Source organism: Adiantum capillus-veneris, chromosome 5, assembly GCF_014529385.1.
Source record: "Adiantum capillus-veneris isolate H3 chromosome 5, ASM1452938v2, whole genome shotgun sequence".
NCBI classification, from domain to species: domain Eukaryota; kingdom Viridiplantae; phylum Streptophyta; class Polypodiopsida; order Polypodiales; family Pteridaceae; genus Adiantum; species Adiantum capillus-veneris.
This window is the reverse complement of record NC_140935.1, coordinates 39437408-39581586: the sequence shown is the minus strand read 5'-3', so window position 1 is coordinate 39581586 and position 144179 is coordinate 39437408. Positions and strand designations below refer to the sequence as shown.

Here is a 144179-nt window from a genome sequence, read left to right as displayed (position 1 = left end):
ATGCTACTCTATGGCTTATATAGTTTCATTCAAGACAGCTTTAAATACTACACCCTTTTAATCTTGTTTATGGTCTTGATGCCATACTACCAATGGAATTTCTATTGTCAACACTAAGTGGAGCTAAAGATCTTGAGTGGAACGGACATGAATTGTCAGAGAGGCTTGAAGATTTAGAAAATCTTGATAAACAAAGGCTAACAGCTGTAGCTCACATCTATGCACAAAAACGGAAGCAAAAACAATTTTTTGATTCACATCTAGTCACAAAAATCTTCAAAAAAGGGGACCTAGTTTTAGTTTATTCCCTTAAGCAACACATTCCCAAATTCAAGATAAAGGAAAATGGATCGTTCGTCGTTGAAGATGTATCTCCAAGTGGAGCAGTTAAATTGTCCACTATAGATGGTGAACAAATGGCTAACTAGATTAGTGGATGCCGCTTAAAGAAGTACCACTTGCCACTAACCAATGATTTGCTACAAAAAATGCATGCAACAAAGCAGAGAAAGATTAAACACAGCAGGTTGTGGACAAAGCTCAAGAGGAAGCTCGACTTTGAGTACTCAAGAGGAAGCTGCTTTCAGGAAACAGCAAACACCTATTCCCATCAACACTTTGGAACCAGATAAAAGACTATAGGAATCACAAAATGATGCAGTATCAACAGATGATGGATGGTTGGATGGAATTGACCTTCGCATCACAACACAATTGAACAATCATAGCACAAGCATTAGTAGATATCAACACTCGAATGAATGCAGTCACCTATTCCACTTACAAGAAAGCTACGAATCAGTCTTTAACATCGGGAATATCCGCTATCAAAGGATGCAACAAAAACCCAACACCGGCATTGGGAGTGGTTAACTTGAATGTGATAGTAAATGGATTTTCATTCATATGTTCATCTTGTATCATATTGGGACACCAATAAACTCAAGCTATCACTTAAAGGAGGACAACTCTTAGTTCCAATTGCATCGAGAAAAGAGGAATGGAAAAGAGGTTTCCAATAAAAGAAACCAGGAAATAATCAATCTACTTCAGCCTCTAGACAAGCAAATGCTACAAACAGCATGCAAGGTGTCGGGCAGATTTGGGTACCAAAAGCACAACTCAAGGACAATCTGTCTCAAATTTGGATGCCTAAACCCTCATCTACCATGCCAAAGGAAGTTTCACATCTAACAACTCAAAGAAAAACGTCTTTTAGAAGAGAAACTAGCACTAGATGGGTTTGGAAACTAAAGGAGCCTTTATCTTCTCCACAAACTATAAAGCCGATGAATCAGTGGAAAGTTAAATGTCAAAAAACTCCACCACAACAGTTCATCAACCGAAAACCAAAATACCAATATAGAGTTAAATCTCAGCAACCGTCATTATTGTTATCGACAGCTCAGGAAATCAATGTGCCAAAGCATCCAGACGGTACAATCAGGCAAAGAGCACATAAATTACAAAATCTGCTATTTAGAAAATATCAACAAGATACCTCGACCATGGAAACCCTTGAGTTAACTACTGACGACCCAACTCTTGCACCGCATACTGATTTGAATTGCATTGACCTTCAAAGCATGGTAGAGCCAACCATGGCTATGCATAGACACGATTGTTCAATCCATGCACACAGTCGTTCTGGAGTACTCCATCTAGGAGATGTGGAAGGAAACTTCATTAATTAAGAGCAATGTTTGAAGAGGGAGAAAAAAGTTGGATGTTAACGTGTGTTTTTTTGCAAAATTACCTAGAAATGCCCTTAAAAATCATCGACAAGGAAATTTTAGCTGATAAAAACTCCCCGATGAGTGTAGATATTGTATATCCTATCAAAAATTATATTAAAAATAGCCCTTTTTATTTATTTTCATTAATTTTTCTTGATATTGAAGCTTTAAAAATGGAGAAATCCACTAGAAAGTAATAAACTAGTGTTTTCAATGGATTTTCTTAATGGTTGATCTTTCAATTTGTTTTTTTAGTGCATCTTATTATTTTCTTTGATTTTTTCAATAAAAAGGATCAAAAATCAAAATAAATAGCAAATGAGCTCAGATGGAGGGACTGAAAATACAATGATGATCAGGAGGACAAGACGGACAGGCAAAAAAATTTCGATCAAAACGACAAACGGAAGTGGGAGGCCTAAATTAGGCCTATTTTTTCAAATTCTTGCAGAATGAGCTAACGGAGTCCGATTGAGAAAATTTTCGAGTCTAACGTAGATTTCACAGCCTATTAGGACTAACAAGGGAATCTAGGGAAAAGTAGTTTGGGATGTCCGAGTATAGATATCTTAGGTAGCCCAAAATCACTTCATTTGCACTGGTCACTCTTGGACAAGAGAGCTCTCGACCTTCTTCGCGCACGATTTTCAGAGTCCCCAGTCACCCATTTTTAGCGCCGTTTCACACGAGACATGAGGGGTAAGTTCTAAACTCATTAAATAACATTTCTATGCAGTCGGGTAGCAGGTATAGGTCCTGAGAAAACCCTAGAATCCCAATTGTGTACAGACTCCTAGAACACAAAAACGACCATAGCGGCCTGTCAACTCAATCATTGGACAAGATTAGAACTGTAGCATGCCCCTAGATAGTAGAACACTTCCATATCATTAGATGACCATTTGGCAGGGGTCGAGGGGGTCCCCAAGTAAATAATCTAGGTTTTTGTCACATGCCGTAATTGAATTCTGACTTCGCAGGCAGCATATAGACAAGGTCTATAAACAATGTATCTAGATGGTTTCAAGAAAATAGTAAAGGAAAGCCCTCTAACATCAAGAAACAGCTCACGGACTATAAAGCGACAATTTTGATATATGGAGTCAAAAATTGACTCTGAATGAGCCCAAATTGGATGAGCAACATCAGGACTATGTAACAGACAAGTCCATGGCTTCAATAGCGGCCAAACATCTCTACACATTGAGTGGTAACAAAGAGCGGTGATTTCAGAGTCGACAAGAGCACAAAGTGATGCTGACATGACCAAATCTTACCAAACTCATTTTAGGACTTGTTTTAGATGTAATAAAGATGTGTAGGTCATAAAATTGTCATTTCAAGCATAAAATTCATTTGTAGTAATAATTGTGATTATTTACTTTTTTACAAAATTGACTTGAAAATCATTATCATGCTTCACCTATCACTAGTACACATCTACCTCGTGTCACATTTCAAATATGAGCCCAAAATGTCCAGTAATTCTTAGATCTTGTAAAAAAAAACACACTAAAAGCTTTTTAGACCAAATTTTGAGTTATTTATCACATTTTTTAATCCAAAACCTCCCATATCTCACATAGAGGGTCTCTAGCATGTCTACAAGCAATTTAAAAGAAAAAAATGCTCAAATTGATGAAAATGTAAATAATCGCAATTATTTATATTTTTGCCCAAATGAGCACAAATCCCATGTTTGACCCATGGGACCAAAATAGATGATGTGACAAGTCCACCAATCAAGTTTGATCACATTTGGATCTCAAAATCCAAAATCCCTTCATATCTATTGTTTCACAGTCTAAAGACTAAATCTGGCACCATTTCCATCATGTAGACTCAGATGAGCTCACACTTCACTCAGGGTATCTAAATCACATGTTCTTCAATCCTATGAAGTCAAGAGTGCAAAAATATGGAAAGAATCCCCTACTGTAAATAATCACCATTATTTACTTTTCACCTGAAGTGAATGATTTGATGTTTTTATACATCTATGCATGCTCCAAAATTGGTTTGAAGCAAAATGGACATCATTTGCCAGCAATTCAGACAAAGGGCATGTCAAAGCAAAATTTGTGGAATTTTCTAACTTTGAAAGTATATTTTTCTCATAGAGGCAATGCAAGCTGCTGAGAAACCAAAGAAGAGAAAGACCCAAAAAGAAAAGTTGCAAGAGTTTCCACCATATCAGTTGGAGCCCAGTTTTGTGAAAATGGCCAAAGTAATCCAACTATCAAAAGAGCAGCTTGAGGAGCACAACACCACAGTCTTCACCGGCAAATTCAAAAGTGAAGATGGAAGTCATGTGGAGTTGCAAATGCTATCGAAGGAAGTCTATGATGTAGCAGCTAAGCTAGCTATGAAAGCAGCCAACAGGAGGTTGGGACTTTGAGCATTTTATGATCAAGAACCATGTGGAGTAGAATTCAAAGGGCTTACGAACTATTGTCAACACTTAAAGAGGATGGATCTGTCTAGATCACAGATCAGCAAGGACAGAAAGTCGAGGTAGTCATCAACAAATACATAGTGGCTGAAGCACTAAAGCTGCCCACTGAAGGTATGACAATGAGAGCCAGAGATAGAAAAACAGCTAGAACGTTCACAAAGAATACAGTTGCCGCCACCTTCTCCAATCTTATGCTAAAGCAATTAGAGGATCCCGCCCACCTATACCACTAGCACTTCCACTTCCTCGCCAAGAAACCACCAAGGTACACTACCCCAAATCATGTTGTTGCAACCACCTTCACGCAAGTATTAAAGTCATCAAGTAGACAATCGGTAGATCATGCTCAGTATGTGCTTACAACACTCAAGAGCACAAAGAAGGAAGGAAAAGTCACATACTCAGGAGCTCCAAAAGTCTTGACCCGAATTGCATACCATGCCATTGGGATGGCTGATCACTTACCACCAACCCCAGATCAGAACACATGGATAATCACAGAGAAAGCTCAGCCCTCTCCACGAGCCACAAGATAAAACAAAGGGATTTATAAGTCAGATGAAGGGTCAGCAAAAACCTCACCTGAAGTGCATAGCAGTGAAGAAAGTTTGGATAATGAAGAAAAAAGTGCAAGAAGGGAAGAAATGAAAAGAAAGGCGGTGGCGGCCCATCAGGAAGAGCCTCTACAAAAAAAGGCAAGGTTTGAAAGAGAAAAGAAAGCTTATGAACAAAGTCGACAAGCTGCAGGACAAATTTTAGATCTATGTAATCCAAGGGAAGTCAAGGGTTTTAGGACCAAAAACCTTGAGAAAAAGATCCAAGAAGATCCGAAAGACATGTTAGAAAGGATGTATACGGAAGTTGAAGCACTGAAGATATAAGAGGCATTAGCTGAAGATATAAGAGGCATTAGCTGAAGCTAAAAAAAAAAGCCAAAGAAGAGTCAACTTCTCAACAACCACATCAAGCAAAAGTTGAAAAACCAATTGAAACATAGCAAGAATAGGAGGTGATGTCTCCAAGACCATCCTCACCCAATACCAAGTTCTTCATCAAGTAACCAATCATATGAAATCAGAGAAATAAAAGGAGATGGGTTAAAGAAAGAGAAGGAAGCCAATCAAGAACAACCATCAAAAACAACCAAAGATGAGGCTTGACCTTCCAAAGAGCCTCAAGCATAATCCAAAGAGTGGGAAACAACGAATGAACTTATCACTCAAGTCAATGAATATGCAAAGCAGATGCAGTTGATGACTAAGAAAAAGCAAACAGCAACTCTTAGCCGCAGTGCTAAAGCTCGAGAACTTGAACAGGTGATTGATGCACTCCAAGGCAAGCTTGAAGGCCATATCAAAGAGCTCAAGAACGAAGCAGAACAACACAAAAACGTCAACGAAAAGCAAGAAAAAGAGATGGAAGAGCTAGGGGAACTCCTCGCCTAGTTATCAGATGCCTGTAAAAGTAAGGAGCAACAACTGACTGAAGTGACAAATGAACTTGTGAGTACTACTCAGTCAGTACAAAATCTTTAGGTACATTTGAATGTAGCAAATGCTTCTTTGCAATACTCATAGTAGAGAATCAATGACCAAGCGGCATTTCCAAAGCAAATAAGGGAAAACCCAGCATTAGCTTCACTCAAGGGGACTGACGAAGTTTACAAACTTTAGAAAAAAAAACAAAGATTTGGAACTTGAGTTGAAGCTAGAACAAGAACAAAGAAGGGACCTCACCCTAATGCACATGCAAAGGGAAGAGCAATTGCTTAAAGAGAGAAGAATTGAAAAATGCCAATCAGTTACTGAGAGAAGGGAATGTGGAAACTCAAGAGGAGGCTGGTACATATGAACAGCCGACTCTAGAGATACCATCAATCTCCTTTGTCGAGATAGAAACACAACCAACTGAAGGGCAGATATAAAGTTTTCAATGCCAGGTACCAATCATAGATGAGGAACAAGTGCCAATGGTCCAGCTCTCTAAAGCTAAAGAAGATGCACTTAAAGACCACATTGTTCAGGAAGTGGATGTTGAATGGAAAGCGGCTATGGATTGAAATTGAGGGTCCTTCACTCTGTCAATGTAACTCAACTCACTCCCAATCAAATCAATTCTCAGTGGCATAATTAACAATCGCTGCCATATCCTTTGATAAAGGTGGAGTTGTTGCAAGTAAAAGAAAGACTCTACAAGGATATGCAAGAATAGGGGCCAGATGCTCCACCCCACACGGAGGAAAATTGGCTCAAGAAAAGCTCACGATATCTCATATTGTTTACAAAGGCAGCAGGATCAATTCAAAAGGACCCAACATTCTGTTTTGTACCAAGGGTAAGCACATGGCAAGCACATGAAGCACTAAAAAAGAATAGGACGACTTGGCTCAACTACCTGAAACTACCAGCACCAGAGCAAGGACAAGCAACTGAAGAATACATGGTAAAAACCCTAACGGGCACCGTGAACTTCTTCAAAAGCCTCCTTGACCTCTCATGTGCAATGCTTTTTAAAATCTTCAAAATGTTGCTCACATGTATCCAAGTTTTTCATGAGCCTAAACAAGCGGGAGTCCCATGGATGTTCTTTTTAGAAGGTAACCAGGGCTTATGCTATGATTTAAGTGGAAAACCTTCAGAAGAATTTCTTTACGGCTTCTATGCCAGATACATGTTCTTACCATCGAGCAATATGTTGGCATTTGAAGAAGCTTTTTACACCAGGTTCTTCACATGGCGTACAAAGAGATTTTGAACCAGTGATCAACAATCTAACTGCAAGGTTCATCGGATATTCAGCCATAGAACTAAATAATAGAGTTACTATTCAATTTTTATAAGTTCCTGAGAAAGAACGGTGCATCCGATATCAAAAAGCTCTTCAAGCACGTAAGGACCGCCTCGCCAACCGTCAACCCGAAGACTACTTCAGTCCATGAAACTGTGTCAAGGGACGACATTGTCAAGGAAGGGGAGAATGTTAGCAGCAAACTAACCCATGTAACATTTTTTGGGAGCTTCATTGTAAAAACACTTATTCTTTTGATAAATCGAAGATATTGTACCTCATATTTGACGAGTGGATATTGTAATTTATGAGCTTGAGCTATAAGCTTCCAGATTGTATCATTTAATCCTTGGTTGGAGCTCCCAAATAATTAGTTTTTGACCTAAGAAACCTTGGCTAAGGTATAAAAGTCAATCTTGTAAAGTTATTATAAAGTTTTTGGATAAGAAATACATAGCGTGAGCTTACTGTGCTCTCTTCTCTCCTTCTCCTGCTTCTATCTCCCTTGTCGGCTATCACATTGCAGTGTCATCTGTTGCCTTGCAACCACATGTAAGTACTCTACGCATTGATGTAAACATATCATAATAAATCGTAGCATTTGACGTCACCGACCCAAGGCCTAATTTAATCATACGTAGGAATTTAAGCTAAGAAATCCCAAAGTAAGTATAGCTGAGGTATTGGGGCATCATTGCTAAGCATTTAGATGCATTTGGTGTTAGAAACAACTAGGTCAAAATCTCACTATTGTTAATGATCGTATTTTTTGCCACTCATTGAAAGTGAGATTTGAGACCAGAAGCATGTGTGCTTAGATCTTCTATACTTGTCTTAGAAGTTTCATAGCATTTGGATTTCTTATGACGTTGTAAAGATCATGGTTTGCTTGCCGATTAGTAACTAGCTTTTGATGACCTAGGCCATTTGAGTGTAGCTTGAGTTAGATGCAAGTTGTCTGTTGTTTTCCCGAAGATTGGCACCCTCTTGTAGCCTCCATGCACTAGTCGATTCATCTTCGTCCCATGGATTGACAATTATGTTTGTGGTTCTCGCTATGTCTGCAATAAGATAAGAGTGAGGTTAGGAAACCCATCCACATCCACAGTCTTGGACACAAATGCTCATGCAAAGTGGCTTCAGATTTAACGAAAATGACCTATTAACTTTGAGAGTAGCGGAAATTAGAGAAGTACTTTTATAAAATTACTTTGTGAGCAAAGCGGGTGAACTTAATTGATGGTAGCAACATAAAGACAACATTTGATTGACTTGGCATGGACAATACTTTTGCAAGTAGAGAGGTTGAGAGCCTACACCAACACTCTTGGCTATGGAATGCAAATCCAACCAAGAGCCATGCTTCAATGCTTAAGCTTGCCATCTTATCCATCTTCATTACTATGTTATTATGTATGCTAGCAAGAAGAGTGGTGATAAGCGAGGAATTAATTATTTCTTCTATGAAATCTTCTTCCTCTTCCCTACACTCATTCCCTGATCGCTCTCTCCACCTGCGAAGGTATTTGAGGCCTTGGGACTGAGGCTTGGGATAGTTAATGCTTTCCACAAACTTTATGTTATGCTCGTGATGCATGAATCTTTCCATCTTCATTGCATCACGTAGATCACAAGGAGCACAACTCCACATAAATCCGGTCCTCAACTGTTGTCATGTTCTCTAAACTCTCTCTCTTGCAAAAAGTATTGTTCATGCCAAGTTAACTAAATGTTGTGTTTATGTTGCTACCATCAATTAAGTTCACCCGCTATGCTCACAAAGTAATTTCATAAAAGTACTACTCTAATTTTTGCTACTCTCAAAGTTAATAGGCCATTTCCATTACATCAGATGTAGTTGGATGTTGCTAACATCCAAGTGGCACAAGCCAAAGCTTGATTGAAGGATTGTTGGACAAGTTAAGGACAAATCCTATTGTTCTAACTCTTCAAGGATTATTCTGAAGAAACATCCAACATGGCTAAATTGGGGTAGCCACCGGATTATTCTGAAGAAACATCCAACATGGCTAAATTACCCCAGACTCTCTCCAACCAAAGGCAAGGCTATAGAAGACTACATGCTAAAGACACTGAGAGATGCCATAGAGGTCTTCAAGAGAATTCCACATGTGGCTTGCATTATCTTTATCAAAATAGCCAAGATGATTCTAACATGCACGTAAACATTTTAACAGGCAAAACAAACAAATGCTTCATGGATATCCTTCCTCGAAGGCAACCGGACTTTGCTATGACTTTTAGATTAGTCGCTTGATGAAGTGCTTTATGGAATATATGCAAGGCTAATGTTTCTTCCATCCTACTACATATAGACTATTGAAGAAACATTCTACACTGACTTCTTCACCTTCAGATCCAAGACTTTCAGTCTAGCCATTGAAACTCTACGGGCAAGGTTTGTTGAATATTCAACAATGGAGCTCAAAAATGTCCATAGATCTCCAATTTCTCCTCACAAAAGGCAACAGGAAGCTCATGATTTAGTATTATGAAGCCCTCAAAGCTCTCAAAAAGTAGCATAGAGCCCGCAAGCCGAAGCAGTAACCTAGCCATACACTGTTGTGTCATGGATGACCCAAAATAGGAGGGGGAAAATGTTGGCAGTAGGCTAACACCACATTTTTTAGCCCAATATTGTAAAGTTGATAGTCGGGGCCAAGAGCTTCCAGTTTGTGATTAACCTGTATCGTACCTCTAGTCCCTTCCTACCTAGATTTGAGTTTATTTTGATATTTTAAAACCTTTGGCTAAGGGATAAACCACCATTCGTTAAAAAAAACCCTTAATCTGTAATGAAGTTTTTTTTATAATAAGCGCATGTATAGTCTTTGAGAATTGCACGTATTCTCCTTTTTCTTCTAGAGCTCGTAAACCCATCACGGATAATCCATTTGGAGCGTGGGTTTGTTCCATCTGTTTGCAGGTGAAATGTCTAAGCAACATTGTAAGTTTTTTGTGACAAATCTATGGTTTTGTTGTAGCTAATACTCTTCTTAATATGTTCATAACTCAAGTTTCATGCATATAGATCGCATTTTATGCACATGAGGAATATTAGGATAGCATTGCCAAGCTATAGTATGCATTCTAGACTAAAAATAGTTACGTCAAATCTGCCATGTAGATAATAAGGGTGGTTTTGTCAAGTTGTCAAATGGGGGATTTGAGGCCATGGGCATGTGTCTTTAGTCACTGTCTATCTTTCCTATATAAGTTTGGTCTTCACGTGCGTGGTGAGTTGTCGAGGTTTGCTTGTAGATGTTTCGGTTAAATTTTGTTGTTTGACATGCAGTTGAGTGTATCTTTGAGTAGATAAGAATTGAGTGTGTTTTTCAAGAGCCTAACAACCTCTTGTAGCCTCCATGCACTAGTCGTGTTGACTCTGTCACACGGTATGACACTTAGGTACGTGGTTCTTCCTTTCATTACAATAAGATAGAGAGGCTTGGCAACCAACAAGCTTACACTTGAAGATGCATGGATCGTGGCTACATTGATCAATGCGTGCAAGAAAGATAGAGCTAAGCCTTTCCTTTCATGATTCTTGTTTTTTTCTCTCTCTCTCGCTCTGTAGGTGTGTGAAGAGATAGTGCCCTTGTATCAAACATCTCCATGTACATATTGCGCATGTGTTTAGATCTGTGTGTGCACAAAGAGACACTTTCCTTAAGATCCCTTTGAATTTAAACTCTTGTGGAGAAGAAGAAGATATAGTTGGTGGTAAAATGAAGCCTCAAATTTGTATCCGCATGTAATCTTGAAAGTTGCTTAGAAGCAGTGTATTGTATAATGCTATAGTGCAAGAGATAGAGAACAGCTAAATAGTTAATTTTGTAAAAAGGGGGATGTTAACCCTCGTGGCTCACGGACACCCTATCGCCTACGACGGACACCGTAACCGTATTATTTATTTAAGTAGAGTCAGGCACCGAGCTTGTCGGTCCAATAGGGAAAGGTAGAGTGATCGCCGATGAGAGGCGCACTCCAACACGAACATGCTAGGGTTAGTTGGCTAAGCATGGGCGCCCAAGTGTGAATGGGGTGAGCTCACATAAAAGCCAATTAAACCTAAAATTGAGTCATTCTCTCATTGTGCAATAGAAGGTGCTCTTGCTCCATCTCCACCTTCTCCTTCACCATCTCCTTGTGTGTGTGCGTGTGAGAGAGAGAGAGAGAGAGTGTGAGAGTGTGTGTGCGATCGAGCGTTGCGGTGGCACGACGGCGGCAAGGCGGTTGAGCACGGCGTAGCGGCGTCTCCCTCTTCTTCGCGGCGTGGGAATCCTTCATTCGCAACTACGCAGGAAGGTGAGTGACACACCGTTCTTCCTTGTGAGCTTGTCTGTTATATAACTGTGTGCTAGGAGCCTTTGTGGCTCGCACACGGCGCATAGCAAGTCCCTAGCCTTGACATTTTTGGCGCCGTTGCCAGGGAGCTGTTGCGCGTGAAGCTCCAATGGCGACCTGTAAATTGTATTGAAGCTATTTTTTAAGTAGGAAAGGCGCGGCTTAAGTTTGATCATTGTTGTTATGCAAAAACAGTAGAGAAAGACACAATGTTGTTGACTGCATTCAAGTTTTATGTGTTCTGTTAAGCTCTATTTTGTTAGTTCTATTAAGCTCCGATTTTAGCTTACACAGTTAGCATTTCTTGCGTTTTTGCGTTTTTTGCATTTTCTGGTTTGCACTGCACATTTCTGTCAAGTTTCAATTTTTTGCATTTTCTGTGTTTTCTGGTTTGTGCACAGTTAGGCGCACAGTTAGTTAATTAAGCAGGTTAGTAATTAGGTGAACCATTGATTAGTAGGTAAGTAGGTAGGTGGGACAGTAAATAGTTAGGTGAGGTCAACGCGCACCAAAACGCGTACCAAATAATATCCCAAAAAAAATCTTTTTAAAAAAAAATTCGAAAAATAAAAACGTGAGTGAGGGGGAGGTCAGATTTTCGAAAATAAAAAACGTGAGTTATAAAAACGGACGGGTTGGTTTGTATAAAAGTTAAATCGGGATCGTTTCCCCAAGCCTAGGCCCAGGCCTCAGTCCTCAATCTTATGATATATACTAGACTCACTCTTATATATATACCCTACCTCCTCAAGAGGGAATGAGAGCATGTGGGACAAGTCCTCCACTCTCCTCCCTTCTCTTCCCACTTGCACCCTTAGACTTGCTATTTGGAGCCTAGTTCCCCAGCTAGGAAAAGACTGTTTCGGGCTTTTCTGGAGCAAAATAGAAACGGTGGGCTGTAAAGCACAGCGCGTCCCTCCTAGCGATACGCTCGTTTCGAGCTATCACACGGCCCATTCCACGACACGCTCTAAAAAATCTAGCAAAAAAACAAACAAAAAACACGCAAAAAACTAATCACAAGGCCTCCTAGAGCAGCTTTTTGACACCTTAGGGTATCAAAAGCACATGCACTTACGCTCTGGGCGGGTGCTAGAACACGAGCATATTGAGGGTGCCTCTGTTCATACGGACACCCATTACCCATCCACGATAGGCTCTAGACCCTCATCGAGGACACAAGGTAGCACCACCCAAGACCCTAAAATAGCCGCTAGTGATTCCTCCTCCGACTCAGAAATCATGGAAGCATACCCTACCCAAAACATTGAGAGAGAAGGCCATGCACCTCCCGAAGCTCCACAGCCTAGTACTAGTATGTTTAGCCGTTTCATGGAAACATTAGGTAGAGCTACTCGCTCGGAACCTGATGCAAATGAAGCACACGAAGGGGGTGGGGAAGTGGACTCTCCTTTCACATCGCACGTGGACCCCACACCCCCAAAGAGTGTCCATGTGGATATCCTGCCAACTTCTTACCAAGTAGGCCCTGTTGAGCTGCCTCCTTCAGAAGTTCCCTCTAGAGTACCGTTGGTGACAAGTAAAACCACGAGGAGCAACATTGCTTCTACCTCACAAGAAACCGTTAACACGTCGACTCTAGAAGGATTGTTCATTAATGATCATTGGACATACGACCTCCACACTGAGGTGTTGATGGATCTACACTCTGGCCACGCCTACCATGTAGGATGGATAGAGATTGTACAATCCACCTCTAGTGCCACGAGCATCGAAGATCAACAGAAAATGATCTATAATGTTATCCATGGCATTATTCAATCGGAAAGGCAAAACCGAGGGGTAAATATACTCTCAACTGGCCCCATGAGATTTCTGGATACGAGCAAGGCTCAACAGCCTACTCTATCACAAATGGAGACTCCTCTAATGAGTCCCATGGACCCATCTTACGTCATTTCACCTGGGGTCTCTATGCAATTTGAGCCTCCGAGCGACAACTTTAGCTTCCCTAACTTGGCTCAACCCTCTATTAAGGAAAACACAGTGCTCACTCCAGGGATAAGCCTGACAGAGAATGTACCGATGACATCTACGGTTAGCGCAGTGCCACTACCTAGTGTCGTAGTACCTAATATGGGGCCTCGACCGTATGTGCCTCTAGCCCCTTATGCACACATGGCCCCCACACCTCCAATTGTACCACTTGTTTATGCTCCTCGAGTGCCGCTCCCTAGCCCTTATCCGAGTGGACCTATGCCCGGTTATGTTCCATATCCTGCATCATCCACACATATGCCAAGACCGGTACCCGTCCCTCTCCCACATATGATTCCAAGAGTACCTCCACCGGCCCTGCCTCCTCACATAGGTGACTTGGCAGCGTTTGCTCAAACCATAGGTCGATCTATCGCGGAAAATATGCGTCATGCATCTGATAGAGAGCCTAGAAGTAAGGCAATACAAATTGCCAAACTCACGCAAAAATTCAATGGGGATGAAGATGCTAGAAAACACATTGAAGTGTTTGAACAAGTATGTGATTCCTTAGGGGAACGCAACGAACTACATAAGTGCAATGCCTTAAGCTTGACATTAAGTGGGAAGGCTGGAGATTGGTATAGAACCCTAAGGGTGGATGAGAAAACAATCTACCCTACCCTTCGAAGGTTGTTTCTAAAGGAGTACATACGAGAAGGTGTGCTTTGGGGTGTAGCATCTCAGCTACAGAAGGCTGAACGTAAGGAAGAAGAGTCAGTAAGGGACTTCATTAGTCGTCTAAAGCACTTAAACTCTCGCTGCCTTGTAAATGAGCGCTTCAACAATAACCAATTGCTTGATCGATTCATTCGAGGGTTGAGGAATGAAGGAATCTATAATGGACTAGTGATTAGAGGTATCACAACCTGGGAAGATGTCACTGCCAATGCAATCCAATTAGAGGACAACTTGATGATAGCAGGCATGAGGGTGTCTACTGACACGAGATCCACTAGCTCACAAGCCATTGAGTATGAACCCATGACTGCAAAGCCCATTGCCAACGAGCCAAAGGTATTTGAGACATTTTTGATAGACCTCACCAAGGCAATCCAAGAGTCTCTTAAGGATAATCGACCCCCTCAAAATAGTCACATGTATCCAAGAAGGGAGCAACAATGGTGTTCCATTTGCTTGGGTCCACATAGCACTAGTGAGTGCCCTACGTTTAGAGTAAAATTTAATGGAACTTGCAACGCATGTGGTAGGTATGGTCACCAAGCTAAGGATTGTTTAATGATCAAACGTATGATGGCAAATAGACCACCTGTAGCCTGGACGGATGCGCCTCAAGCTCCTGTATTGATGCCTGCTCCACCTGTTGAGCAACTACCGCAACACATGGTCCCTAGATCTCAAAATGTTGTACAAGCTACACCGCTACCACCTCCTGTGCTAGGACCGCAGCCCCCGCATCCAAGAGTTGCCCCTATGAACCAAGTGGGTTGCGAGCCATCTAATGCTTATGCAGATGGCTATGAGGAGGAAATAGACACTAGTATTGCCTATAGACTTGATACATTGGAAGAGTGTCCTATATACTACATGGAAGATTGTTGGGGGCAAGTCAAGCCGGTTTATCAAGCTACTGCTCTCGCATCCAAAGGTCAAAATATCAACACCCAGGCTAGGAGGCCACCTCTTCAATGCTACGAGTGTGGTGGACCACATCGGGCAGCGGAGTGCCCTATTAGGCTGCAAAAGAATGTTGCACAGATGCAAATGAATCAAGGGAGCACGTCTGCAATGCCAATACTCACATGTAATCGTTGTGGCATAGATCACTTGATTGCCCAATGCCCCTATAACCCAAATGCGCCTAAAATCACACCCCTAAATTTGGTCGAAATTGCTAGTGTGACATCGCCAATACCACCCGTCGCACCCGCTTATGCGATTACACGGTCCATGCTTCAAGGGCCAGGCCATATCCTCGAAGAGAGAGATACCGCGTCAGTTATCCAAGCAAAGAAAACGAAGACACGAAGAAAGAGGTCGCAGAATACGGGAAATTCAAAGCCAAGTTCCAAAACAAACATAGGAACATGAGATGACCCCGTGTATATGAATGACCTCGAGGATGATTCAGATTCAATGGAGACAATGGAGACTAGAACCAATACCGCAAAGGGAAAGACCGACAAAGAAAACCGTAACATGGAACCAAATGAAAACCGAATACGAGAAAACCATAAAGAGCCTCTGAAAACACCACAAGTGTTTCCAAATCCAATCCAAGACCCCCAAGATAAACCGCAGGGGCAGAAAGGGAAGAATCGTAACAAGAAGATTGGGACGTACCCAAACCAAGTAGACGAGATTGAGCAGGTGAAACATTTAAGAGGTTTAGTGGAGGAGACTCAAAGGAAACTAGAACCAGAACCCATGCATGTCAAAATTCATGACACAGTGTTTCGCACGCAAGTTCATCCACCCCACATGAACCATAGACCGTTAGCCATATCTAGTATCATCCAAGAAGGGAGTGAGGACGGGACATCAGAAAGTGAGCATACACCCTTCTTGTTGGAAAGGATGTTTAACGAAGGAATACCTGATCCCATTGAGGAATATGAGATTCCATCCTCACCAGTTCCTAGTCAAGGACCTACACCCTGCAAAATGCCAATGAATGTTGCCAAACTAGTGGACTTCATGTCTTCTGAGGTCCGAACCACGATCATAGCAAAGCTGTATGGAGATCCTGAGTTATTCCTTGCACTTCGAGCATTCCTTAACGGAGAGCTACGAACGGGATTACCGCAGTTTGCACAACCAAATAGGCCTGGCTCGATTATGATTGATGAGGAAAATCATGTGCAATCACTTGACTTAGATGGACACGAGTCTGTGATCGAGGTACCCATTAAAGAATTAGGGCAGTATTTTGAAGACGACGAGTCTAATGCGACCCTACCCATCACTACCAAGGGATTAACTATAAAGGGAATTCTTGATGGTTGTGCGGGAGTTAGCATCGTTACAAAAGATTGTTGGGAATCCATGGGAAAACCCCGCCTCAGTATTACTAACATTGTGGTAAAGATGGCAAATGGTACCATAGCCAAACCTATGGGGATGCTCAAGGATCTTAAGATCAAAGTTCTAGGACACAAGGTACGACATACGTTCATTGTAATGGATATCTCTAAACACCTTATGTCATATGAAATGATTTTAGGACGACCATTCATGAGGGAAGCACAAATGGTTCATGATTGGTCTAAAAATCATGTCTATTTGTAATTCCAAGACTCTGTCCTTAGAGTGGATTTGGTGACTGGTAAGGTACACCCCTTAGGGAGTAAAACCATTATTGATCATCGCTCTGACACCACAGTTCACTCGGCCCCACTACAATATTGTTACACTTGTAAGAAGGATACAGACATTGGCCAAGATTCTCCTTACATGGATGTGTTACCGGGTATGACGGAATCAGACAACGTAGACTGGGTACACCTAGCTGCAACCATAGATACCTGGGGAAATAGAGGAACCACTTGGGTCACACCAGAGGGGGAAGAGGTACCACAAATTGCACCTCTGAACATGAGAAGTGCCATACATGCATCTTCTAAGGGCAAGGCAATTGTGGACCAATCTGAAGGTGACACCGATAGCTCAATAGAAGACTTTAACCAACACGACTCAGACATTAACTTCTAGAGTGAAACGGATTCTGAATCTCATGAATTAAAGAGTGGAGCAAGTTCAGAGTCAAAACATTCGGAAGGACCTAGCACATCAACCCATGATAGCTCCTCCGAGAGTGAAGAGGACACCAACGAGGACTCCTTTAGTGAGCCAGATCTAAATGCAAATCAAAAGCAGGTCTCAAATAAGAAAAAGAAAACCTTTAAGAGGCGTCGATATCGAGCCAATGTACGTGCTAGGATAAAAAAAGAAGAGATCCTCAGCAGAATGGCTCAGTTATATAGGAGCATGTGATGCTCATCGTAAATTGGTAGACGATTGGGGTGAATATCTCCAAAATGTTATGTGGTGTAGACCACGACCCCATGACATAGCCCAATTAGAGATCATAGACAAGCCAAAGTTGAGCCGCACTGCAAGGAGGCGTCAAAACCAAGAGTTAGCTCGACAACACAAGAAAGCAGAAATAGAAGCACAGACCAAAGCACAACCAGAATCCACAGACTTGCATCCTGCACCAGAAAATTTCAAATCTTACACCACAGGGGAAGCAAAGGTTGTGTACACAAAAGCCCAAAGAATACCTATCGATGGGAATAATGGAATCTATGATGGTCCGACAATAGTTAAAGAAATAGAATTAGCCGACCCCGGTGAAGAATCAAAACCTGTTTTTATTGCCCAAGACCTCACAGAAGTTGAAGAGGCGGTCCTCAAAGAGCTTCTCAAGGAATTCAAGGACATATTCGCTTGGACATACCATGATATGAAAGGTGTTCCACCTTCTGTGGTCCAACATACAATCCCTATGATTAGCACTGCGAAGCCCGTACAACAAAGACCCTACCCGATGAATCCTAAGTACGCAAAGATCATTCAAGAAGAACTAGAAAAGCTTATCAAATGTGGGTTCATATATCCTATTGAACACTCTGAATGGGTGTCTCCAATAGTTATCGTGCCAAAAAAGAATGGGAAACTCAGGGTGTGCGTGGACCTCAAAAAAGTTAATGCAACTACTAGAAGAGACCATTACCCCCTACCATATTCCGAACATGTACTCGAAAGAGTTGTAGGCAAGGAAGCTTATAGCTTTCTAGATGGGTACTCAGGCTACAACCAAATCACGATAGCGCTAGAGGACCAAGCTAAAACTGCCTTCATCACGGAATTTGGCGTGTTTGCATTTCGTGTGATGGCTTTTGGCTTAACAAATGCCCCTGCTATATTCCAACGATTAATAAACACTGCTTTTAAAGAATATTTGAGAGAGTTTTGTGAAGCTTTCTTAGACGACCTTTGTGTTTACTCTTCTTGGAAAGAACATCTATCATGTTTGCGGAAGGTGTTTGAAAAGTGTAGGTTATCTCGTATCTCATTGAACCCGTTCAAATGCCAATTTTGGGTCAAGCATGGAGTTATTTTATGGCATATAGTATCTAAGAATGGTATCTCAACCGATGCGAGCAAAATTAAAGTGATTCTAGAGTTACCACCACCAACCAATTACAAGGGAGTTCAAAGGTTCATGGGACACGTGGGTTATTATCGACGGTTTATTTTATTTTTCGTTGAGATATCACGTCCTTTGTACAAGCTTCTCATTGAATTTAAATGGACTGGAGAGTGTGACCAGGCCTATGAACAATTGAAGAAAACACTAGCAAGTGCTCCGATTTTAAGGACACCTAACTGGGATGTCATTTTCCATGTGCATATTGATGCATCAAACTTTGCTATTGGGTGTGTTCTCACTCAACCGGGAGAACATAAATTGGACTATCCCATTAGCTTTGCAAGCCGTCAATTGAACGATGTTGAAAGGAACTACACCACTACAGAGCGAGAAGGTTTGGCAATGGTTTATGCAGTAAAGAAATTTCGCTACTACCTTCTGGTAAACAAGTTTGTATTTTATGTGGATCATCAAGCGTTGCTGTATCTGGTAAACAAGCCATGCTCCACAGGAAGAATCACACGATGGTTGTTAATTCTTCTGGAGTTTGATTTCACGATTGTAGTGAGACCCGGTAAAAGGCACGTCATGGCTGATCATTTGTCTCGCATACCCAATGGTGAAGCCCCTACAGGAGTTGATGATGAATTACCCGATACTTCTCTATTCATAGTTGAGACTATGCCTGAATGGAGTGAGAACATTGTTAACTTTTTAGTTAATGGTTTTCCACCCAAGGAACTTCGTAAGGATATCGCTCGAAGGCTAGTAAAAGAATGTGAACCCTATTGTTTGATTGCCGGCACTCTGTATAGACTAGGCATGGACGATATTCTTAGGCGTTGTGCCCGTGAGGATGAATATTTGTATATCTTGCAAGAAGCACATATGGGCATAGCAGGAGGACATTTTTCAGGAGACCTGACTGCTAGAAAGGTGCTGCAATCAGGCTATTGGTGGCCAACTTTATTTAAGGATGCATCACTTTTTACAAAAGGGTGTGATGAGTGCCAACGTTACAAGACCACACAGCGCAAAGACAGAATGCCCTTATATCCTATTAAAGTAACCCAACCATTTGAAAAATGGGGCTTAGACTTTGTAGGTCCAATTAGTCCCGCAGCTCGCAACACTCAATCTCGATATATTCTAGTTGCTACGGACTATGTAACAAAGTGGGCTGAAGCTAAGGCTTCACAAAAAGTTGACGCGAGGACAACAGCTAAGTTTCTTTTTGAGAACATTATCACAAGATTTGGTTGCCCTTTTGAAATTGTTAGTGATAATGGTACCCATTTTATAAATGAGGTAATAAGAGAGCTTACCACGACCTTTATGATATCCCACCATAAGTCTACACCTTATTACCCGCAAGCTAATGGACAAGCCGAGAGCACCAACAAGACTCTAATCTCTATTTTAACCAAGACGGTAGAAGCTCATCGCACTGATTGGGATTTGAAGTTGACATCTGCTCTATGGGCTTATCGTACTGCTTATAAAGTGGCTATTAATTGTACGCCATTCAAAATGGTATACGGCCAAGAAGCGGTTATGCCTTGGGAGTTTGTCATTCCTAGTCTTAGGGTAGCTTCACAAGAAGGATGGAATGGTAACCCCTTAACCGAGCGTTTGTATATCTTAGAAAAACTAGACAAAGAGAGACAGTTGGCTATGCAAAATGCTCTTGTGGAAAAGGATAGGAGAAAGAAGTGGTTGGTGATAAAGTCCTTATGTATGGAGTACGTAAAGAGAAGAAAAAGTTGAAATATGCTGGTAAAGGACCATATAGAGTATGTGAAATTACCCCACAAGGTACCCTTCGTGTGGAAACTCTTGATGGAGTTGAAACCATTGGATTCCTCAATGGGAGTAAATTCAAAAGATATTATGATCCTTTAAGCCAAGAAGAACTACGGGCCATTCATCAAAAGAAGGCCGCCAAAGCACAAACCGAGTTAAACAAGATACAAGCTCAAGCTGAGGCTAAGGAGCGACAACAACGTATAAGACAAAAACGAGAGGCTAACCTTGGAGTCACAAATGCACATTCCACGTGGAAATCGAAGAGGATGGGTTGGACTCTGACACACCTCTACGATACCCTATTGAGTTAAATAGTGCCTATGGAAAAGTGCTATATAACGCCTTATTGGACACGGGTGCTAAATATAATTTGCTATCCTATGGGGTGTGGTGTCAGTTAGGGAAGCCACCTCTATCTGAGAGTATTATCCAAGTCAAGGGTGTCAACAAGAAAAAAACTAAGGTTTTTGGAATCTGGCACACTTCTGTCAGTTATGACAATGGAATTGTAGCTCAAGACTTTTTGTTCATGCCTATTGGAACTATGGAGGGTAATATAAACCTAGGCCGCACGTGGATGATAGCCACCAAATGCACTATTGATTGGGGGACTGGAGGTGTTACAACGCAAAACCAACTCTTAGCCCTACCACTCAAGCCATAGTCCCTGAGATATTGCCTAAGGAAATAAAACCCAAGACATTGCATGTCCAGGAGGTTGAACCATACGTCCCCATAGCCCAACTCTCTAGAGCTTCAACTGATGTAGTTGAAAGAAAGCTTGAGACACACAAGAACCATCCTAATATAACAGAGAAAACATACAAGTGGGTCCCTAAAGCTTCTGTAGTGAGCATGGTTGATGCAAAAAAATGGAAACCTCGTAAGAACCGTCCCACTCACTCCAAGAAATGTAAAGAAACGTTGCGTTGGATTCCTAAACGACTATTGGAAGCCCAAGGATACTATGAAGGAAATGATCAAATCTGGGTGCCCAAACGTAAAGTGTACTCTTACCTGTCACCTGACCCATGTAAACCCAATCCTGTGGCTCCAAAACAAATTGAAAATCGCGGAAAGGAAAAAATCATGGAATGTTACACACCCGCTCTAGAGCTAGTTTGGGTACCAAAGAAAGAACGATTTGTTCCACCTAGCTCAGGAACAGGGAAATCAAATGAAGCTTCTTGCTCTTCATGTAGTTCCTATACGCAAATAGAAGCTTCGACACAACCTCCACCCACCACTGTACATATCAGTACAAGCACTAAAGAGTTTGCACCTCCCGGGGTAAGTTCACCACCTACAACAATGTTGCAAATAAAATCATGGGAGAGTACCTTACCACCCTTGCAACTAGATGAAACGCATAGGGCGGTCGAAAACTATTGGTTAAAGCCTTCACCCATAACAACTTGGAACAATTGGTTTCAAAAGGTGACGACCTCATTCCAAAAGGTATGATCTACCCAAGGAAGGGGGGAGTGTTTGCTAACATCAATCATTCACTCGCTCCCCTCTCAACCTTCCTCCCTGACCTCTCAATTCCAATCTTAGGGAATGTATATATATAGCCTTATACTCACAAAAAACAAAAATAGTAAAGAGCAAGAGCGACTAGCAACGAGAGAGCACCCTATCAGATCTTACATATAAGTCCAAATTCACCGTGTCAATTCAAGCAACACACAAAAACAACTCTTATGTTTTAAAGGCCTAACCAAATCTATTTGTATTAAAAATGGCTACTTCACCAGAGGCATGCACTTCTATTTTTTATGAAAGGTACCCTTTGTCTTTTCCTCAAGTGTTCTACGTATGCTACCCTATACTTTCTTGCGAATGGGATTTGATAGAGAGCCTTGCATGTGAGAGAAATTTTGAGGAGTTAGAATGGCTGATACGTCTATGGCTAACTAGTGATCCCTACCCAGTAGCGAATGTGTCTCCAGTGGCACATGCTTATTCTTTTGCACAAGATGAGTATCCACGCATCGCGAGGTTCTTGATTAGCATGCTTGCACAAGAGGATGATGAAGAGGAACTAATAGAGACCGAGGAAGACTATGGCCTCACGGACAACGATTTTATTTATCTAGATGATGAGGATAGAGGCCTAGCCTTAGGGTGGCCACCCGGTTTATATAATATCCTCTTTCCTTGATTCTAAAAGGGGTGACAGATAGGTAGGTTAGGGGTCTAGATTGTGTTTTGAGTTTGTTTTTTAGGAGTTTTAATTTTTCACACTGACATGCCTCCTAGAGGTATAGTGCCTGTTTTTGGATGTGTTAGGTAGGACTTATATGGATCTCCATCCACATGGCTGAGGACATCTGCTTCAACGAAATGAGCCACTCCATACCTCCAGGTGTACTACTTTCCATGATTCATGTTGGTGGATATGTGTAATTGCTAATAATGATTTTTCATGCTTTGTTTGAGTGCAATAGTTATGATTGTTATCTGCCATTATAGATGTATAAATTTGTCTTTGCTTAAGTTGATTGAACTCCAGTTTAATCTTATGGATGAGCCTGGAGATTAGGAGACCGTGACTTCAGGTTAACTCATTTACTTGACCACTAGGCCTAGCTAATAAAATTATCCGAGTATTTGAGACCTTAGGAATGTTTTAGGCAGAGAAAGCTTGCTCACTTAAACAACAAAAAACACTAGTGCGAATACCAAAGAAATGGAAGCAAAAAAAAAAACATAAGTGCCACAAATAAAAAATCTTACGTTGGAAGAGAAATCCTGGCTTGAATTGGTACTTCACTCACATGTATTGTCTATGGTACTAGAGCCCTAGAGGTTCCCAGTGTGGGCACTTTTCCTTGAGAAGCAAAAAACCCCTGACATACAAAATAAGCACACACGTCACATGATTGTGACCCAAACTAAAAAAGTATTAAAAAAAAAAGAAAAATTAAAAGACTTCCATTGAGCTTACAGTTAACATTTCAAGCTTTTGTTTGCAGTTGTGAGAGCGAGTTGGCTAATCAAAGCTGAAAAGCATAATTAGGGAATCTTGCATTTAGATAATCTTCTTAGCTTAGCTAGTACTAGAGTAGTTGTTTTAATCTTAGTCATAGCTAACTAATTGATAGACTCACCCATAAGCTCAAAACTCTTGATTAATTAATTTACTCAAAGTGCAATTTATTTGTCCTTAATGGCAGTCTAACATTTCATAAATCTTGCATTTACTCATTTCCACATGTACTTTACATTCCCCTCATGATTTATGGCAATATAATTCCGCTTGCTAAAACAGTGACTTTGCCTTGCAGATTCAAATCTAGATGCTCTACAACATGGACATACCAATCTTCAACTCAATAGCTTCCGAGGACAGAATCTACATCAGGAAGGGGGGCAATGTTAACCCTCGTGGCTCACGGACACCCTATCGCCTACGACGGACATTGTAACCGTATTATTTATTTAAGTAGAGTCAGGCATCGGGCTTGTCGGTCCAATAGGGAAAGGTAGAGTGATCGCCGATGAGAGGCGCACTCTAACACGAACATGCTAGGGTTAGTTGGCTAAGCATGGGCGCCCAAGTGTGAATGGGGTGAGCTCACATAAAAGCCAATTAAACCTAAAATTGAGTCATTCTCTCGTTGTGCAATAGAAGCTGCTCTTGCTCCATCTCCACCTTCTCCTTCACCATCTCCTTGTGTGTGTGCGTGTGAGAGAGAGAGAGAGAGAGAGAGAGTGTGAGAGTGTGTGTGTGATCGAGCGTTGCCACGGCACAACGGCGGCGAGGCGGTTGAGCGCGGCGTAGCGACGTCTCCCTCTTCTTCACGGCGCTGGAATCCTTCATTCGCAACTACGCAGGAAGGTGAGTGACACACCGTTCTTCCTTGTGAGCTTGTCTGTTGTATGATTGTGTGCTAGGAGCCTTTGTGGCTCGCACACGGCGCGTAGCAAGTCCCTAGCCTTGACAGGGGATATTTCATTCTTCTATCACCTAAAAAACTCCATGAACTTTTTCTAGAAGATGATGCTCCTTCATTTTAGCTATGTTTAGCTTGATAACCTAAAATTGTGGTTTTGTTAAGTGAAAAGGCCTTTTTTTGCCTTTATACACATATGAAAAGAGGCAAGTGATGAAAGACGAGGACTCTCACCATAATCGGCATCCCTCCTATTATATCTCAATGTTATTATGGATGCTAACACCATACCATGTGATCATAATAATCATATCAACTCTCAATGCACTATCATAAAATCAAATCCAAATTCTATTTCCTCTCATTTCCTTTTTGGACACATCGACTTGAGTAGACGTCAATGAAAAACATTGGGCATAATACATGTTAATTGTGAATATATGCAGTCATTGCTAGCAAAGGGAATGACACTGTAGTTGTGAGAATAAAGTGCACAACAAGGAAGGTGTCATGTGTTACTCATAGATTGATACAACAAATAATAGTCATGCACCCTCTTGCAAAGTACCACATCTCAACTCCCAAACTCTTGTGCATCAGAATTATGCTTTGATGTCATAGGTGGATGAATGAGATTATGTAAAGGAGGTTATGTCTCTCTCATTGGAGAGAGGCCATGACAACTAAGATGTCTTCTATTAAGGACAACGATAGTTTGGAGGATTTATCACTTGTATTTTTAAAGGAGGATATTCTTGAGGAATAAACCCTTACTGTATGGATCATTTGCCATTGCACCTACATCTCCTACCACTACATATAGATTTTCAAATTGGTATTGCTTAAGCACGTAATCCTATTCTTTGTGGTTGAACTAAACACATTTCTTTTCATCACCACTTTGTTTGAAATTGCATTGAGGACTATTGTATCATGTTGGAGCATTATCCCACCATCAACAATCTTGCATATCTTCTTATCGAGCCTCTACCTCGACCTTGACTCGTTTTTCTACTTCATCGTTGTGGAGTTGGACCACCGATCTAGCACCAAAGAGGAGGTGTTGGAGATATGTCATCACCAGGTGGTGGCATCTTAGTATGGTCAGGTGGTCACATTGGTTGTGCATATGCATAATAGTCCATTTTTAGTCATGGAATGAGGTGGTCACTTGATAACTATTCCAGGGCTAGAATTTGAGAGTCAAATACTAAATGTCATGCTAGATTAGATGAACAGAATCAGACTTCATAAAGACCGTACAAAAAAGCAGGAATTTAGATTCATAAATTGGTTCAAAAGTAACAATTATGGAAGTACAATTGGTACAACACTTAGTGCTCAGTAGTTTTATAAAGCGTATAGGTATTAGTTACAATAGATAGAAGAGTTCCAATCTATTGATAGATTGACTCACCAACATACCCCTAAAATGGAAGTTATGAGTCCTATTTAAAGGTGCTCATATTGGTATATGATTGGTTACACAGTCATCCAAGGTCTGGGAATTGCTGGTAAATTCTACCAGGAAACTCATCGACATGATTCTTGTGCTATCTCCAAGGACAGATTCCCACCCACTACATCCTCCTCCGCTTTCTTGTATTTTATTTGGTATATTCCAAAAGTCCAAACATGTGGGTTTTCATATTTTGCGCTTTGCTTTCTTCTCATCTAGGATTTCTTCTTTTCAGGTTGTTGTACTTCTTGAACCAGTGGTCGAATAGCTCTAGATGATTTGGTATGTAGCCTCTTGCTCCAATTGCTCCCTTATTCCAAAGAGCATCTCCACCTCATAAGGTGTGAGTGCATGCCAGGTCTTCGTGTCAGGGTCATATAAAGATTTCTTGCCCTTGCCAAATTATGACAAATGGACACCGTGTGGATCCATCCAGCTGGATCTGGCTGATTAGCTTTAATTTTGGCCTTGAAAAAGACATCAATCATTTCCCTCAATTGGGATTTAGAGCTAGCTTTGTCAGCAAGTTCCTTTTTTGGAATCTTTGAGGCCTCGACAGACAGTTGCACATCACCTCATTTGTATATTTGATTAGAAGAACGATTTCTGGTTACCATTGAGTCATCATGCCTCTTAAATTGATCAAATCATCCTTGAGCTCTGTAACAAAACTTTTTTGTTTAGTGTTGTTGAGGACGGTTTTCTAGATCACCCATAGGGTCTTGCTATGTTTGTACTATTCTCTTATCTAATCCACTCATTGGATATATTTCATATGATCAACAAATTTATTGTAACTTGGGTATAAGAGTAAATAGAACTTTGGTTGGTCATCTTCTTTCATTGGGAGTGTATACATCAGGATTGGGGAGTCTGGCACGGCCTCAATGTAGGTCATCATTATTTGGATTTCCTGGTGCATCGTTTTTCAAGGAATCCTCACTAGATGAAATAAACTTTTTAATGGTTGGTCTTGTTCTCTGATGTTCATTCTAAGAGGTGTCCTTGGCTATTGGATTCATTTTTCTTTGATAAGGCAACTACTTGGTGGTGTAAGATTTTCCTAGCAATTTGCATCATTAGTAGAGCCCTTTGAATTTATTTTGGATGTCCTCAACTACCTATACTACAATTGGGTGCAAGGGTAAACTGTAGGTCTACTATTTGTGGGCAATTTATAGCCTCCATTGCTTTATCATCCTTTTGGCCTCCACATACAACATCTAATATTGTTTTACATTCAAATAGACGTTATCATCTTGAAGATATGTTTGGATTTGAACTTGTTTTTTCTCTTCTTAGGCTTTTGATCATCAGACTCGGACATTGAGTTGAAAAATCTAAATTGTGATATGAGTCTAGATCCTCCTCGATGGATTTCTCCTTGTCTCTTCGTGTGAGAACCATTTGTTGTTGCTTGTCTTCATTTTGTTGGTTTGGAGGTTGGTTTTCCTGGCCCCTAAGTTAGTGGTGTATGGGGGGGTCTAGTTAGGTTGGGCTTAGGATTTATTAGGTGTCTGACTAACCTGACCCTCTCCGTGTCTTGAAATTGGAGCATTGAATGGGCCATCATCATCCTTCTTCGACGTTGGGTCACCATCGATGGTGCCGTCATCATGGTGTTCATCCTTTTCATAATCATCCTCTTCATCTTTATCTGGCTTGCTCTCACGTGTTCCAAATGTGCCTTGACCAAGGCACTAGTGAATGTGGAGCTCTTGTCCTCTAGATCTTCCTTTATGGTTGCTACCAAATTTTGTAATTCTTCCAGGTTGAGGGTAAGGTTTTCCTAAGAATCAATTATGTCAACTAGCTACTAGTAAAGATACTCGTCCTTTATGCCCACTTTAGCACACTGTGTATTGCTTTCAAACTTTTGTTAGTTGCTTGCGTGTGTTTTTGGTCCAACAACAATAACTTGTGCTATGTGAGCTCTTTGATGAGTTTTCACTTTTCAACATTCAAGTTGGAGTTGAGTAGCTTCATTTGTTCACTCTGCTATTGTAATTCTTTCATTGTTTTGGTATGCTACTCTCTTTCATATTCCTCATCAATTGGAATCTCTTTTAATTTCATATTTGTCAACCTTTGATCGCTTTTTGTTTGTGGAGTCTAGCTATTTTAGAACTTTGCATACTCATCTGAGTCTCCATCGTTTGTCCTAGAGCACTGACAATGGTGTTCCACCCACTCTAGATAGTGGATACACAACCATACAATACTATTAATAGTTTCATATCTAACAATTGGGTCATTGTATGGTACCACCATTCATTTGGACGTGTCAATGACCATATTGCCCGCTAGTCTATTCTTTTGCAAAGCGTGAGGCCCATCTATAGAGCGTTGTACTAGGGTTGTGGTGACTATGGTGCCCTGCTATAGTGGTAGCTTGTTTATATGTTTTCGCTTATTCAATTGTCTAGTTTTGACGTTTGTGTAAGTCAATAGTAGTGTCCAGGGTAGGATTTGGTAGTAGTATAGTTGTAGCTACAGAGGTTCCTACTGTTTGTGTAGTGGATACTTTAGACTTTTTCTTCCCCCGATGCTCCTGCTATCTTCTTGGTTTTGGTGCTAAGTTGATCCCATGATTCTTTTGTCAATCTTGGTTTTTTGAAAGCCTTTTCATATGCTTTTGTTGCACTTTGCTCAAGAGCATGCTTCTTAGTTGTCTAGGTTGCTAATTCAATGGGTTCCTTGGTTGTTGTCATGGCCATCATTTGGCTTTTCTAGCCTTCTGGTCATGCTAATCTCAAATTGACATTTTTTACATTTACATGGTCAGGTGCACCGTGCATGTGATCCAATAAAAGTATTGCCATACATACCACTCTTTAAAGAGATTTTGGATCTTTACTTTGGTTCTTTGTGTGACTGTACTGTGATGCAACTAGCTAGTAGCATACTAAATAGTTTTTCAGCAACATGGGTTGGATTATTCTCGAGATGATTGCCTCAACAACTTGTATGCCGCTTTCTATTTGAGTGCTAATACTGGAACCCCTTTTCACATGGCCTTCTCTTCTTTTTGGATTTGGGTCTTTCATTTAAGAAACTATTGATTACATTACTAGTGCATGGTTGGGATTTTGGTTGGAAGGTAGTCTAAAGATGTGAGAAATTATAGCAGCCATTAATTGAATATTCCAACCATTGATCATAATTGTAGTTGTGTCAATGCTAAATGTTTCCACCACCAGCTCAAAGATGGCCACGTTGATTGGAATTTTTGATGCCTCCATGATATATATTAGACCCCAAATCTGGAGTAGTTTCCTCTTGCTGTCCTTGAAGGCATACTTTCCTATGGCTTGATATGAGATTGTTTTTTGTGACTATTCTTCTACAAGGCCCTATGTTATCTTTTCTATTGCCTATCATTGGTATTCCAAAATAGTGTGCATCACTTTGGAGGAGATGGCACCACGCTTTCCCATCTCCGAAATGGCTTGCATGAACAAGGATAATTAACTGGAAGAGCTTGGTGATGGAAATCACACGTGCATACGAGTGCTTATGCACATGGTGGTTGCAGGAAAAAACTCTGTGGCAGTAGAATCTGTGTGCACAGGAGGTGATGGAATGGTTTCAAGGCCGTACACCCATCACATAGTGATTCTAATTCTAGCCATGAATGCTCCACTCTTTGCACACCTTGGGAAACAATAGTCATTACTGATGCAGAATTCATGCATTGGCCCTTCCTTATAATGATTAGTGATGGGATACCCAAACAGATACTCAAATTAATGCCTTGCTAGTGACCATTTGTGACTTAAAACCTCATCTGAATATCTAGCATTTAAGGCTGGACTCTGGTGACCTTTAGATAATTATTTGGTTGAATAGTATGGGTGACTCTGACCACTTTAGACCTTACTAGAAATAAGTCCAATGGAGAGTTTCCAGAGTTAGACGATTCAACTACCTCAAGGAAATGTATTGGAGGCTCCGCTGCGAGCTAAATAATATAACTTAATTTTTGACCCCTTATAGATACCAAGCAACATCAATCTAGACAAGTCCTTCAGTCTGACTATGCCATTAGAGCACCCAGGCAACCTCATAAGGTCGTGACCACGCTATCTTCACATTGGGTCTCTTTGGGCCTAGCTTTGATTGTTATAGAAAAACTACATCTCCTTTTCTGAATTCTTGGTGTCATTCTAGTGTTTTCTTCGTTGCTATACCACTTCCTGTTCCATCATTGCTCTCTGTCTAATTTCATCTAGCTTGAGAACTTATCTAATCTCTTTTTTATAGTTGAGTCATAATTCATATCATGTTCTATTGCTAATCTTAAACTGACAATGAAAAATTCCATTAGTACCACACACCTTTTTAAAAGGTGTCATTCTTGTTGTAATCTTATGCATTGTTCTATATGCCCAAAGTGTTGTCTGAAATTTTTCACCCTAGTTGTGAGGTTCCTTTTGCATAATCTTAGTCAAAGTAGTCTTGAAGGTCCTGTTGCTAGTCTAAGCCCATCCATTGCATTTGGGATAAAAAGGTGTGGACTTTTGATGCTCGAGGAAAATATTTCTATCACAATCTCAATTGTTTCATTTATGAAGTGATTCCCTTGATTTGAAATTGTCTCCATGGGAAAACCATATTGAAATATGATATGTTCATACAAGAACCAGGTTGTGGACTTAGTTGTGTTATTGGGAAGTGCCTTAGTCTCCACCCATTTGCTGACATAGCATGTAGCCATGACTATATACTTGTTCATCCTGGGTGTGACTTTCTAAAAAGATCCCATGAAATCCAAACCCTAGTTGATGATTATTCACGAGGGTTGAATGGTGATTAGAGGTGTCATATCTATTGCATTGGATCTGCCCATTCTCTGGCAAATATTGCATGTTTTGCAAAAAGCTCTAACATCTGATATCATACTCTACCACCATAATTCCACTTGCAAAATTTTCTTACATCAGTAGTAAAATGTCCTCTAGAAGTGCCAGTGTGTGCCTTGGTGATTACTTGCATCCTTGCTTGCATAGGTACACATCTCTCGACACTCCATCGATGCTAAGTCTAAATAAAGACCTAGCTTTGATAGTAAATTTCAAACTTCTAATTATGAACATCTTCTTATTCGACTCAGACCACTCTTTCACATACTGCAAGAAATCATACACGTCCCATTACTTTGGATCTGGTTCCTCAGTTATCATCGTCTAAAGTAATTCAACATCTACTAGTTTATCCCTCAAGGATGTCAATGTTTTGTACTCTTGTACAGGAAATATGCACCACGCAGTGAGTCTTTCCAAAGCTTATGGAAGATTTTGAAATCAAATTCTAGGAGAAACATCATCCATTTGATCAACCTTCCTTGGATTACAATCTTATTAATCAAATAAAGTAAAGCCTAATGACAAACATAGAAATGAAATGGCTTTTTTGACAAATAAATTATTAACTTTGTGGCACTAAATGCCATTCCTAGTGCTTCTCTTTGTGTTGTTGAATACCCCTGCTTTGCATCTCTGTTGTTGAATACCCTTGCTTTGCATCTCTTTCTGCTGTTGAATACTCTTGTACCCTAGAAATGAACTCATTCCAAATACATTCGTTGGTGCTCTGGCCTACTGCACACTTAGAATCTTGTCTTCAACCATCTCAATGCCATTTTTGGACACAATATGTCCAAGTAGTTGCTCCTTCCAAACCATGAATACTAATTTAAAGGGATTTATACAGATCCTCTTCTCTACATCTTTTGAATACCATCTCTAGAAATAGGAGATTCATGTTTTTTGATGAGAAGATTGTGAAGTCATCCATAAAAATTAGTAGAAACTAATGCAAGAACTCATTGAAGATCTCCATCATACATTGTCGAAAGGTTCTAGGAGCATTACATAGAACGAATGGCATGACTAGATACATAAAACCACCTCATTCAGTAATGAATGTTGTTTTTGCTCTATCTTATTGTGTTGACTTCAATTGATTATACCCATTGTACCCATCCATAAAAATGTACATTTCATATCCAGCTACCTCATCCAACAGCATGTTTGTAATTTGTAGCGAGAATGTGTCGTTTATTGTTTTAGCATTCATTTTTCTGTAGTCCACACACTCTCCACACATATCCTAAGTTTTCCATTCTTCTTTAGACTTACCACTAAGGCAAATAACCAGTCACTTGCTACTTCCTTGCCTTTAATAGATTGTCAATTTCTTCCTTAACCTTCTTTGCATAATTTGGATTCATTATATACCTGTAGAATTATATTGGCCATGCATTTGGTTTTAGTGGTATCTGATGTTGGCATACTTCTGGGTTGACAACTTTTAGATCCGCATATTGCCAAGCAAATACATCCGGATATTTTTGAAATAGTTGCTTGTCTTTTTGTTTGATCTCTGATTTCAAACAATTATTAAAACCTTTTAGGATTGTTTGATCCCAAGCAAATAAATCCCAATTTTTCTAAAATAGATGATTGGCATTTGTTTTGATCTTTGGTTTCAAATGATTATTGATCTTCATTGCCTTAGGATCTGACTCCAAATTTAAATTCCATTATTCTATTTTATGATCATCTGGTAATTACCAGTTCAACATTCCATCCTCTTTCCATTTGGTTAGTTATTTCTTTGTGCGTATACTTGCTACATACTCATTGTAATGGTTATTTGTACCAGTTGAATCCTCATCTTCACCAATTGGTACCCTAGTGCATTCAAGTACATGTGTATTCTACTACTTGTTTCGTGTGTCCTCTCCATTTGGTATGGTTTTTTATGTTGTTTGGTTTTCACCAATTCCTGAAAGCCTTCCGTCTAGATTAAGTGGTTTTTCTCCTTAGTTTGAATTAGTAAAGTTATCAAAGTGTTGTGTTCTGCCTTCTATTTATTCAAAAGAACTGCATTGAGGTCTATTTCAGCTATGGGAAATATATTCATTGATTCTAACATCCATTCTATCTTTTTGGTCCCATACTTCTTGCATAACTTCTCTCGGCGCATTGCTCTTCTCCAGCTTCTGGTGTTATTGGTTTTGAACTAGATTCTTTTATTTGTTTCTTGTATGGTCAGCCTTTGGCTTGCATAATCATATATGGCTCCTACAGTTCTTAGCCATGGCCTTCCTAAGAGCATGTTATATGCACCTGGGACATCCATAGCCAAAAAACTAAACTTTTTTGATCCAACTCTAATCTTAAGGTTCTCAATCAGAGCATTGGATTGGACAATCCTTTGGTTTGTCATCGTGATTATGAAAGGAGCAAGTTATATCTCTTGAATTGTTGGTCTCTGCTTGACATGCTCCCCTAGATTATTGACTCTAGCACTCCATTGAGAAGAACACCTAATAGTGGTTCCCACCGTTTTTTGACCTTGTAGCTTATGTGAATGACTAGTACTTCGTTACCTTTAATTTCATATAGTTCAATCGCCATTGCATATGATTCTCTCTTCCTTTGCCTTCTGATGAATTTGCAAACTTCAAGGTAACGCCCCTCTGATGTCATTGAGCTCAATAGTCAGCTTTTGGAATCTCTCACATATTTTGGCATATATCTCATCTTGTTCATATCCAAAACTGCTATCTGAATTGAACAACCTCCCCCTTGGAAAATTGTCTTCATCATGCCATGCCTCTATTGGCCTCCTGCATCTCTTAGCTGATGGATCCTTTTGTGGAGATTCATATTTTTGTTGTCGGACATTCTTTGTCTCTAGATTCTATTTATTAGCTTTGGTGGAGTCCACTTTGACTTGCTATACCTCTTTCTCAAGATGCTTCTCCGAGCCTTTTGTTGGTTTCTCAGTTTCTACTTCATCGCTTTCCTTACTAGATTCAAAAGCTTTCTAAAGCCATCGAAGCTTTCGGCAAAAGCCTTTGAATGGTTTTGGCCTCTGAGCATTCTGGCCTCTCTAGCTTTCTTCTCTCCACATCCTGAGCGATCTCAATTGCCACCGTCCTCTGCTCCTACCACTCATCCACTCCTTTGGCCTTTCCCCTGGCCTTCTAGATAGCTCTCCATTTCTCTCACTTGGAGCCTCTTTGCTCTGCTTCATTTAAATGGATGGCTCAACTGGTAATTTATCGATGACAACATCGGTGCTCCTAATGGTCACACACATTGAAGCTAGCTCTGCCACCTTTCCCTTTGACACTTTAGCTTTTAGATTATTTGGACATTGTGCTGTAAAGTGTTCGTATTTTCCACAGGTGCAACAATTGAAATTACTTCTAGTAAAGTCGGCTCTACCTCTACCTCTACAAGTAACATAGCAATTTTGATAGAGTCCTCTTCCAGTCATGTTGTTAGTATTGGCTCCATTTTCGACATCCTCAGCTTGCATCTCTTGCTTGACTGGTTCCGGATTTGTGAGGGCTATCATGGAAACATCTTTTCCTTCCATTAAACAATGCATTCTGATTTTGCAATTATTCCATAAATTCCCAAAAGCTTTTCAATAAGTGCATTGTCAACATTCATCACAACTATGCTTCTTAGACTTGCACTTCATACACTAGGTCTCTACTTTTCCTACTTAATTTTCTAGTATGTTGCTTGGATAGAACCTCAATCTTTTTAGTTCAGGCTCCCTTCTTCATGCTCTTGGATGTGACTTTTGAATCATATATATAAAGAGTTGGAGCCGGTTGACGATCCTTCAATAGATGATTCATTGGAACTAGAACTCTCTTTCTGTTTTCGACCCTTCTCTTTCTTAGCTTGTTGCTCTATCAAAGCTCTTTGCACTAGATAATTAAACTTCCAAGTTGGTGCTGGTACTGCATGTTCTCTTAATTTCTTGCTTCTGAACCCACTCAAAACCCATGTATGCATGCGTTTTTTAATGGTGTCTCATTTAACTTCTTAGTCAATTCCTTGATTTTCTCTACATAACCAATTCATAAAGGATATCCTCATCCTCGCAGTTTTCACCATACTCCAACAAGAAAGCCTTCTTCAACTTACTATAAGTTTTGAGCTTGCAGGTTGGGTAATGGTAGTACCATTTCCTTGTTTTGTCCTTCAAAGTTGGCAAGAAATACTACAAGTTGCGTAATGGTAGTACCATTTTCTTGATGTGTCCTTGAGAGTTTGTGGAAAATATTCCAGGCTGGATAATGGAAGTACCATTTCCTTGTTGTGTCCTTCAAAGTTTGTGGAAAATACTCTATCGACTCATCTTCATTGATGTCCTTCACATCAGTATATTGCTCAAAGGCTTGTATATGGATGTCTAGATCATCCTTTCTACTGCCTTTGAAAGTGGAAAATGCAATACCGTTCCCCATGTTTGAATTTGTGACGATCTGATTCCTTTTCCCGGTGTCTAGATTTATCATTGTAATCTGGTTTCCTCTTTTGTTGTTTGTGCTTGCTATGATGGTTTGCGTCTGCTTCCCATCTCTCATTGTAGTCAGCATCAATCTCTATAACTATGTGAGGCTCTTTTCCTCAACCAGCTTTTGTGTGTGATCTCGCTCGTTTACTATGCTTGCTGGCATCAGTGACATTAGTATGTACTTCCACTTTGCCCCCATTTGAAATTTGAGATCCTTGTGAATGAGAGCATCTCTCAACTCTCTTTGAATGCCATCATCTTGAATGTGCGGAGTGTTGAGAGGCTTGATGCTCCTCACCCCCTCTTCTCCTTAAATTGGCATCAGTTTCTTCATTATGAGAGTGTGGTTGTTCATCAGATCCCTACTCTGATTCCTCATCTATTGTGCTAATATGGTCAAGAGCTTTAGCTCACTACCATGATTGCCAAAATGGAACAAGTTGATCACAACAACTAATCTAGGGTTAGAATTCTAGAGTTAGATTAGATTAGATGAATAGAATCAAACTTCAGAAGACCATAGGAAAAAGTATGACAAACAATCAAACTAAAATGAAAGACTCCAAACAACATAAACCGAGACAACTGGAATTAGAGATTCAGGTTCATAAACTGGTTCAAAATCCTCGACTCATTCCTTCATCTCTCTCTCTCTCTCCCCCTCATAACATATGCATATGGCTTAACAATTTTTTACAAATATTGTGTTGTGTCTTTGATGTCCTTGGCAATTGATATCACACATATCATTTTTTGAAGATTGTGTTGGAATTTGCTATATAATGCTTGCATATTTATATTGTTTAAGTTATGCATGATATATTTTGTCAAAGCTATGCATGATGTATTGAATTTTATGTCCTTTGTTACAAAGGTTTCATAATACCAAGTTTTGTAGATTTTATGAAAATTTGTTGTTTAATAGCTAATCCCAAATTTTTTATTTGAATACCCTCATACTGTTTTATTAAGAGCTTAGTCTACACCTTAAGAAATTGTTCTTTTTTCTCATCCATATATAGGAGCCCGATGCTGATAAAAAACAAAGTCTTCATATGCTACAAGTTTTGGCGATCCAGTTTTAAGTTTCAAAATGTCAAGTTTTAAAAGTTGAGTTTATCGCTATGAAAGGTGTAAGTTTATTAACCAAGCATGTGTGGTTCAAGTTACCAACAAATGCACTTCAACACCACAATGAACAAAAGAAGAGGTGCCCAACAACAAATGTTTAGTCATCTAACGTACCCACAAAAAACTTATTAGGCACGAACGCTAAACCTTCATATCCTTAGAACCAAACCTAAGAAGAAACATATGTTCCCTCCAAAACAGTAGCACTGATCGTTTGTGCGCGCGATTTCTTGGTGGTTCACTCCTTGCAGGAAGGACATTTGCGCAAGCTTCTACTCCACAGTTGCACCCGATGCCGTTCCAGCTGGCTCCGTATGGGGTGCAGACCATGCTCAAGGAGGGCCACAAGCATCTCTCCGGCCTGGACGAAGCAGTCTTGAAGAACATCGATGCCTGCAAGGAGCTCTCACAGATCACCCGCTCTTCTCTGGGGCCCAACGGTTAGCCACCTTCTCCCTCTCTCTTTTCGATCACGCCCATTTTTGACCTGCCCTTCTTTAAAATGGGTCGTCTCACCCACGCGGTTGCCAATTGATTCAACACACGATGTACATCAGTCACGTTTCCTTAATTTCATGTATATCGAATCTGATAACATTGCCCTCATTTTGTTGATGATCATCATTGACATCACTGAAATTTGAAGTTTTACGTGGTACCCTTGACATCATTTTGTGGGTTACTATCAACTGTTTTAGAGGTGTGGTTTTTGCGATTACTCAGGAATCTCTTTGGCCCTTCCACTTCCACAGCCACTGCAAAGCACAGAAACTATTCTGATGTTGGCAGTAAATCCTAGTTTTACAATTACTTGTGTTGGATTCGACTTCTGTAATTTCAATTTCAAGGGTTTGAGAATGCCCTTCACCCAAAATCATCGAATTTTTGACGACCTAGAAGGTTCCAGACGGAAACACCAAGTCCAATAGTGCACATTTCTGGATGATTCAATTGATCGGCACGAGAGTGGAGACATGTGTCCTATATAACGAAGGCTATTTGTAGACAAAGCCGGATGCCTCAATTATGCCTTGTATCATTGTTTATGTGAAAACTAATCTAACAAATGTGTTTAAATGTAGGTTTAGCAAACACGTCACAAGTGTGCAAGACCAAATCTTCCGTAGGCTATCCTTACATGGGCATTGAATTATTTAGGATGTTTTTGTTGTAAATGACTTTAGAGTTGAATTCTTGTTTAAAGTTTCATTGTAGTAAGCTTTTTTCTTTGCGCTCTATTTGTCTCCTCTTCCTACAGTTCAGACAACGATACCCACACTTTTGTGGTAAGAAGCATAATCACCTCTTGAGAGCCACTCGGTACGACAACTTTGAGGAGAAGAAAAAGGAGGTCAAGGATGGGATCAAGCAGTTAGGCTTGACACTTTTTCAGGCTTCAAGGATTCCCATCAAACTCTAGTTTGACACCGTTTTCTTTTGGGGTAACTTTTATGAAGTCTCCAATTTTTTTGAAAGGCGGCATCTTTTCTGAAGAGCAATGCTAAGACATGGCGATCGACCTTGCTTCTGAAGAAGAAAGCGGGTAAAGTTCAAGAAACTATTCAGTTTAGCATGGTTGACCGAGGAGCACAAACAGCTTGGAACCATGTGAGGGAATACCTATGTATTGTCAACAATTTTGGAATACCTTTTTGCCATTCACTTCTTTTCGGAAGATCCCTTTTTTGGAGTAGACAATAGACTGAGTAGTTTTGCTGCGGCTTACCAAAAGAGATTTGTCGATATTGCTTGAAGCAAAAGTCCAAGAGTATTCAGAAGCTCATGTAACATGCAAAAGACGCAATTCTCCATGCATTGGGGCTCCTTGACTTATTCAACAGACGAGCCAGTGTCCAAGTCCACGGGGAAGGAGTCTTCCAAGGAGAAGAAGGGCAAGAAACAAAAGAAATCCCCAAAATGATAGAAGAGCAGCGTGCTGAGTACATCAAAGAGGACAAGTGTTATGACTGTGGTGAACATGGGCACATTTTTGCGAAGTGTCCAAAGAAAGACCCAAAGGAACCAACTGATGGTACATTAGAGAGTTTTGAAGATTGAGAATGACGTGCCGATGGATAGGGAGCGAGAGTAGCAACCATCAAGTCCTAGGGCACAAGAAAACGAATAGATTATAGAAGGGTGAGCTAGGTCCACTGGCAATTTGGCCAAGGGTAGAAACCTTTTGGCTTTGGATGCAAAGTGGATGGAGGAGGACTACACAAATTTTCCTCAATATTAGTGTTGTACCTTGAGGCTTTTGGTTCTATAATCTATCAGTGTCTATTCTTTCAGTGCACCTCGAATCAACGAGTTGAATGTGGAGCGGCGAGTGTTGCACAAGAGGAGAGCCATTCCACTCCTTTGCCATAGATTGCCGAGATTGAATAAACTTTAAAGTCTCTAATTTCTTTATGAGATTTTAGTGGTATTCATAGGCTGACAATACTTTGCGGAATAACTTTAAAAAAAAATGTACATTGAACTGGAAATTTCCTTGATTGAACTCTTCTACATGTGCTTTTTCATGTGTATTGTTAAGAGTAAATGTTGAAAAGATAAAATCTATGCAGCATTATGTTTGCCAATTCATTTGATGAATTTAATGCATCTAGACGTATGCTAGAGATTGGTGAGATCTATATGTGATGGCTAAATGAGCCAAGAATGTGATTATATCGCATCAAGACCTATATTTGGATATGATGACTGGATATTCAAGAGTTCTGAACGGATGAGACGTTTGGACAGTGATCTAGGTGTCAATAGTTCTAGACTAGATGAGGTGACTAGATTGACTGTTTGCACGTGAGTGGTCAGTGTGAACTGTATACCTAGATGTGAGTGAACGAAGTGATTAAGTTGTGGAATGCATGCTTTGTGTGTGTGGTCTTTTGGGGACAGTCATTGGCGAATGTGAGAAAGGATGTGAATTTGACAGTGACTAGATTTAGTAGATCAAGACATTTGCAAAAAGATCAGTGTGGTCTTGATGTGATTGCTTAATAAGTTACAATAATCATGATTTGTATTTGGGAATCAGGATCTTGACGAAAATGTGATATGATTGTGTTTGTGCAAGTGGTAGATGTGTGCAGTTTGGTGTATGGGAGCATAAAGTCAGTGTCTATTGAGCTAGTTTTTGTCCTTTGTCTGTTTTGCAGTCGTAATCGAGGGCGATTTCTCTTCTTTTAAGAGGGGGTATGTCACAAAATCCAAATGGACTCGGCAATTCAACTGAGGAGAACTCGTTTAAAGTGCCCAAAAGTGGCCAAAACAATGGGAGCGAGTTTGAAACCTCAAAATATGATGATGTGGCACTTGTACGGACATCTCGGAATTTGTGACTGATTTTTAGGGAGATCCTGTATTTTTAAAAAATAATTGTTTTATGCTAGCTTTTTATATATGATGCTTTTTGACCTTGGGCCTTTAAATATGAGCCTTGGGGGCCCTCTCTGACATTGTACAATGCGTAGATTGCAGAGGCACTTCCTAGCTGTTGTACTTTGTGAATCATTAATAAACAAAGAGATACCATAAGGGGCATAATTTTTGGGGCCTGTGCATCTCGAAGTGGAACTCGGCCGCCTCATGTCGACTCTCCTCTTCTTTCTCTCTCTATTCAAGTTCGATTCGTTGCAGTTTGTGTTATGTGTTGCTATTGATTTCTCGCTTGGGTGTCCAAACTTGTTACAAATTTCTTCTTCTTCATTGGATGCTGTGTTAATATAGTATTGATACCTTTGTTGTCTTTTTTTTGTCCTTGAGGATCTTCTTCTCCTTGCTGCAAACTGTTGATTACATCCTCAAGTTGTGGAATAGGCTCTTTCTTCTTAATGGTAGTGAATGGTTGGCCAAAGTCCTTGTTGTCACGTGACACATCCAACCCTATGTGTCCGTGGGCAAGCTACACCATAACAGGGTTCAGTCAGTCCAATCAATCTAGATTAGAAGTGATCTGGCACCTTTTGTGAGTATTCGTAGACCGTGCATGCCTAGTCACTTAGCATAGATGCATATCCTCTGGTTGCACACAGCATGATCATAAGCATTCCCATCAGAATCCATCCGAATCAGTCAGGGGAATTTTCCAATGATTTTAGCCTATTTTCCCTATTTTTGACATTTTTCACTTATTAATTTAAGTGACTTTCCAACAAAAGTAGGTAGGGCAATTTGGGTAAGAAAATATATAAGCAAACCAAAGCTAGCACTCTTGGCAGATAAGCAAGGAGCACAACAAGCCTTTGGCAGCAAGTACTCCCCTCTCTCAGCAAGAACCCCTTAAGCACCCCATCAAGCCTAGCATTTTCAACCAGGATCGCCAGCAGTAGACCCAAGCCATCCAAGCGTTTTGCATCAGCATTGGCGTTTTTGCATCAGCCTTCATCGCCAGCAGATTCAGCCAGCCATCTAGCGTTTTTTAAGACCAGCATCTCTAGCGTTTTTGGTTTGCATTTAACTAGCGTTTTCAGCCTTCATTTGCAGCAGAGATACCAGCGTTTTCAGCATCAAGTACAACAATGTTTTCAGCCATAAACATCTGTAGATACACACCATTTTCAGCCTCCCGAAAACGCAGCCAAATCAGCATTTTTTAGTAGTTCGAGTCAGCCCCGAAATTCAGCAAATAGCGTTTTGTGGACATCAGTTTGAAGGTTGTAGATTTTAGCCCTTAGGTCATTGTTGCCGTCCTCGTCGTCGCCGACATAGTCCCAAGTTGCATCAGTTTCCATGCATCATCATTGTACCACTTTGTGCAATCAATAGTAGACCACTCTCGTTGACGAGAGTGGGGCCTTCGGAGGAGGGTTTTATGTCTCTGGTGTCGTATCTCTCTTCTCTCTATCTCTCAGTCTCATACACTTGCACGCACAATATCCACTCACTTTGTTCGTGATCATAGCATTCTCTCATTAAGAACGGAAGGCTCTACCTTCCATAAGAACAAAAGGAACCTTGAGCACAGTTCGGAGCACTCATCTTGAGCAAAGCGCAAACATTCATTCCGCTGTACCTTACATTGGTATCAGTGCTTTGACAGTGCTCTGTATCACTCAAGGAAAGAACCACAAGAATCACAAGAATTTTTTTTGCTTGTTGCGATCGCACGAACCCAAGTTCGCTCGGGCATGTCGATTCCCAATCGTGTTTTTGAAGAGTGATAGGAATCCCAGGAAAGAAGGGCTTGTCCAGCCTTCCCTTGTGTCTCTTTTTACTCATTGAGAGTGGACCGTGCACTTAGCAGTCGGCCAATTGACGTGAGGTGGGAAAAAGCAACCTTGGTGTGAGCGCAAGGCCGTCAAGGGGTGTGCCCGCGGAAAGGAGTAGAACTCGGGTGAAGAGAAGATCCTTCTCAAACACGGTTTGCAAGCGAAAGAAAACCTCAAGAACTTCAAGAACCTCAAGATCCCAAAACCCACAAGGACCCAAGTTCTCGTGAACTTAAGAACCCAAGACCCGCAAGAACCCAAGTTCCTCGTGAACTTAAGAACCCAAGACCACAGGAACCCACAAGAACCCACGCCTTCAGAATGGTCGTCACTCGAAGGGGAATGGATACTTCGCTTGGAGGTGATGAGCATGAGAGAGGCGAAGAAGAATTTTCCCCACCAGGAGGTTTTTCTGACCATTCCCCATCTAAGACAAGGATTGCACTAACTCCTATGAAGGAGTTGTCGCAGTTGTTTATGGGTAGGAAGTTCGACTACGAAGAAAGAAGGACAGCCATAGATCATGACTACGAAGAAAGAAGGGCAGCCATAGATAGTGAATTGGATGCAAGAATGGCAACCATAGAGCGTCAATACGACTTGGAAGAAAAAGAAAGTCAAGCCAAATTTGATCGCGAGAACAAAGCAAGACAAGTAGAATTTTGTTACCATATACATGTGGTAGTGATGTGTGTGAACACACTAGGACCGTCGGGGCATTTTTTCCCTCTTTAGGAGGTTTTTTCCCCCGTGCATTGTATATACGCCCATCACTCTAGGGCTATCTATCTTTCCATTGCACACTAAGTAACACACTCTCTATTGTGTGCCTTGAGCTTCCTTCGTCTTCTCCAAGCTGTGTGTGTTTCTCTGCAACCCTAATTCCAACAATTGGTATCAGAGCAGGTCACGTCCTCCCGTGCTTAGTCGCCAGCTGCTCCAGCACATGCCTGCTCACTTTCTTCGATTAGAGTGAGCTTTGGCGAGCGTTCACAGGTCGACAAATATTTTGGGAGATCTCGAAGAGCTTGGTCTGCTCAGAATTTTGATTTTGGGCTCATTTCGGCCTCCGTTTACACTACAGGCAATACTGCACAGGCTATTTCGTCATTTTGTGTAGATTTTCTGTCAGTGCCGTTTTCTGCATAACAGGTGTCTTATAGTCTTCTACGGTTTGTGCTATATAGCACAAGTTGTTCCCGCTCCATTTCTCCTATTTTCGGGCAGTTTTCACATCAGGTGCAGCATTTACCATGGCTGACAACAACAACACAGATGTGTTCAAGATGTTTGCTGCTGAGGACAGGTTGGATGGGGACAACTACCCTATGTGGGCTTATATGATGCAACATGTTCTTGTGTCAAAAGGTGTCTGGAACATTGTGCAGGGCATTGATGTACGTCCTGGTTCTGAAGATGTAGGCGATGTTGAGGATGTTGCAGGTCTTGCTGCAAGGATTGCAGCTGTTAGAGTTGTTTTGCCTACGGCAGAACAAGCTCGTTGGGATGTTAAGGATGCGCAGGCTCATGCATTGATTGCGTTGTCTGTGAAGCGCACCATTATTCCTCACATCCGTTCAGCAAAATCTGCAAAACAGGCTTGGGATATTCTAGCAGGTCTTTATGCAAGCCGCAATGAGGCTAAAATTGCTTTGCTGCGTAAAGAGCTAGAGTCGAAGATTATGCATGAGGAAGATGATATGGACACTTTCCTTGCTAGTGTCAAGGATATCAATGAGCAACTCATTTCTGCAGGTGAAGTCATTTCGGACAGTTCCCTTGTGCAGACTGTTCTTGATGCCTTACCAGATTCCTACCAGACTTTTGCTAGTACTTGGAGACTGATGACCCAAGGAAATCCTGAAGTTGTCAAGTTTGATGCATTATGCACATTGCTGTTGCAAGAGTCACTTTCTAGAAAAAACAGGACTAGGCAGCGTGCAGTTGAACAGGCTTTTATTGCTTCTCAAAGAAAGGGTGGTAACAGTAATGCAGCCACTTCTTATGGTTCTGTTGCGAGTGGCAAAAATTCTGTTCCTAATGCTTCTGGTGGCAGCACTTCGTCTGGCAATTCTGGTGATAAGGGCAAAAAGAAGATGCGTTGCCATTATTGTAAAGCCAATGATCACTTGATCAAGTCGTGTCCTAAGCTGAAGGCCAAAGAGGCTAAGAAGAAAGAGGGTGGTTCCACTGCAAATGCTGGTTCCACTACAAATGCAGCCATTGTTGAGTCTTCTGTGAAAGGAGATTGTGATGCTGATGGTGAAGCAGAATGGGCTTTTAGCGCAGAGTGCACTTACAATCCTGCTGTCCGTGATGCATGCTTGTCAGTTGCTGCAGATTCACATGTGGTATTTCGACAGTGGTGCTACAAAGCACATTACCTCACATCGTGAATTGTTTACCTCTCTCGAGTCTGTCCCTCATGGGAATTCAGTCACTTGTGCCAACAACGCCTCTTATCCAGTTCAGGGAGTTGGAAAGATTGTGCTCACTGCTGCTAATGGTAGTTCCTTCACACTTGTTGATGCACTTTATGTACCTGGGATCAAGAAGAATCTCTTGTCTGTATCCGCACTTGCTAGACTTGGACTTGTAGTCAAATTTGTGGATGACAGATGTACAGTTCATGATCTCAGTTTTGGTGATGAAATTGTTGCATCTGGGCTTTTGTGCCGTGGGCTGTATAAGCTCACTTTGTATGACAAGTGTGGACAAAATTTTGCAAATGCTGTTGCAGATTCAAGGGCTATTTTAGATGCAAAACTTTGGCATGCACGTTTTGGTCATCTGAATTTTGCCAGTTTGCTGCGTTTGCAGAAATCTGATATGGTTGCTTCTTTGCCGCCTCTTGAAGCACCTGTCAAACATGTTTGTGAAGGCTGTATTCTGGGTAAAATGCAGCGTTCTAAGTTTCCAAAGGATGGTTCAGTTAGGGCCACATGCAGGTTGCAGCTTGTGCATAGTGATGTTTGTGGGCCCATGCAAACTCTGTCCTTGGGTAATTACCTGTACTTAGTGACTTTCATTGATGATTACTCCAGGCATGCATGGGTATTTCCGCATAAAGGGAAGTCCGAAGTTTTTATGTGCTTCAAACAATTTTTGGCTATGGCTGAAAATGTCTCAAAATGTACTATGGGCACCCTCTGTTCCAATCGAGGGGAGGAGTATATGTCTCATGAATTTAATGCATTTCTGGCTAGTCGTGGGATAAAACACCAATGTACAGTGCGTTATACACCTCAGCAAAATGGTGTTGCTGAGAGGAAAAACATGTCACTAACGGAAATGGCACGATGTATGGTCAAAAGTCAAGCTTTGCCGCATTCTTTTTGGCTTGAGGCCATCATGTGTGCCACTTATGTACTAAACAGGTGTCCTACGAAAGCTTTGCAGTCTATTACTCCATATGAAGCATGGCATGATAGAAAACCTTCTATTGAGCACATGCGTGTTTTTGGCTGTTTGGCATATGCTTTGGTGCCACAAGTGCAGCGCAGAAAATTGGATGATAAGGCTGTCAAATGTATTTTTGTTGGTTATAGTGCTGAAAGCAAAGGTTACAGGTTGTATCATCCGCAAACAAAACGTATTCTGGTTTCACGGGATGTAGTGTTTGTGGAAGATTCTGTTCAGCCCTTGCTGTCATGTACTAGAGACAGTAATGTAAGCTCACAGGACATTTATGACACTTTGTTGCCTCTTTTCAGTGGTGGAAATACGAATGTAAGTTCCAATGAGGCAAATGTACAGCCTATGGGGGTTTCTAAAAATGTTTTAGAACAGCCTATTACTGTGCAGATGTACATGATGTACTTGATGAGGAAAGGGCTGAAAATGAGCAGGCTAGAGGTATGCCAAAATGGCTGGTGCACACTTTGCGTGACAATAAATTGGATGCACCTTTATCTAGTCGTACTCGTTCAGGCTCTCGCCATGCATCTTATGCATCAGATTGTTATGCTTTGGCTGTGTCTAGTTTACATGATGTTGAGGAGCCTCTGTCTTTTGATGAAGCACAGAATTCAGAAAATTGGATTGCTGCCATGAAATCAGAATATGATGAACTTATAGAGAATGACACATGGACTTTATGTGATTTGCCTCCTGGCAAAAAGGCCATTGGTACGAAGTGGGTTTACAAGTTGAAACGCAAGCCGGATGGTGAGATCGATCGCCATAAGGCTCGACTTGTTGCAAAGGGTTATGCACAACAAAAAGGCATAGATTATGAAGAGACTTTTGCTCCCACTTGTCGTATGACTACTGTGCGTTTTCTATGTGCATTGGCAGCTCATTTTGGTTGGGATGTACATCAATCAGACATTGTTACTGCTTTCTTGAATGGTGACATATTTGAGGAAGTTTATGTAACGCAGCCTCGCGGTTTTGTCATAAAAGGACAAGAGGACAAAGTGTGCAAATGTAAGAAGGCTTTGTATGGGTTGAAGCAATCTCCTCGTGCTTGGTATGAGAAAGCTGACACTCATTTGGTTAAACGAGGCTTTCGTAACAGTCCAACAGAAAGCACATTGTATGTAAAGCGTGAGGATGATGTATTTCTCATTGTTGTTCTCTATGTTGATGATTTGTTGATCACTGGACCAAATGAGAGACATATTGCTGAATTTAAAGCTGATTTGAATGCTACTTTCAAGATGAAAGATTTGGGGCTGTTGCACCATTACTTGGGTATACAGTTTAAGCAGTGTGATGGTGGTATTGCCTTGTGTCAGAAAAGTTACATAGAGACATTGCTATGTAAGTTTGGACTTGAGGATTGCAAACCTATTGCCACTCCCATGGAAACAGGTTTGAAGTTGAGTCTACATGATGCTGGCGATCCTGCTGATGTCACTCTTTACCAAACTGCTGTTGGCTGCCTCATTTATGTATGCAACACGAGGCTAGATATTCAGTTTGCAGTCTCGCAGGTCAGCAGATTTATGCATAGCCCAGGGTCTAAGCATTGGCAGGCTGTCAAGAGGATTTTCCGCTACCTTAGTGGCACTTTACATCTTGGCTTGTTTTATCCCAAGGGGGGATCATTGCCGCCAGACTTACATGCTTTTTCGGACTCAGATTGGGCTGGTTGTTTTGACACGCGAGTGTCCACAAGTGGTTTTTGTTTCATGCTTGGCAGTTCATGTATATCATGGTTGAGCAAGAACCAACCTACTGTGGCCACTTCGAGTTGTGAGGCTGAGTACAGGGAAGTCTTCACAGCTACGGTTGAGTGTGTATGTCTCAGACGCCTTATGGCTGATTTGGGTGTTGGACAGAACACTGCCAACACTATCTACACTGACAGTCAGAGCGCATTGGCAGTTGCGAGGAACCCAGTTTTTCATGCTCGCACAAAGCACATTGAGGTGCATTACCACTATGTCAGGGAGAGGCTCTCAGCAGGAGAGATCAGCTTGGCTTATGTGCCAACACAGGACAACCTTGCAGATCTTTTCACAAAGGCATTGTCTCGTGAGAAGCTTGAAGCTTTCCGCAAAGCTTTGGGCTTACTCCCCTTTGTGGATTGATCCTGTCCTCAGGGCATGGCACTTCCCTTTACTCATGTGCCAGCTCTTGTTCACCGCATCACTCCAAGGGGGATTTGTTACCATATACATGTGGTAGTGATGTGTGTGAACACACTAGGACCGCCGGGGCATTTTTTCCCTCTTTAGGAGGTTTTTTCCCTCGTGCATTGTATATACGCCCATCACTCTAGGGCTATCTATCTTTCCATTGCACACTAAGTAACACACTCTCTATTGTGTGTCTTGAGCTTCCTTCGTCTTCTCCAAGCTGTGTGTTTTTCTCTGCAACCCTAATTCCAACATTTGTTACCATATACATGTGGTAGTGATGTGTGTGAACACACTAGGACCGCCGGGGCATTTTTTCCCTCTTTAGGAGGTTTTTTCCCCCGTGCATTGTATATACGCCCATCACTCTAGGGCTATCTATCTTTCCATTGCACACTAAGTAACACACTCTCTATTGTGTGCCTTGAGCTTCCTTCGTCTTCTCCAAGCTGTGTGTGTTTCTCTGCAACCCTAATTCCAACAAATTTGATCGCGAGACCAAAGCAAGAATGCAAGAGATGTTGCGACTCTTTTCTCAAATTCAGACACAGATGCAAGAGAATTAGGAAAAGGGGACTCTCTTAGTCTCTTCTTCTCCAAAGCATGACACACAGGATTTGCATGATTATGAGAAGCATGATGATTTGAATGATAATGATGATTTGCATGATCAAGATGTGATTTCTCACACGCATGATGAGTTGCATGAAGATGATGTGATTGTTCACAAGGATGATGTGTTAGTTGATGCTTTTTCTAGCGAAGCTAACCTCGTTGCAGATCCGATCAATCACGAAGGATCGATCTTGGCTCTCGAGCCTAGGTCCAAAGAACCCTCATAGGAAGTATTATGTGTTCGCATGATTGATACGCACGCATTGTTCGAGTGTTTCATTCGTGATCGTTTCCTGTATTTTAGTCAGCGTCTTTATGTGATCCCTTTTTCTAGGCATGACATATTGTACGTTGAGCACGTTTCACTCATGGATGAGCACGAATGTATGCGGATCGTTCATAAAAGCTAAAAAGTATGCATTCAAGGAAGCTACATTCCATGTCTCTTCCTTGGCATGACACATTCGTAGAACGAGCACATGAAAGTATGAGCACCAAGCATGGGCATTTCCATTGTGAATTGCCACAGTTGATCGCTTTAGATCAGAAAAGAAAGATTCGATCTCATTGTTTGCATGTGTTTGATGAACGGTTTGGCACTCCGTCCCTATGTTCATCTACATGGCATGCATAGTCTTTGAGAAAGACAAGATTTTTTCCACTCACTTTACATGGAATAGGTATGTTCATGGTTGTGTTGAAAATGGGTTCAGGAATTTTCAGCCATGGAGATTCTTGAAGAAGAAAGAAGCATGACTCTAGACGAAGTTGAAGCATCGAAGGAGCCACATAAGTCGCTTTCGGCGCGGCCCAAAGAAGCAAGCGTTGTAGACCTTTATGAAGTTCAAGTATCGCACGACCCACACATCAGAGTGTGTCAGCGAAGAGTCCCTTCCGGGATTCCGGATGCTATTGGCGATCTCCCTCGACGCCATTCAGTTCGGTATCAGTACCTCACTTTGAAAAGGAGGGGATGTCACGTGACACATCCAACCCTATGTGTTCGTGGCCAAGCTACACCATAACAGGGTTCAATGAGTCCAATCAGTCTAGATTAGAAGTGATCTGACACCTTTTGTGAGTCTATTCGTAGACCGTGCATGCCCAGTCACTTAGCATAGATGCATATCCTCTGGTTGCACACAACATGATCATAAGCATTCCCATCAGAATCCATCCGAATCAGTCAGGGGAATTTTCCAGTGATTTTAGCCTATTTTCCCTATTTTTGACATTTTTCACTTATTAATTTAAGTGACTTTCCAACAAAAGTAGGTAGGGCAATTTGGGTAAGAAAATATATAAGCAAACCAAAGCTAGCACTCTTTGGCAGATGAGCAAGGAGCACAACAGGCCTTTGGTAGCAGGTACTCCCCTCTCTCAGCAAGAACCCCTTAAGCACCCCATCAAGCCGAGCGTTTCCAACCAGGATCGCCAGCAGTAGACCCAAGCCATCCAAGCGTTTTGCATCAGCATTGGCGTTTTTGCATCAGCCTTCATCGCCAGCAGATTCAGCCAGCCATCTAGCGTTTTTTAAGACCAGCATCTCTAGCGTTTTTGGTTTGCATTTAACTAGCGTTTTCAGCCTTCATTTGCAGCAGAGATACCAGCGTTTTCAGCATCAAGTACAACAGCCATAAACATCTGCAGATACACACCATTTTCAGCCTCCCAAAAACGCAGCCAAATGAGCATTTTTCAGCAGTTCGAGTCAGCCCCGAAATTCAGCAGATAGCGTTTTGTGGACAGCAGTTCGAAGGTTGCAGATTCCAGCCCTTAGGTCATTGTCGCCGTCCGCGTCGTCGTCACCGACATAGTCCCAAGTTGCATCAGTTTCCATGCATCATCATTGTACCACTTTGTGCAATCAATGGTAGACCACTCTCGCCGACGAGAGTGGGGCCTTCGGAGGAGGGTTTTTATAACCGGCCCGTACAACGTAGAGGGCGGTACTATTTCAATTACCTGTTAACTTTACACAGAGCACTGAGAAGGGAAGAGAACACAGTTGCGTCGAGCGACTAGAATGTCACTGCGCACACGAGACCGACACCCTGTAGTCCCCAAAGACTGGCGCCCCTTTCGGTATTTCTTTATTCAAATTAAGGTAGACGATCCGACCGCTTAGCACAAGCTTTCACAAAGCTGTCCAAACCTGGCGAGGGCTGAAAACGCAGGTTTTCGACCGGATTTCGACAGCATAACGGCGCAAAAACCCCTGTAGGTCAAAAACACCTGTCTAGGACGGATTCCCTCGATATTTGGAAGCTTTCTGGTGAGCTGCCACAGAAATTCAGCGGGCTGTAATTCTCTGTTTTTCACTGTCGGGAGCCCAAAAGCTTGTACACGCATCCCAAGGCTCTCACGAGGCTCCCCTGATGTTCCCTTGCAGTTTAGGTGCGAAACCCTAAACCTGCAGAAAAACACAGCAGGCTGTAATTCCCTGTTTCGGATCGTTTTTAGCAGAGCGAACACGCCTACGCGTGTCCCAAGGGCTCTCGCACGCAATGGGACAGTTCCCTTGTGAATTGGACAAGTTTTCACTCAAGAAAACTCTCTAAACTCGCAATCTTTCGTGATGGAACTGTGCGTACCTGTGGGGGATTAGCAATTAGCTAATCCGGTTCGTGTTCAGAAGGCTCTTGCCTTGGCAAACGCGCATAAGCCCCCAGAACTGTACATAGGTCAAATGAGAAGCCCACTAGTGGGGCATAACATACTGTACGTAGGGGAGAAAGAGAGCAGTATGTAGCGTGCGGGGCATCACTCCCGTCACCATACTGTGCATAGAGGGCAAGGTAAGCATTCCATAGCTTCTGTACCTGCTACAATCCACCTCAGGCTGAAAATGGCGCCCCCTTTGTTGATATGCAGCTCGTTTTTGCCTCCCAGAGTGGCAGAATCGCTTACAGGCTGACACGTCGCCCAGTTTCCGAGTTTGGGCTTTCCCTGCTAAAAATATCTCAACTGGTGCGTCAGTTGACTTGGCAGCAGAGCAATAAAATGTTCACCTTGTCATTCCAGAGCTAATGACGCGAACACATTTTCCGGTCAAAAATAGCAGTTCCCTAAATTTTAGGAGATGCTTCCATGGCGTCCCTATCGGTCTCCTGACCATCATTGAAGACTACCATTTGACCAACATGTACAATGTGGGTTAATTTACTGGCCCCTTTCAACTTATAAAGTTGCAGTGACTTGACGAGTGGCCCAAATTCCAGTTTGGCGCACACGAGCTTCCATACTCATCAGAATTCAGTGCTAACTGGCCCGGGCAGTCCCTGTCTGACCGACCTAGATCCCCGATGTGAGAAACCCATTTGGCTGCAGCCGTTTCACACTGGCCATGCAATGTCCACTTGCACCTTTTCAAGGGTTTTGGGACAAACAAGTAAAAATAAAATAAATATATCTAATACTTATTTACGGAAGGTAACAGGAAAAATACACCTCCTGGTGACAGTTTTACAACGTCTCTGGTGTTGTATCTCTCTTCTCTCTATCTTTCAGTCTCATACACTTGCACGCACAATATCCGCTCACTTTGTTCGTGATCATAGCATTCTCTCATTAAGAACGGAAGGCTCTACCTTCCATAAAGAACAAAAGGAACCTTGAGCACAGTTCGGAGCACTCATCTTGAGCAAAGCGCAAACATTCATTCCGCTGCACCTTAACTTTTTGGACTCAAGCAACACAACAATCTTTTCATCTTCTTCAACTATGCACTATAGATAATTTAATTGAGTGCAGCCTATTGACAAGGCTCGATACATCTTCTCCTTCTTGGAACATCAAACAAAAAATAGACATTTTCAAAGAAATCTTTAGAATTCTTGGCTTTGGCCCTAAAAGCCTCTCCATCTGTTGCCAAGCTTCAAAGGTTGTGTTAACATTATCACTTCTTGTGTTAACATTGTCCAAGCGATGAGCAAAGTTATCATTTGTAGAGGTGAGGATGATTCTAAGACTATGTTGAAATGGTGCTTGGGCAGCCTTGTTTGGAATGGTCTTACGGGGTTGAAACACCCACATTCATGAGGTGTTGTGGATTTAGGGTGGATACATTAAGGTTGCATTCATATTGCTGATGACATTATTTATTCACAGTTAATCTGTTGCTAAATTGGCTTTATCTGATGGAAAAATAATTCTAAATGAATTATTGGATTTATAAGTGAGAGGGTTTTCTCGCTTGGAACACCAAGAAACTAATTCTAAATGAATTATTGGAATTTTAAGTGTGAGGGTTTTTCTCACTGGAGACATCCGAGTACAGAGTATTCCTAGTGCGTCATTCAAAGTAATGACGGGAGCACTATGAACGGGAATATCTGTAAGGCCACCACGAACGGATACTTTTGATGCGTCACATCGGATGGGTGACAGGGAGCATCGGAAAGAAGTATCTAACCATCCGGGAACGGACATCTCTGATGCGTCATAGGATGGGTGACATAGAGCATCGTGAAGGGGATTGTACCGTAAGTTCGGTAGGAAAGGACTAGGTGATGGGTATTCGTGATGCGTCACAAGGTGGGTGACGGGTGCATCGGAAAGGGGATATCCATAGTCGAGAGGAAATCCGAATTGGAAAAGAGGAATACGCGTAAAGACGCAAGCACAAGAATAAAGATGGGTTCTGAGAAGCTTTTCTTAAAAAGCGGAGTATTTTAACGAGTTTTTCGGGAAGAGCAGACGCTTTCCCGCGAGGAATCTATGTTTGCATTGCATTCGTGCATGTGGTTGCATCCAGGGACGCCTGGGAAGTGCTGTGAAAGCATTGTTTTTAACTTATAAGGTTTTATTGAGTTTTTGGACAAGTTCAAACCAATTTTAAAAATATGCCGGCCGTCCACTTAATAAGTGGGCAGCCACTTAGAAAATAAAGCAACAAAACCAGCCAGCGAATTATCTCTCCCTCTTTCGGGTAGAACGGAAAAAAAAAAACGAAAAAAAAACCCCTCGGCCGCGATCTCTCCGCGAGCAGCTATTCGTGCCGTGGTGAAGGAGCTATAAAAGCACCACATGCCCTCACTGAAGGGAGGTTGCTAGCGCCAGCAAGAGAAGACTTTGCCGCCAGAAGATGTGAGAGATTGCGAGACTACGAAGCACGGAAGTCGCTTTTCTCGCGCAAGAGCGACAGGTACCTATTGTGGATTCGCCATACGAATTGTTGTCGTGTGTTTGTGTGTGTGTTTTCAGGTACTTCATCGCGAAGGAGAAGCGAGAAGGCTTCGGCCTATGCTTGGGAATTCCGTTTCAATTCCGGAAACAGAATTCGGAAATTGTCTGCGGAGTCTCACCTTCGAGTACAGAGGGAAAAAGGATTGAGAGCTTGTCTCTCGGATTTCCCTTACAGGAAGGAACGACCATCGAGTCAGAGATTTAGAACGGAGGGGTTTTCTCCGGTTCTTGTGCTTGTAAAAAGATTCTCCCTAATAAAGAATACTCTTTAAGGGGGGGGACCAACCCATCTTCTGGTCCAGTACTATGTCGATCTCTCTCTCTCTCTCTCTCTATTTATTTCTCTCTATGTTCTTTGGCTTCAGTATTAAGTGATAAATTCTATTTATCCGAGTATATTTTACATTGTTATGCGCTCCCGTTTGTGACAGTGGTATCAGAGCATGGTCTCCTCTCTTTCTCTGTAAAGGAGGACGACTCTGGGAAGATACGGGAAGAAGCCATGACAAGCCAAGAGAGAAGTAAGCAGGCGGAAACCTAAGTCCTGTAGGAAAAAGCTCGCAGAGTTGGAATTTTTTTCTCTCTTCAAGAAGTCGACACAAGACTTGGGATTCTCTGAGAAGGCAACAAGAGCATGATGCTCAAGAACCTAGAGAATCCAAGGGGCGGAATGCTCAAGATACTTAAGAACCCAAAAGATATCCATGAACATCAATCCAGAACCATAGCCAAGAAATCCCGTCATTCCGGGAAGGATATGAAGAAGGTCTTTAGACCTCAGAACACTCCGGTCAAGTTTGATACTTTTGACGGATGGGAAGATGTCCCGAAAGCTACCGCTTTCATTCGATAGTATGAAGTTGCCTTTGCAAACGACAATTTTTGAGAGGCGTCGAAGGTGAGGCATGTGACGAAACACCTCAAGGGGATTGCAAGTACTTGGTGGTATACCAAGGCTCTGCAAGGAACTTACAACAAGACTTGGATTCAATTCAAGGCTGAATTTTCCGACAAATTTTTTTCCTCTACGCTTTGAGGAAGGCATCCAAGAAGATTGGGATCGGTTTGCCCGACAGGAACATGAGTGAGTCAAAGCAAGTAGTGGTTCACTCTTGCCAAGGTAGCTTCACTCTCGACCCTCTTTGAGGGAGGAAAGATGAAGAAATTAACGAAGGACTTTTGCCCGAATTTTGTAGACGCATCTGCAAAATATTTTACAGCAGATGGTGGAGTCAACAATAAAAGCTGAAAGTGTACACCTTAGGGTACATAGAATCCAATCCCCGTAGTGGGACGGGAACCATTGAACATAGAAAGTTTGGAGTAAGGGAATTCAATCTAACTCCTGAGTTCTAGAATAAAAGACCCTCGAACTTTAAGTGAGAGGGCAGGTTTTCGATCAAAGTTACATCTTTGCGGAAATCATAAAGTGCATCGTGCTTATTTGCTCTTTTGCACGAGGTATGGTTACGTCTAACTGGGACTACTCACTCTTGAGTGTTTATGAGAGCAGGATCAAATTGAAACATTGTTTTCTGAAATGAATTGGTTTGCTTAACTAGCCGGAAGGTCAACTATTGATTTGGTATCTGGTAGTTCTCCAACAAATTATCTGTTATTGCGGGTAGGAAATTATGAAGGAACCATTCTGAGCTATCAAGCAAAGAAAAGCTTTCATTAAGCTTGAATACTCTTTAAGCCCACATCCCCTACCCGGTAAGGGAAGACATGGTAGTGCTTTTCGCACAAGTGAGGGAAGGAACAAGTGACGACTATGGCCTGTGCTCGCGGAATCCAAGGATTGAAATCCTAGTTTATTTGATGAGCGGGTTTTGCTCTAAGATCGAGCCAAGTGATCATCAAGTTGAGCGTCTTCGCTCTAAGGATCTTTGGGTACATGGATAACACACCTATGCCAAGGAATTGGACGAGAGTTTGTTATACTCTCTTGAGCGCCTTTTTGTGCGCAAGGATACTCCGACACGAGAATCTCTATTTGAGATGTGTTTGGTAGAAGGAATTTGAGTTTCTCTACGGAGAAGAGGTTTTCTGATGGTCGTTGATCATTGAGTACGCTATGTGCTTTTACCATTACAGAGCAACTTTTGGTTGCGGTATATGTTTCTCCATGAGTAGGTCAAGTAGCATTTACACGCTGTTGGAATAAATTCGAACTATTCCGTTCGTAAGAATATAATTCGCCAACCGTTTCAAAATGGTAAGAATTACATATGGAGAACATCCATGAGAATCAAAGAGGGTTCGCTCTATTGTGAACTAGGTTTGAACCTACGTTCAGAAAATGCTATGGCTAGAATCCTATCTGCCTGAGATTTTGCAATGCGTCATTGATGCTTGCAAGATGAATCATTTTTTTAATGATTCTGTAAGAAAGAGACTCTAATGGGCGTCGGGAAAACACTGCTGGTGGTAATAACTTGCAGGAGGAAAAGATTGGAAGGAAGTGCCGCCGTGCACAAAGAATCTGAAACAAGAACCTTCTTTAAGGTGATCGCAAACTTTGTTTGTGCAAGAAAGACATCAAGCTTAATGCTCTATGACTTGAGCATTCCCTATGTGGGAGGACACAAGAGGTTTAATACCCTCTAAACTAACATCGCAGGATTATGCGCAAGGACAGATACCTAGATTGATTTCTAGGAGGATTATTCTTCTCGGATTGAGAAGGTGGAATTGAGTTAACAGACTCTCGAATGAGGAAACGTTCGATCTGTTGGAAAGACGCGAATGACGAGTTCTTCCACGGCTCGTAAGTTTGAGGATTGGTGAAGGATATCCTCAAGGTACTAGAGGAAGGACATGAACCGGTAAGCTAAGTATTGATTATTGAATTTTTGAATTTTTGTTTAATTTAATTTTTAAGTTTTCTTTTGAGAAAGGACTAGCTCAACTCACCATTGAGCAAGATTTGTAATTTTTGGGTTTCTCCCCTGCAGTTCAGTTGGACCTCTACAATTGAGGACAACTCTTTATAAGTGAGAGGGATGTTGCTAAATTGGCTTTATTTGACAGAAAAATAATTCTAAATGAATTATTGGATTTATAAGTGAGAGGGTTTTCTCGCTTGGAACACCAAGAAACTAATTCTAAATGAATTGTTGGAATTTTAAGTGTGAGGGTTTTTCTCACTGGAGACATCCGAGTACAGAGTATTCCTAGTGCGTTATTCAAAGTAATGACGGGAGCACTGTGAACGGGAATATCTGTAAGGCCACCAGGAACGGGTACTTCTGATGCGTCACATCGGATGGGTGACAGGGAGCATCGGAAAGAAGTATCTGACCATCCGGGAACGGACATCTCTGATGCGTCATAGGATGGGTGACATAGAGCATCGTGAAGGGGATTGTACCGTAAGTTCGGTAGGAAAGGACTAGGTGATGGGTATTCGTGATGCGTCACAAGGTGGGTGACGGGTGCATCGGAAAGGGGATATCCATAGTCGAGAGGAAATCCGAATTGGAAAAGAGGAATACGCGTAAAGACGCAAGCACAAGAATAAAGATGGGTTTTGAGAAGCTTTTCTTAAAAAGCGGAGTATTTTAACGAGTTTTTCGGGAAGAGTAGACGCTTTCCCGCGAGGAATCTATGTTTGCATTGCATTCGTGCATGTGGTTGCATCCAGGGACGCCTGGGAAGTGCTGTGAAAGCATTGTTTTTAACTTATAAGGTTTTATTGAGTTTTGGGCAGGTTCAGACCAATTTTAAAAATATGCCGGCCGTCCACTTAATAAGTGGGCAGCCACTTAGAAAATAAAGCAACAAAACCAGCTAGCGAATTATCTCTCCCTATTTCGGGTAGAACGGAAAAAAAAAAACGAAAAAAAAAACCCCCCGGCCGCGATCTCTCCGCGAGCAGCTATTCGTGCCGTGGTGAAGGAGCTATAAAAGCACCACATGCCCTCACCGAAGGGAGGTTGCCAGCGCCAACAAGAGAAGAGTCTGCCGCCAGAAGATGTGAGAGATTGCGAGACTACGAAGCACGGAAGTCGCTTTTCTCGTGCAAGAGCGACAGGTACCTATTGTGGATTCGCCATACGAATTGTTGTCGTGTGTTTGTGTGTGTGTTTGCAGGTACTTCATCGCGAAGGAGAAGCGAGAAGGCTTCGGCCTATGCTTGGGAATTCCTGAAACGGAATTCGGAAATTGTCTGCGGAGTCTCACCTCCGAGTACAGACGAAAAAAGGATTGAGAGCTTGTCTCTCGGATTTCCCTTACGGGAAGGAACGACCATCGAGTCAGAGATTTAGAACGGAGGGGTTTTCTCCGGTTCTTGTGCTTGTAAAAAGATTCTCCCTAATAAAGAATACTCTTTAAGGGGGGGGACCAGCCCATCTTCTGGTCCCCAGTACTGTGTCGATCTCTCTCTCTCTCTCTCTCTCTCTCTCTCTCTCTCTCTATTTATTTCTCTCTATATCCTTTGGCTTCAGTATTAAGTGATAAATTCTATTTATCCGAGTATATTTTATATTGTTATGCGCTCCCGTTTGTGACATAATTAGAGACTCAAAACACAATTGAGACTCGCCCAAGATAATGACAATAAACATGGTTTGATTAACTCATAGCTTGATACGGTGCTCATATACTCATGGCTTGATACATTGCCCTCATATAACGTGCTGGACAATCTAGAGAGGATACACGTGGAACAAAGGGTTTGCTTCCGAATAGCCATGTCCTTACAATGTGATTGGTCAAAACATGTATTTGTGGTCTATCCATCCTATGATTTTTGGGTCTTAAATCTTTGAGTGCGGTGCATTTAAGTCATGCTTTGGCTTTTGCCTTTTGACAGTTTTGGGTTGTGTGTGAACTTCATTTTTGTCTTAGGTTTGCTTTATTCTAGCAATGAATACAAGAATCTCTTTGTTAGTATTGAATATAGGTATAGCTTAAAAAAGTACACCAATATTGGGCTGCAATTGGCAGGAATGAATAAAATGGTAATCAACCACCTCGACAAACTGTTTGTGACAAATGATGCGGCCACAATTGTGAACGAGCTGGAGGTGCAGCATCCTGCTGCAAAACTTTTGGTTCTTGCTGGAAAGGCACAACAAGAAGAGATTGGAGATGGTGCAAATCTGGTCATCTCTTTTGCTGGAGAACTTTTACAAGGAGCAGAGGAGCTTATAAGGCTTGGGCTGCACCCAAGTGAAATAATCAGAGGCTACTCAAAAGCCCTTACTAAAGTGAGTTATTATCTAAGTTCCAGCTGCAAATTTCACGTGTCAGATTATATTTATCATGGCTAACACTGAGCGCTGACCAGGTCATTGAGCTTCTTGAAAAGATTGTAGAGCCAGGTTCTGATAAAATGGATGTCAGAAACAAGGAGCAGGTAGTTAAAAGGATAGTCTCTGCGGTTGGTAGCAAGCAGTGGGGTCAGGAAGGTGTTTTGTGTCCACTAATTGCAGATGTAAGCTGTGTACTTGCAACTTTGTCTTTTTTAAATTTCTGTATGGAGAAATTTTTGATATATTGGGCCTGGTATGCATTAGAAAAGTATGCGCACAAACAAGATTTAATTATTTGGCAACACTCTTTTGCAAATTAATGCTTAAAGCATTAGAAATGTTTCATTAATGGAAGTTTTGAGTCAGGTGGACTTTTTGAAGTGTTTAGCTTACTCTTAACATGGGAAGGGTTTTAACTTCAACTTTCACTTGGAAGTTCAGGGAGAAATGTTGCAGTGAGAAATTGTGGGGTTTTGTAAGGCGATGTGGCAAAAAAAGGTTGTGCGTCTACTGCGCCAGCGGGGAACACGATCCTTTTGCTGCTCTGGTAGAGATTGTATATCTTGAGACCTTATGATTGTGTGCTGGGGACATTAATGGGAATTTGGCAGTATGTAGTTATGGAGATGGTTATCTGGCAGAGATTGTATATCTTGAGACCTTATGATTGTGTGCTGGGGACATTAATGGGAATTTGGCAGTATGTAGTTATGGAGATGGTTATCATGTTGACTCATCATGACTTCTGTGAGTCAATAATTTGCACTTCCGTTAAAAGGGTGTCTTTCTGGATTCATCTAGGTATATGTATATGAGGTATCCAATGATACTGTGGCTTGTGCATCGTACGTCGTTTATGTCATACAAAGAACTAAATGGAAGTTTTATTATGATTGTCAATACTGCTGTGCACTGGTTGATAAACCTGAAGTGTGACTGCAAATGAAGTAACTATGATTATATGGGCATCCTAACGATCCTTGTAGGTTTTCTAAACTTGGTGTGATGATCTCAGAACTTCTCTACTGCATTTCAGGCGTGCATACAAGTGTGTCCCAGTAATCCGGTAAACTTCAATATCGACAATGTCAGAGTTACCAAAATACTTGGAGGAGGAATTAATGACTGCTGCGTAGTTCAGGGGATGGTTTTAAAAAGTGATGCAGTAGGGACAATCAAACATGTCAAGAAAGCTAAGGTAAAACTTGTTTCCCAATAATTGGACCTTACTTTAGTCTGAAACCTTTTTATAGCTCTCATCTTTGGGTTCTTGGTAAAAAGATTGCTGTTTTTGGAGCTGGTGTGGACACATCTGCCACAGAAACCAAAGGCACAGTGTTGATCAAATCAGCTGAACAGGTATGTGCGTTCTTTACATAGTTGCAGTCTTGAGCGTTTGGCGGTTGGAAAGTCTAAAGTTTATACCCTTATCTAATCAGCTGGAAAATTACGCCAAATCAGAGGAGGCAAAGATTGAAGAGTTGATCAAAGAAGTTGCTGATTCTGGTGCTACGGTGGTTGTGAGTGGAGGGTCCGTGGGTGAGATGGCTTTGCATTTTTGTGAACGTTACAAGTAAGTATACCTTGACAATGCTGGGTCACATGTCAGACAATATGGCAATTTTCCTGCTCTTGTCTCCACTAGTGAAGGAAAGATTTCCGTCATCAAACAAACAAGCAGCAAGCAGGCTTTTTTATGCAAGAGTAGAGTGTGTCCAGCTTTCGCCAAAAAGAGTGGATGATGAGTGTCAACTTTTAGAGGAGCTCTCTCTCTCTCTCTGTGTTGCCTGCCCCCCCCCCATTCTTTTGACCTTGTGCTGCTATATTTGGATGATCTTGGATAATGTGATTCAGAGCCTGTGCAAAATCTTCATCATTTTCTCCAATATTTGATTGTCAGTCAAGTTCAGAGACACCAATGCCATATAACTCTGTATGGGATGCCAGTAAGACTAAGGCAAACTGCTATGATCGTGTCATAATACGAAGGCTTCAAGTGCCACGGTATACTAGATATTGTTCCATGCTTATTGCTCTTGCTCCATAGCTTCAGCCTTCTTGAATTCCTCCTTCTCTTGAGCTTAGAATCATGTTGCCGAGATCGATTGCTATCAGACCTTGCTATGGAAGTAAGGGGAATCCTCAATTGTTGCTTGAGGTGTTATTAATAATGAGAAGCCTCCTTGAATGAGGTGTGACCAAGATCTTTTGAGAGCTAAAATAAGTTTTAATAAATCTTTTCAATTCTCTGTGACAATAAAGCTGATTTTTTTAGCAGAGAAGAATGATGCTAAGTTTGAGAGAGGCTCATGATATTGAGCTACCAAGGAGCGTGAGTACTGTTGTGAGCAGCTACAAGAGGTTGAATGTCATAAAAACTAATATCTAATACTCCCAAATGATTTTCTCATGTTAAACTGATCATTTAATATAGGGAAGTACCAGGGGAGTAAAAGCTAGAATATTGGTAAGGCTGTCAGATCGGTCTCTGTCAGGGATCCAAAGGAGGAATATAGGGATCCAAAGGGGGACAGTTTGCAAAAGAGCAATGTGCTTCAATGGGGCTTAAGAGACCTAAGGTTCAACTCCATTAAGACTTCCATAGGCTAAGGTTTCAAAAATTAACTCTTTTATTAAATGGCCAAAGCAAGGGGAAATTGGATGGTCATGGGAAGACTAAAAAGTCTTCCCACATCCCTAGGAAGGAGGGGGCGAGCCCTTATTGTAGGGGATGAGAGAGAAACACACACACACTCCAAGGCTCCCCCTTTACACACAGAATACTGGACATATGTCAGACTCCTAGTCCAGTTGCCCCCAACCTCCCCTCAAATCCTATTGGATTGCCATAGAGGTGGACTAATGAGAATTAGGCTAGAGTAAATTTAGTCTAATCAATTTAAAAATGCTTGATAAAAGAATCAGTAGAAATTAAGCTCCCTAGAAGACTATTGGACAGTCTACCAAGGGGTCCAATGAGCATTTAGTAGCCCAATGGCTTGCCTATTCCTATTGTCCAGAAGACGAGAGCTCCAATGAGAGTTTAATTGAATTATTTAATTACCTCAAGCTCTCACAAAAGGGGAAAGGGGAACACATGTCACAAGGCTAGCAATCATGCTGCTATATTGTTATTAGCTAAGCTTTGCAGGAGTCAATAGGATGCCAACATGAGCAAATAGCAAGAAGGGTCGACCAAGATGTAGGAAAAGGTTGCATTTTACTCTTAACTCATTGCCCCACACACACACACATACACACAACTCATGTGTGCAAAAAGAACTCCATCTCGTTCTCCAAGCATTGAGAAGTAGAGGTCTACACAAACAACTCTTGGCTATGGAATGCAAACCCAACCAAGAGCCAAGCTTCAATGTCATGCTCATCTCCTCTACCATGCTAATCACTAAGCTAAGCTATGCTATTAGAGTGATTATGTGAGGAGAATACTTCTTTCTCGTAAGATACCTCTTCTTCCTCTCAATTTATCCTCATTCTTTGCTAGCTCTCACCATTTTTGAAGGTGTGTGAGGTCTTTGGACTGAGGCTAGGGACACTAGGTGTGTTTTTCAAGCATAATTTGGTGCATGAAGCTTCCATCTTCATTGCACCAACGAGTTTTTGTCAAGGAACACAAGAATTGTATTGAACAAAAGTCTCATTTGATGGGAGAAGCTATAATACAAAGCCTTTATGGAGGGGGGACCAGCTCCATGTAAATCCGGTCTTCAACTGTTGTTAATTGTTCTATTTCTCTCTCTTTTCAAGTATTGTCAATGCCAAATTAGCTAGGTGTAAATTGCTAGGCTGTTTTCTCAAATTAAGTACTCTCTCTATGCTCATTAGAAACTTGATCTTAATGAAATGCTCACTATGTTATCAATTTCCGCTACACACAAGTTACTAGTACATTAAATGTTACATTGGTATCAGAGCTATTGGTTTCTCTTTCCTTGCTCAAGAAGAGAGGTCCTCAAGCTTGCTACAAATGGTTGGTGTTATTAATTGCAAAAGAGTAAGTAGAATAGGGATTTTTCATCCTTGAAGCACGTCTGCTTTATGAAGTTAACGGGGATACCGTTGAGAGCTATGGTCTTAATAATGGAATCCTACGGGGCTTGCCTATGGCTTAACCATTATTGAGCTATTAGAAGCTTGACAGGAACCGGTGCTATCTTGGCTCTGTTGAACCCTCTCTTCTATTCCTTGCAATTAATAATATTCGAGCCATGGGTATAGATGCTTGAGTGCTTATCTTTGAAGGTAAAGAGGAGTAGCAACTAAGGCTTGAAGTGCCAAAGTACAAGTAAAAGTTTACACCTAAAATTTGCTAGTATGGCTGACAAAGGAAAAGAGATTGAAATGAATGTTGATAGCTTTGATTTTGCTAATAAAAGAGCAACTAATGATGCCCTTATGCTTGTAAACTATCTTGTTTCTAGGCGTCAACAAGCCTTCGGCAACCCATCCCTCCAAGGTGAAGTGCTACAGCAATTGCGCACCCATGGTATTCTCCAAACTCCCCACCAAGAAGAGAGAGTACCTAGGAAGCCTCCTAGTGAGACTTCCAAAAGATGACTCTCTCCGATAAGGGAAGAAGAAGAGGATCCGTACGAAGGGCTCAAAAATCTACTACTCGATGACGTATCTCCTTCCCAAAGGAGAACCCAAGTTTCAACGGTAGAGCCCCTACTGAAAGAACGAGAAAGAAGTGAGTCTCGTGCCACCTCGGCGGAGATGGCTCCACAAAGACGGCGGGCCAAACGCTCTCCAACACCTCCTAAACGGAGAAGACCATCGCATACTTCTCTACACCATAATTCAAAGAGGGACGAGAGAAAACAAGAGAAGAAAAAGGCGAGAAAGAGGTCACCTTTCTCTCCATCTTCTTCATCCTATTCCTCTTTTGAAGAAAGTGATGATGCAGACAAGGAGGAACAAGGGAAGAAAAAGGCGAGAAAGAAGTCACCCTCTTCTCCATCCTCCTCATACTCTTCCTCTTCTAAAGAAAGTGATGGTGCAGCTCTTGAACCACCTAAAAGAAGAGGCCATAGAAAATCCTATACCGCCTCGAAGAGGTCGTCCAAGCTCAAAAAGTTCAAAGAGGGAGAAAAGAACATCTCTTTTCTTACCTACGATGGCACTTTTGGTGCTACGGACAAAGTCTTGGCCTTTATCCAACAATTCGATGCGGCGTTTGGAGATGAGGGCTTCACGGAGTCTTCTAAGCTATGTCATGTAGCCATGCATTTTCAAAAGTCCGCCAGGCAATGGTGGTCTAGCCTACGAGCAAACGGTGAAGCTCCAGGAACATGGAAAGCTTTAAGAGCTTCCATTATGAAGCAGTTTTTGGCTACCGATCCAAAGACAAAGTACTCACCGAATGGCAAAGCTTGAAGCTCTCTCCCTACGAATCTATTCACAAATATGTAGACAAGTTTTGGGATTTACATCTCAAAGCCACTGTCTTCAAAAAGGTGTGTGATAGATGAGTACGCTATTGATCCCGATTTTAGAGATGTGATTTCAGTCCTTGCACTAGGGAAGAAAGAAGAACTAGTTACCTTACAAGATGGTTATCTTCTCTATGGCAATAGACTATGCATTACTAACTCACTACGTGAGAAAGTATTGTATGAATCTCACGCTCCTCCTTATGCGGAGCATAGAGGGATTCAGATGCGGAGCATAGAGGGATTCAGTCTACCCTAAAAGAGACAGAAACATATTTCTATTGGTCTGTCATGAAAGCAAACATACAAGAGTATGTTTCAAAATGTGTGGTATGCCAAAAGACGAAGTTTGATAGAGGGAAGCAACCTGGATTACTTCAACCTTTGCCAATCCCTAATTCACCATGGGAGAGCATATCAAGTAATATAAAGAAATACCGAAAGGGGCGCCAAGGTTTGGGGCCATTACTCTCTGGGGTGGAATTCCGCCACTCCGTGTCGCGTGTCGTCTCTCTCTCTCTCTCTCTCTCTCTCAGTTCAGTTGTTATTAAAGTGCTAAAAGTTTGTTCAGTCTGTTCTTTTCTATTGGCACGTGGTGCCCGTCTTGTGACATTGGTATCAGAGCATCAGGCGTGTGCTTTTCTGAAAGCATACCGGTCCTACAAAAGAGCAGATAGAGCAAACCAAAGGCTATTGGAATCTTATTTGAAGTATCTTTGGGTCCCGATCCCTGACTTATTAGCCACTCCCATCCTACTTCATCGCGCGTCGGACGCGCTCCCGTCTTCATCGCTTTGTCTTACAGGGCATAAAGCCATAAAGAACCCAAGACATGGTGTTAATGGATTCAATAGAATATTTGCAGTTTCTTCTCGACGAGCTTCACGACATTTTTTCGCGGCATCCTCAACAGAACCTTTTGATACTGAAAGGTTTAAATAATTTTTGAATTACATGTTACCCCCTTTGATGCCTCAGGTGGTACCTCCTCCTCCGGCACCAGAAAGTACGAGGGCTTTCAACCGGCAACCTTCCCAGCTATATGTGCTGATCGGAGGAGTCTTCAGGAATATGGTGCAGCCATCTGACCCTGATCCAGTGCAACCGCCTTTGCCACCGCTGTTGCCCCACCACCACCACCACCAGGCTACAATGGTTGGAGCCCATATAGATATCCTTATTATCCGTACGCGAGATACGCGCATAACAAACACAGATTTCAAGGATGGTGGCACGATAGTCAAATTTTTTACTTTTTCGAGGGTGAAAGATCGAAAGAAAGCATTGCAGTTCCTACAACAATTTGACAACATCTATGCTTTGGGGAACTATATAGAAGAATCCAAGATTTCTCGAGCAGCAAGATTTCTTAAGGATCATGCTATGTTATGGTGGAGTTCAATTGCGACACAACCGCATGCTCCAAGGACTTGGAAAGCTTTCAAGACAGTTTTTGCACGTAGTTACATGACTTCTATGTTTAAAGTTCGGATTTTGGCAGAGTGGGGCAACTTGAAAATGCTTGCCACCGAAACCATGGATGACTATAACCAAAGGTTTCTCGACGTGTACCTTCGTGTCGACGTGTTTTTCTTGTAGTTGTCAAGAGAATATCACATTGTCCTTGGTCTAGAGAGAGCGTATATGATCAGATTAAATGTGTAGATTTTACAGTAGGGTTCTTTTTGGACGAGGGAGGTTGTTTATGTTATCATAAAGGAGTAGACAATGGTTGAGGCTTACTACTTTATGGATACCAAACAGTTTACAGATTTGTTTGAGGGTTAGTTTAGTAAGGTCTTGGGGTGGTTAGAGAGCACTTATCATCACTCTTCTTGCTAGCATACATAATAGCATAGTAATGATGATGGAGAAGATGACAAGCTTAAGCATTGGAGCATGGCTCTTGGTTGGATTTGCATTCGATAGCCAAGAGTGTTGGTGTAGGCTCTCCACTTCTCAACAAGCTTGGAGAAGGAGATGGAGTTCTTTCACATTCACCAAGTGAGAATGTGTGAAAAATGAGTGTGTGAGAAGGTGTATACCCCCAAGCACACCCCTTGCTTGCCTTGGTCGACCCCTCCTTGGAACTCAAGCTTGAAGCTCATTGGACCCCTCTAAGCCTAGCCAATCACATGCACAATGCATTTCAAGCAACATGGGTAGCCTTTGGACAAGTGTCCTCCTTACCGCTTTGAGAGAGAGAGAGATTGAAATTATCTAGATATTTGTCAAATTGAACTAGAAGCTCATTGGACCCCTCTTTAGCCCAGCCAATAGGATTCAAGCACACCATGTGGCTAAGCATAGGGAGAGCCTGACATGTGTCCATGTGCTCCTTGAGAAAGGGGGTGCCCTTTGGGTGAGTGGGAGGTTAAGTCAAAGATTCTCCTAACTTTGGGGCTTTCCCCCTCCTTTGTAGGGTCTCTTTTTTACTAAAGCTCCTTACCCCCCATGCATGGAAAGCTTCTCAAGCACCTTCCTCATCAAGCATGACAAGCACCTCAAGCACCTTAGTCGGCAAGCATGACAAGCACCTCAAGCACCTTACTCATTAAGCATGACAGGCATCTCAAGCACCTTAGTCACCAAGCATGAGAAGCACCTCAAGCTTGGGCCGGGTTCCCATCTCAAGCACAACCCTAGCTTGCCTAAGGTCTAAGGACTTTTAACACTAACCTTTGGAGGTTTTTAATGAAGCTAACCTTAAGGTCTTTCAAGCTCCATTATATGCACGTTTCCTTTTGGATCCCTATTGAGATGTAACCATCTCTCCTCTTGGTCCCTTGCTGAGGTAAATCTAGAAGCACTTATTGCACATTGCTCTTTGTTAGACAATCTCCTTTTGGACTCCTATTGAGATACAACCATCTCTCCTTTTGGTCCCTTGTTGAGATAGGTCTAGAAGCACATGTCTCTATTCTAACTCTTGTTCCCGGTTATTCTCCCACATTAAATGATCAGTTTAATATGAGAAAATCATTTGGATTAGCTAGATATTAGATTTTATGACATTACCTCTCTCTTGAAATCATAGTTGTCCTCGCCTATGAGGTAGAGAAGATAAAGCCTAGTCATTAGTCCATGTTTCTTAGCGGGCAGTGAAACCGGCCTGTGGGGCGGTAGGCTTTGGCTTTCACCCGAAATTGTTTACTTAAGACACACACAGAGAGAACGTGCAAAGGAAACTTGCGACGGGAATTAACACTTACGCACACACACGGCTCAGAAGCTAGAATGCTCCGAGCAGACGTTGACGTGGAGGCCCCAAAATTGGCGTCCCTTTCGGTATTTCTTTTTTCTTAAGGAGGGTAAATTACAAAGAAAAGTCCGGGGAATTCTTCACTTGTATCCAGCTAGATACCCTCTGTTTTGGCCAAATTTCGGCAGCATAACAGTCCCAAAACTTGCGCGAAACCAATCCCTCTGCTAGAACTCACTTCCACTGGCATATACTCTTTGATTCCTGCCCAAAAACAGTAAATTCAGCACGCTGTATTTACAGGTTTTTGCCCTGTTTTCAGCCCCAAACAGTCTCCTAACTGTCCTTTGTTAGTGGGGCACTATTCCCAATGGTTCTGGCGTCCAAATGGTTGAAAAACAGTCAATTTACAGTGCATACACAGCGTTGAAAACGCACCTCTACGGTGAGGTTATGACCCTCACCGGTGCCTTCTTTGGAGTAGCAGTTAGCTACCCTTGTTCCTGCTCAAGGAGGCTCTTGCCTTGGCACAAAAGCATGAAACCACACAGCTGTACATCAGTAAAATGAAGAGCCCTATTGTGGGGCATCACATAACTGTACGTAGGGGGGAGAGAGAGCAGTGTGTAGTGTGCAGGGCATCACTCCTAGCACCACACTGTCTGTACATGAGAGGGAAAGAAAGCACTCCATAGCTCTTTACCTGTGACAAATGCAATATGAGGCTCCTCCCAGCTAAAAACTCAGCGTCCATTGTTCTGCACGAGGCAAGTACACAAGAAAGTGCCACTTGGCACATTGACAAGCATTTGCCTGTTTCGGGGTTGGCGCCTAAAAATCTTTCGACTGGTTGCTCATTTGACTTCGCGGCAGAGTTATATAATATTCCCCTTGTCATACCGAAGGTAATGACGCGAACACATTTCACGGCGCCCAAAATAGCAGTTCCCTAATTTTTAGGAGATGCTCCGTTGGGCTCTCACTGGTCTTCTAACCATCTATCCTCATTGGGACCGCATCCAAAAGTGCAATGTGGCCCAATTGTCGGATACTTCCTTTGGTGAGCCCACCTTGACATTGTACCTTTATTGAGTTCACTTCCTAGTATCCACCAACTTGCTAAGTGCGACGGGGGGACCTACTTGATCTTGCACTGAGCCTAGACATCCTCTTACTATACGAATTCCAGTGCCGACCAACTTCCAGTCAGCGGGTGAAACTACCGTTCACATTGACCACACAATGTCTGACCATTTGCAACTTCAAAAAGAGTGTCTCAAAAATAAAGCAAAAATCATTGGAAAGAAACCAACAACTGAGGTTACCAATTGCCACGTCCTCGTGACATACCCCCCTCTTGAAATCGCAAACGTCCTCGATTGCATACTATAAATACACGCCACTGATGATCTTGTGTTGTTAGCACTCTTTTATCATCGCATGTATCCGCAAGAAAGGTCGTAACACATAGATACAAATGACTTAATGAGACCTTCATTCTTTTGTCATTTCCATCTATTACACTAAATTCATATGTACATTTGGTGTGCTAGCTCTATCATTACCCCTCCTTTGCACATGTTGGGTTGGGGCATAGGTAGACCATAACGCAAAGGCTTCAAGGTAAAGCTGCAATACATTTGGTGACTCTGAAAGTTCATGCTCTTCCATCCACTTTGCATCCATAGGTGGATAGTTCTTGAACTTCACCAAGTAGCGTCTTGCAACCTGTCTTAACTTATCTATCCTTATGTGCCAAAACTTGCTCAGGTACCAGGATCTCATCAAGTTCCTCAACTTCTGGCTGATCCTCATCTGGCATATCTTCTGGCACATCACCCATGAAGGGTCTTAGAAGACACGTGAAATGCATTATGAATCTTCCACGCATCAGGCAATTTCAGCCTGTAAGCCACATCACTGATCTTGTCAAGCACTTGAAAAGGCCCATAGTAACGCATACTGAGCTTAGGAAACAGCCGTTCCTTGCCCTTCATCTTCTTTAACCTTGCCTTTTCGAACCTTAACAGAACCCAATCACCAGGTGATAACAACAATTCACGACGGTGACGATCAATAACCTTTTTCTGCTTTGCCTGATTCTTTTCCAAGGCAACTTTAATTTTCTGATACATTTCATCCATGTTCTCAACATATCGATCTGCCTCAAAGATCTTGTCCTTTGTATGCAAAATCGGAGGAACTTTTTTGCCGCCTTCAACAATCTTGAAAGGTGTTTTGCCAGTTGACGAATGCACCATATTATTGTACGCATACTCAAGCATTGGCAAATATTGCTCCCACTTGCCCTTATTATCTGACACATAGCATTTCAGCAGATCTAAGACAGTAGAATTAGCCTCTTCTGATTGTCCATCAGTTTGTGGATGAAACGAAGACGAGAACTTGAGCGTAGTGCCCATGTTCTCAAACAATTCTCTCCGGAACAAACTAGTCATGCGAGGATCATGATCACCGACAATCGATTGTGGCATACCATGGTACTTAAACACATTATACATGAACAAGCGTGCCATCTGATCAGATTTTATCTTCTTCCTGACAGGGATAAAATGGGCCTGCTTGTTGAACTTGCAGATAATGGCCCATATACCATCATTCCCTGTTGGCGTTCTTGGAAGATCAAAGATAAAGTCCTTAGCAATGCTTTCCCATGGCTTATGCGGAATCGGCAGTGGTTGTAACAACCTTGGTGCCTTTTGCCTGTCAAACTTGACCTTATGGCAAATTATGCATGCTCGCACAAAGGCATCCACATCTCTCCTCAAGGTAGGCCAATAGAAGAATGTCTCTACCGCCTTAACTGTCGCATCAATACCACGATGCCCTGCATACTGTGGGACGTGACTCTCTTCCATGACCTAATGGCCTAGTGACACAAAGTCTGCCGTGCATCATCATAAAACCATCTCTGAGGAGGTAGTGCTCATGATGTTACCCCTCTTGCAACTGTTCAAAGATCCATGCAAAATCTTCATCAGTAGCATACTGTTCCTTCATGTCATCTAGCTCATGATGATAAGGAATTGACACAATGAAATTTGTGGCTTCCTTGATAACGCATCAGCCACAACATTCTTCTTGCCTTCCACATGCATAATCCGGAAGTGGAACATAGAAAGAATGTTTGCCCATCGCATATGCTTTTCAAATAACTTTGACTGTGTCAAGAAGTATCGCAAGGTCTGATGGTCTGTTTGGACAACAAAATGAGCACCTAAGAGGTAGTGCTTCTAGCTAGAATGCGTATGCATCACGGCCAAGAGCTCTTTCTCATAGACTAGCATAGTCCTCTCTGGCCCTTGCAAAATTCGGCTTTCATAAGCTACTACCCGTCCATCTTGCATTAGCACTGCTCCAATGCTACTGCCACACGCGTCACACTGGACCACAAATGAACTCGTGAGATCTGGCAAAACAGTTACTGGATCTGAAGTCAACTTTTTCTTTAAGAGACTAAAAGCTGAAATCTCTTTTTGGGTCCATCTGAAAGTGACCTCTTTCTTTTGCAATGTGTGAAGAGGTGATGCTATCTCTGCAAAGTTCTTGATAAACCTTTTATAGTAGGAACACAATCCTAAGAAGCTTCTGACATCGTGCATAGTCTTCAAGTCTAGCCATGTCTTAATAGCTTTGACCTTTGCGAGATCCATTCTGACACCATCCTTTGAGACTGTGGCCAAGAAAGTGGATCTCTTCCAGGAAGAATTCACTTTTCTTAGAATTGACAAGTAGCCTGTGACTGCGCAGCTCTTCGAACACAACGTGGGCTGAAGATTTCTCTTAGCCACCATGGTATGGTGTATGACCGCAGATATGGTGCGTGGCCTTTGGGAGTTGACATACTCCGCCATATCTTCAGTTAAACCCGCACAAAATTGTTGTTTTTGCTCTCCAAAATCCATCTTTTTGAAGACAGTGGCTTTGAGAAGTAAGTCCCAAAACATGTCTAAATATTTGTGAATAGATTCGTAGGGAGAGAGCTCCAAGCTTTGCCATTCGGTGAGTACTTGTCTTTGGCGTCGGTAGCCAAAAACTGCTTCATGATGGAAGCTCTTAAAGCCTTCCATGTTTGTGGAGCTTCACCGTTTGCCCGTAGACTCGACTACCATTGCCTGGCGGACTTTTGAAAATGCATAGCTACATGGCGTAGCTTAGAGGACTCCTTGAAGCCCTCATCTCCTAACGCCGCATCGAATTGTTGGAGGAAGACCAAGACTTTGTCCGTAGTACCAAAGGACCAAAGGTGCCATCGTAGGTAAGGAAAGAGACGTTCTTTCCTCCCTCTTTGAACTTTTTGAGCTTGGACGACCTCTTCCACGCGGCATAGGATTTCCTATGGCTTCTTCTTTTAGGTGGTTCAAGAGCTGCACCATCACTTTCTTCAGAAGAGGAAAATTTGAGGAGGATGGAGAAGAGGGTGATCTCTTTCTCGCCTTTTCCTTCCTTTGTTCCTCCTTGTCTGCACCATCACTTTCTTCATAAGAGGAAGAGGATGAAGAAGATGGAGAAGAGGGTGACCTATTTCTCACCTTTTTCTTCTCTTGTTTTTTATCGTCCCTCTTTGAATTATGGTGTAGAGAAGTGTGCGATGGTCTTCTCCGTTTAGGGGGTGTTGGAGAGCGTTTTGCCCGCCGTCCTCGTGGAGCCATCTGCGCCGAGGTGGTAGGAGATTCACTTCTTTCTCGTTCTTTCGGTGGGGGCTCTACCATTGAAACTTGAGTTCTCCTTTGGGAAGGAGATGCGTCGTCAAGTAGTAGATTTTTGAGCCCTTCGTACGGATCTTTATCTTCTTCCCCTATCGGATAGAGGCCTCTATTGGAAGTCTCACAAGGAGGCTTCCTAGGTAATCTCTCTTCTTGGTGGGGAGTTTAGAGAATCCCATGAGCACGTAGCTGCCGTTGCACTTCACTTTGGAGGGATGGATTGCGCATGGCTTGTTGAAGCCTAGTAACAAGGTAATTAACAAGCATAGGGGAATCATTAGTAGCATGTTCATTAGCAAAATCAAAGCTATCAACATTAATTTCACTCTCTTTACTATTGTCCGCCATTCTAACAACTTTTAGTTGTAAAATTTTTAAGTGTACTTTGGCACTTCAAGCCCTAGTTGCTACTTCTCTTAACCCCTTTAGAAAGGCACTCAAGCCTTGTACTCGTGGCTCGAATATCATTAATTGCAAGGCATAGAAGAGAGGGTCTTTCACCACAAAACAGTATCGGCTCTTGTTAAGCTTCTAATAGCTCAATAGTGGTTAAGCCGTAGGCAAGCCTCGTAGGACTCCACTTTTAAGACCATAGCTCTCGAGGGTGATGCCCCGTTATTTGGACGAAGCAGACCTTAAACAATTGGAATTAAGTGTCATAATAATTTCACAAATATCTTGTGACACTCAAGAAAGGACTGCAAGGCTGAAAAATCCCTATTCTACTTACTCAATTGCAAACAAATAATAATACCAACCATTTATAGTTAGCTTGAGGACCTCTCTTCTTGAGCAAGAAAAGAGAAACCCTGTGCTCATACCAATGTTGTGCTCTGATACCAATGTAACATTTAATGATCTAGTAACTTGTGTATAGGAAAATAACATAGAAATAGTGAGCATTTCATTAAGAATAGATTCCTAATAAGCATAGCAAGAGTGCATAGATGGAGAGAGCAACAAAAGCGTAGTATCTAGTTAGATAGGCATGAACAATACTTCAAAAAGAGAAAGAAATTAAGCTATTGACAACAATTGAGGACCGGATTTACATGGAACTGGTCCCCCCTCCAAGGATTTGTATTATAGGTTTCTCCCATCAAGGGAGACATTTTACAATACAATACTTTGTGTTCCTTCAATAACTTGCTGGTGCAATGAAGATGGAAGCTTCAAGCACCAAGCTTACACTTGAAAACACAACATCAATTCCCTCACGATCTCAGACCCAAGACCTCACACACCTTCAAAGATGGTGAGAGCTAGCGGGGTATGAGAGTAGATCAAGAGAAAGGAATATTCTTACGAGAAAGAAGTATGTCTCCTCACATAATCACTCTTAATAGCTTAGCATAGCTTAGTAATTAGCATGAGAGAGGAGATGAGCATGCATTTGAGCTTGGCTCTTGGTTGGATTTGCATCACAAAGCCAAGGGTTGTTGGTGTAGGCCTCCCTTCTCACAAGCTTGGAGTAGATGATAAGCTTTCCATTAAAGCGTGAGAAGGAGATAGTCTTCTTTACTTCACACATGAGCTTGTGTGAGTGTGTGTGTGATAATGCCTTGCCAAAAATCAGTCCCCCTCTCGCTCTTGGTCGACCCCTCTCTCTCTTGCTATTTGCTTATGCTGGCATCCTATTGGCCCCTGCAAAGCTTAGCCAATGACAATTAAGAAGCATAAGTGATAGCCTTGTGACATGTGTCCCCCTTTACCCTTTTGTGAGCTTTAGGTATTTAAATAATGCAATTAAACTCTCATTGGACCTCTTAGTCTTCTGGCCAATAGGAATCAGGCAAGCCATTGGGTTGCTGAATGCTCATTGGACCCCCTTGGGAGACTGTCCAATAGTCTTTGAGAAAGCTTAATTTCTATTGGTTCTTTTATTAAGTGTTTTTAAACGAATTAAACTAAATTTACTCTAGCCTAATTCTCATTGGTCCACCTCTATGGCCATCCAATAGGATTTGAATGCACTTTGGGGGCAACTGGGCTAGGAAGCTGACATGTGTCCACTATGCCCTTTGTGTAAAGGGAGCTTGGAAGAGTGTGTGTGTTTCTCTCTCATCCCCTACAAATATGGCTCGCCCCCTCTTGGATAGGGATGTGGGAAGACTTTTGAGTCTTTCCACAAGCATCCAATTTTCGCTAAGGTTTGACCATTGAAGATTTCATTTAATTTTAGAACCTTAGCATTTTGGAAGTCTTAATGGGCTGAACCTTAGGGTCTTTGAAGCCTATTGATGCACATTGCTCTTTTGCAGATGGCCCCTCTTTGGATCCCTATTTTCCCTCCTTTAGATCCCTATTGTGACCGGTCTGCCAGCCTAACCAATATTCTAGCTTTTTCTCCCCTGTTACTTCCCCATATTAAATGATCAGTTTAACATGAGAAAATCATTTAGGAGAATCAGATATTAGTTATTATGACATATCCAAGCAATCTCATCCCAATGAGGAAATATTTAGTGGTTGGCACATCACAATGCAACACAAATGCTCACATATGCAAGTTACAAGGCATAGAAACATAAAGTCGTTGATGAACACTCCTCCCGCATAACCTAACAAGGTCCGGGTTGGGAGATATTCAACGACTTCCTCATCACTCCTCCCGCATAACCAAAAAAGGTCTAGGCAGGGAGATATAGAGGCCTTTTACAACCAAACGCCCCTTAGACCGCAGCCTGCGTCGTTTGAAGGTGCTGAGAGTAACCGCTGCTCAGACTTCTTAATACTCCTCCCGCATAACCATGCAGGTTCGGGACGGGAGTCACAACAACAATGTTTTTCAAGCATACAAAGAAACGCTCCCCAGACATCCCGTCTGCATCGTTCAGAGGTTTTCTAGCATACAACGAAAGGCTCCCCAGACATCTCGTCTGTGTCATTCCGAAGTTCAAACAATACCAAAACAATATCTCTCACTTCTCCACCCGGGAGTAAAAATCACAAATCAATGAAACCAATATTAAAACCAGAGTCAAAACATTTCAAATCGGCACCAAAACAGGTTCAAAACAGATACCATCCATTTCAAACATACAACGAAACGCTCCCCAGACATCCCGTCTGCGTCGTTCCGAGGTTCAAACAAAATAATATCTCTCACTTCTCCACCCGGGAGTAAAAATCACAAATCAATGAAACCAGTATTAAAACCAGAGTCAAAACATTTCAAATCGGCACCAAAACAGGTTCAAAACAAATACCATCCATTTCAAACAAATTTCAAACAGGATCACCAAACAGGTTCAAACAAACACAAACTTAAAAAGCAATCTCGACATCAGAGCAGATGACCTTGGAGGTGATGTCTCTTCAGGAGCAGATGACCTTGGAGGTCCAGCGTGATTGCTATATTGGGACTACCATCGCCGCCAAAAAAACACTGTGTGTCCATGAGCTGATGGACCATGTTGTGCTCGGCTACGACCTTATGGAAAGAACCTAACCCTAATTTTGGTGCAGGTTTCTACTGAGAGATGTCGAGAAATTTTAAGTTATAGTATGCTAGGGTTTCCATGGCAAGCATTTCAGGATACCCCAAGCTGCCAGAAGTTGCACTCCAAAGGAAGATGTCAGAAACCATATAACTTTGGGCAAAAATTTTCTTGAAAGCTTGCCAAGTCCTTGGAGTGTGCGGCTTGGTACCTGTAGACATTAACATCTGCATGGCATTGCTTTTGAGAAAAACAGTGACTTGAAACAAATCTTGGATCCTTCTCTTGCAAGTGATCGTTTTGGCTTATACCCTATAAGATATGAGCGGTGAAGACGAGAGCGTGCCCGATGTGCGATGTATGAAGGGTGGAGTGGCTAATAATTCCGAGGTCGAGACCCGAAGATACTTCACATAAAATTCCAGTAGTATCTGGTTTGCTCTGTCCGCTCGTGTAGGACCGGTATGCTTTCAGAAAAGCACACGCTTGATGCTCTGATACCACTGTCACAAGACGGGCACCACGTGCTAGTAGAAAAGAAGAGATTGAACAAACTTTTAGCACTTCAATAACAACTGAACTGAGAGAGAGGCGCAACACGCGACGACGCGAAGTGGCGGAATTCCACCCGAAAGAGTATTGGCCCCCCCCTTGGTGCCCCTTTTGGTATTTCTTTATATTGCATCAACACAGTACAAGCCGATACTCCAGACTTTGCACCTTCTCCGGGAAGCATGCCAAAGAATGAGCCCTTTGCACATATTTAAAGGCCCTTGGCCTATGAAAAGCAGTTTCCATGAAAAGCCTTCAAACTCAAAAGCTTCTGGTCTAAAAGCAATGCCAAAAAGCTACCAGGGTAAATCACGGAATTCCGTACAACTTCCACGTCAGCACTGTCAACACTTTTTGCAGAAATCTGCCATGTCAGCACTGTCAACGGAAAACCCGGAGCGTCCGTACAACTGCCACGTCATCGGCTTTTGCGTAATTCTTGGTGTGTGTGTGTGTGTGTGGGTCTTGATTTTTAATTCCTTTATGTCATTTGGGCCCCATTGGACGGGGTCCCTTAAGTTGGTAGGACTTCTTCTTGTGTTACTTGTTCTTATTAGGGTTTAGGACCCTCGGCCGTGATCTGAAGGTTGGCTCTGCTCTTCAATGACTTGACACGTCAGCAGTTTGTGACACAATATCATCAGCATATAATACTAATGGGATCCATGTCCTTGCAAATTGTGCTCCTCTATCACCATCCCTTTCAATGTAGTTAGAAACCTCATCCTCGTACATACCAATTAGTGTAAGAGATAGCATGCAGCCTTGCTTCACCTCGATAGTGGAGTGAACCAAAGCAGATATCTCCTCTACAGTGGGTACATGCCCCACTATTGACCTCTATCGAGCCATGATCTCCTAAATCAACTCCATGGGTACCCTCATCTCTTGCAATCTACGCATCAATTTGGGTCCAGTAGACCCCCCCCCCCCCCCCCCCCCCCCCCCCCCCCCCCCCCCCCCCCCCCATGTGATCTGTCCTCCTCAATAATGGCTCTGAGTGTCAGAATGTGATCAAGAGTAGAGAAACCCCTCTTGAAACCTGCCTGTCGTGCTGCTCGTATACCTTCTCTCGTTGTCCAGCTACCCGAGTGCTGCACAAGAATAGATGCGTACAATTGTGTACAACCATGCGAATATGTGTTCAATCATTATAGTAGGATAGTTCCCAGGCCTCATAGGGTCCACTAACTTATTCATGATACCTAGAGGCATGGTTCCGTTGTACTAGCTCTACATGACGGCATGAGACCTATGGGACCATACTAAAGATGACAGTGTGGAATTGTAATGGATTTTATAGTTTGGATGTGGACACCTTTTGAGGATAGCTTTCTGGACAGGGACATCGTATTCTTCTCAGAGACTCATCAGGCCCCTGGACAGACGATGCCACATGTGACGAGATAGAGATGGGAGACAGCTTGTTGAATTGACACAAGATTTCAGCATAGGAGCAAAGGATTAGGAGGAGTAGCAGTATTATTCAGAGAGGAGCTACAACCACTTCTACACATTGTTCGAAGAGATGATCATGCTAGATACATGTGGGTGCAGTCTTCTATGATACTCGAGAGGAGATGCTTTGAGAGCTGGATGTAGGAGATTTGGCGCTTGATAAACATTCACAGGAGAGAGAGCAGATAGAGTATGGGAGACATCTCACGGAGATGGAGACTACACATGGTCTGGAGATACTTAATGGCCTACAATGTTTTCCTAGAGCGGCCGATTTCACATGCTTTCGACACAGGCATGGGGCCAGGCTCCAGCATAGTGGACTATGGCATGGCACAACCGAACTTCATCCCTTGCATTCGGGATTTCAAACTAGGACCTAGACGAGTGGGTGTAGCAGTGGATCATGCTCTCTTGACACTTTTCGTCTCTTTTCAGTAAAATACAACCCAATTGTGAGGAGGGAGGACACATACCCGCTATACATTTACACCAGAGACTGATTGTGTTTATACATAGGAGATCTATAGTCGTCTATGTACAGCAGCCAGGCCAGGACTCTTAGTGGAGAAGATGACCACTTTATTGATTGAGACATTGCATGATGTAGCAACAAAGACATACCCACACACCTAGCCTGATCAGAGACGCCATTCTGGGACCATGCCTCAGAACAGTTGGTATGACACGAAGTGTAGAGAGACGATAGTACAACTTCAGAGGGATTTCTCCTAGGGGTCATCAATCACAGGCAGTCTCGGATAGCCTTCAGGCGCCTTTGCTACGGAAGAAGCGAGCATTCCTAGCTTAGATGGAGCGAGACTTATACTAGTTGTTCGTGAGTAGAGACTCAAGAGAGGCATGATGTTTCTTTCATGAGCACTCCCCTTCCCTCGTGATTACTTCTCCTGATGTGTGGGGTTAGTATGCAACTTCCTTATATACGGTCCTTGGATAGACACCCTTCCAGATCCTCTTGAGCCATGCCCATCTACAAGTACTTTCTTTACCGTTGAGATGGTAAAGACGGCCATTGACAGGATGAGGACCAGGAGGGCATATGATCATGATGGTTGAGTAGCAGAGCACTTTATACATGCTAGAGATATACTTGCAGAGGTTCTTACAGTTCTATTCAATCGTTTCATGTGTGAGGGTCTACGTGAGACTTGGAGACTATCTACTATTGTGCCTATCTTCAAGACAGGTGATCCTATGGAGCCTGGAAACTACCGTACTATTATGATTGGACACACTATCCTTGAGTACCAATTGAGCAGATGGGCAGAGAGAGGGCATATGGGTAGCGGGATAGGCCAGTTTTAGGGCAGGCTTCTCCACTCTTGACCATATTCTGACACTCAAAGCCATCATTGAGGAGGGTAGGGGACATGGGAGACGGATTTATTGTAGCTTTGTGGATTTCAATTTTCCGCAAAGCATTTGACATTGTGCCCATGGCCAGATTAATGCGCAGACTACAAGAGATGCGAGTGCCCATTGAGTTGATTTGGGGGATCATGGTTCTATACAGATCAGTGGTGGGACATGTACGCACTCCAGAGGGGTTATTTGATTTAGTTCTCTCCACTATTGGAGTGAAACAAGTTTGTCCATTGTCTCCTACTCTATTTGGTATGTATATAGATGAGGTTTTTGATTACATTGACAGAGCGGGTGATAGAGGTGCTCAACTGGCAGGGACATGGATTCCATTGTTATATGTTGATGATATCGTGTTGATCTCTGACTCAACGGAGGGTATGCATCGACATTTGGATGCATTACATAGCTTTGCGGAGATAGTGGATTGTCTGTAAATCTTGGTAAAACCAAGGTTATGATGTTTAAGACCACACCGAAGTGGATCATAAGATCAACACCTACATTCACTTATGGTCAAGAGATTGTGGAGTAGACAGATGCATACACTTATCTTGGGGTAGTCTTCACTGGGCCAAAGTTTCCTTTGAAGAGAGTAGCAGAGACTAGACTGACCAGAGCGTATGCGGCCTTGGGAGGACTGGAGAGGATGTTTTCGTAAGTTCAGTTCAGGAAACTCAAACCTCGGACAAAGGTCTGGCTCTTTGATACCTTGGTAGCTTTAGCTATGCTCTATGGGGTTCAGGTTTGGGGACCCTCAGTGGGTGAGGATGGGTGGTGAAGTATGGAGAGTCCCTTGGTATGTATGATCTCTCGGTTGATTAGAGCGAAGGCCTCCGTGCCAGACTAGATCATTAGAGCGGAGTTGGCAACCTTGTCACAAACGGGAGTGCATAACAATATAAAATATACTCGGATAAATAGAATTTATCACTTAATACTGAAGCCAAAGGATATAGAGAGAAATGGATAGAGAGAGAGATAGAGAGTGAGAAGATCGACACAGTACTGGGGACCAGAAGATGGGTTGGTCCCCCCCCGTAATAGTATCTTTATTACCGAGGAGAAGTCTATACGAGCACTTGAACCGAACGTATTAGCACGTTCGTTCTAGAATAAGACTTGATGGTTCCCGGAAGCCTCAACTTTCGATTCCTAGGGCAAAACCCTATTCCAAGGAACTTCCGTTCCTTATTCCAATTCCTCGAGAATCAAGGTTCTCGCCTCTGGATCTCACCTTCCAGACTCAGGGCATGACATCCCTGCAACTCTCTTTTAGAACTCTATTTCCAGAGTCCTCTTCCCGCAGAACAACTCTGTTTTCCCGGACACGAAGTCCTTACTTGGGAATCCCAACTTCCGGATCGCAACTTGAGAGACTACCTCTCTCCGATCCGTGGATCTACTTCCCAAACTCGGGTACGAAACCCCTGGGCTGATCTGGCTCTAGTTTCTCAGAGCGCTTTTCTCCTGCAGAGGCTCATACCTTCCTCTGCTCCTACTCCCTCACTAAGAGAAAGTACACCTGCAAACAAATACTCAGAGTTCGTAACATGAAAATCGTTACCTTCAAAGTCTCGACGCTCGAAACGCAACTCTGTTCTGGAAAAGCAATTCCCCGGAAGAGATGTCTCCATAGAAAATCCTCTCTTCCAATCCTAGACACAAAAGAGGTGTGTTCTCGGGTTCCTTCTCGTAAATCAGCCCCGTCTACGACGTTTATGGGCTGCAAACAGAGAAAAACAGCAACTTGTCGCGATGGAAACACGCTTCGTAGGCACTTCTTCGCGAGGGAACTCGCGCACTGGGTCTTGGCGACATCTGGTACACTTGGGGCACAACCATGGGCATCACCGGCAACGTCTTCTTTGCGGCTGAAATCTGCAGCAGCATCTCCTCCTTGCAAAGATTGGTTCTCCTCTCTGAGTGAGGGCATGTGATGCTTTTATAGCTCCTAGCCACGAGCACGAATAGCTGCTCGCGTAGAGATCGCGGTCGTTTTTAAAAAAAAAATATTTAAATAATAATTTTTTTCCATTTTTTTTCGCTGTTCTGCCAGAAAAAGAGAGAGAAAACGCTGGCTGATCTGTTGCCTTATTTATCAGATAACTGTCCACTTATTAAGTGGGCGGCCGGCGTATTTTAAAAATAGTATGAACCTGCCCAAAAACTCAATAAAACCTTATAAGTTAAAAACAATGCTTTCACAGCACTTCCCAGGCGTCCTTGGATGCAATCACATGCATAGTTGCAATGTAGACATAGACTTCCTCGCGGGAAAGCATCTGCTTTCCCGAAAAGCAATCCCGCTTTCTCAGAAAGCATCTGTTTTTCCTCAAAGTTTCCTTTGAACCCATCTTCATTGAAGTGCTTGCTTTTTCTTGTGCACAATCCTAACACAGTTCAGAATTTCCTTTCGACTATGGATATTCCCTTTCCGATGCACCCATCACCCACCTTGTGACGCATCAGGAATACCCATCACCTAGTCCTTTCCTACGGAACTTACGGTACAATCTCCTTCGCGATGCTCTATGTCACCCATCCTATGACGCATCAGAGATGTCCGTTCCCGGATGGTCGGATACTTCTTTTCGATGCTCCCTGTCACCCATCCGATGTGACGCATCAGAAGTACCCGTTCTTGGTGGCTTTACAGATATTCCCGTTCTGAGTGCTCCTGTCATTACTTTGAATGACGCATTAGGAATACTCTGTACTCGGATGTCTCTAGTGAGAAAAACCCTCTCACTTAAAATTCCAATAATTCGTTTAGAATTATATTTCCTTGGTGTTCCAAGCGAGAAAACCCTCACTTATAAATCCAATAATTCATTTAGAATTATTTTTCTGTAAGATAAAGCCAATTTAGCAACATCCCTCTCACTTATAAACAATTGTCCTCAACTGTAGAGGGCCAACTGAACTGTCCGGGAGAAACCGGAAAGATTATAAATCTTGCTCAATGGTGAGTTGAGCTGGTCCTTTCTCAGAAGAGAAACTAAAAATTAAATTAATCAAAAATTCAATAATTCAATACTTACCTTACCGGTTCATGTGCTTCCTCTAGTACCTCGAGGATATCCTTCACCATTCATCAAACTTACGAGCGATGTAAGAACTGGTCATTCGCGTCTTTTCGAGAATCTGTTAACTCAATTCCACCTTCTCAATCCCGAGAAGAATCATCCTCCTAAAAATAAATTTAGGTCTATGTCCTTGCGCATAACCTTGCGCTAGTAGTCCTGAGGATATTAAACCGCTTGTGTCCTCCCACATAGGGAATGCCCAAATCATAAGAGTATTAATCTCGATGTCTTCCTTCACAAACAAAGTGTGTGATCACCTTAAAGAAGGTTCTTGTTTCGGGCCGTCGCTCAACGTAGGCGGACGGTTCCAATCCGAAGATTCCTTGTGCACGGCGCACTTCCTTCCAATCTTTTCCTCCTTGCAAGCATCAATGACGCCTTGCAAAATCTCAGGCAGATAGGATTCTAGCCATAGCATTTTCTGAACGTATGCTCAAACCCAGTTCACAATAGAGCGAACCCTCTTTGATTCTCAGGGATGTTCTCCCATATGTAATTCCTACCATTTTGAAACGGTTGGCGAATTATATTCTTACGAACAGAATAGTTCAAATTTATTCCAGTAGCGTGTAAATGCTACTTGACTTGCTCATGGAGAAACATATACCGCAACCAAAAGTTGCTACTGTAATGGTAAAAGCACATAGCGTACTCAATGATCAACGACAATCAGAAAACCCCTTCTCCATAGAGAAACTCAAATTCCTCCAAACACATCTCAAATAGAGATTCTCGTGTCGGAGTATCCTTGCGCAGAACAAGGCGCTCAAGAGAGTATAACAAACTCTCGTCCAGTTCCTTGGCATAGGTCTGCATCTTCGTGTGTTATCCATGTACCCAAAGGTGTACATAAGTTTCAGTGAGCCTGGGAATTTACCTTCCCTTCGTAAGATCCTTAGAGCGAAGACGCTCAACTTGACGATCCCTTGGCTCGATCTTAGAGCAAAACCCGCTCATCAAATAATCTAGGATTTCAATCCTTGGATTCCTCGAGCATAGGCCGTAGTCGTCGTTTGTTCCTTCCCTCGTGAAGAGAGTATTCCTTCACTTGTGCGAAAAGCACTACCATATCTTCCCTTACCGGGTAGGGGATGTGGGCTTAAAGAGTACTCAAGCTTGATGAAAGCTTTTCTTTGCTTGAAAGCTCAGAATAGTTCCTTCATAATTTCCTACCCGCAATAGTAGGTAATTTGTTGGAGAACTACTGGATACCAGATCTATCATGGACCGTCCGGATGGTTAAGCAAAGCAGTTCATCGTATAAAACGATGTTCTGACTCAACCTTACTCTCATAAACACTCGAGAGTGATTGTCCTCATTAGACACGTGCATATCTCGTGCATAAAAGCAATACACAGTTGATGAGTTTCTTAAAGATTTAACTTTGATTAAAGACCTGCCCTCTCACTTTAAGTTTGAGGGTCTTCTATTCAAAAACTAAGGAGTTAGATTGAATTCCCTTACTCCAAACTCTCTCCGGATAGCAATGTATCCTTCGAGGAGAGGTAACAAAAAATCATTTTTTTTCTGTGTTCAATGGTTCTCATCCCACTGCGGGGATTGTATTCTATGTACACTAAGGTGTACACTTTCAGCTTGTATTGCTATCTCCACCATCTACTGCAAAGTATTTTGCAGATGGGTTTACAAAATTTGGGCAAAAGTCTCGTTAAATTTGTTCATCTTTCCTTCCTTAGAGAGGATCAAGAATGGAGCTACCTTGGCAAGAGTGAACCATTGCTTGCTTTGACTCGCTCGTGTTCCTATTGGGCAAACCGCTCCCAATCTTCTTAGATGCCTTCCTCAAAGTGTAGAGGAAAAAAATTTTGTTCGAAAATTCAGCTTTGAATTGAATCCAAGTCTTTTTGTAAGTTCCTTGCAAACTTTGGTATACCACCAAGTACTTGCAATCCCCTTGAGGTGTTCACATGCCTCACCTTCGACGCTTCTCAGAAATTGCCGTTTGCAAAGGCAACTTCAAACTGTCGAATCAAAGCGGTAGCTTTCGGGGCATCTTCTGTTCCGTCAAAAGTATCAGACTTGATTCGAGTTTTCTGAGGTCTAAAGACCTTCTTCATATCCTTCCCGAAATGATGGGATTTCATGGCTATAGTTCTGGATTGACGTTCATGGATATATTCTCGATTCTGAAGGATCTCAAGCATTCCGCTCCTAGGATTCTCTAGGTTCTTGAGCATCATGCTCTTGTCGCTTTCTCACAGAATCCCAAATCTAGTGTCGCCTTCTTGCAGAGAGAAAAAAATTTCCAACTCTGCGAGCTTTTCCTGCAGGACTTAGGTTTCCGCCTGCTTACTTCTCTCTTGGCTTGGCATGGCTTCTTCCCAGAGTCGTCCTCTTTACACAGAAAGAGAGGAGACCATGCTCTGATACCACTGTCACAAACGGGAGCGCATAACAATATAAAATATACTCGGATAAATAGAATTTATCACTTAATACTGAAGCCAAAGGATATAGAGAGAAATGGATAGAGAGAGAGATAGAGAGTGAGAAGATCGACACAGTACTGGGGACCAGAAGATGGGTTGGTCCCCCCCCGTAATAGTATCTTTATTACCGAGGAGAAGTCTATACGAGCACTTGAACCGAACGTATTAGCACGTTCGTTCTAGAATAAGACTTGATGGTTCCCGGAAGCCTCAACTTTCGATTCCTAGGGCAAAACCCTATTCCAAGGAACTTCCGTTCCTTATTCCAATTCCTCGAGAATCAAGGTTCTCGCCTCTGGATCTCACCTTCTAGACTCAGGGCATGACATCCCTGCAACTCTCTTTTAGAACTCTATTTCCAGAGTCCTCTTCCCGCAGAACAACTCTGCTTTCCCGGACACGAAGTCCTTACTTGGGAATCCCAACTTCCGGATCGCAACTTGAGAGACTACCTCTCTCCGATCCGTGGATCTACTTCCCAAACTCGGGTACGAAACCCCTGGGCTGATCTGGCTCTAGTTTCTCAGAGCGCTTTTCTCCTGCAGAGGCTCATACCTTCCTCTGCTCCTACTCCCTCACTAAGAGAAAGTACACCTGCAAACAAATACTTAAGAGTTCATAACATGAAAATCGTTACCTTCAAAGTCTCGACGCTCGAAACGCAACTCCGTTCTAGAAAAGCAATTCCCCGGAAGGGATCTCTCCATAGAAAATCCTCTCTTCCAATCCTACATACAAAAGAGGTGTGTTCTCGGGTTCCTTCTCGTAAATCAGCCCCGTCTACGACGTTTATGGGCTGCAAACAGAGAAAAACAGCAACTTGTCGCGATGGAAACAGGCTTCGTACGCACTTCTTCGCGAGGGAACTCGCGCACTGGGTCTTGGTGACATCTGGTACACTTGGGGCACAGCCATGGGCATCACTGGCAACGTCTTCTTTGCGGCTGAAATCTGCAGCAGCATCTCCTCCTTGCAAAGATTGGTCCTCCCCTCTGAGTGAGGGCATGTGATGCTTTTATAGCTCCTAGCCACGGGCACGAATAGCTGCTCGCGTAGTGATTGCGGCCGTTTTTTTAAAAAAAATATTTAAATAATATTTTTTTCCATTTTTTTTTCGCTGTTCTGCCAGAAAAAGAGAGAGAGAAAACGCTGGCTGATCTGTTGCCTTATTTATCAGATAACTGTCCACTTATTAAGTGGGCGGCCGACTATTTTAAAAATAGTATAAACCTGCCCAAAAACTCAATAAAACCTTATAAGTTAAAAACAATGCTTTCACAGCACTTCCCAGGCGTCCTTGGATGCAATCACATGCATAGTTGCAATGCAGACATAGACTTCCTCGCGGGAAAGCATCTGCTTTCCCGCAAAGCAATCCCGCCAAGGTTGTAAGGTACGTAGTATTCGGTACGTGTTCGGTATGTACTGTACGTTGTACCGTATGGATTGGGCCATAAGGTACGTAAAATTCGTGGTTTATTTTTTAAAAGCTAAAAATACAGAGAATTTCAAATTTATATACAACCTATCTAGTTTAAAAACACTGCACAATACTTAAACATAGTCACAACTTTCCAAAAACACTTAAAATCACCCCACAAGTTAAGTAACCGCTAGAATCGAGTCCAGACCACATGGCATAGTGTAAGTGAAAAGTACATAACTGAATGCTGAATCCTGATACAAAAATAACATAGTCACTCAATGAAGAGTCTGGGTGGCTCAAGCAACAAAATAAAAAGCATAAATGAGTCATGACAAATGTCCAAGTCCCAAGACCCAAAGCACTGGGCAATCACTACTACTCAAAATCATCATCAGAGGCTGATGAAGACTCAGAGAGCATGTCTCCATCTGTCAAGACATTGCCCTCATCATCATAATCGGGCTCTCTCTCCTCTGGCACAGATGCTAGGGGTGCATCACGCTCATCTGGATCATCAGCCTCTGAACTCTGGGTGTGGATGAGTCAAACCTCCTCATTGGCTCGTTTATGAGCAGGCCGAACGGGTAACTTTCCTATGCGAATGCTCTCTCTGTGTGCAACCTCTGGATCTGTAGCAGCAATGCGAAGAGGAATACTGTAAGCTCGAGAGCGAGATCTAGTGACCCGACGATCCACGCTCACTAGCTCCCTGTGCAACTCTCGAAGGATCTCCTCCTGCTCATCTCTAATCCGTGCATCGACCTCCTCCGCAGTAGGATCTGCCACCATCTTCAACTCTGTGGGATCCACCTACAATGACAAGACAAAACATAGTCCATGATTCAACACTGTCTTTTGATCATTGACTTGTTTTCATAAATGTGCATGTAAATCTCACCTGCTTGGGTGTCCCCAAGGCATGAAAGCTGCGCACAAGCCGCATGTTAGCACGGCAATAAACCAATCTCTCTAACTGCTTGGTGCTAAGACGATTGCGGATCTTCGTGTTAATAAGAGAGTATGCACTCCAATTGCGCTCGCATGTCCCAGCTGAGCAATCCTACAACAATTCAAATAGCGAACACTCATGGGTCACAAGTGTCACGTGTGACAATATAGATTCATCATGCCATAAATATAAATTATAATTTAGACTTCAATATTCACCTGAGAAAGGATGCGCAATGTAAGGTGACACAACTTGGGAAGGCCCTGGTGTCCATAGTTCTGCCACCATGTTAAAGGAAGCTTGGTAGCTTCGTTTCTCAATGCTACGGACCGCACAAAGGTGGGTCCTAAACTGTTCATGTAGCTACTCATCTCTGAATCCAGAATCAATTGCTCATCCTCATCGTATATAATGTTCAGATATTCAGAGCGTAGTGTGAGCAATGAAGCCTCCTCAAACAATTCTTGGCTCTTGTAGAGAGGATGGAGAACTGCAGCCATCCCATGGATGGGACGACGCATGAACTGCCATCGAGTCTCTACAATAGCCAAAATATCATCACGACTGCAAACAAAATAGTCACAGTAAGTATGTGTTTTGAAAAATTATAAATAGACATGTCACATGAGGACATTAGAGCACTTTGTAGTTTGTACTTACCGATCCTGTGTCAATGAGGTACATCCAGAAATGTGTGTCTTCATCTGCATAAACAGATGATACACCAACCCAAGTGTAGAGCCCTCCATGTCTGTGACCCGTAGTAGTACATACAATGACTGTAGAGCCACTGCCAAGGACTGCACCTGTGTCCAGAAGGTCTCATCAAGAACCTTTCTTTGAATGTACTTGGTCGCCTCTGACTGAGCGTGGTGCATCAATCTCCACTTTGGATCCACAACTGTCTGCAACAGTGGATCTCTCAATCTGAACAGCCTCTGAAGCACCAGATGCATGTATGCAAATCTGGTCTTCGAGGGACGCACCATGTCTACTATGCTGTGGCTCCTGAAGATTGCCAAGGCCTGGTGTTTTTTGCGGAAAAAAGTGGTAAGCTTAGACGCATCAGACACTGTAGGCTGCACCCAGGGAAGTTTGCCTATGTCCTCCATGAGAAGGTCTAGGCAATGTGCAGCGCATGGTGTCCACACAATGTGCTTGAACTCAGCCTCCACCATATCCCTCATGGCCTTGCAATTGGAGGCATTATCAGTGACCACCTACAATGAGTCATGACAAGATATTAAATGAAGTGTGGACATTATTACGTTGGACAATGTATGCAAAATTCAAATGTGCATGCCACATGGTCAGGAATCAGTATCTACCTGCACGACGTTCTTCTCCCCAACCTCCTTGATGGCCTGGCGAATATGTTTGAAGATGAACTCCGCAGAAATGCGTTCTCCAGCTTTCCCTGCATCCACGGCTCGTAAGAAGTATGTGCCCAAGCAAGAGGAAACAAGGATATTGATAATGTGGCGCCTCCGCGTGTCACTCCACCCATCAGAAAGAATAGTGCATCCAAATTGTTGCCACCCAACCTTCACTGGAGTTAATGCTCGGTCTATGATCTCTTTTTGGTCGTCAAGCATGGTAGTGCGCATCTTTTGGTAGTCAAGACCATTCCAGGAATCTGTAGCACCAACCTGTGAAATAGCTCTCACCATCCTCTTCCATTGATCAGTGTTCAACACATTGAATGCAATGTTGCACTCTATGAGAGTCCGCGCAATCTCCATCTCTTCAACTTTCTGTCGCTCTTTTACCCATGAATCACTGTGTACACGTGATGGCAATGTGGTTTGCCTTGGGCCACGTACACCCTCAACCCCACCTGCACTTGCTGTTGAAGCACTAGCACCCTCATCCTCAGCCTGTGAAACACGAGCTCTCTTTCTACTAGTGCCTGCAAATGATGGCGTTGCAGACGCAGAGCCGCCAATATCTCCAAGTAATGCATCTTGCAAGGCATCCTCTGCTGCTGTTGCTGCTGCACGTGCTCCCCCTGACTGTGACGATGCAGTAGATCCTGGAGGAAAATGCTCCAAAATCAAGGCATCCCTCAATGCTTGCGGGATAGTCTCGCAACCCCCACAATGTCCAGTGGTGCCAATACCAGTGAGGTGCTTCAAAACCGTGGTAATTGTACTGGTCATCTGCTCTCCGCAGTACTTGCACACCCAAGTGCGAGTCCCTGAACCTGCTTGGCCTCCTGTGTTGACAACTCTCAGGACATTGGTGTGCTCGGCCCAAAGAGGATTAGGTCGACGAGGCATGATAACTCTGCAACACAATTAACGCAAACTTCAAAGTTGAATACAAAACTTACAATCTTTCGCGAGGTCACGACTCTAGAGTGCCTCCTTCAGGCTTGTTGACTCCAAACACAAAGGGAGGGAGGGAGGGAGAACCTTATCGGCGGCGTTCCACACTTCCTTTGTCTCTGTGCAGACACTGTGCAGACTCTTGAGACTGAGTTCTAACTTCTGCTACTCTGTAATGTGGTAATAAGATAGGTTGGCTTATAAAAAGGCTCGCCCAAAGAGTCCGACCAGGCGGATAAGCAACCGACGGCCGATTTTTTTTTAAAAAGCCATGCACGTACGGAATCGTACGGTACGTACGGATTCCGTACGGAAGTACCGTACGGTACGGAAGGTAGCCGGACGTACGTACGGAAACAACTATGAATCCCGCTTTCTCAGAAAGCATCTGTTTTTCCTCAAAGTTTCCTCTGAACCCATCTTCATTGAAGTGCTTGCTTTTCCTTGTGCACAATTCTAACACAGTTCGGAATTTCCTTTCGACTATGGATATTCCCTTTCCGATGCACCCGTCACCCACCTTGTGACGCATCAGGAATACCCATCACCTAGTCCTTTCCTACCGAACTTACGGTACAATCTCCTTCGCGATGCTCTATGTCACCCATCCTATGACGCATCAGAGATGTCCGTTCCCGGATGGTCGGATACTTCTTTTCGATGCTCCCTGTCACCCATCCGATGTGATGCATCAGAAGTACCCGTTCTTGGTGGCTTTACAGATATTCCCGTTCTCAGTGCTTCTGTCATTACTTTGAATGACGTACTAGGAATACTCTGTACTCGGATGTCTCCAATGAGAAAAACCCTCACTTAAAATTCCAATAATTCATTTAGAATTATTTTTCCTTGGTGTTCCAAGCGAGAAAACCCTCACTTATAAATCCAATAATTCATTTAGAATTATTTTTCTGTAAGATAAAGCCAATTTAGCAACAAACCTTGCCTACCAGATCAGTTTCCTTTATGCAAAGCTTATGGAAATTGGGATACTACTAGAGACAGATATGCCAGATTGGCCCTTGAGTCCTCCCCACAATTAGCTTTACAGGGAGACACATCATGCTGGTATGCACATATGTCATCATGGTTCTTGATACATGGCTTCAGCATGGACAACTTACCTCCCTTGTTGCACCATCGTTGTCTCTTATACGGCTATTGAGAAAAGGCTTCGGATCTTTCATAAAAGTCATGAGCTATCAGGACGAGAGATGTCTTGGATTGTATCTACTTGAGTTACACAAACACAATGATAGTTTACTAAGGAGATTTGGAGAGAGAGATAGATTATTGAATTCTTCACACCAGACAGCAGACAGATAGAGGAGCAACCACCACTCAAAGCTCAGCTCATACTCATACCCATGATACTCTCATTGACCGAGCATTGGAGCTAGGGAGATGGAGACGCCCACGATTGAGGAGAGGAGCTTCACAACATCGACGAAGACTACAACAGAGGATTCGAGTCATAGTATCTTAACATCCAGAGTACAGAGCAGATTGGGCGAAAGGTTTTGTTTAGGTCTGTTATGTCAGGTTTTGATGTGTATTAGCTTGTATCCAGGTTTGGGGGCTCCTTGTAAAAGCCCCCGGGACGATGCCGTTTAGTTTGGCTGGCTGTGTTGTATTGATGCCATGGCACAGTCTATGCATGGTTTGTGTTTGATCATTTTATGCTTTTGTAATACAATCTAACTCACATAATGTGAGTTTTGCAAAAATAAAAATAATAAAATTGACAAGTCCATTCATTCTAAGAACACGTCCTATGAGCGTCCTCCCCCCCCCCCCCCCCCCCCCCCCCCCCCCCCTCCTCCTCCCAACGCACTCTTCAACCTCCACACTAAGAGCGCACTCTCATAGACCCTCTAATCTCCAAGATTTTTGGAGAGTCCTCTAGAGTGCGCTAAATTTTGTAGGTACAAAAAGGATTCAATTGTTTTATCAAATATGCAGGTGATAGTAGCGATCTAGAGGATGGTTGAAGCACCGCCTATCAGAATTGTAGGAGGAGTGCCTACACATTCAAGAGCTGCAAGTAGGATGCTTATAGGGCTATCAAATTGAGTTGGAGGGCCCTTTCTATTCGTCTCTAGAGTGCTTACGGGAGAGCCCTCTTAAGTGATCGTAAAGAGAAAGGTGCATGAATCTCTAGTGTAGGCCCCTCGCTCGAGAGAACGACCAATTATATATACCATGCCGGATGAGACCAAACAAAAGGTTATTCTTGGTAATAGTTGGATCTATTTGAGGGATACAAATTGTTTTGTATGCGAAGATCGCACTAGTAAGAAACAAAATATGCGTTGCAAGGCATACGAGGAGAGAGATAAGAAAAACAAGGAGATCTGTCATGAAGAAAATATGTCCAAGGAAGAGGAAACTCCCTCGAGCAAATAGGAATACACGACCTTTGAGGCCAAGTTACAATCGAAAGTATGCTTTATTGCAATGGATACCGGGGTTTGTCATAGATGAACTAACAAGCAAAGCGGATGTTGTACTTTTTGTTGAAACTTGGAAGCATGATTCACAAATGATTAACAGACTGGAGGATTATAATGTACATTCATTGATGTGGTCAAAGAATCTCAAGCAATGAAGAGGGCAAGGAGGGGTAGTATGTGTGGTTAAGAAAGAATCGGAAAATTTTGTATCAATGTGAAAGATGACAACCACAAACGTTATGTATGGCTGAAAATTATGACACCAAAAAGAGATTTTTGTAGCCGGTTGCTACATTCCTCATCATAATTCTTCTTTTTATGCTTGCATGGATAGAGATCAATAAATTTTTTATTTAGAGGAGGACATTGCTTATTTTAAAAACAAAGGTGATGTTATTGTCTTTGGGGATATGAATGCTCGCTCAAAACATTGCAACATGATACTCAACAATTTGATATGTCATACATTTCAAGGGAGTTGGAGGAAATTCACTTGTATGATCGTACTCAATGGATGAGAAAGAGCCGGATCACTATAGAAAGTTACTTTTACATATGTGCAATAGCATGGGTATGCTCATTGCTAATGGTGTGTCTCTGAGGAGTGTAACTGATGGATTTACATGTAGAAAACATAATGGGAATTGTGTGATTGACTATTTGTTACTCTCTGAAGCCATCATTATCACATAAAGAGTTTACGCTTGGCCCATGGACCTCGGAATCAAACGATCGGGCCTTGTGTATTGACCTTGGACGTGGAAAAGCAACTAAGCATGATAATCTCAACTAAAGGGAAGAGAAGTTATCACTATGTATGGATTTTAAACGGGCACCTATGTATATTGAAATTGGAAACTAAATGGGAAGCTTTCAAGAAGGTTATTTGTTCTTGTGCCGAAGAATGCTTTGCCATAAAGCATGTCCATGGTATCAACAAAGATAGATTATGCAAAAGGTGGTTTAATAAAGAATGTAAAGATGCTCGAAAGTTCTGATGCAACTAAGGAAAGAGAACTATCAAAGTCATTTGCATACATACAGACATTGATATAAAAGAAGAGAAGAAGATAGGAAGTAAAACGTGAATTTTTTCAAGAAAGACACGTGCATGTGGAAGATTTTGGAGAAACTTGAGGGGCAAGTGGGTTGAGTATTTTGGTAACTTGAGTCTTGTGGTCCTTTGGATATGTACACACATTGTAGGCAACTATATGAGTAACCGATTTTATGGTTCACTCCTATATATGCCCTCTTTTTATACTATTGAGGATGTATGCGGTGGGCTCGAAAAATTGGCCACTCGCAAGGCGGGAGATCTTAAAGGTATCAAGCGTGAAATGATTAAATGGATGGGAAATTTAACACATGAGTAGATATGTGATATGTTCAACCTTAAACTTCAACATGGTATGCATTATGATTGGAGTACTAATTGGGTCAAGCCTTTGTATAAAGGAGGAGATGCAAAGAATGTAAATAACTACCGGACTAAAATGATTGTGTCTCTTATGGCAAAGTTGTTTGGGTAAAATGGAGATAAAATTAAGTGATTGGGTTGAACAAAATGGCAAGCGTGCAAAAGGATAAGCGGATTTTCGTCGATGCCATAGCACCGTTGATCATCTTGTCACTCTTCGTGTTCTCATGGAGGAAAGTCGATTGAAAGGCAAGTGATTCTATTGTTGCTTTGTGGACTTTAAGAAAGCCTTTGATATGATTCCACGTACAATTTGTGGAGAAGGATGAAAGAACTCCAAGTGCCAAGTGAGTTTATGTTTGCGATTTCTTGAATCTATGAGAAGGTGATGCGTGAATTGCGTATGAAAAGAGGAATTTCAGAAATTTTTACAAGCATTATTGGGGTTAAACAATGATGTTTGTTGTCACCGACTCTCTTTGGTGATGCATCGATCAATTGGAACAAATGGTACTCGACTTTATGCAAGAAGAAGGCATTGAAGAGCTCACTATTTGCCATGCGGTAATCATGCTTTTGTCGTATTCGAATGATGTAGTTCGTCTAGCACACACTTTAGAGGATGCACAAAAGCTTATGGTTGTGCTTGAGAAATTTTGCTTCCATAGTGGGCTGATTGTGAATGAATCCAAAACAAGGGTTATACTTGTGAAAACCAATCATAAGGAGAAGCCATGCATTGTATACAACAATGAGACACTTGAAGTTATTGAGAGCTTTAAGTATCTTGGCCTTGAGGCTTCGGCCAATCACAAGTGGCATAAATGCGCTATGCATCGTTTGGAAGAAAGAAAGAGAGCATACTATGCATTTTAGAACATGTGTAATGCGAGAAACATCAAGTGTTGGGTTCTCAAGAAGTATCTTTTTGACACATTGGTGACACCAGTTGTAAGGTGCAGCGGAATGAATGTTGTTCTTTCTCAAGATGATTGCTCCGTAATGTGATCAAGGTTCCTTTTGTTCTTATGGAAGGGAGAACCTTCCGTTCTTAATGAGAGAGTGCAATGGATACGACAAGTGAATGGACACTGTGCGTGAAAGTATACGAGACTGAGAGATAGAGAGAGAAGAGAATACGACACCAGAGACGTTGTAAAACCCTCCTCCGAAGGCCCCAGTCTCGTTGGCGAGAGTGGTCTACGATTGATTGCACAAACTGGTACAAAGTGGATGCATGTGACTGATGCAAGTCTAGGCTAGGTCGATGTCAATGACGGGGATGACGAGACCAATCTAAGGGCTGAAATTTGCTGCTTTTGTCCTGCTGTCCAAAAACGCTACTGGCTGAAATCTGATGCCGTTCTACTGCTGTCCCAAAAACGCTAATGGCTGAAAGTTTTTGGAACCAAAAACGCTGATGTGGGCTGGTCTCTGCTGGCTGAATATTGCTGATTTTTAGGCTGTCAAAGGCTGAAATCTGTTGATGCTTGGCGAGGCTGAAAACGCTATGCAAGAGGGCGATTTGGGGCTTCTGGAAAACGCGAGGGCTGAGGTTGTCTTGGGATGCAATCTGGATGAAAAACGCTAGCAATGGGGAGGCTATGGCGATGGGGGTTGCTGCTGGAAAAGCCAGAGCTTGGGAAGTCTTGCTTGAGAGGAGGAAAATAGGTAAAATAGGTAAAATACACTGAAAAATTCTCATGAAGGATTCTGATGGATTTTGATGGGAATGCTTATGATCATGCTGTGTGCAACCAAAGGATATGCATCTACACTAAGTGCTTGGGCATGCACGGTCTGCGAACAAACTCACAAAAGTGCCAGAACACTTCTAATCTAGACTAACTGGACTGACGAAGCCCTTGTTATGAAGTAGCTTGTCCACGGACACATAAGGTTAGATGTGCCACGTGACATCTCCTCCTTTTTAAAGTGAGGTATTGGTACCGAGCTGCATGGCTTCCTTGTAGTCTACCAACAACTCTGGATAGTCTTTGAAAAACTCTTCGTCGACCCACACCGCTTGGTGGGTCCCTCGATCTTTGAACTTCAAAAAGTATTGTCTCACTTGCTTCTTCGAACCATGTCGAAACCGATGCAACAACACTTGCTCCGGCTCCATGACTTTAGCTTCATCGATGAGCTCCGGTTCTTCTTCTTTCGAAAATGTCCTTTAGAGGTGTTCCCTGAAACACTTTCAACCAAGAAACCTGGAAACCGTTGTGCATTGACCATGAGTTAGGCAACTGTAATTTCGTTGAAACCTCATTGATCTTTTTAATGACTGGAAACGGACCATACATACGAAAAGACAACTTTGGACACTTCTTTCCAACTTGCTTAAGACGTTGCTTCATGATTCTTAAATACACCCAATCTCCTTCCTGGATCGAAACATCCTGACGATGCTTGTTAGCCTGTCGTGAATAAGATTCCTAAGCCTTGCTTAGCCGAAGCTTTACACTCTCAGAAATCTAATCCAATGATTGACTTTCAACATTGGCATCAGGTATGAAAAAGAGTCATTCAAAATAGCCTGGACCAATGGGAGATAGAGCTTCCACTGAGACTGTTGATCATGCACATATGACTTCAAAACATCAAAAGCCAATTGATTGTAAATCTTTGTTTGACCATCTGAGTGTGGATGAAAAGCCGATGAAAAATTCAACTTAGTGCCAAAATTTTCAAAGAGTGCGTCCCAAAAATTGGACGTGAACTTAACATCCCTATCTGAAACAATTGATTTTGGCAAACCACAGAGGGGGTACCAATGCTTAATGAACAACCGTGCTACATCTTGTGCCGTGACTATGGCTTTTCAAGGAATCAACATGCAAAACTTGCTGAAACGATCGACAATTGTCAAACATTGAGTGTTCCTTGAATGTAAACTTGGTGGAAGGTTAGTCACAAAATCCATGGAAATATCTTGAAAAGGTTTATCGGGAATAGGCAACGGAAGCAAGAGGCCTTGCTGCTTACACTAAGGAGCTTTTACCTTTTGACATATGGTGCACTGAGTGACATAACGAAACACATCCTTTCGCATTTTAGGCCAATAAAAGAATCTTTCTATTTTTTCCAAAGTGGTGTTCATTCCCTTGTGCCCACCCGTGAGAGAATCATGTGCATCATGCAATATGGTTGGCCTGAGAGAGGGCAACACACATAAACGTTGACGAAATACAACAAACTATCACGAATGAGATAGTTGCTTGGCCCTTGGGAAGCAAGAGCCTGCAACCAATGCTTACCAAACTCGGAATCCGCATATTGATGCTTCATGCTGTCGAAAGACTCACCCTAAATAGAAAATGTGGATCTTGACTCAAGAGCCAAAATTTGTTCTTTGCGACTCAACACATTTGTAACAAGGTTAGCTTTTCCAAGCACATACTCAATCAAACCTTCAAATTGCTCAAAAAATTGTGACCACCGTGCCTGGCGATCACTCCAATGTGCACTAGGCATAGACTGGAGCAACTTGAGGGCTTGATGATCTGTGCGAACTGTAAACTCTTTACCATAAAGAAAATGCTTCCAATGCTCAAGAGAGTGAATGACAGACAAAAGTTCTTTATCATAAACTGAATAATTATTTTCCGCACTATTGAGCTTCCGGCTAACGAAAGCTACTGGACGACCATGCTGCTGAAGCACAGCGCCTATGGCGACATTGCTCGCATCCGTCCATACCTCAAAGGTATCATCCCAAGAGGCAAGGATAAGACACGGTGCTTCTGTCACTGCAACCTTGAGAGTTGCGAAAGCCTCAATGGCTGCTTCGGGCAAGTCTACGCGCTGATGGCGAGTCTTTACCCCTTTCAAAACATCAGTCATAGGTGCAGCAATGCGTGCAAAATTCTCTATGTGCGAACTATATGCTCGACATAAACCAAGAAAAGAACGCACATCATATGCAGTTTTAGGCAAATCCCAATTACGAACCTGTTTCACCTTCGTGGGATCTAGCTTGACGCCTTCTGCAGAAATGATATAACTCAGATAAGTGACTTCAGTAAGAAAAAATTCAGACTTCTTAGCTGCAATGTACAACTGACACTCATCCAAACGGGTTAGTACTCTTTCGACATCCCTTTCATGTTGTTCCCACGATGCAGAAAAAATGAGAATATCATCCAAAAAGATGAACACACATACACCGACCATATCGTCGAAACGACCTACCATGAGACGATTAAATGTATCCATGGCACCTGTCAATCCAAAAGGCATAATAATATACTCCCATTGCCCTCGCTCGGTGCGAAAAGCGGTCTTGAAGATGTCGCTTTTGAATACCCGTACCTGATGGTATCCACTCTTGAGATCGACCTTGCTGAAAACCTTTGCCCCATTGAGCCTATCTAGGATATACTCAATGCGAGGCATCGGAAACTTGTTTTTGACGGTCATCTTGTTTAATGCCCTGCAATCAACACACAAACGAGTCGAACCGTCCTTTTTGCGAACAAACAAAATAGGAGCAGCAAAAGGACTTATACTAGGACGTATGAATCCTCTAGCCACCAACTCCGTGAGTTGTCGCTCTAACTCTTCCTCCTGTGTCTTGTTTAAATGGTAGGGAGCCTTACTGACAGGTTGTGTTCCCTCCATAAGCTCGATGCGATGGTCCTCCGGCTGCTCGGACAGGAGACGAGGTGGAAGATCATCCTGTAAAAAGAGATGTTTAAACAAATCTGAATACTTAGCTGGAGCCTGAATGCTTTGGGAAACTAGAGCAGCATAGATGAATACCGCTTGTGCTCCTTGTCGTAATTCACGCTTTACCTGCACATGAGAGATGAGAGGCAAAGAATGCAAGCCCTCCTCAGCATGAATGATGAGGGGGGAGTCAGTTTTGGCATTTAATGTGAGAGTGTTAGCCTCCCAATCAATGAGAGAGTTATGCTCACGAAACCATCTTATGCCCTAAAGCAAATCACATCTTGAGAGAGGAGACACAAGAAATTCCAACGGAAAGCAGCTTGTTGAACGGTAAACATCACATCAAGGCACTCTTTCGTGATGAGAGAGTCCATACCAGGAGCGAAGCCAGAAACCTCGAGAGGAGATTTCTGACTAACCTCTAGGCGGGCTCTCTCAACAAGAGAGGCACTAATCACATCATGCATATTGCTTGGATCAAACAATATGATAAAAGGCTGACCCTTTACGTGACCATAACACTTCATGAGAGACTTATCAATGTGTGTGTCAGAGACATGAGAAGATTCAGCTTGGTTCATTAAAGTGCTTGTGGTTGTTGTGGGTGCCTTTGGTTCTTTAGGTGGGGCTATCTTAGGACAAGCCTTCTTAATGTGACCCTTGACGTGACATTGATAACTTCTACCTTCCTTAGCATAAATCACTTGTTCTTCAACGGTGATATATCCTCCTATAATTCCTTGTGCAGCTTTTTCATCCGGGGTTAGCTTAGGTTTTGTAGATGCTTTAGCTTTACCCTTAGATTCATTGTTAGAGTTCTTTTCCGAGGAATTAGAGGAAGAAGGGCTAGAAGAGTTACCATTCTTACCGTTCTTACCATTCCGCGTGTTTTGAGAATTCTGAGATGTTCCTTGAGAAGTCTTGTTCTTCTTAGGCTTTCCTTTGTTGTGCTTCATCTCTTGGGAGAGAGCAATCGCTACCGCCTTGTTGAGATCCGTGGGGTCAAAGACGTCTACATCAAACTTGATGTATTCGTCTAACCCAAACAGGAAAGCCTCTTTGCGCTCATCATCCGATTTGCGTGAGTGCCGAGCTGCAAAACACGGTTAGAAAAAGACATGATTGGCATACCATGTTGCTTGAGATTGTGCCAATCTTCTTTCAATCGTGCTAGGTACTGAGGAGGCATAAACTGCGTCTTGAGCTTGTCTTGGAAGTCGGCCCAATTGAAGGAAAGGGACGCGAATAGGTGTGCGGCTAACTGTGCCTCTTGCCATGCGTGGTACCGGTTGATAGCATCACCGGCAAGGTACATGGCTATTTCTTGTCTTCTTAGTTGTCGCAAAATAAGCATTAAATTGATGCAACCAAGAATGAATAACCGTAGCATCCATCTTACCATCATACTTATTGAAAGTCAACTTCTCTGTGATTGGGTTGTTGGAGTCCGAATCGCGGCTTGCGCCACTTGAGGAACTACCAACATCTTTGGTTGGCTCGGACTTCGAAGCGAGAACATGTCGTACCAACTCTTGCATGTGTTGTTCACTTTGTACCGCACGCTCGGCCTGTCGTTCTTCAGCCGCTAAGCGCGCTTGATCGCGCTCACGCTCACACTCACGCTCCAAGGCGTCCCGTCGTTTTGCTTTTCTTTCTAGTTGTGCCATCGCAACGCGAGTTGTTCTTGTTGTACTATATCCCAAACAAGTAACAGATGGAATCCAAGAAGCCTGAATCAATCACCATATAATTATTACACAAACCATTATAACCATACCAGTATTAAGTTTTCTCAGTATATGATGGATACCCGACCAAATGTATCCTGGGAAATCATATGTGTGTTTGAATTTAAAATCCCATCATTCAGAATCATTGTGCCATCATCTCCATCATCGACCTGACCATCATCTCCATAGGATTTGGTACAACTCGTGGCGTAGATGGGGAAGGGGGAGGGTCGGGAAAACCTCCTAGTGAGAAAACTCTTCTTCGCCACTCCCATGCTCACCACCTGTATGCGAAGTATCCATTTTGCTTCGGGTGATGACCATACACTATGATCTTTGGTTCTTAAGTTCACGAGGAACTTGGGTTCGTGCGGGTCTTGGGTTCTTGGGTTCTTAAGGGTCTTCTTTTGCTTGCAATCTGTGTTAAAGAAGGATCTTCTCTTCACCCGAGTTCTGCTCTTTTCCGCGGGCGCACCCCTTGGCGGCCTTGCGCTCACACCAAGGTTGCTTTTTCCCACCTCACGTCGATTGGACGGCCGCTAAGTGCACGGTCCGCTCTCAATGAGTGAAGAGGCACAAGGGGAGGCTGGACAAGCCCTTCTTTCCTGGATTCCTGTCACTCTTCAAAACACGATTAGGAATCGACATGTTCAAGCGAACTTGGGTTCGTGCGACCGCAACAAGCAAAAAAAATTCTTGTGATTCTTGTGTATCTTGTGGTTCTTTCCTTGAGTGATACAGAACACTTCCAAAGCTCTGATACCAATGTAAGGTGCAATGGAATGAATGTTGCTCTTTCTCAAGATGAGTGCTTCGTAATGTGCTTAAGGTTCCTTTTGTTCTTATGGATGGGAGAACCTTCCGTTCTCAATGAAAGAGTGCAATGGATACGAACAAAGTGAATGGACATTGTGCGTGAAAGTGTATGAGACTGAGAGATAGAGAGAGAAGAGAATACGTCACCAGAGACGTAAAACCCTCCTCCGAAGGCCCCACTCTCGTCGGCGAGAATGGTCTATGATTGATTGCACAAACTGGTACAAAGTGGATGCATGTGTCTGAGGCAAGTCTAGGCTAGGTCGATGTCGATGAGGGGGATGACGAGACCGATCTAAGGGCTGAAATTGGCTGCTTTTGTCCTGCTGTCCAAAAACGCTACTGGCTGAAATCTGATGCCGTTCTACTGCTGTCCCAAAAAGGCTAATGGCTGAAAGTTTTTGGAACCAAAAACGCTGATGTGGGCTGGTCTCTGCTGGCTGAATATTGCTGGTTTTTAGGCTGTCAAAGGCTGAAATCTGCTGATGCTTGGCGAGGCTGAAAACGCTATGCAAGAGGGCGATTTGGTGCTTCTGGAAAACGCGAGGGCTGAGGTTGTCTTGCGATGCAATCTGGATGAAAAACGCTAGCAAAGGGGAGGTTGTGGCGCTGGGGGTTGCTGGAGGAGATCGCCACCAAGGGGATGATGTCCTGCTTGAGAGAGAGGGGGGGGAACCTGTTGCCTGTGGCCTGTGTTCTCCTTCCTTTTCTGCCAAATAGTGCTAGCCTTGGTTTGCTTATATATTATCTTACCCAATTTGCCCTACTCCGTTCCCAACAAAAGTCACTTAAAATAATAAGTGAAAATTGTCAAAAAAAAAAGGTGAAATACACTGGAAAATTCCCCTGAAGGATTCTGATGGATTTTGATGGGAATGCTTATGATCATGTTGTGTGCAACCAGAGGATATGTATCTACACTAAGTGCTTGGGCATGCTCGGTCTGCGAACAGACTCACAAAAGTGCCAAAACACTTCTAATCTAGACTGACTGGATTGACGGAACCCTTGTTATGAAGTAGCTTGTCCACGGACACATAGGGTTGGATGTGTCACGTGACACCGGTTGTTCTTTATGGAGTTGAAGTGGGGTGGGAGTATCTCAAAGTTTACTTGGAAAGAGTAACAAGAGTTCGAGAATGTCCAAAAGCGATTTCTTACAAACTTTCTCCAAGTTAAGACACAAACACCATCTATGCTCCTACTTCTTGAGTCGGGATCTCTTCTAATTGAGGTTATGGGCATGGAAAGGGTTGTGGAGTACGTGATAAAGATACGTCAAAACCCCTCACATCGACTTCCTACAATTGTATGAGAAGCAAGCAAGAAAGTTCAAAAGACGCATAAAAGCAAGATCTTGAGCACGTGATGGATACAAGAGATAAAGAAGTGGTGTGGGAGATGGGATGCATTACACTTGCTACATGATGCCTCAATAGACTCCCAAGTGAATGAAGCTTTTCCACAAGGCCAATGTATTACGGCTTGGGAGGAATTCGGTGTGTCATGTTTCATACATTATACAACCCAAAACTACAAAACCATGTTCTTCACTTAAAGAGGAAACTGTACTCACTATTACATGCTTGAGCCTATCCCCTTGTCAGTGATACACACTATCGCAGCCATTCGGCTTAGCTCCCACTCCCTTCGATGCGAGACAGGGTGTTGGGGCAATGGAGAAGAGTCAAATTGGTTGTGCTCATCGAGAGTCTGAGTACCACACACTACTAGAGTGCTCAACTTTTGGTCACATCCGAACTTGCTTCCCTCACATTTTTAGCCATGACTTAGACCTACACACTTTCCTCTCCCAGCCACAATGTGGGCTCTCCATCGCAACTCTCATCACCACAATTTTGGAGCATCGAGAATCACTCATCAGCCACATACATACTACATCACATGTAACTTTGGTCCCGTAGGTTATATTTGACCTCCGAGGACGATAATAAAATCTCTCTCTTGTTCACACACACACACACACACAATGCTAACACCACTCATTCACACATGCTTACATTGAGACACGCATACATGTATCGAGAAATATTTGTTATTTTGGGCCTTGAGACGGACTAACTAAGCGTATACCTTGAGACGGACTAACTAAGCGTATATCACATTGTGCCAAATTAAGCTGAAAATTCTCAATATTTTTGACATGCTACAGGCTGCCTTGTATTTTTTGTCGTTTGGAAAATTAGTGAAGTATATGTGTGAGGGCAGGCTTAGGAACCTCTGGTCTTAAATGGTTACACAAGCGTGTTTGTTGTGCTAATTATATGACGCCAACATCTCATTGCATTATTTTCACCGTTTTTCCAGGCTCATGGTTTTGAAGATAAGCTCAAAGTTTGAGCTGAGAAGGTTCTGTAGGACAACTGGTGCTGTGTCTCTGGTGGGTTTGATTAAATTAGTTAAGTTCGTCTTCAGTTTTATGTACATGCTCCTCATAGGAGGTGCTTTGCAGGTCAAGCTGGGTAGGCCAAGTGCTGATGAATTAGGGTATGCTGACTCAGTATCAGTAGAAGAAATCGGTGGTTCCAGAGTAAGTGCTTGATAGTTCTGGTCAATTAGTTTGTAGATGAATCACAACATTTAATAATTTGGTGCTTGTCTTTATAAGTTTCATTCTCTTACATTGAAAATTTGTAGGTCACTGTGGTGAAGAATGAGGAGGGCGGCAATAAACTTACAACGGTGGTTGTGAGGGGTAGTGTGGACAGTGTTTTGGATGATATTGAACGGGCCATCGATGATGGGGTTAATAGCTTCAAGGCAAGCACATAATCCTTTCTCATTATTTAACTTTTATGTGGTTGATGCTCATGTCCTCAGATCGCTTGCCCAATGTTATGGTTAACACTGGAGTGCACAGGCAATGTGCAGGGACAGTCGATTTGTACCAGGCGCAGGAGCCACGGAAATAGAACTAGCAAGAAATCTTAAAGAGTTAGCATATAAAGAGACAGGGTAAGGTTATGGTTTCACATGAGCGTACTTTGATAGTTAGAAAATGTTTGTACTAATAGAACACGTGCTATGTTTATACAGGTTGGATCAATATGCCATTGCAAAGTTTGGGGAATGTTTTGAGATTGTTCCCCGCATGCTTGCAGAAAACGCAGGTCTAAATGCCACTGAGATCATATCCTCTTTGTATGCAGCACATGCCTCTGGGAATGCAAAGGCAGGTGTGGACATAGAACAGGGTACTTGCAAGGACATGACAGCCCAGTCTGTATGGGACTTGTATTTAACAAAGTATGCTCTCTCTCTCTCTCTCTCTCTCTCTCTCTCTCTCTCTCTCTCCATCTTCTCGCCATGTGAGCTTTGTGTTATTCTGGTGTTCTTTGTTGCTGCCCCCCACATGCAGACTTTTGGGTCGTAGTGACCTCAACTAGACTTGCTCCTGTGAATTTGAGTTACTGCTTTATCTTTTTCTATGCGTGTTAACCCTAAAGCAACCTCTCCCCAAAGGAGAGATATTTATAATCTAGAAGATAAACTTGTATACTAACAATGCCTAGAGGTAGCCTTTTAATTGTCTACCTAAGAATCTGTATCCACAACCTTGCATTCCAACCAGTAAACCTCTAGTGTAGCCATGGAAACATGAGCAGAGCGAAGAGTATCTGCTGTGAATCTGATTGTGATGGCTGGTTCATCAGAATCCATGGTGCAAAGATGAATCAGTAACCCACAAGGTCGCTTAGGTTATGCCATTGGCATGTTACTGTAGACAGTGAAAGATCCCCTTTGCCTCCAGAAGAGACTTATGACTTTGTAACACAGCTCCTGTGCTGCCAATAGGAGTCCCAAGATACTCTTTGAAGATTCCTGAACCTACACCTGCACCAGCTAAGGGGCCTCTCTTTCTCTTTATCTAGGTTGATGGACTACGCTAATTGGAGATGCCTTGGGCCTTTCTTGTTAGAGTTACCCAGACAAGGGCTGACAGAGAACTATTGGGAAACATTTGCTTAGTGAATCATGGGCCGTAGAGACGTGGCAGTTGTATGGATACAACATATGCTTTCTCTTATTGCAGATGCTTCTTGATGAAAAGTTAACCAGTCAATTAGTTGTTTTTAAAGGTTGATTTTAGGCAGTACAACTGCCAGGGGTTCACTCTGCAATTGTGACCGATTTGCCAGAAGTGACACCCCCAGGGCTCACTTATAAAGGCTCCACGCCAAGAAATAACTGTCACAAAAGCCTGGCGCCCAAAAGCAAAACAAGGCTTCCCAAAAGCTCCAACGTCAACTGCTCAATAACTGCCTCTTCTAATAGTTTCATGTTACATGACATAGAAACATACAGTTGCAGAGGGATACTCCCCCCGTAAATAACCTAAAAAGGTCCGGTCCATGAAATATTCAACAACTCCCTCATCACTCCCCCCGTAAATAACCTTAAAAGGTATGGACCATGAGATATAGAGGCTTGCTACAGCCAAATGCTCCCCAAACCATAGCCTGCGTCACTTGGAGGTTCCAAGAGTACAACGAAACGCTCCCCAGACCGCAACTTGTAATGTTCAGATTCCAGAGTGTCTACAACTAACATGGATACTCCTCTCCCAGGAAAGCCCGAGCCCGAAACACTCAAACATTATTAAGGACAATTTTTCATTTCAATACTCGTCTCGGGAAAGCTCGAGCCATGAGTAAATCACCAACATCAAAACCAGAATCAAGCAATCTTAAGCCGACACCAAAACAAGTTCAAAAGAGATAAATTCATTTAGAAAAATTCTACAAACAATATTTTCAAAACAAAAGTATCAAAATAGAAATCAAACTTAAAATCATTTGGGGTTGGTCTTTGTGAGTCGAACTTTAAGGACGATTGGCTTCTCATTTTGCTTCAAAGTGATGGTTCAGTCTTTGATGTGGATGGTCGCATCATTCTGATCGTGCCAAGGCATGCCCAAAAGAGTGTCACAATGTCACGAGACTGTGGCAACCACTAACCTTAGTTGCTTGTTTCTTTTCTGTATGAGTTCTTAGTGATGCCGTTCAGTCTTACAAATGCTCCTGCTACTTCCAATAGGATGATGGATCGGATTTTCCCCCCACATCAAAAGTTTGTCAGCACATTCTTTGACGACATAATAGTCTACTCAAAGAATGAAGAGGAGCATAGACGTCACTTGACCATTGTCTTGGGAGATATACTACCAGCTGGCTCTATTGGTTCACATGTTTGTCTACATGTAACCATAGTCTTTGTATTGGACATTTCCTCTGACGTAAATTAAAATTTCATTTCATTTCTGTCTTTTCCCATCACCAACAAATCCATCCCACCCTGGAAAAACCCCCTTCATCCTTCTCTCACTTCTATGGTGTCATTGTCAAAGTGTGTCTTTCTGAATTTGATGACCATTGTCTAAAATGAGATATGGCACAGGCTATTTGCAGTGAAACTTGCAGCTGATGCGGTTTGCACAGTGTTGAGAGTGGACCAGGTCATGATCTTCCTTTTTTTGGCTTGAAACATTTTATTTTGATACTAGATGGATGGGATGGGACTAATGAATTTCTTGTGTAATTGGCAGATAATAATGGCTAAAGTAGCAGGTGGGCCAAAGCCTCCAAACAGGTCAGGTGATGGGGACGATGATTAAGCTGATACAAAGCAATTAACTCTGCAGTGAACGTACCGGTTTTGATTACCAATGAGAGAGCTTTGAGTCGTCAGTCTTGCGCGTGGGATTGAGAGTAATATTTGGCTTGGACTTTTCTACTCGCACACACTATCTGCTTCTCTCTATGTGCCGTAATAGGTACCCTGCTAGAGTGACTCTACTGGTCAGGAGTCACATATAGATGAGAGTTTTACCCATCAGAAGTTTTCAATGCTGATTTTGAGGGAGTTCCATTTTTTTTTTCTGCGATGGAACACTCAGCATTGTTGGGTTACTCTACCTCAAGATGTGTTAGGGGACTATGAAGTTGGGAGCCAAACAATACCTTCTTACATATAGCTTTGAGTTTTATTTAATCGGATTTTTGGATTTAATGATCGTTTACCTCTTGAGAGTCTAAATTCTTGGACAATTGTCTGCTCTCAATTTAGTGTCTTTTTTTCTTTTTGGTTCAAAATTGTAAATTCTGCACCTCATCGTGTCTTGTAATGCTTGGAGCTGTTTTGTGATGTATTCTCATTTCTTTGGACCTGGCCCTGGTTTGTACTGTTGCTATTTGCCTGCGACTTTTTAATGTATGTATGGTCTTGGTCGTCTTTATTTGTCACTGGTGTGGTTAAGAGAGTTTGGCCTCATGTCAGTTCTACAAAATCTAGGGTAAGCTGTTCTTCACAGAATTGGGGATATCTTTATTGGTTTGCAAGACATCGATACCATACTTTCAAATGTTTTGATGCATAGACTCGGTAGGCAATATTATTGTTTTAGTCACCTGTTCTGCATTGGGATATTCCCATTGTCCTGTTTACCTACCAAATCTTCTGTTTTATGTTGTGATGTTACGTTGTGTGGTAAGGTCATGACATCAAGAAAATAAAGGTTTTTTTTTTTTCTTATGCTGCAAACCACTGTAGTAAGTGTTCTATGAAATATTCCAAGGTGATAATTTTGCAAAAATTTGAAGCTGTCCTTTTAAAAATTTAATAGAAGGCCTACTTATAGTAGTTGTAATTGTCATGTTTAAAAATCATCTTAAATAGATAATAAATTCATACAAGGAAAATTTATTTTGAAAAACCTAGACTACTATACAAAAATGCATACAAGTGATTGGAAATGAGACTCTTATTGTGTTCTTGCCAAGGAATTGGCTATGATTTGTGAGAAATTTTGAAGTTATGCCTATTAAATAGCTAATATCCTTATGTTAAAAATGGAGGAATTTAGTGTACTCAAATCACAATATAACATGTCTTTAATTTGTAGTCTACATTGATTTCAATAACTATGAGTACTTATGTATGCATACTGCAGGCGTATGTGTTTTACTTTAAGCATGCGTAAATGCATGAAATTGATATTGCATCACAACTAGACAAAATTATCAGACTTTCAATTGGGTAGGACTTGTGGAAATATGTAGCAATTGTGTGAATTAGCATGAAACTACCAAGGTTTCTAGGGTCTCTCGTCTCCAATAGTGTGGGTTGTCTTGTTAACATGGTTGTGTGTTCACTTTGTATGCTCAACATTTGCACATAGTGCCCCACTCTCCACACCCCTTCGTACAAGGCTCTTGGTAATTTTCCTTGTGGGGACATTGCTCTAGCTAGCATCACCAATACAACATACCCTATAGTAAGCTTGTCGTTGGATGTGCTCACTATGGATTGGTTGTAAAAATAATCTCAAGGTACACATTTCCACCTCAATTAGCCCTCTAGCTATAGTGTGAATAGGGCTCCCAAGGTTCATTGTGCGGCCTCTTTAATTGCAGAGAGAGAGAGAGAGGAAATGAAATGAAGTGATGATTCACATCTTCAAAAGGAAATGAGAGAGAGAGAGAGAGAGAGAGAGGAAATGAAATGAAGTGATGATTCACATCTTTAAAAGACATTTGAGACCATAAAGTTACATCATTATTGTCCTATGGTCCAAATTGTCCAATATAGAAAATGCAAAAGCATAATGTAACAAATGCTAAAGTGTGAACAAATAAGGTGAACCGATAGAGCCACATAGTGCCCTATCTAACAAAGCGTGATCTCCTCAGTTGGCTATCACTGTAAGTACCATGACATGAACTCTCACATTGGCATCAATCTCCTTGTTTGTTAGAACCTTATAGGAGCTGCTCTCCTTCCAATGATGGCATGGATGTGGCGATGGTAAATATTAGAAGGCCGTTTTTAAAGCTAATACAGGAATTCAAGATTGTTACCTCCTCTACACAAAGAAACATGTAGAAACCACCCTCCTCTTTTGTATTAGATGAAGCTTAAAGAGCATGGACTCCCTCTCCATCAAAGATTTTGTGGGAGCAAGGAAAGAGGTGCTTGGTTATGTTTGTCTTTAGATGAGCATGAGATAAAAGAGTGCCCTAAAGCAAAGAAAAAATTATTGGACAAGGTAAGAACAAAGAGAAGGCTATGTATATGGTACAATTTTTTCCATTTGACGCTTCTCTTCACTAATCAAGTATCAAGGTGACAGACACCACCAACCCATATGATTGTTGCTTGATTGCCTCTATGTGGCAGCCTATGGAACTATACTGGATCGTCTAGTTGGAGTGTTAAGTGATGATGGTACTATGCATAATCTTTTTGAGCTTAGTGGTAAAAAAATTATACTCAGCACAAACAACCAGCTCACATAGCTATGTTGTCTCCATGATCAATAGAGAAAACAAAGATGTGTGAAAGTGTGAAGGGTTTATATAATAGAGCTCGACTTTAAAGTCATTAATTTGAACCGTGCTAATCTAGTTCTAGCATATAAATAGTTGCATGACTAAGTATCTTTTGCAAAGAGTTGATTTTACAACCCATGCCCTATGAAAGAAGACACGAAAAGGAGAGTTGGCAAAAAGGGACTATACATGAACGTGGCCTATGTACAAAAAAATTGGATGGTAACTTGCTCGTCTCTAGCCATCTAGGCCGAGGGCTTTAGAGGACTAGTATGAGTGCTTGGCTATCAAGGTCTCCTAACAAAGGTTCTCACCTGCTTTTCAAAGCCAACAATTTTGATTTGCACAAATTATGAAACACATGGGGAAAAAGATTAAAGAATCAAAATGAATTTGCTAAATAAAAAAACTACTTTAATTAATATCCATTTAGGTCTTGCACGTGTCGAAGGGCTACAATGTCACTTGCACATGACATGCAGTTAGTTACAGTTGGTCTAGAGTTCACACTGGACGGACTCTCACCTCGGTAGTGACACGTGGTAGTGATACGGATGGTGGTCTAGTGGACACTTTGGCTAGATCACCACCACCACAATTTGGAGATAGACTTAGTTGGATTGAAATATTTTGCTAGCTTTCGATGGCTCTTTATCATTGTATATTTGTACGGATTTCTTCAGCGTTTCAGACAATCATGTATGACCTTTTGAAGTTGAGACCCGAGATAGCAGCTATGTATTGTTAGTCGTTCGTCGATGACTAACACTAACATGATGCATTGTGGAGCATTGTAGGTTATCAGTGAATACTTGTAGGACTTGCGTGTAGGATCTAGTAGTGTTACGTACACTTCCTTGGTGCTAGAGCGGATACGACTACAGGCAATCTACAGAGTGAACCAATGGGAGTATGTTGAGAGAGTCTCTCACCTGTTTTCTTGTACATACTAGTACTTTAGCTAGTAGCACCCACTTATCGGCACATTCGCCTTTAGTGGGAGATTGTTGGGGTGAAGGCTCGTGCGCTTACCCGGAGTCCAGTCACTCACCATGTTTGTCTGCCCACATGTCTACTCATACCTTATTCTTTATATACATATGAATAAGGGGCTCACTCACTTGATTCCCACAGAGTGAAGCTCCACCACATTGTGTGTGTCTCCTGCCCCACACACTCTTCTTGCTCCCGCCTTATCGGCACCAATCATGCACTCGTCCCTATTTAGCAAGAGTGGTCTAGCCTAGTCTAGCCTAGTCTAGTCGAGTCTTGACCAGTGGGTCTAGACAATCAAGCAATTTCAAGGGTCTCTGTGCCCAAAAATTGGGTGGGTTTGTCGCTACTGCATGACACATACAAGGCCGTCTAAAGAGAAACAAAGCCTGCTATTGAGCCCTCTGAGTACTACCATCAAAAGAGCCAACCTTTTGTGCCGAGTAGAAGTCCACTAGCCGTGCTACCCCTATAATCACATGTATCTACCTCCACCCCCACTAGATCTTTTCGTCCCAGGTCACCTTCCTCGGTACCCTTCTCACCAACTGTTATAGTAGGCTCTAGAGCAACAAGATCCTGAGCAAGTAGCCATGGAGGAGTTGACAAGTGTTCTCGCTAATGTGAACTCAAAGTTTCTAAATTTCAAAGGACCCTTCATAGAGGATGTAGATGACCATGCTAGGAGATTTGTCTCCCTCTGTAGGGGTCATGGCCTCAATAGAGAAGACGCTTACTTTGTGCTCTTCCTGTCAACCTTGGATGGCTTAGCAGAAAAATGGTACAATCAATTCGCAGAGAATCACTTTACAACTTGGGTAGCACTACAATGGCAATTATGTGAAGCTTTCAGGCTTCAAGAGAAGATTTTCGATGAGTTATCAAACCTAATGCTCTAGCCATTTGCAAAACTCATCAAGGACAAAGTCTCTGGTTGTCAAGCTTCCCCAACAACAACCAGGAGAATTCATGGTCAAGAAGTGGATGGAGAAGGCTCTTCCCAAGACTTCTCAGCAAAAACTCTGAGAGAGTCTACTACTAGGATAGAAGGGGCAAGGAAGCTATTCAATGACTCTTGTCAGGTAGAGACTACCTTAGTATTCTTGGAAAGTCCATTTGACCCCTTGACTTCTCTACACAGGGAGCTAGAAGCACTGAAGTTACAACGATCTCGTCAAGAGGAGAGATCCTTCTCTCTTCGATAGGAGAAGCGTCCACAAAAAGAGGCTTTGGACCAGATCAGGTGGGATCTTGAAGAGCTCATGGCTGAACAGGAGTTTAAGGTTGTGGCTTGGTGTAGCTCATGTCGCTCTCCCAGGCATTCTCTATGGGAATGCCCACTTCAAGCTTACTGTCACTTCTATAAGAAGCCCGGACATGACAAGAAATATTGCTACTATCTGAAGGGATAGCAAAATTACAACTACAAGGCTTAGCACTTATTAACCCAAGATTGGCACCCGCGTCTCCCCCTATGGCCATCAAACCACATGCCACCTTTATTGACAACCCCTCCTATGCAACATATGCAGAGCACTTTTCCATCTCAAAGCTTTATCATGCCAATGATCCCTTAGCACCTCAGAGAATCTACACCTCAGTCTCCACCTACGTGTATCAGGAACAAAGACCACCTCACCCCCCTTGACTTGCCCATCCAATTGGCCCATTTTGTGCTATAGATGTAGGGAATTGGGCATTACCGAAGAGAATGTCCCCTGCCTGAAGGGTCTCCTCCTTGCCATCAACGCCCTGAGGCTAAGGATCACTATAGTTGGGATTGTCCCAAGCAATGGGCATCCACGTCTTCAAGCTTGGGTCTGAACCAACAAGAGTTCACCCTTCCAAAGATCAACCTAATAGCGGCTCACTTCGGTATAAAGGGTAGCCCACGGCCTCAGTCTTCCAGAAGGTCCAATTCTTCCATCCCCACTTCAACAACCTAGTCTACCTACAACACCTAACAAGACATCCACTGGCCAATCTACGTCCATGCTATGTGATATTGATGGGGCCTAATTGGCAGTAGTGACTGACTTGCAACAAATCAAGGTACTAGAGAAGGCCCTGATCAAAGGAGAAAAGCCTATAGCAGAGATTATCTTCAAGAACACCTTTCACAAGTATCACTCTACAAAATGCTTTGGATAGATGCAAATCTTTGAAGTGACACCCTTACAATCATTCAATCTCTGTACCTTGGTGCAGGGTCCAGTGGTGGGCACCTTCGAGTGTAGCCTCTGAGTCCTACACGATCTCCTATCCCATTGCTCCCCTCATACCAGAGGAGCTTGAGTGGTTGGCAGTTGTAAACTCTATGCCTTGTTATGTTGTTTCTATTCAATATTTCCTTGAGGATACTCCATCTCCCATTGCACTTACAATAGCCGAGCCTAGTGTGTTGCCTATCCCAAAAACAAGTGTTGAGATCATGACAGATGTTCACTCAAGTGCTCCTATTGTTGAAGCCTATGGGCTTGATGAGCCTGTCAAAGACCACAAATGAGGTAAGAAATCTCCTTTACAAGAGCTCCCGCAACTTTCAACCTCCTCTGTGTCTGAATCTCCGACCAAGGCTAAGCTCTCTTATGTGTCTGATGAACGCTCCTTTGATGAGGTCCACAAGGATGGTCAAAACAAGAATATGCTGACTTCAATAATGATCAAACGCTAGCTCACGATGTCTCAAAGAACCAAGAGGCAACAAACTCTTCATCTTTTGATGCGTCCTTGCCAGCAACACCTCCTAAGCTTGTTAGGGAAGTCAAATTTGGGGACCCATTCTCTTAGCCATTGTGGGAACACTCGGCACTACTCGACCAGGTAGTTTCTTTAATGCATTCTTTCAAGGATGTTTTTTCCTTGCAAAGATTTGGAAAGAATCACCCAAACTGGATCCACACTATCCCTCACATTGAGGGGGCTAAGTCAGTCATCATAGGCCATGCTTACAAGCTCAATCCTAAGCATGCAAAAGTTGTCAAATTAGAGCTAGAGAAAATGCAAGAAGCAGTGATCATTGTGCCAGTAGAGCGCTCCGCGTCATTGTCACCCATGGTAATCATGCCCAAGAAGCAATCCAATAAAATCCGCATGTGCGTAGACTACCGCACTCTTTGATGATCATGAAGATGACTCTCTAGAAGAAGGAGAGCTCTTTATAGATATGAGAGTTTACGTTGAATTATGCCAAAATGAGAGAGAGGCTCTTTAAAGTACCAATACATTGTATTTGAGATTTATTTTTATTAATACTAAGATTGATGTTGTGTAGATTGGAATTCTCAGTATTGATGAGAAGGCGCCAAATAATTTCTCTCATCAGCCATTTAAATGTGCACAGTGCTTTAGTTATTTTTTTTCAATTTGGTTTCATTGTATATATCTAGTGAGAACTCACCCTATAAAGGGTCATGCAAGAAGTGATAGCCACCACTCTTGGACTAAAGTGTAAAGAGGGGCCTCAAATACTTGGTACCTAAAATAGGTTTCATAATAAAAACTAAATACTTGAGTCCACAAGAGGTGGCGTAGAGTTTAGGGGCTAGGATTTTAGACCATTCTTGTACAAGATTCTCACTCTTATGCCTAGTGTATGTGTAGAAATTATGTCTACATCTCCTTCTCTTACATGCTTTCATTATCTAGTTTATTGTGTGTGCGTGTGTGTGTGTTGTGGTGGGGGGGGGGGGGGGGGGGGGGGGGGTCCTTTGTCTAGTTGCATATACTTGGGTTTTGGAAGAGAAGGTGAGAGGTTGATAATTATGTGTGTGAGGAAAGATTGAATGGTTTCTAACTTCTTTCCCAAAATCCCAACACTTAATTTGAACAAAAACTTGGGGGCATAATTGTTTGATTGAAACAACACACTCATAGTAGCAACCAACATTTGGGAAGGCAAGGACATGGCAAAAAAATTTGCAACTATAAGGTGGGTGGGTAAATAGGTAAGATTGTCAAAAGATTTTGTTATTGGTACAAAAAATATGATAGCTTAGACTTTTATCACCAGCTGAGATCTCAGACAAGACATTGTCACTCCTGTGTATAATGCAACTTTAGTATCATTTTCAATTGTTGGAGCATGTAATAGCAAGCAAGGTCAGTGTAACAAAAAATTTCTCCTTGCTAGGGCATTTTTTTAGAACTAGTGCTTGTTAATGGAAGGAAGAACCATAAGGTTGACTTAGCATTCAGCTCGCTAAAGTTTTTGGGACAATATGTTGGGTATATGGCCTTTGTCCTATGGACCAACTCTTATTGTGTGCATCATCCCTTGTCCAGTCTCACAGCCTATGTGGTTTAAACCATGTGATAGTCAAATGTGATAGCATGTGTAGCTTTCCATTTAGGAATGATGTATATGGTGAGGTTTCACCCCCATGATGTCACCCTCCTTCTTTGCCTATATAAGAAGCTTGTAATCTTTCTTTTTTAATGGATAGTCAAGAGTTATTTTAAAAATCACATTGCGTTTTTTTTTTTAAAAGTACATTGGGGATCTCTACTCTCTTTGATTATACACACACACACACACACACACACACCATACTAGACTATGTAGTAGCTTGTCATATAACTTCCATGTGATAACATGAGCCCAAACCACCTCTCTAGCATGGGATGAATCCACATTTGTAGGGCTAATTTGGCATATTGAGGTGCCTCTTAATGCCTTTTAGAGCCAGATTCATTGTCCTACACTTTCTTAAGTAGCCCATCTAGTACACACTTTTCGTGTGAGTTAATGGTCAATACTTCAGCTCATTTTTATTTTGTTACATTTTGTGTATTGTACCATTGATCATTGGTTGATTATCATTATGAATGCTACACTTATTAACCCATACTAATCCTTGCAACTAGTATCAAAGCCATGAGGTAGTTAAATTATTATGTTTGTAGAATTTTAATGTTCTGTTATTCCCACTAATCAAGTGTTGGGGTAAAGGCGTTACGCTTTTGGCAACAATCAAGCGGCCGACCGCCTACCCACACTGTGTGTACATATGCACTACCTTATTCTTCATATATAAAAAAGAATAAGGGGCTCCTCTTCTACCAAGAGAGCAAGGAAACAGAGAGAGATTTTGGAGGGAGCTTTTAAGGTTTTTTTTTTTTTGAAAAAGGACCGTTTGGCAAATATATTGAAAAAGCTCTCTCCATGTTAATTCCCTAATTTTTGGCAAAAAGCTCCCTCCACCAAAAGTTGGCTGGTGCTACAAACCATTTACAGACAACGCATGTTTGCATGCTTCAATTATCGAGTTTGCATACAGACAACCCATGTTTGCATGCTTCAATTATCGAGTTGACATGCACGGGTGGGAAGGGGTAGGGTAGAGATGCAATTAACAAGTCAATAGAGATAATTACACCACAATTGTGTTGTTGCAGCAGGTGTGATTGTCACCAAGTCCCTTCATGCTCCATCTGCAAGTGTTTTTTGGAAACTTCTCTAATATCAATTCTTGAGAATGACCTGATGTTTTTCCTTCATCATTAAGGTTAATAGTAGGTCGGCCTTTTAGCAGCTCATGCAAATGACGAGAGAGAGAGAGAGAGAGAGAGAGAGAGAGAGAGAGAGAGAGAGAGATTGGGTGAGATGGGATGAATCATGATATTCGAGGTGAAAACTTGCGGTTGGTAAGCTCAATTACCAAGAATGAAGAACCATAGTGATTACAAGTCTATTGAGAAGACTTACAGGAATACATAAATTTCACCTAATAAAAAAAATAGACAAGTCCAGGAACCAAAAAATTCCACTTATTTACAAGATCAAACCACTTGAGAAAAAGCACCTCTTTATTCAAAAGAATATTCAATGCAAACAAGATACTGAAGATATGAACACAAGTATTTAATTTTCACACGCAAGAGAATTTAAACGACTTTTGATTGCCCTTCACTCAATTACATGAGCAGAATACTAAAAAACAAGCATTTCTCTTTATTTGATAGAATGCCAAAAGTGATCATTCAGAGCGATTCAAAAAAATGAGCAATATACACACTATGGGAGGTGCACTTTGAAATATCTACTCTAGGTCAGTGGCGGGAGGATCTAGCTCTACAATTTTTGGATGCGGTTCTAACAGAGATGCTTCCCTCATGGCACAATCCACCTCATCTGCAAGTTTTTTTTCTCTCTCCTGAATCTCTCTTAGCCAATGTGATTGCATTTCAAGAACATGTGCTCTCAAATATTGTCATCATTTCGCCCATTTTGGCTCCCCAACAAAGCCAACGCTCCATAGTCTCCTCCGTATTAGATGACAATGTTGTTCTCATTTGTATATATTGGGCAAGCAGCTACCAAACAAACCAATGACCATGTTCCATTCCACCTGCAAATTAAATGAATGTCAAAGATAGTAGAAAAACTTTGTTTAGAGATAGTGGACGTCAAAGTGTACCTCACATAGGTGTCCCATCCACCTCTTTTGTCCAATCACTCTCTTCTAGCAAATCGAACCAGGCATCGTCCGACGGTATGTCTATTGCCTCTGATGTCCAGGTGTGCTCTTTCCTTTTTTGTTGACACCAACATTGTGTGCACAATCCTATTTTCCTTCTTGCATATTGGTGTCTTGCAAAGAACCATGTTTACGTGGTCTTCACGCCACCCAACAATCAACAGAAGCATGCCACACACCCTTCCATAGTTATTTGAATGGCAGACAACTACGAACTCTCCTTTGTCATTGGTTGTTGACAACGATAGACGAGCAAGCTATCCGAACATGCATACTTCCATTCTATTCCAATCTGGCACATTGGAATCAAACAGCCCATACATAAGTGCATTGATTGGCAAAAACAAAATAGAAGCGTTCACTGCAGAATCCATGGGCGACCCATCATGCATCGACGGACAAAGACTTTTCTCCATGACACAATGCTCAATAGAGATTTCCTCAAGTCATCCTCTGTCTTGTACGAATTGAAATGCACAATCTAATTATGGTCGCTATCGCTATCTGTAGAAACCCTAAATCAGATCAAGCAAGATTTTGAAACACACCTCAACTCACGTTCAAGGAGGGCACTTATTGATTGACGGATATGTAACCAATGGCAGCTCCAAAACATGTAAGATTTTTGTTTCTAGACTCGTTGCGAAGTCTATCATCTCCTTTGCAGACATTCCACTTCTTTTTCCTGATCACCACAAGGAGTTGAGTCGGTGTTTTTTCCCTTTTAGCATCAACAACAAGCAAAGGTAGAATTACATGGGAAATTGTGTGTGTGCTTGACATACACACATAGGTTCTTCTTTGACTTCAATGACTTCTTCTCAATTGTGGAAATGCATACTCGACATAGGACGAGGGAGTGAGAGAGAGCACATTGGATCTCCTATGGCACATACAACATTGGCAAGTCCTCATACTTGCCAATTCTCCCCGAGGTGGCTTCATTACCTTCACACACACACACACACACACACACACACACACACACACACACACACACACACACACACACACACAGAAGAGAAAGAGATTGACTCTCGGCTCAAGTTTGGCATCCGCGAGCATGTTTTCTACAACACAACTACAAGTTTTCTTGGCTTGTGATGTTCTTGGCTTTGACATCGGCTCTCAAGCTCAACATCGCTTTGACCATCGACAATTACAAGAATTGCAATCTTCCGTTTGATGGCGAAAGGCGGCATCGAGCATTTTCTTGGCTTTGACTTAGCGAGAGCAAGAAAGATCAATTTGGTTCTCTTCAAGAGTAGCCTCGCCATCGGCTACCCTCCTACACCAATCGGTTTTGCTCTAATGGTCCACTTGACATCCCGGCTTCAATTTAGCAGGAGATAGATGAGAGAGAGCAACATCAGCTCTCCTCTAGCCCACATCTAGAGTGGCTTGAATCCACAATGTCTCCTCAGTGACACCCCCCCTCCCATAGCAATTCGGCTTTGACAATTTCAACTTTTCAGCTTCGAGGGCACACATATGGCTTTGATGGACCATTCCGGAGTGCATTTCCCTCGAGCATGCTCAGCTCTTGAATAGAATTTATGACCATAGTAGGTATCTAGTTGTACTCTGTGGTCTAGTTTTTAGTCAATGTGTTTTCTGAACGACAAGGTAGTGTGCGCTAGATTGCAGATGTTTTTGCTCATAGTTTGCGTGTTCTTTTGAGTGCATATTTTGCAGCACAGGTAGTGCTCATGTATGACTTGTGGGCCATTCCAAAAGTTTTTTTGCACGCTTTTATGCAGTTTATGCTATGCATGCATTTGCGGATATAACATGAGGTATTTTGGATAGATGCAGTCGTCCATAGAGCCACTTGTTTAGGAGTGAGCTAGTTTTCCTGGGTGGAGTTTAGTAGTTTATAGATACCACTTGCGGATCTATCTCCTAAGACACTGTTGAGTGTTTGTTCATGCTTTATACAATTTTGGTGAAATTTTTTTAAGTTTTTACTCGATTTTTGAAAGAAACTCTGCCAGATTATTGCCATGCTTTGGGTGTATCTACACTTTACTCTTTGATGGATTAGTGGTCAAGTGTGACTCCCACTTTGATAGGTTTTGTCAGTTGCATATGCTCGTGTGGCTACATTATAGGTAGTCACAAGGTTTTGCAGATATTTGCATGCAATTTTCTTGTGTGATGCGTTTTGAGCGTGTTTTCTCATATATTTCATGTATGGTTATGCACTTTACGCTCGGTTGAGTTGTTTGTCCCAGATTTGACTCACTTGGTTTAATGACACTGTTTATGCCTGTAGATTGCAGATTGTAGAGTTATTCTATCTATATGTGAGCATCAATTTTGATGAAATTGATCATGGTTTTCATGATTGTGTAGTGGTCGAGTTGATCTTCCACTTTCACATTCACTTATGATAGCAAACATGTGTGACAATTTAGAGTCAACAGTGATGACTCGTGAGAGATGGTGGTCTCATTGTTGGAAATTTATGCGATGTTGGCATTATGGTTACACAGATTACATTAGGCGCTACTATATGAGGCAACAGTGGAGATATATGCATGATGCAAATGAGGTTTTGGCACAATCTAGAGCAATGTCTTCAAAACTCTTGTAGGATGCGTTCCCACTATGTACGTGTCACAATATGACATCCACCCCCTCTAAACCTGCACATCCTCCGGCATGTGCCAACCTCATGGTAACTTGTGAAAGCAACTGTATCCCCTGTCATCCCATGACCTCCTCCAGGATCATATGGGTAACTCAAAAACTTGTATTGTACTAAGCATTGAGATTCTCTGTATCTTTTAATTCCTCTCGGATCAGAAGGAATTGTTATATACATCTATCTCCAAAACATTTGTAACAAATCTCCATTATGGGCAAAATCTTCATGAAGTAGAGACATAACAGTGACGATAATGTCACCTTTGCCGTTAGCCTTCCTCCTGCTTATATGTCTTTAAGAGGTGATAGTTCTCCCCATTGGTTGCTAGATGAGGATGCAATTTTCAACGTACCACCACATTGTGAGTGGTTCATCACATTCTCTACTAGAAGTTTTGGTTGTGTACACTTGGCCAAAAGTTCGGCATTTGACATTGCAAGTACAAGAGATGTTTGCTTGTCATTGCCCAGTAGTGCATCCTATATGTTACAACATGTGCGCTATGTTCCTCAGCTGAGACAGAGCTTGATCTTCGTAAATAGTTATGATAGATTGTGGGTGTGAGACACTGCTTAGAGAGCAACCTTTCCAAATGCATGGCACATCACTAGTGATTTCCAAGGGAGACCATAATGGCTTAATATATCCTATGCATGTATCTGAGGCACGAGACGACATAATCTCAATTTTGTGTGTTGAGCGAGAGACGAGACATGTCTCCTTCACGGCTGAGATCCACCATGGCACCATGCTCATGGGATAGAGCATTTAGCTATGCAAGACATGCCAGTAAACTCTATAGAGACAAAGGTAGAGCGACAATTATCTAATGAAATTCAATTGGTGTTTTCAGAGTCTATGCAGACACAAGGAGAGAAATTCTACTCCCTAGAGACACAAGTAGAGATGACGGATATGGAGTTCTTTGATATGCTCAAATGAGTTGATGCCAAGACACACAATTCCACCTATGGATTAGAGGGACGTATCCAACCCTATGTCGGCCATAACACATCCATGTGATAAATAGTCTTGATGATGTAGCGTATGCAGATAGTGCAAGGGAGGCTAGTACAACCAGGTTTGTGTATATTTTGTTGGTGTTCAAACATCTCATGGTACAACCTAATAGTGTCGAGGTCCCGACCTAGAAGCTATAGTGGGAGCATTTGCTGGAGGAATTATCAGTCATACAGTGACTGACACTAGCATGATGCTTTGTGGTGCTATGCAGACCATACAAAGTTTTCTACGAGATTTACATGTAGGCTATAGGGTGGATACAAATGCTCGCCTGTCACTAGAGCCAATACAATTGCATGTAGATTGACTGAGCAAGCCAGTGGGTGTAGGTTGAGAGAGTCTCTTGCCAGTTTCCTTCTACATGCTAGTAGTTTAGCTGGTAGCACTCACTTATCAGCACATCACCTAGGTTGTTGGGGTAAAGGTGTTACACTTCTACCCATGGCGGAGCGATCCACCGCCCACCCATTGTGTGTACATATGCACTACCTTATTCCTCATGTACCAAAAAGAATAAGGGGCTCCTCTTCTACCAGGAGGCTGATCCACCCACACATAGTGCACTCTTTCTCTCCCCTCTCTGCACCACACTAGGACACACACATTCTGCACACATGCACTCTTTCATCAAGGACTTGATTAATCATGTTTGGCCATTCACTTGGAAGATCAAAGTGAGCCATCACCCACCATGGCTAATCAATTTTGATTAGGAAGAACCTAAGCATATTAGCTAGTAGGTGCATTTTGTATGCTTCCATTTGCTAGAAGCTCCATTGATTAATCCCCAACAATTGATCCCACCTACATCGTTTTCAAATGATCAATTGATGGACTAATTGTTTGATTGCATCATTGGATGGTAATGTTTTGCTTTCAGTGCATATAGCACTATTTCTTCCTAATTTACATCCCTAATTAAATTCTTCAACATTCATCAACTTGCATTATTCACATCATCTTAAATCCTTTTCTCATAAGCTTTTTATAGAGCCCTTAACCTCACCATTTGAGCCCCATTAGCCCAAGCAATCACCCCTTAATTTCTTTTCTTTGCTATTTTAAGTGGTGTGCATGGGTGGTTGACCTCGGGAGCTAAATTATAAAATATTCTTTTTTTCCCACTCCTCACCACAAGTCAACCCACATGGGGCAAGTGGTCTAGGCCACCTAAAGTACGGCATTGTGGCCTTGCAAGGTCATGGGGTCCACACTTGGCTTGACTTTTGTGGAGGAGCTTGAATAGACCTCAAAGGGTCTTCAATCATGCTTATAGCTGCCAGGTGGGTCTGCAAGGGTAAATTCATATGCATAGACTTCCTTTGGAAGAATCCCCAAATGCCAAGCTCACTAAATAAATCCCTATAGGATTTTTGGGAAGGCCCACTAGGGGTTGATTGTCATGAGCCTTGGAGCTCCAAGGTCCCAAGCTCTTGTCCCATTTGATCTAGGGATTATTCCCACACTAGTAAACCCATGAGTTTCTATATAGCACCCAATATTAACCCCACACAAAGGGGTTGTTCCCACACGACCCAAGAAGAGACAACACTCTACCTTCAAGGCACCTTTCCACCTTGGTAAGGAGATATACAAGTTCTAGGGGAGACCACATCCAAAGGGTTCAAGGGGATTCAAGGAGGACTATTCTCAAACCAAACCCAAGAAAAGCTGCTTTGACTCAAAGGAAGGATTCAAGCAAAGTGAATACTTCTTTAGTCTCTTTCACTCCATTGTTTTACTATCAAAGATAAAATTTTAGACACCCAAGCACAACATTTTGCATTGTATGCATTAATATGTATTTATGGAGATGATTTAATCATCGTGCTATTGTAAGAGGTAGACGGTGGCCTTGGAACACCTCCAAGTGAAAAGGGTGTTGATAACTTCAATGTCAAGGGGTTCCACATGTGGCAAACAAAGTGGCGAGGGCATCTTATCAAGAAACAATTGTGGTCTATTGTCAATCCGAAGCCATCAAATGAACCATCCACAAGTGAGGGCACTCAAACTAAGGCACTAAGTGCAAGCCAAGTACAAGTAAGCATTAGGAATAATTGTCACTGCACTCACAGTAATTATTTGCACTTCATTGACACTTGCACCAATGCCATTCAAGCATGCAACATACTAGAGGGAAATTTTGGTGCAAAGACAAAGCAAAGTAGAATTGGCTTGAAGCAAAGCTTGTACAAGCTAGTCATGCTTCATCAAGGGGAGAATGTCTCTAGTCTCATCAATAGACTAATGAGCATTATTACCCAGCTCACACACATCAATTGTGAGGTCCCCAAAGGAACAAAGTAGTAGTTCTCTTGAGTGCATTAGCTCCCTCATTTGACCACATTGTCCTTTGCAGCATGTAGTTTCCACCTAGGATGATGAGATATATGGTGAGGTTTCACCCCATGAAATGTGTGTAGATTTTACCTAGGATGATGATGTATATGATGAGGCTTCACCCCATGATTTAGGCATGATGTCACCCTCTTTCTATGCCTATATAAGAGGCTTGTAACCTCTCTTTTCTAATGCATAATCAAGAGTTATCTTAGAGTCTACATTGTGTACCTCCTCTCGTTGGTCTCTCTCTCTCTCTCTCTCTCTCTCTCTCTCTCTCTCTCTCTCTCTCTCTCTCTCTCTCTCTCTCTCTCTCACACACACACACACACACACACACACACACACACACACACACACCAACTCTTAGTTGTTAATACCAACAAGTAGTCTATTCCAAAAAGTAAGGAAACCTAAACAACAATAGAATAGACAACTTGCCTCCATACATGCATGAATGAGAACCTGAGTTTCTATACAAAGGATCATTGATGAATCTTTCAATGTGGGAAAGGGGTGGGGGTCAAGAGGACAAACAAACTGGGTGAGGAGATCCTAGCCTTGGGCTTATAGATGCAAATTTTGTTCAGGCCTTGTGACAAATAAAGTCTATTCTTAGTATGCCAAAAGTTTTGTGGAGTTTTGTCATTTTCTGTGAACGTGTTTGACAATGATGGAATCAACCAAACTGCCAGTGAGAAGCTAGGCAAGGACAACTTCCGTAGTTGGAAGTTCATAATGACCAATTTTGGGATGGGCAAAGGTTATAGAGAATACATTGAACGTGAGAATGAAGATGCACTAGCTTTGCCTAAGAAAATTCCTACCCCTCAATATGTGAAAGCATTCAAATTGGAACTAGGGAGCATGGATGGTCATGTATTGGTTATATGTCCATGTGCAAGGTACAATGATTGGGCATAATTTAGGATGCCAATTTTCTCAAGAAGGCTTGGAGGAGTTTGATCTCACTAAATGTCACTAATAACAAGGCAAGAAAGATGTGGTGGAAGACAAATTTCCATACTATGTAGAAAAAAGGACTTGTCTTAGACGAAAAATTTAAGGACGTATTATGTGAGTCCCTTGTAGCTATTTGGAGTTACTACTAATGGTGATGATAAGGTGGAAGTATGCTTGTGTGGCTTGGGACATGTGTACACATAGTTAAGACCTTCATTCATAAATGGGAGAACATTTCAAATTTTATAAACCTTGTGTCTTTATTGATTATAAAAAAGGATAAGAATTGTCTTCACAAGGTATAAACAATTTTAAACAGGTTTTTTACAACAACAGATATTTAGCTAGTGGTGCTTTGCAAGTCAAGGAGGTTGCCATGGTCTAAAAAAATTATATCAAGGCAACCAATAGAAGTATGATGGTCAAAGGTAGAATACAACTGGTAGAGGAAAATTTTGAGGTTGGGAGAATCAAATTTTTTTGTGGTAATTGCTACAGAAACAATGTAAACAATAATGGCAATCGATGTGCAAGACCACTTTGAGTATGACTATCTGACACAAACAGGCCAAACAAAATAATTGTAACACTTCTAGCAAGGGTGCAGATGAGCACAAGAGATTGTTTGTTATGTAGCATATTATGACCACTATGTTTGCAAATGTAACAAAATGAGGTAACCGTTTGTATGACATGTGGATTCAAGTGCATTCAATCACATGATCAGACAAGGTGAGTGGTTCAAGGGCTTGCCAACTTTGGAAAATCTTGGTTATGTTGAAATTGGGGATGATGCAATAGATCCTATTGCATATACAAGGATTGTGCTACTATCCTTGGAAAGTAAAAAAGTTTACATAGCTAATGTACTGCACATGCCCAATATTAGAAAGAACTAGGTGTCTAGTGGGCAAATAATTGAACAGGGATTGTAGGCTATGTTTAATTTTGATGGTCTATATGTACAAGAATATAAATTGAATGGAAGGCTAATTTTGCAAGGTAAGAAGGTGGGAAGAATGTTCACTCTTGATGTAGACATACCCGAGATGAAAGGTGCCATGTTACAAAGGTAGAGATTAGAGAGGATAAAAGAGAGAGCCATTCATGGTGTTGATATGCTAATCACTACTTAATCACACAATAGAGTTTGGAGTAGAGTGTAGACACAAAATGATATTTATATTGATTGAAAGTGAGTAGAAAGAGGTTCATTATATAGAGCTAGAATAGGCATCTCATCTAAAATCGTACATTACATCATACGAGGCTCCAAATCAGCCCAAATCCACTAGACAACTTATGGTATTCTTTTAGGCCCTTTTAAGCACCTTTTTACTAAGTCCAAGTCCACACCCTTTTAAAATGTCCCCCCATGGGTACTTGCAAACTAAGATGTCTTTTCCACATGCTACCATATGATTCTTGTCACCTAGGCATCTAGTAGGCTAGGGTGATACATGCCAAAGCATAGGATAAAGCCCATAAACCTAATAGTCCTCCCCTTGGGGTTTACCATATGATATATGAAAACTTTGACACACTTCAACCTAGGAGCAAAATAACATCTACAGTCTAGGAGACAAAACGTCCCTAATTCAAGAAACATTGCAGACCTCCTCTTGAATAGATGTATAGAGATGTTGTCATATATTCGTAGTCACAAGAAACAAGAAGGTTGTTGCGTGCTTCTTTGTCTTCTTCTACCAGACAAATTGACCTTTTAGGCTTCAAACTGCTATGGGTACTACCTTTGTCTTTTTTGAAGCACTTGGACGGGGGATGGCCCTTCTTTTTTGTAGATGCTACAAGATTTTGACGCTAGGTAATCTTTGGCTATATGTCCCTCTTTGCCACACTTGGAACAAGTCTTATTTCTAGAATTAATTGAAAATGCTCCTTTGGGAGTCAAAATCCTACCTCACCTCCCAGTCTCTTGCCCTTATATAGGCAAACACCCAAGCTTGGCTCAAACTAGCCCTTGGCTTGACATTACTCCCCCCTTGGAGAATTCTTTTTGTCCTCAAGAACAAAAGTGGGAAATTTCTTCTTAAGAACACTAATGTTTTCCCAAGTGGAACCTTCCTCGGGTTTGTCTTTTCACCTGACTAATGGTTGACGATGCACATGACGATGCATACATAAATCATGATAGTTGAGAATGCGCTCAAACTCATGCGGCTAGGTTGGAGGTTCAATGAAATAAACCAAAATCTATTGGTCAATGACATTGTTGTCCCTATGCAAGCGTTCACGTAAATGAATTACATGAAAAATCGGATGAATACAAGAGTTTGCAAGTAAAGAGAGTTTGTAAGCCATATCTCCAACTCGCTTGAGTATCTTAAAAGGTCCACATTATCGTAGAGATAATTTAGGTGTTGGCCCAATTTTCAGACTTTCTGAATGTTGTGACACACGTAAAAATACCTCTTCCCCTTTTGTAAAGATTACTCGCCTACGTTTCTCATCAACATATTTCTGGTATCTAACTTAAGCTTGTCAAAAAATTTAATGAGCAAGTTTTAGCATATCCATGTGGTCTTGGAGAAAATTATTGACATGTTAAAGTTTCTCAGTCACCAACCCCACCATAATTGGTTATCTAGGTTGAAAACCATACATAAGTATGAAAGGACTAAAACCAATTGTGACATGGTTTGCACTATTATAAGCAAACTCGAGAATAAGGAGATAATATTTCCAATTTGATTGCCTTTTGGTAGTGTATGCTCATAACATATCCTCTAGCACCTGATTAACACATTCAGTGTCATAATAACTAATATCTAATTCTCCTAAATGATTTTCTCATGTTAAACTGGTCATTTAATATGGGGAAGTGCCAGGGGAGAAAAAGCTAGAATATTGGTTAAGTCGGCAAACCGGCCACAGTAGGGATCCAAAGGAGGGAAAATAGGAATCCAAAGGGGGGCCCATCTGCAAAAGAGCAATGTGCAACAATGGGATTCAAAGACCCTAAGGTTCAGCCCATCAAGACTTCCAAAATGCTAAGGTTCCAAAATTCAAAGGTTATGTCCAAATGGTCAAGCTTAGTAAAATTGGATGGTTTGTGAGTGTACACAAAAGACTTCAAGACTCCTACAAAGGAGGGGGGGAGCCCTGTAAGTAGGGGATGAGAGACAAACACACACACACACACATACACACACACACACACACACACACACAGAGGGAGCCACACACACACACACACACACACACAGAGGCTCCCTTTACACAAAGGGAATAGGGGACACATGTCAGCTCCCTAGCCCAGTTGCCCACAAGGTGCACTCAATCGTATTGGATGGCCATAGAGGTGGACCAATGAGAATTAGGCTAGAGTAAATCTAGTTTAATTTATTTAAAAACACTTGATAAAAGAATCAATAAGAATCAAGCTCTCTAGAAGACTATTGGACACTCTCCCAAGGGGTCCAATGAGCATCAGTAGCCCAATGGCTTGCCTGATTCCTATTGGCTAGAAGACAAAGGGGTCCAATGAGAGTTTAGTTGCATTATTTAATTACCTAAAGCTCTCACAAAAGGGAAAAGGGGGACACATGTCACAAGGCGTTATTATGCTTCTCAATCATGATTGGCTAAGCTTTGCTAGGGTCCAATGGGGTGCCAGCATGAGTAATTTGCAAGAGGGGTCGACCAAGAGCGAGAGGGGGCTGATTTTGGCAAGGCATTATCACACACACTCACACAATCTCATGTGTGAAGAAAGAAGACTCTCTCTCTCTCTCTCTCTCTCTCTCTCTCTCTCCTTATCAAGCTTTAATGAAAAGCTCGTCATCTACTCCAAGCTTGTGAGAAGGGGAGCCTACACCAACAACTCTTGGATTTGTGATGCAAATCCAACCAAGAGCCAAGCTTCAATTCATGCTCATCTCCTCTACCATGCTAATTACTAAGCTATGCTAAGCTATTATGAGTGATTATGTGAGGAGATATACTTCTTTCTTGTAAGACTACTCCTTCTTCCTCTCAATCTACTCTCATACCCCGGTAGCTCTCACCATGTTCGAAGGTGTGTGAGGTCTTGGGTCTGAGACCATGAGGGAATTGATGTTGTGTTTTATAAGTGTGTGCATGGTGCTTGAAGCTTCCAGCTGCATTGCACCATCAAGTTATTGAACAAACACAAAGTATTGCATTGTAAAATGTCTCCCTTGATGTGGGAAACCTATAATCCAAAGCCTTTTTGGAGGGGGACTAGCTCCATGGAAATCCAGTCCCCTCAACTGTTGTCAATAGCTTAATTTCTCTCTCTTTTTAAGTCTTGTTCATGCCTATCTAACTAGGTGTTATGCTTTCTGTTGCTCTCTCCATCCAAGCACTCTTGCTATGCTCATTAGGAATCTATTCTAATGAAATGCTCACTATGTCTATGCTATTTTCCGCTACACACAAGTTACTAGGCCATTAAATGTTACATTGGTATCAGAGCACAAGGTTTCTCTTTTCTTGCTCAAGAAGGGAGGTCCTCAAGCTAGCTATAAATGGTTGGTATTATTAATTGCAATTGAGTAAGTAGAATAGGGATTTTTCAGCCTTGCAGTGCGCCTGCTTCGTGCAGATAACGGGGCATCACCGTTGAGTAGCAGTGAAACCTCGTGATGAGGGATGTAAGTCCCAAAACCTGTCTAAATATTTCACAAGGCCTCTTTTGGAAGTTTCACAAGGAAGTTTGGAGATGAGGGCTTCATGGAGTCCTCTAAGCTACCCCATGTAGTTATGCACTTTCAAAAGTCCGCCACGCAATGGTGGTCTAGCCTATGGGCGAACGGTGAAGCCCCACGAACATAGAAAGCTTTAAGAGCTTCCATCATGAAGCAATTTTTGGCCACCGATGCCAAAGACAAAGTACTCACCGAATGGTGAAGCTTGTAGCTCTCTCCCTACGAATACATTCACAAATATGTAGACAAGTTTTGGGACTTACATCTCAAAGCCACTGTCTTCAAAAAGATGGATTTTTGAGAGCAAAAACAACAATTTTGTGTGGGCATAACTGAAGATATGGCAGAGTATGTCAACTCCCAAAGGCCATGCACCATATCTGCGATCAAACACCATACCATGGTGGCTCACAAATCATTTTCCAAACAGGGGCTAAGAGAAATCTTAAGCCCATGGAAAACAAGGGTTCCAATGAGCCTAAGGGGAAGGACAATGTCCAAAAGTCTCCTAAGGGCAATTCCAATAACAACAAAGCTAAGGAGAAGGAAGTTTACAAAGGCAAAAACAAACTCTCCTGAAGAGCTTGAACGTTATCGCAAGGATAATCAGTATTTCAAATGCGGCGAGCAAGGGCATGTGTACAGTGCTTGCCCCCAAAAGAACACCCGCCATGAGCCTCCTAGAGCTACCTTGGTTGAAATCCAAGAAGAGGAAGCTCACCACAAAGGATCTCCTCTATGCCATGCTTGGGGAAAGGTAAGAGAACATGATGATTTTATTCTCTTTGACCAATGTTCCACTCACAATTTCATATCCAAAGTTGTCCACAAAGCTAGGCATCCAAGCCTATGAGATGGGAGATGTCCTACTCGCAGATGATGCTTTCAAGGGGCAAGAAGCTTCAGTCACTCCCTTAATTGGGAAATTGAGGTTCCATCTCCAAAGCTATGTGGACAAGAGGACTTCTTTATCTCTCCTCTCAAGCACGAGGATGTAATCCTAGGGCACCATGGTTTGATTGCATGGCTGCCAATGTTAAATTCCCTGAAAGGAAAACCTACTTTACGTTCAATGAAAAAGATATGTACATAGATGCTAAGGAGATGGGTAACACCATACCGATTGTACATACACAAGCTTTCAATAAGTCAATAAAGAGCTCTATTTCCGTGTACATGATTTTTGTTAAAGAGTCTCAAAATGAACCTAATGCTTTAGCAAAAGAAAATATAAATAATCACAAGGAACTAGAGTTATCCAATTTTGTCAAGAAATTTCAAGATGTCTTTATTGACGACATCCCTTGTGAATTACCTCCTAATCGAGGCAATGATGACCGTGCAATTGAACTTCTTCTAGAAAGTTCACCGCCTAATAAACCTCCTTATAGAGTTTCTCAAGCTCAACAAGAGGAGATTATGCGGCAAGTGCATGAGTTAGTTGAGAAGGGCATGGTTAGTGTTGGGGTATAAAGCCCAATGTGGTCGCCCAGGTAAGTGGGTGGGCCGCCAGGTATGTACACATATTCTTTTGTAAAAACCTAATAAGAACTCACTATGCTCTACACATTATAGTAGAGCGAGTTCACCATATCGTCGTGCTCTTCTTCTCGCACTCTCTCTCGTGTCTCACTTCCGCTCGTACTCCTTCAACTGGTATCAGAGCTCAGATCGAGGCTCGGGGCAGCACTGCAGGAGGCTAGAGTCACCAGCTCAGGTTGAAGTGAAATTCGACAGGCAAAGACACGGCCCCAAATCTTGTGGGAGAACCCATAGGGCTTGGTGTGCTCAAAATTTCATTCTGAGGTCATCTCGGTTACCGTTCGGCTTCGACAAAGTTCTGCGCAGGCCATTTTCGACTACGTGGTCTCAGCGGGTGCAGATCCGACTCTGCAAATTTGGGGTTTTCGGCCTACGATTGCAGGTGCTGAGGATATCGACACTCCCAGAGTGTTGATTTGTGGCTGTCTACACATCGAAGGACGGCTCACAGTTCTTGGAGGCATGTCACATACAACACAGGCGCATCTACACACAGACTGTAGGCGACATCCACTAGTTCATCAGGTAGCTTGTGTTTGCTGCTTGATATTCCAGATTTCATCCTGACATTGCAGGTACTTCCACATGGGATGTATTGTCAGCGATGATGTATGTCTATTAAGGGTTTGCTGGCTGTGAGTCACGCAGCAAACAACCGCCGCAACGGTTACAGCATACAGTGGGAAATTTGTGGCTGTATGACTTTGTGGGAAGTCTATGTACTGTCAGATTTACTGCAGCCTTTGTTGAGGATCGAGTGAGGTTTTATTGAGCTGGGGGATTCTCGAATGTTGAGATCCTTTTGGTGATACAGGTCTTGGAGCGATCCCTCGAGCACCCTTAGATAGGCAGCTAGGATGTATTGACTGTGAGTTAGACAGTTGCGATTGCATCTTTGCTTTACTGCCGTTGAGGCATTGTCGCAGTCTATGCTTACAGGACAGTGACAGGACAGTCAGAGACAGTACAGGTGCAGGACAGGTTTACCCACAACTTACAGTGTCAGAGAGAGTGTTTTTGAGCTGTTTTTTGGTCTGTTTTTTAGTACACCAGAGCCATTTTACAAAGGAGACTCTGCCGAAATTTATGTAGAATCTGAAGCTTTCTTGGTTCATTTGACAGGTTGATATTGGTTCAAAGGTCAGTTTACAGGGGAAACTCTGCCGAATTTTTCCCAGGAAAGTAAACTACTGTGAAGCGTAGCTATGGCTGGATCACAGGACACTGCTCTTTACAATATCAAGAAGCTGGATGGAACCAATTTCCCATTGTGGAAGCAGCAGATTTGGCACGTGTTGGTACAAAAGAAGTAGATAAAACCTATAAAGCTCAAGGGGATAAAACCAAAAGATATGGACGAAGATGAATGGAGCAAAATGGATGAATTGGCACTTTCTACCATTATGCTGACTTTGGCAGAAAGCGTTTACTTCAATGTAGCAGACGAGATGTCGGCTTATCAAGCATGGTTAAAGCTGAGTGATCTTTATGAGAAGCAGAGTGCAGCTTCACAGGTATACTGGCTTAAGAAGCTTGTTGACTTGAAGATGAAAGAAGGGACACCTATTTCCAATCATCTGAATGAATTCAACACAATCTATAGTCAGTTGTCAGCTCAAGGTGTCAAGTTTGATGAACCTGTTAGAGCTATGTTCCTGTTGATCACATTGCCGGAAAGTTGGGACACTTTTCGCACAGCTTTGAGTAATTCTGCACCTCCAGATGGTTTGAACATAGCAGGTGTAGAAGGAAGTCTGCTTACTGAAGAAACCAATAGAAAGACAATGGACAAAGGCAAAGGAACAGCCTTAGTTGTCAGGGGAAGGACCAAAAAAAAGTACAAAGGTGGAAAGAGGAATCAGTCTCGTAGCAAGTCCCGCAGTGCTAAAGGCAAGAGTGACATAGAATGCTACCATTGTGGCAAGAAGGGTCACATGAAAAGAGACTGCAGAGAATGGAAAGCAGAAAAAGGCAAAGAGAAAGCTGAAGACCATGGTGAGAAGAACAAGTCCTCAGTGAAGATTCAAGAAATAAATGTGACAAACACTGTTGTAGAGGATGACAGTCTAGTGTCAGGAGACATCTACTTCTTGAAGAATACAATGGACTCAGTTCTTCTTACAGCATCTGATGGAAATGCACTGAGTGACTGGATTATAGACTCAGGGGCATCACTTCATGTGTCTCCAAACAAGGAGTGGTTTACCTCTTATGTGACCACTAAAGATCATGTTCGGCTAGGCAATGGGCAGACATGTGAGATCTTAGGTGTTGGAGATATTCAATTGAAGTTTCAGAATGGATCTTCTTTCACGTTGAAGAATGTGAGACATGTTCCCGCAATTACAAAGAGCTTGATCAGCACAGGTTTACTTGATGATGCTGGCTACGTCACCACTTTTGGACAGAACATGTGGAAGATATCCAAGGGTTCTATGACAGTAGCACATGGAGTAAAGTCTGGAGGACTTTACATGATTTATGTATCAAATGTCTCTAAAAATGTAATCAATGTAACTGAGCAGCCGAACGTTTCTTTGTGGCATTGCCGGTTAGGACATTTGATACATATGATTTATGTCTCAAATGTCTCTACAAATGTAATCAATGTAACTGAGCAGCCGAACGTTTCTTTGTGGCATTGCCGGTTAGGACATATGTCCAAGAAGGGAATGGAAATCTTGTCTCGTTCTGGTTATTTGCCTGGCTTTTCATTTAATGATTTTGAATTCTGTGAACATTGTTTGTATGGTAAGCAAACACAGCAGCCACATAAGCATAGAAGCAATAGAAGAGATACACAGTTGGCACTTGTTCATAGTGATTTGTGTGGACCTATGCCTAACCTATCTCTAGGGGGAGCTTCTTACTTTATGACATTTATAGATGATTACTCGAGGAAAGTATGGGTTTACTTTCTCAAGCACAAGGATGAAGCGTTTAGTGTTTTCAAAACGTTTGTGACACTTGCGGAGAATCAGAGTGGCAAGAAGCTTAAATGCTTACACACTGACAATGGTGGAGAGTATGTTTCAAAGGCCTTTCAGGACTTTTGTGAGTCAAAAGGTATAAAACGTGAACTTACTGCTCCTTACAATCCTCCTCAAAATGGTGTTGCTGAGAGGATGAATAGGACCATACAAGAGAAGGTCAGAAGTATGTTGTCTAATGCACAACTGCCAAATGGTTTTTGGGCTGAAGCTGTATCAACAGCTGTTCATCTTGTAAATAGATCTCCTAGCAAGGTTTTGCAGAAGGATTCAGTGCCAGAGATGGTATGGTCAGGCAAAATGCCCTCATACAAGCATCTCAGAGTCTTTGGCTGTGAGGCATATACTCACGTTCCAAAGGAATTTAGGAACAAACTTGAGCCAAAGAGTAGAAAGTGCATCTTTCTAGGCTATGGTAATTCTGGTGAGATGGGGTACAGACTTTGGGATCCCGAATCCAGAAAGGTTGTCCGCAGCAATGATGTTCACTTTAATGAATCCAAATATCATTCTAAACCAGAGAGGGTTGAGGAGATTAGAAGAGTTGTCTTCCAAGAAGATGGACCTGCACGTGCAAGACAAAATGTCAGGGCTCAAGAGGAGCAAGGACAGGATAGAGTGGAACCACAGGTTGTGGCTGAGCCTGAGCCACCTATTGTGCGTAGATCTGGACGTGTCACGCGACCTCCTGATAGGTTTGTTCCATCTATGAACTATGTCATGTTGACTGATTGCAATGAGCCTTCATGTTACAAGGAAGCAGTGCAAATGAAGGACTCCGGGAATTGGCAATTGGCCATGCAGTCAGAGATGACAGCTCTGCATAAAAACAAGACATGGAAGCTAGTTAAATTACCACAGGGCAAAAAGGCTCTACCTTGTAAATGGGTTTACAGGTATAAGATCACCGCTCATGATAGTCAGCCAAAGTACAAAGCAAGGCTTGTTGCCAAGGGCTTTAAGCAAGAACAAGGCATTGACTTTGATGAAGTCTTCTCTCCGGTGGTCAAGATGACTACATTGAGATGCTTTCTTGCATTGGTTGCCATATTAGATTTGGTGTTGCACCAAATGGATGTCAAGACAAGCGTTCTTGCATGGTGATTTAGATGTGGAAATTTACATGCAGCAGCCAGAAGGGTTTGTTGAGAAAGGCAAGGAAGATTGGGTATGCCAGTTGTTAAAGAGTCTTTATGGCTTAAAACAATCACCGAGGGCATGGTACCATAAATTCCACAAGTTTATGCTTTCTCAAGGCTACAAACGTAGTGAGTTCGATCACTGTCTATATACAAAGAAGGCTAAGGATGGTAGTTGGCTGATCCTTATTTTGTATGTGGATGACATGTTGATTGCTGGCAAGCACTTGGAAGAAATTTCAGCTTTGAAGTCAAAGATGGCAAAATCGTTTGACATGAAAGACATGGGTGAGGCAAGTCATATACTTGGTATGCGCATTGAGAGAGACAGATCAAAGAAGTTGATTTGGTTATCTCAAACAGAGTATATTGACAAGGTTTTGCAACGTTTCAATATGGAGAAGGGAAAGGCACTGAGTGTTCCATTGCCACCATATGTGAAACTTAGCAAACAAGATTGTCCTGTGTCTGAGGAAGAACAGGCTGAAATGGATAAGATTCCATATGCGTCTGCAGTGGGTAGTTTGATGTATGCAATGATTGCTACTCGCCCAGACATTGCATTTGCAGTGGGAGTAGTAAGTCGATACATGTCAAACCCAGGCAAGAAACATTGGGAGGCAGTGAAAGGAATATTGAGATACCTGAAAGCTACAAAGAGTATGCGTATATGCTATGGGAGTCAGGAGCTAAGTGTAAAGGGTTTTACAGACTCAGATTATGCAGGTGACTTAGACAACCGAAGGTCTACGTCAGGGTATGTCTTTACATTGGCTGGTGGAGCAGTATCATGGCGTTCTAGATTACAAGATTGTGTTACTCAGTCTACTACAGAGGCTGAATATGTTGCAGCATCAGAGGCATGCAAAGAATCAATTTGGCTTAATCGACTAGTAACAGATTTGGGAATCAAAGAAGAGATGCCTGTGTTATATTGTGATAGTCAAAGTGCTATACAATTGGCTCGCAATCCAGTTTATCACTCAAAGACAAAGCATGTGGATGTGAAGTATCATTTCATCAGGGAAATGCTCGAGGATAAGCAACTTCAGCTTGTCAAAGTTCACACCACAGAAAATCCTGCTGATCTACTTACAAAAGGACTTCCCTCAGAGAGCTTTGCGCATTTTCGCAAGCAGTTAGGTGTAGGGTAGTACATCACTTCTCTACATCTCTTGTATATTAGCTTGTATAGTAGCTTCTCTCACACTTAAAGTACCACATTGGACTTTAAGTGGGAGGTTGTTGGGGTATAAAGCCCAATGTGGTCGCCCAGGTGGGAATTTGGTCGCCCGGGCCGCCAGGTATGTACACATATTCTTTTGTAAAAACCTAATAAGAACTCACTATGCTCTACACATTACAGTAGAGCGAGTTCACCATATCGTCGTGCTCTTCTTCTCGCACTCTCTCTCGCGTCGCACTTCCGCTCGTACTCCTTCAGTTAGGCCTAGCTCATCTCCATTTTGCTCACTTGTGTTATTAGTGCAAAAGAAAGATGGCACATATTGTATGTGTGTCGACTATAGAGCACTAAATAGGATCACTATCAAAAATAAATTTCCCGTTCCACGGGTAGAAGACCTATTTAATAAGCTACAATGGTCGACCTACTTCAGTAGGATTGACCTAAAAAGTGGCTACCATCAAATAAGTATAGTTGATCAAGACATTGTAAAGACCGCATTTCGCACTACATTGTGAGAGCGCGAATGCGATGTGCGTGCGCAGAGAGTGAGAAGGGGAGAGAGGGACAGAGAGAGCATGACATAGGATGTGGGTGGATCTCCCACACTGTGTGAGCACCATGTGAGAATGTGAGTGAGAGATCCTTATTCTTTGTATGTATAAAGAATAAGGAGATAAATGTGGGCGGTCGGACATTGCCTAGCGGACACGAGCAAAGCACGGTGAGGGCACACGCCTTGACCTTAAAATTCTCCCACTAAAGATTGTGTACTGATAGGTGGCGAGAAGACTAGACTACAACTAGTATATACAAGAGGTGAGAGAAGACGACTCTCAACATATGCCCACTAGCTCACTCTGTAACCGCTCTAGTGTAGATGCAACATGCATACCACTAGGACTAGAGCCACGATGACACTCCTCATGCAGGTATCGTGTGACAACCTGCATGGCTCCAGAATACACAATGCGAGTGTCAATTATCGCACGACTGACAACTCCCACTGCAAATGCAACAACCGCATAAGCAAGATCAGGTCTCGAGACCAAAAGGTCATACATGAGAGGCCCAAAAGCTGACAAAACATGCACTATGTGTACCGCCCTATCCCTATTAGCAACCTCAGTGCCATATGCATCCTCATCAAGAACCACCTGACTATGCATCACCATGTCAACATCATCTGGCAAAGGCATATCTGTTGTGGATGACTGCAAAAGCGAAAAATCAGCACCACTGCAATCACACACAGCTGTGTGAAGGACACTATTTTCCTCAAACGTATCATACGCATCATAGAACAATACATCGGTCTGTGGCTCAACTAATGTCACCTCAACGGATGACTGGCAAAGCTGTGCATCCCTTGAGATACCAATGTCTGTGTGAACGTCACCACAAGACAGATGCACAACTTGCTCTCCATGCAGCACATCCACAAAGAGACATGCCTCGTCTTTCGCTCCAAACATGACTGCAAATACACAGAGACTACACCGCCTCTAGTGTCAAAAGTATGCAAAGGGTATACCAAAATACTCCTAGCACCTCTCGCTATCACCAGTGATCCCCTATGCATCTGAAATGATTACTCTCCAAGTATTACACAATGTCCACTACTCTGCAACAACTGATGCACTGAAATGAGACTCTGGCTGAGTTTTGGTACATAACGTACATCTCGTAGCATAAGCAATGCACCGCTAGGTAAAGCCATGCATACATCTCCAGCACCCTCTATGTCATATGTTGAACCATCAGCAAACTGCACACAACCAAGTCTCCCACTAGAGAAAGAGAAAAATAAATCACGACATGGCGTAATGTGAAAAACTCCATGCTCGTATAGTAGAAAATGCGTAGACGATGTGCTATCCCAAGACACAAAGTAGTCTGAAGGCAAGCTAGACTCAAAAGTGACATGCCCGTCACATGCAAACTCTCTAGCATCTGTCCTCATAGTAGCACCATGCATCTGCCTCTTCCACTGCCTCATACCCCTGAGTCTTACCATACACCGAGCGATATTTTCCGAGCGAATATTTATATGGCATGGCCCATGTTTTCCTATGTGGTGTGGTTTGAGTGATGTCCTCAACATTGAGTTTTACTATTCTTTGAGCACACATTTCTGAGCTAAGAAAAAACTGAGCGAAAATTCGAGATTCCTTACAAAAAAGTTAGTTAATAACTTTGAGAACTCTATCACAAATCCTATTGTGGGCACTAAGAGAGGAAGTAGCATTTTCTCTTAATGATACCCATATAACTTTATGTGGACTAAGCTAACAAACTTCTTGCTGCACCCTTAGGCTCACATTTATAACCTTTGCTTTGCACCAATCCATGTGCTCAATCTAGCATCAAGCTTTTTGCTCTCATCCTTAGAGACATTGATGGTGCATCATCAAGTGTGTGAAGAGATTATTTTTTGGGTGCATGAAGAAGGTAGTGTTTCCATGGAGTCAAAGGCTATATCTCTCTTTTTTGTGAGTATCTATTTTTTTACCACATGATGGTTTCCAAACAATTTTGAAGATATGCCTACATTGCACAATTAGGAGTAAAGCTCCAATAATGGGAATCTCCAAATGTGACAAATCTATTAGTATTTATTTAACCACAAAGTGTAATATGCTAGTAAATGCTTTGGCCTAGATTTAGTAAAGGTAAAGCTTTTTGACTCCACAGACCATCACAATAGAGTACTTTAATCCCCCCATAAAAGAGTGCAGACTTGCTCAAATTTGGGACCAAAAAGGTAGGGCTAGCCTACATAGCCCATGACCTTGGTTAGTATGTTTGGAGGTAGCCATGCTTCTAACCTAGCCAAGAAAAGTTTGGGCCTTTTACTGAAGGATTGCAGCTAGGAGTATAGGCTGATTTCTTTTGAAGGAAGGGGCTTGCCCTTGGAAGGTGAACTCCTTGAGTCTGCACTGTGCAATAGCCTAATGTCAGTAAGTTGATGCTCTTAACGACATTTTTCAATTTCAAAGTGGCATGATTGCAACTCAGACATCTGATCATGATGGTAATGGGTTGTTAGAATAACTATTATGCAACCAATTATGAGCATGTCAATGCACCCAAGTCCCATAGTAAAGCTCACAATATAGCACCACCAATTACTTTTTCTACAACTACATGTATGAGTGGCTTCTCCCTTCTTCTTCTTCTTCTTCTTCTTCTTCTTCTTCTTCTCCTTCTTTTTTTCCAAACTCATCGGATAGATCTTTCAAGTCTCTTGGAATTGTTCCTAGGACATCAAAGGACCTCTTTTGGCTTCTTGCATGTGCATGTAAGAGAAACTTATAATTTCATGAGTTATTCTATAGCAAGAGATAAGATAATATCGTGATAATATGAAATGAAACGGTGTTGAATATTGAGCAGCAGCATCCCAAAATATGTAGGCATTAGAGGATGGAGGTATTGTCAATAGGAACTTTGTGAGAGGATGAACTCGTGGCCCTAGTCCCCAGCCTCGTGCCTTGCTTCATAACGTTCTTCTTGATGCACTCACAAATTGCCTTGCAGCAAGTCCCAGATTGCAAATAAGGTGGCACCTTGCATGGTTGGGCTTGGCAGCCAGCTTATGCAAGACAGCCCACTCCCCCACCATTTGCTTCTTGAGATTGCACAACAACTTGCAGCATGCATTGTTGATCTCAACAGCTAGCTTGCAACTTGTGCATTAACCCTCCAATTTACTTGTGTTGCTTATAAACATCTCCATTGCTTGCTTGTCGTCTCTCTCTCTCTCTCTCTCTCTCTCTCTCTCTCTCTCTCTCTCTCTCTCTCTCTCTCTCTCTCTCTCTCTCTCTCTCTCTCTCTCCAAAAGCGACATCCAAAAAACTGATGGGACACTATACTGAAGCAAATTTTCCAAAGCACCGACTTGTGTGCATTATGTATGATCGAGTGCTCCCCCCCCCCCCTCTCTCTCTCTCTCTCTCTCTCTCTCTCTCTCTCTCCCCCCCCCCCCCCTCCAAAAGCGACATCCAAAAAACTGATGGGACACTATACTGAAGCAAATTTTCCAAAGCACCGACTTGTGTGCATTATGTATGATCGAGTGCTTCCCCCCCCCCTCTCTCTCTCTCTCTCTCTCTCTCTCTCTCTCTCTCTCTCTCTTAAAAGCAACATTCACCAAACAATGCGCACCGGCTCGCTCTCTCTCTCTCTCTCTCTCTCTCTCTCTCTCTCTCTAAAAGCGACGTCAGAAACTGCCCAAAACAGTGCGCTCCAGTGCGCACTGCTTTGAGCAGTTTCTGAATGGTGCTTTGAGAGAGAGTTAGAGAGAGAGAGAGAGAGAGAGAGAGAGAGAGAGAGAGAGAGAGGCCATGGTAATGGGTCAATTGCTCGAGCTACTGAGCAGACATGGCGTGCTTACTGGGGAGTCGGAGCTATGAGAGGAGTACGGACAGCTTCTTTTGAATGATGGTGGCTGGGTATCCTTGCATGAGGGTTGGGAACTTGCAGATGGACACCTTCTTGTATGTATTCAGCGAAGCCCATTTGAAATTGCACACCAAAACATGCATATACACGCACATGGTCATCTTGGCAAACACATTGCCCGGGCACAGCACGAATGAGGGCCAACGCCAAAGGGCACGTGCGTAAAGGGCGGAGGGCCATCTCCTTCCATATTCTGCACCTCGTGATCGAACCGCGATGGATTGAATGTGCTTGCGTTCGAGAAATACTTCTCGTCACAGTAAGTGCGTCCGATGCAAAGAGATGAGGAGGAGCATTTCCAAGAGCTCATGAAAGAGAGATTGCGGCTCTTTGGAGAGCAATGTAATAAGGAACAAGACTTCTGGCTTGTGATTGAGCCCGAGTTTCTGGAAAAATTTCATGACATCATTAAGCGATTGAAATGGCCTGCAGTGGAGCTCGTTTCTACAGATGAGTTGTGGATAACTTTTATGAAGCTGAGGCTTGATAGAATCTTGAGAGCAGAGATAAAATCTTGAGAACAGAGAGCGTGACCGATGCGGAAATCAACTTTGAGAAGCCCCAAACCTAGACTACCATATTTTAAGTGGTGGGAGAGAGATAAAAGGAATCAGTGTTCGAGAAAAATGTCTCTCAACTTAATATCGTGTCATTTTCAATTTCAAAAATGTCGGTTGAGAGCAAGGGGAAAAGGATAAATTCCATCCCAAAATAGAAAAAATTAGTGTAAAAACCCAAAAAATAAACCTATTTTTCTAAAATTTCCTCTTAAAATTTTTAAGAAAGGGAATTTTGTATGTCTAAAAAAATGATTTTTCCGAGCACTAGAGGGAATGTGTGTGTGTGTACACGCACGCGCGCATGTGTGTGTGTGTGTGTGTGTGTGTGTGAGAGAGAGAGAGAGAGAGAGAGAGAGAGAGAGAAAGAGAGAGAGAGAGAGTGCAGTTCAAAAACGGCTTACAGCAGGCTCGTTGGCACGTATCTTTTTGGGCAGATTTTTAATGCCACTTAGAGAGAGAAGAAGAAGTAGATTTTAACTTCATAGGAAACTATCCCAGTAAGCCTTAAAGATCTATCTGACGAGGAGAGTTGAACTCAAGACCTCTCTCGATACTCACAAAGAGGAGAAGAAGAACATAAGTTTTAATGCCATACCACAGAGAGAGAGAGAGAGAGAGAGAGAGAGAGAGAGAGAGAGAGAGAGAGAGAGAGAGAGAGAGAGAGAGAGAGCTTCCTAGAGCATACATTGCTGAGCCCTATCAAGAGGAAATTTCTTTAACATTAAACATACAAAATTTTCTTGTAAAATTACGCTACAAGAGCTACTTTAAATATAAATCTTTTAGAGCTAGGTTGCACCTGAGGATACCAGGGGGAAGGAGGACTTGAATTTGCCATAAATACTGGAATCCCTAGATTCTCATATCCTTGCAAGCTTTGCACATGCCATTCAAAAATGAAGGTATTAAGCTAGTATTTAGGAAGAAAAGCATGCAACATATTTGCATGATGCCCCTTGCCAATGGAAGTCGAAGGTAGATTCCCACTTCAATCGAGAACTCTCTTGAGCAGTGTCCCCCGCTTGTTTCCTTGCGAGTGCGACCAAGTTTAAGGAGACACGATGTTGTCCATGCTCACCTTGGGTGCTACAACCTCTCATCATCTAATGTTTTCCAAAGTCACACAGTACATGTAAACTCTTTTGTAATATTGAATGAAGCTCTCTCTCTCTCTCTCTCTCTCTCTCTCTCTCTCTCTCTCTCTCTCTCTCTCTCTCTCTCTCTCTCTCTCTCTCTCTCTCTCTCTCTCTCACACACACACACACACACACACACACACACACACACACACACACACACACACACGTGCTAGGGTATGAGTTAATTAAAATACTAGTGTTGCATCAATTGTAAGAATCCCAAGTTGATGTAAGATATTGTTGCCTTGATGATGTTATGCTAGATATGAATAGCATCCATGCATTTATAAAGAAATTTTTACTTTATTGTATTGTGCTAGATTATTTAATTATCATAATAGCTTAAGAAGATAAATTTTGCCATGTCTTGCTCGGATTTTTAGCTTGCTAACCTCGCTCAGTGTTTAGTTTTCTCCCATACGCCTGAAGCAATGGTGCCTAATATGCCCATTGTGGCCGCAGTGCCAACATGTCAGTCGCGATCGTGAACGAGAACCACCTTAACCTAAAGCGACTCCATATCCATGCCAAAACTATGGCAAACAATGCTTGAGATCACAAGACTCTGCCACCCAAGAGCAAACCATTGTCTCAAGCAAAGAAGGTGAGCAAACGATCAAGATCACTATCCTCTACAATAGGCATACATATTTGGCAAAATTTGGCAGAGTCTCCTTTATAACTGAAGCGAAAACTCAATAGTAAATCGTAATGGAGACAACAACAAATGGCCAAATGGCCAATCCAGGAATGTACTCGTTCGGAATCACCTCACAAAGTCATACACAGAGCCAAACTGCTCTAGCCGGAGTATCACTCAACGATGCTACAAATGACATACATATGTGAGTGAAAAACTGCTACCAAAATGTATCAATGACTGAACAATGTGCCATAAAATTGTAGCATACACAACTCCTCACTCCTACGAGAGTGGGTACAAGAACACCAAATTGTGTCCAAACTGACAAAACCTGTCAAAAGTGAGAGCTAAGCTCGATCTCCAGCCACTATCCCACAAAAGCATACACAAAGCAAAAGCTCAAGACAAATGTTTTGTCAAAACCAATATGGAAGCCAAACACTGCAAAAGATGTCCTCAACTGCAAATGGCAACACCTGTGGGAGTACTAGACTCAACCTATAGGTGGGAATCAAAACTGGAAGCTCCAAAAGGTCGAGCACTCACAACTCAAGACCAGAAATGCAGAGTTAATGTCATAATAACTAATATCTAATTCTCCTAAACGATTTTCTCATGTTAAACTGATCATTTAATATGGGGAAGTGCCAAGGGAGAAAAAGCTAGAATATTAGATAAGCTGGTAGACTGGCCACAGTAGGGATCCAAAGGGGGGGCCATCTGCAAAAGATCAATGTGCAACAATGGGCTTCAAAGACCCTAAGGTTCAGTCCATTAAGACTTCCAAATGCTAAGGTTCCAAAATTCAAAGGTTATGTGCAAATGGTCAAGCTTAGTGAAATTGGATGCTTTGTTAGTGTACACAAAAGTCTTCAAGACTCCTACATAGGAGGGGGCGAGCCCTGTAAGTAGGGGATGAGAGAGAAACACACACACGCACACTCACAGGCTCCCTTTACACAAAGGGAATAGGTGGCACATGTCAGGTCCCTAGCCCAGTTGCCCACAAGGTGCACTCAAATCCTATTGGATGGCCATAGAGGTGGACCAATGAGAATTATGCTAGAGTAAATCTAGTTTAATTCATTTAATAACACTTGATAAAAGCACCAATAAGAATGAATCTCTCTAGAAGACTATTGGACAGTCTCCCAAGGGGTCCAATGAGCATTCAACACCTCAATGGCTTGCCTGATTCCTATTGGCTAGAAGACAAAGGGGTCCAATGAGAGTTTAGTTGCATTATTTAATTACCTAAAGCTCTCACAAAAGGGGAATGGAGGACACATGTCACAAGGCTATCACTTATGCTTCTCAATTATGATTGGCTAAGCTTTGTAGAGTCCAATGGGGTGCCAGCATGAGTAATTTGCAAGAGAGGTCGACCAAGAGCGAGAGGGGGCTCATTTTGGCAAGGCATTATCACACACACACTCACACAATCTCATGTGTGAAGCAAGAAGACTCTCTCTCTCTCATTGTCAAGCTTTAATGGAAAGCTCATCATCTACTCCAAGCTTGTGAGAAGGGAGGCCTACACCAACAACTCTTGGCTTTGTGATGCAAATCCAACCAAGAGCCAAGCTTCAATGCATGCTCATATCCTCTACCATGCTAATTACTAAGCTATGTTAAGCTATTATGAGTGATTATGTGAGGAGATATACTTCTTTCTTGTAAGACTACTCCTTCTTCCTCTCAATCTACTCTCATACCCCGGTAGCTCTCACCATGTTCGAAGGTGTGTGAGGTCTTGGGTCTGAGACCGTGAGGGAATTCATATTGTGTTTTATAAGTGTGTGCATGGTGCTTGAATCTTCCATCTTCATTGCACCATCAAGTTATTGAAGGAACACAAAGTATTGTATTGTAAAATGTATCCCTTGATGGGGGAAACCTATAATACAAAGCCTTTTGGAGGGGGACCGGCTCCATGTAAATTCGGTCCTCAACTATTGTCAATAGCTTAATTTCTCTCTCTTTTGAAGTATTGTTCATGCCTATCTAACTAGGTGTTATGCTTTTTGTTGCTCTCTCCATCCAAGCACTCTTGCTATGCTCATTAGGAATCTATTCTAATGAAATGCTCACTATGTCTATGTTGTTTTCCGCTACATAGAAGTTACTAGGCCATTAAATGTTACATTCAGTATGACCATCCATTTTTGGACGATCTGCAATACCGATGTCGTGTTGTGTACCCGATTGTTTAAACACAACCCTCTAAAAATGTAAACTTGGGATTGCGATCACTCACTATACAGATTGTCAACAAATAATTTAGCTAACTCTAGAGTTGTAATTGTGGATATGATTGGAATAAATTTGCAAAATTTAATCAACCAATATATTGCCATCCATACTGATCTACTACCACACATACCAAGTCATGACCTCATACAGTGGTTGGTAAACCCACAATAAAATCCACAAAGAAGCTTTTCCATTTACCATTATAAGTTTCCAACAAATGCAAAGACCTTGTGCTTTTAGGCACTTTGCTTTATTCACTTAACATTTTTGGCAATGCAAGACATAGTCTTGAACATACCCATATAAACCTTTCTAGTGAAACTCTCGTTTTATGAGTGCTTAAGTTTTTTTTTATGTCTGGGTTCCCTGCATTGGGACTATAATGACATTCATAAAGAATTTGGCACCAAATGTATATGTTCATCAATACACAAACTCTCCCCTTGTGGAGTAGGTATCCATCAACTATGGAACAATTCTTCCATCTCTGCAACTCATCACTCGAAAGTGGAGAATTGGGTGTGGAGGAAAAAAGACACAATGCTATCATTGAAATGAGAAGGATCCCTTATTTTCACATGGCTCCACACTTTGGAGTATGTTTCATCATGCTCATAATTGCATGTTAAAGATTCTAAAATCTCACCTCGAAGCTCTGTAAAACGAAGAGAATTGATCTCAGGCATACAGCTAAGAACATCAACTACTACATTGTATCATCATTTACGATACTAGACCTTAATTTCATACTCTTGAGAAGAATCTCAGTCCACATGGCCTTTTGACCGGTTTGTATTTTAAACCATTTTATACTTTCATAGTCAAACACAATCTCAAATTGAGCCCCATACAAATAATGTCACCATGTTTTCAAAGCGAACACTATTTCATGTAGTTCTCTTTCATAAGTAGAATTCTGCTATGCAAAATCAAGTTTCTTATTTCAAATACAATTGGCCTTACTTGTCACAGAAGGATGCTCCAATAGACGATTACTAGCATCCATTTCTAACACAAACAGTTTCGTAGGGTTCCCAATAGCTAAAATAGGAGTTGTAGCTAATGCGACTATAAGAGCATCAAAACTTTGTTGTTGAGCTTCTCCCCATTGAAAGGTTTTCTACTTGGTTTTCAGTTGCTGTTTCATAGGAATAGCAAAGCTAGCATAGTTTTTTACCAATCATTAGTAAAAACCTACACATTCCAATAAAATGTGTAGCTCTTCAAGATTTTTGGAAGCAAGCTCTCCCAAAAATCTCTCAAAAATGGTTGCCATC

General features: G+C 42.2%; 2 protein-coding genes across 2 annotated transcripts; both read left to right on the top strand.

Moving 5' to 3' along the window:
* The first annotated feature begins 36238 nt into the window (after window positions 1-36238).
* LOC147457170 (TCP-1/cpn60 chaperonin family protein) lies at window positions 36239-105564 on the top strand. The gene is made up of 13 exons (XM_086512143.1): window positions 36239-36525; window positions 57639-57901; window positions 57982-58128; window positions 58983-59144; window positions 59228-59305; window positions 59386-59519; window positions 101825-101897; window positions 101970-102047; window positions 102155-102277; window positions 102378-102472; window positions 102554-102763; window positions 104915-104972; window positions 105063-105564. The coding sequence occupies exons 1-13, from the start codon at window positions 36378-36380 to the stop codon at window positions 105129-105131; spliced, it is 1638 nt and encodes a 545-aa protein (XP_086368269.1). The 5' UTR covers window positions 36239-36377; the 3' UTR covers window positions 105132-105564.
* Window positions 105565-138579: 33015 nt separating this feature from the next.
* LOC147457169 (protein YCF54, chloroplastic-like) lies at window positions 138580-138825 on the top strand. The gene has a single exon (XM_086513534.1). The coding sequence runs from the start codon at window positions 138580-138582 to the stop codon at window positions 138823-138825; it is 246 nt and encodes an 81-aa protein (XP_086369660.1).
* The last annotated feature ends 5354 nt before the right edge of the window (window positions 138826-144179 follow it).

Excerpts from the sequence above, each read along its gene's own strand:
- LOC147457170 (XM_086512143.1), top strand. The coding sequence starts at position 36,378 with ATGCCGTTCCAGCTGGCTCCGTATGGGGTGCAGACCATGCTCAAGGAG. Across the intron at positions 36,526-57,638 it reads CTCTTCTCTGGGGCCCAACG|GAATGAATAAAATGGTAATC; the intron begins GTTAGCCACCTT and ends TGCAATTGGCAG. Across the intron at positions 59,520-101,824 it reads CATTTTTGTGAACGTTACAA|GCTCATGGTTTTGAAGATAA; the intron begins GTAAGTATACCT and ends CCGTTTTTCCAG.
- LOC147457169 (XM_086513534.1), top strand. The coding sequence starts at position 138,580 with ATGCAAAGAGATGAGGAGGAGCATTTCCAAGAGCTCATGAAAGAGAGA.